The sequence below is a fragment of the Ambystoma mexicanum genome, chromosome 10 (assembly GCF_040938575.1).
Source record: "Ambystoma mexicanum isolate Mex_15411 chromosome 10, UKY_AmexF1_1, whole genome shotgun sequence".
Lineage (NCBI taxonomy): Eukaryota > Metazoa > Chordata > Amphibia > Caudata > Ambystomatidae > Ambystoma > Ambystoma mexicanum.
The window spans coordinates 1,130,753,755-1,130,897,933 of NC_090932.1; the positions used below are offsets into that span (position 1 = coordinate 1,130,753,755).

General features: G+C 48.5%; 1 protein-coding gene across 6 annotated transcripts; it reads right to left on the reverse strand.

Moving 5' to 3' along the window:
* Positions 1-3,017: 3,017 nt before the first annotated feature.
* PAX8 (paired box 8) lies at positions 3,018-107,592 on the reverse strand. 6 transcript variants are annotated; one of them, XM_069619024.1, is made up of 13 exons: positions 107,480-107,592; positions 106,727-106,908; positions 63,108-63,164; positions 51,906-52,071; positions 50,357-50,557; positions 49,382-49,470; positions 46,716-46,841; positions 42,560-42,735; positions 40,074-40,194; positions 34,156-34,362; positions 30,426-30,527; positions 12,335-12,424; positions 3,018-9,250 (listed from the first exon to the last, which is right to left on the reverse strand). In XM_069619024.1, the coding sequence occupies exons 2-13, from the start codon at positions 106,749-106,751 to the stop codon at positions 9,174-9,176; spliced, it is 1,437 nt and encodes a 478-aa protein (XP_069475125.1). In that variant the 5' UTR covers positions 106,752-106,908; positions 107,480-107,592; the 3' UTR covers positions 3,018-9,173. The 6 variants fall into 6 exon arrangements, with proteins under 6 accessions (XP_069475125.1, XP_069475124.1, XP_069475126.1 ...); XM_069619023.1 differs by having other exon boundaries at positions 50,357-50,554; positions 63,108-63,224; XM_069619025.1 differs by lacking the exon at positions 63,108-63,164.
* Between the last annotated feature and the right edge of the window lie 36,587 nt (positions 107,593-144,179).

Here is a 144,179-nt window from a genome sequence, read left to right on the forward strand (position 1 = left end):
GTTCATTATTGACAGCAATCTCTCGTTCCAGAAACCAATAAACAAAATGGCTCACACCCCTGGTATTAACTAGCTCTCCACTGGAAGATAAAACCCTTGATCCCAACTGAGGATTTAGAACCACAGTCAGGGCCCTGGAAATGTGACACTTCAATGGTGGGAACACCCCCCTCATTGGTGTCCCGGCCATACACCTGATTCCCCTTAGGGCTGTTCAACATGCTGCTGCATGCCTCATAACAGTAACTAGGAAATGTGACCGCAGCTCCCCTTTCCTAACAGAGATACACTAGCTGGCCATCCCAGACTGGAGATTCACCACATATAAGGCAGCTACTGACTGACCACCAGCCCACCTCGCCACAATACTCACATACTCAGGTGTGGCACGCTCCTGTAGGAGACGGACCACTGTGAGGCTTGAGACTAAACTGGCCCTCAAAGAGAAAACCAGAAAACAGGACTTCTCTTGCTGTACCACAGTCTACTGGAATACCAAACGGGGGAGTCATTTAGTACCTGTTACCCCGATATGTATATACTATTCACTTTCGCAGATCTCTGTTGACCCCAAACTACTTGTACAGCGCCCTGTTCCTCACTTGCTGGGCTGTGCTGCGTAAACCCACATGTAAATACAAAAGTGTAAGAACGTGGGCCTTCAGATTGCCATTATAGCTCTAGATTTTGAGGGGGGCCACAGAGGTGCCCCCTGGTAACGGTCTTACACCCTGATCGTGAATAACAAGCAACAAGGCTAGTCGTGCCTTTTTGCTCATCCATTGCTCGCCCTTCTGCTCTTGCGGTGGTAAAGGTAGCTTGTTTGCAGGGGTTGCCATGGTAAATCTGCTCTTCCTCCTTGGCAACCACGGCGGTGCTTTCCTCTCGGCTACCTCGCGTCATTGGTCGCTATTCGCTGTGTGGAACAGTGCACACGGCATTGCAGAATGAAGCGGAAATGATGTGTAAAGTATGGACTGCCTGGCAGAGGCAGAGGCTGCTGTCCCCCGAAGAGTCCTCTGCTGTGCTGTGCTGTGTGGTTTTCAGAAGACATGTAGGTGTGTTACTGTGTTTACTCGTGTTAACTGATAAATCGATTTCAGAAATGCCCTTGCTACTGGGTATCAGGTGCTCATGTTCAAACCTCTCCATATTACCAGATAAAAACCACCGGTTTCCAGTTGAGCCTGTGCTCAGGGAAATGTTCGATTTCAAAGTCAGGCCTCCTGGCCCTATTGCAGGGCATCGCCATTTACTTCAAACAGCTGGCGCACTTGCCAAATGTGACCGAGGAACCCCTTCCTATGTGCCGTGTGCATGTTTGTAATGCCCTTGCAGATTAATGTATGTTTTTGCACTGCGCGTGCGGTGCAATATACAACCAAAAACAGCAACAGAAACTGCCTGTGCCATTCCCTGAGACACCGCGCCATGAAGACTCCTCCCAGAATTGCAGGAGCGGTGCAAATGCAGTGCAGTGCTCCACAGTCCCAAAGTGGGCCCAGCACTACTGGCATGAGGCCTTTTTTTTCTCTCCAGAACTTGTTGACATTGCTCTGTAAAACCTCCCCATAACACTCACCAGCTCCTATAAAGAGTGCTGATGGAAGGGCAGAGAGTGCCCCCCTTAATCGCCACCCGGGCCAGCATCACCATGGTCGATCAGACCTTCTTGAAACCTGATCATCCACTTGTAGCATTTCCTATGAAGAGTCCCTGCTGTTACTCAAGTAGGACTGCAGCGGCCTCGGTCCCTTTGTGCAGAGGTGGCCGTATTCAGCCGTGGAAAGTGGTTGCCCATGACCACCTCTCCATTGGATGACCACTTGACAAGGACTTGATGGACCTTGGCATTCAAGGACTAGTAGTGTGCACTATGACTAGGCCATGAAGTAGCTTACGTGCGCACTCCTGCAGAAGGGAGGCTAGCCCAGGAACCTTGACCAAATGCAGGGGGTGCCTGCAAGTGACCAGTCGCGCCTAGGGTCTTCAGCCAGTCCGGACCCTGCCAATGCCATTCCAGTGCCTCACCTGCGAGACCCAGCGGAACGGCAAGACTTTGAATGCTGGCTTGATCTGGCAGATTTCTGCAGGGCCCAGAGAGAGTGTCCCATTGCCCCCCAGCCTGCCAAGAGTGCCCAGTGAAGGTGTACAGGCAGGCCCTGGTCCACGCTAAAGGGGAAACCACTGGGCGATCCTATGTGCCCTCAGAAAAAGGGTTCCTACAGAGTATCACTGAGCTATTTCCCTCCAGAGGCTAGCGGCACCCATGGACTAGATGGTGATCCTCAGTAATCACACCCCTTCTAGGACACCTCTAGAGAAAAAGGCGTTGGCGCAGCACCCCCCCGACCCCCACTTGTACTGCGCAGGCGTGGGAGTCGATGACCAGCAATACCGATCACCTGTCTGACTCACACGTTGTTTGGAAAATTCAGTGATTAGGAGATCTCAAAAGCACATGCTCTAAGACTTCCGAACCCACCCGCCCCCACCCCCCGGCCCCCGCCTTTAGTGCAACCAAAGGTTCTATCTACATTTAACAACAGTACAGCATTTCAGCCCTTACGCCCTTACGGGATTACATGTTGCAATGTGCTCTCATCGGCCCGTATCCCCCTGGCCCCCTGAGAGCTTTACTACATAATAATAATAAATGAGACAAGGGAAGCTTCCAGAACCGCTGCCCAGACTATTTATGCAGCCTGCTTAGACCACTGCCCTCAAGATCTGAGGATAACTTCCTGCTTGTTTTTTTTGCAGTTAATGTGTGGCATCACCTTTTAGTTTGTGTTATCTGGACTCAGGTGTTCCAGCTGCAAGTCCTGAACCATTGGGCTGACGCCACTGACCAGAAGCGGCACCCGTAGTCGCTACGCATCTTTTCCTACCCCCGTCCTTCGTGGGTGCACCAACCACGCGTCACCGAATGCCCTTGAAATGATCAATGTCATGATTTGGAATCACACATTGTTACGGGGAAAAAAATCAGACACTCATACTCTGGTATTGTTTTTGTATCATGCTTTATTTAATTAAAATATTTATTTTCACAAATAATTTATTTACATTTCTTCATTTCCCATTATTTAAAAAAACAAAAAAAAAACAAATACAAACAAAAAATGAGAGCCCCCTCCCCCTTTTTCTTGAAAATCCTGAAACGGGCAGGAAGTTTGGTGGAAGAGTGTCTGATTTTGGCAAATATTAGAATCTGGATTGGGGTAGGGGGAGAGGAGGCCATGGACAATGGCGTCGGTCCTGCTGAGGAGCTTATCAATAGAGCCCTGCGTACTAAGGGGTGTGATGTAATTCGCTGGCCCATGAGGGAGGGCTGTTGGTCGTTTTTTTAGGAGGGGTGGGCGCAGGTAGCGTGCTCACCTTTCTTTTTGCTACATTAGGGCTTGCTTGAAGGGGATCCAGTGTTGCCCGATTACAGAAACTGTACTGTGTGGCTGGCGCAAATTAACAGTGCTGCGCTAAATTACACATATGCGTTATTTTGATCAAGTGATGCTAAATTGCACAGGGCAGTCTTACAGGTTAGTGGTAAACTGCACCCCTGACCATGATCTACTTGTCATCTGTGTGCTTGTTCTTTGAATGTTTAGTCAATGTTAGAACAGACCATCAACGCATACAAGAAAAGAAAGAACCGGCCCTAACAGACGGAACATATCACGCAATGCAACTTTGCGCATGCCCAATAGGCCCTGTACAACTCAGCTCCAAGGGAGCAAAATAACACAGAAATGCAATTTAGCGCAGAAATGTTAATTTGACCCACGCAGCGTGTGTAATCTACCCCTGGGGGTTTAGGAGATGGTCGAAATGGCTCTTTTTCCTTCTGAAGATGGTAGGTGCAGGAATATTTCAGAGTTTTCCGTTTAGGGCTTCAAGCAACAACTTTAGTTATATTGAGACTAGGGGAAAATGGGATGTGCAGTAGAATACATGTATTCCCTCTATGGCCCCACTGGATTCTGCCATTTATCAGTGCAATGCATCTACTACTTGAGGTGCAGACAGAAGCTGTTGGAATGGAAGCTCTCACAGGGGACTGCCCATTGTAGCCTGAGAGAGTCAGAGGTGCAGACAGAAGCTGTAGGAATGGAAGCTGTCACAGGGACTGCCGATTTTAGCTTGAGAGAGTCTGAGGTGCAGACAGAAGCTGTAGGAATGGAAGCTGTCACAGGGACTGCCGATTTTAGCTTGAGAGAGTCTGAGGTGCAGACAGAAGCTGTAGGAATGGAAGCTGTCACAGGGACTGCCGATTTTAGCTTGAGAGAGTCTGAGGTGCAGACAGAAGCTGTAGGAATGGAAGCTGTCACAGGGACTGCCGATTTTAGCTTGAGAGAGTCTGAGGTGCAGACAGAAGCTGTAGGAATGGAAGCTGTTACAGGGACTGCCGATTTTAGCTTGAGAGAGTCTGAGGTACAGACAGAAACTGTAACATTGGAAGCTCTCGCAGGGGGCTGCCACATTTTTTGCTTGAGAGAGTCTGGGGTGCGGACAGAAGCTGTAGGAATGGAAGCTCTCACAGAGACTGCCGATTTTAGCTTGAGAGAGTCTGAGAGTCTAAGGTGCGGACAGAAGCTGTAGGAATGGAAGCTCTCACAGGGCACCGCCAATTTTACAGAAAGAAGCTGTAGGAATGGAAGCTCTCACGGGGCACTGCCAATTTTGCAGACAGAAGCTGCAGGAATGGACGCTCTCACAGGGGACTGTCAATTTTAGCTTGAGAGAGTCTGAGGTACAGACAGAAGCTGTAACATTGGAAGCTCTCGCAGGGGGCTGCCAAATTATTTGCCGGAGAGAGTCTGGGGTGCGGAGAGAAGCTGCAGGAATGGATGTTCTCATAGAGGACTGCCACGTGTAGCTTGAGAGAGTCTGAGGTGAAGACAGAAGCTGAAGGAATGGAAGGTTTCACAGGAGACTGCCCATGTTTAGCTTGAGAGTCCTAGGTACAGACAGAAGCAGCAGGAATGGAAGATCTCACAGGGGCTGGCGATTTTAGCCTGAGAGAGTCTGTGGTACAGACAGAAGCTGTAACATTGGAAGCTCTTGCAGGAGGCTGCCACATTTTTTGCTTGAGTGAGTCTGGGGTGCAGACAGAAGCTGTAGGAATGGAAGCTCTCACAGAGACTGCCGATTTTAGCTTGAGAGAGTCTGAGAGTCTGAGGTGCAGACAGAAGCTGTAGGAATGGAAGCTCTCACAGGGGACTGCCCATTTTAGCTTCAGAGAGTCTGAGGTGCAGACAGAAGCTGTAGGAATGGAAGCTCTCACAGGGGCTGGCGATTTTAGCCTGAGAGAGTCTGAGGTGCAGACAGAAGCTGTAGGGATGGAAACTCTCACAGGGCACCACCAATTTTACAGACAGAAGCTGTAGGAATGGAAGCTCTCACAGGGGACTGCCAAGTGTAGCTTGAGAGAGTTTGAGGTGCAGACAGAAGCTGTAGGAATGGAAGATTTCACAGGAGACTGCCCATGTGTAGCTTGAGAGTCTGAGGTGCGGACAGAAGCTGTAGGAATGGAAGATCTCACAGGGCACCACCAATTTTACAGACAGAAGCTCTAGGAATGGAAGCTCTCACAGGAGACTGCCCATGTTTAGCTTGAAAGTGTGAGGTGCAGTGTTTAGCTTGAAAGTGTGAGGCGCAGACCGACGCTTTAGGGATGGAGGCTCTTTCCAGGGACTACCCATTTTTTTTTTAGAGTCCAAGCAATGAACTAAAGTCCTGCTCTGAGTCTGCCGTCAGTGTTTCTCGCCATAGAAAAAAAAACATCTCTAAAGGTCGTGGAGCTATCACAGCAACATTTTGCATTGCCTGAGACTGGTCAGTGCAGTTTGCATTCCTTTAAATAAAATACAGGTCAGCCCCTCGTGCTGGCATTTCAGGGGGTTTCCTTGCATCTGGCTGTTTGTGATGCCGCTTGGTAGGGATGCCACATAGTAGTCCCTTGGAAACGATTGTACAATGGGGAATTCCAATGACTAGGTCTGGCTAGTGTTTCTGTTGTCATGCTGTAGCTAACCTGTGGGTCTCTGCTGCTTGGTCATTATGAAGTGAATGGGCTGGGGGAGACCACCACTACTTGTTACCTATTCCAGATCTTCCCCAAGGAATCCCCAATCCCATTTACTTGCCCTTTTTTCTTTGCATCTGTGACACTTCTGGTGGCCGCAGGGCGCACTTTAAAGTGACCACACTGTCAAACCTGACACTTTCTAAAAGTGCCTCCTAGAAAGAGGAAGCGAAGAACACCTACCCATAGGGGCCAGTTGACAAAAAGCTGCTACCAGGATACAGAGACGAAAGGGTTAATTGTATTCTGCATTGCAGGAGGAGGGGCGGCTCTGAAGGCAAGGGGCTCGTGGCCAGCCCCGTTTGTTCACAAAGCCAACTTCTAAACTATATGCACTGACCCCAAGTATCTGTGTGGGTGGTGGGCTGGGGACCGGCACTCCCGCCATGCTAGCGCAGCATTGCCGGTGACTGCTCCAGAAGACCAATCCCTGGCAATGCACTTTTTACATTTCCACCCTTATTTTAGAGGAGAAAATGTAATTAAAAAAACAATAGAAACGATTGACCTTTTGCATGCACATTTCTATTTTGGGCAGTGAAATGCAGGTGCAGGGCTCTGGGGAGACCACTTTCTGATTGTTACTTCCTCTTGCTCCGATGGCCAGCGATAGAGCAGGCCAAGGGCATGGGAGAGCGCCATGGGGAGAGTGCATGGTGGAGTGCATCTGCAAGAATGGGGGATCCCCCCCAGATTGAGACTTCTACTCACCGGCACTCCACATCACCCACATTTTGCATTGCAGTGGTCTGTTCAGATCTGTGCAGGATGTCACACTTTTATGTACTTGCCTACATGCACAATGCATGCTTACTTCCCACTTATGTCTAAACATGGTAGAATTAAGTGGGGAAGGTTTTTCTGTGAATGTGGGGCATAACGTTGTAGGATGAGAAGGGGGGTGTGGATAAGAACCCATTGCTTTATTGCTGTGTGCTTCAATTGGTGGGGGTGGTGTGTGCGAGGTGCTGTCAGCAGTGACATTTGTATCATGTGTACCATAGCCAGCAGTGATGGGTCAAGTGGGAGGGAGGCACAGGAACAACGCCCTCAGTACAAAACAGGAGGAACTGGGCCCAGAGTGAGTCAGGTGGTGTGCGGAGGGGCGAACATCCTGAGCGGTCATCGCCTTTCCAGATCCTTCAAGATGCATTGGTAACTTGCACACAGCTTAGACACCAGCACCCCTCATGACTGGAAACCCCCATCCATCTCAAGTCAACTTGATCTGAAGACCTAGGGTGTGCCTAAGAATTCATGGAAATGTTCAGGCATAAGGAGGTGTATAGAGCACCCTTCAGCAAGGTGGAGGGCCCCCAGAGACAATGAACCCAAATGATGTTGGTGCTGTGTTGGGGTGGGAACCCTAGCATGCCCTATCTGTGGAATGCGTATCGCAATGGTCAACACAATCTATGTGAGAAGTGAAGAACATTGAAGGGTTGGGAGACTGTGTTTTATTGTCAGTTGGTTACTTCAACCGAACATTGTCAAGACCATACAGTACAATTTGCAAACACCCCAACAAGCCGTTGTTCAGCCTCCACTGTCCATTTTCCAGCTCCTCCCCCTAAACAATAATTGGCAAGGGCTTCACATCCACCACTGTCAGTGGAACTGCATTGGCATTAGTCAAGACTCTTTGTCAACCACTGTGAAGGCGCCTGTACTGATCATTGCCAAGGCCCTCCATTTCCCATTGCCAAGACCATTCTCCATTCAATACTGTCAAGAAACCCATTGATCAATGTTCAACGCCCCCATTGACAGTTTTGAAGACACCAACTGGACACTGACAATGCCCCTACTGGCCATTATGGAGAGCCCCCTTGTTCATTGTTAAATCCTGCCTTTTCGTTGACCATTGCTAAGATCAGTGCATTGACCTCTGTCCAGGCCCAATTATCAGTTCATTCTCAATCCCCTGACATTGTTTTTTGTTGTGGAGCATGTTGCTCATTGCTGAGTAAGCCTGACTGGTGACTTTCTATTAGCCATAGTCAAAGCAATCCATTAGCCATTCTTAAGGATTTCTATTTTGGCACTGACAAGACCCTCTCACTGACCATTGCCGAATTTTCCCCAAGGTGTATTGTCAAGAGCCTCCCTTTGACCACTGAAAGGCCCTCTCACTAACCAGTGTCAATGCTATAAGCGAACACTGGCATGGCCTGAACGGATCATTGTCAAATCCCACCATTGCGCAGACCCCTCCACTGACCATTGGTGAGGCCCTGCCATTTACCCTGTCGTGGCATCCTACACACTTTTGTGGAGTCACTGCAGAGGGCCCCCTTTCACAATTGTTGAGGCACCCCAAGTTGACCAAATCAAGGCCTCTCAATGACCATTGCCAAGACCCCACCATTTAACAATGCCACATAAAGATAAACATGGTGAAGGCCCCTCAATGGCCACTGCCTAAGCCCTCCTGAACATAGTTATCGAGGCACCACCATGGACCATGACGAGGTCTCTCGTTGACAACTGTCGAGTCTGCCCCATTGACCACTGTCAAGGCACACTCAATGGTCATTGGCAATGCCCCGCATTGTCCGTTGTTCAGTCCCTGGACTCCTCTTATTGACAGTCTCTTATTTCCTCGATTAGTTGACGTGTGCAGATCCTTTGCCCCAACTGAACCTTGCAGCGGAACCATGGAAAATTCTCATATGAAGTATGTCTAAAAAAATGTGCTAAGCCCACGTGTTTATAAACATTCGGATGAGAATGGTGGGGTCGCTTGCCAATATGGCAGGGGACCCTCTTCTGCACGGAGGGGGAAGCCCCAGCATTTCGACCCAGAGGAAAACATTTGGACATCTTCAAAGTCATTGTCTTAGGGACATCCTTGGCTCCCGCCACCACCGCTGGAGGTTGCTGCGTCTTTCACGCGCCATTAGATTTGGTAGCATGGCGCAAGTTTTGTTTTGAAATTCTGCAGTTTTGTTGGGTGGGAGAATGTTTCCTGTTATTTTCCACATCGGCGGTTCATCGTCGTCGACTAAAGGCGCTGCGTCTTCGATTCCGGGCCTGTCTCGTCTTGACTCCTGGATGCCATGCTCCGGTGGACCGATGTGGAAAGCTACAGGTGGTCGTAGGCCCCCGTAGAGGTGGGGCCAGCCCCTGCCCTTGCGGTGGAGCTGTAGTAGTAGGGGGACGCTGGAGATGGGGAAGAGAGGAACACAGTGTTGTTAGGGGAAACGGTTCTTGTTTCTTGCTGGGTCTCATCTCAAGTTAATAAGTTTCACATTGTTTGGGCGCAGCCATCAACCATTAACCTGGCTATAAACCTGTGCGAAAGGAGCCTCTTCCTCCTTCCCATTAACCCAGCCTGGCCCTGACCTCACGCTTCACTGGGATATCTTGCTTGGGGCTTTGGGGGCCAGCATGCAGGCTTGAGGTCGTGTATTAATGGCGTTGAGGTCCAACCACCACTCATCTCACGGCCTCAAGGGCTTTGGTGGAGTGCAAGTGACTTGTGGAGGCATCCGGGGATTATATTGGCCATAAAAGAATGTGTCTAGATCGATTTTTTTCCTTCCACTATCTAGCACTTTCCGCATATGTTCTAGGACTGGATTTTGTGTTTAAAAATATACAGGCTCTAGAATATGTTGGGATGGTTGATTAGTGGGGCACAATGGGAAACGCCATTCACGCATTTGTGCTCTGCCAGTGTTTCAGGAATCCGGTCTGAGGCCTTTTGATGAGACTTGAACTCCAAAAAGTAATTGTGCCAGAAGCGTTCTGTACTTGGGGAATAATGGAGGTGCCCCAACAAGCTTCTCCCACTCAAAGACAGTGGGATCCAGTCAGAGTCACTCAAGTGTTGGGCCAGTGAAAGAACGCTAGGACTGCGGAGTAATCAGTCTCATGCCAGGTTGCCCCGGAAGACCAGTTGCACTAGGCAAGAGTTCTTGACTCTTCCTAAGTTCTAGCTATCGTTTGGAGGAACTGACCTGCTAGAAAACCTCATTATTTTCTTGCAGAGCAGTTCACATCTCTGGACCTCGACTGCAAAACCACACTTGGATTGTAGTAACTAATCCTGTCCTTGACGGTAAAGCAAGTCCTGAACATCCCTCTGTCAAAGAGTGTGGAGTCCAGGGATGGCTCGTCCATAATGAGCAAAGCGACAGAGTCGCTCCAGCTCAGTGTGAACAGTGAGCGCACCGTGGCTACTTTCTGAGCTTGCTTAACCCGTATGCATGTATGAGTGTCTGAATGAGTGCGTGCCTGATGTATGGGTGCGTGAGTGAATGAGCTTGGGAATGTTGTTTTGTTTGTGCGCTTGCGTTTGTGCTGTGCTGCAGGGTTTTGGCAGGTGCTCGGACGGGGGGCTTTGGCATTGGTATTTTTAAGGGTATCCACTCAATATATCTAAAACATTTCAGAGTGGACCGTAATACCGAAAACTACGGCAATCATTAAATAAATAAATAAAGGGTAAAGGAGTAAAGGTGTTAAAATGGGTCAGGATGGGGTTAGGGTGGCTTTATGAGGGTAAATAAACATGAGGTATGGAGGGAGACCCCCGAAATAAAAAATACCATCTGTATGCGATGAAATTTACCACTCTGTAATTGTGGTCAGTAAAATCACATATAACCTTTTTAATGGCCATCTATAAATAAGCAAGCATGATAAATGTTATTACTGGCTAGACTGACATTTTGGGGCATCCAGTGGAGCTATTTCTTTGGCATGACATTTTTTACTGGGTATTTATGATAAAGAAAGCATGGTAAGTGTTATTGCATCTGGCTAGAATAGCATTTTGGTGCAGCCAGTCTACCTATTTCTTACTTTGGCATGGCATTTTCTTTACAAATCATATGATAAAACAAGCATGATATGTCTTATTAAATAGCTAGACTGGTATTTTGGTGTACCTAATCTACCTATTTCTTTGGCATTGCCTTTTTTACTGCGGGTGATAAAGCAATCATGATATGCGTTATTACGTGGCTATACTGGCACTTTGGTCCAGCCAGGCTAGCTATTTCTTTGACAAGGCATTCTTTACTCGTCATCTATGAGAGAGTAATGATGATAAGTGTTATTACATCAGGCTAGACTGGCAATTTTGTGCAGCCAGTCTAGCTATTCCTTACTTTAGCAGTGTTGCAGTCATTTTGGACATGTTTTTGTATTGTGGCATGGCATTTTTAATGGCAAAACCAAGAGTAGTATGTTCCTACCTCGGGATGCTGCTATAAATTGGTAGAACCAGCGTGGACACGTTTTCTTATAGTATCATTAAAGGCATTGTGCGCAAAACAAACATTAGTATGTCCTTATTTGGGAATGCTGGCCTATATTAGCGCAGCCAGCAAGGAAATATATGGGCAGACATATTCAGGGTGAACATGTTTTTTATACTGGCATATATTGTGGGCAAAGGTATCATGAACGTGTGTTGGGAATCGCTCCTGTGCACTGTTGGTGCCTTGCATCTATTGAATTTTTTAATGAGTTACCCTAAAAGACCAACTGAAAACTGTTTGGCTTTTCAACCAATTTAAACCGTTACTCACAAAATGTTCATGGGGGAGAAGAACCGCCCTGAACCTCCCTTGTTTGGTTTGGGCTACCTTTCTGCACTCATGGGAAATGGGAACACCCCTCCAATTAAAAAGTTCACCAGCTGCCACTAGTGGGTGCCTGGGTTGGTGGGGCGGAAAAGTGCCCTCCCACCAACCAACATGGATTCCTCTGTGACAGGGGCATGTTTAGACCTTTAAATAAAGTGGAATGCTGGTTAGAACCTCTGCTTTCAACATAGCTGCCAAGTGTCCCCATGCCACCTGGCGCTTCTTCAGCTAGCCTTGGCTTTCAACATCACTTTGCATTCTGGGATAGTAAGGGGTGAGAAAGAGGACAAGCCCTGGGGAGCATGGACTGCAGAGGATGCAGAAAGGGAAAAGGCAAGACAGAGCAGAAACTGTTGAATGGGGAGAGGGCTAACTTTCAACCCCCTGTGAGTACCCACCATGTACAGCGCCCCATTGATTCTCAGCCTGGTTCACGCTTTATAAATCCCAGACATACATCCATGCAAGGGTGGGCAGGACCTGCTGATAAGAGTAAGGCAAAGACAGCAACAGCAGCGACTGCCGGTAACAGAGGGGGCAACAAGAGTGAGAGCAAGAATTGCTGAGAAGAGAGAGGAGGGGAAACATCACGAGTAGGGGGTCCTCAAGTGGGGATTCACATTTTGTAGAATTTCTTAGACTCACTTACTCAGCAATGAGGAACCAGGGAACCTCCAGGCCTCGCCGTATGCAGAGTAGGGCCCATGACTGTAGGCGTTTCCGGAGTAATCACTTCCTGCTAACAAAAAGCAAAATGTGCCGTGAGTAATAACTTGCAATCAATACAGGAGACCAAAAACAAAGAGAAATGGTGAGCCTCAACTACCTGGAAGACCAAAAAGCAAGAGGTTTATTGACACCCACCCTCCAAAGACACGGAAACCCCTCAGTAGTTGACTTAACTAAGCCGGTTCCTTGCAACTTATTAGGGAACAAGGGTGCTGATCCCTGCCATAGTACCCTTAACCTCCTAACAGTATGGTGAGGCCCATCCTGGTACTCTTAACCTTCTAGAGGTATTGTGTGCCCAGCCACAATGTCCTTAGCCTGCTACAGGTACTGTGAGCCTTGCTATGATGCCCTTAACCTCTTAGAAGTATAGTGAGCTCCACACTGTGTCCTCTTAACCTTATAGAGGTATGGTGAGCTCTGCTATAATGCCCTTACCCTGCTAGAGGTATGTTGAGCCTTATAATGTCCTCTTTGACTTTGGAGGTATGGTGAGCCCTACCTTGGTACACTTAACCTCCTAAAGGTATGCGGAGTCCCGCCATAATGCCCTTTGCCTGCTAGAAATACGGTGAGCATTGCTATGATGGCCTTAACATCCTAGAGGTATGGTCAACTCTTCCTTGGTACTCTTAAACTCCTAGAGGTATGGTGCACCCATACCCTCGTACTCTTAACCTCCTAGAGGTACAGTGAGCCATGCCATGATGCCTTTAACATCCTAGAGGTATGGTGAGTTCTGCCCTGGTACCCTTAACCTCTTAGAGGTACAGTGAGCCCCTCCATGCTGGAGGTACAGTGAGCCATGCCATGATGCCCTTAACATCCTAGAGGTATGCTGAGTTCTGCCCTGGTACCCTTAACCTCTTAGAGATATAGTGAGCCCTACTCTATTACCCTGCCATGATGCCCTTAACCACTTGGACGTCTAGTGAGCCCTGAAATTAAACCTTTGCCCTCCTGGGGATATGGTGAGTACTGCTCTGGTTCCATTTGCCTTTGAGAGGTATGTAAATCCCCACCATGCGACATGCGTCCCTTAACCTCCTAGAGCTATGATGAGTGCTGCCCTGATACCCTTGACCTCCTACGATATGATAAGCTCCGCCCTTAAGCTCTTAGAGCAATGGAGTGGGGGGGGGCGCATGACGCCCCTAACTCCTAGAGGTACTGTGAGCATTGTTCTGGTACCCTTAATTTCCTAAAGCAGGAGTCTGAAGCATGTGGCTTTCCAGATATTTTGGAATACGATTCGCATGAACCCTCTCCATTGACTTGGTTCGCTAGGGCTGATGGGATTCGTAGTCCAATGTATCTGGAGAGCCAAATGTAGCAGACCCGTGCCCTAGGCTGTTCATAAAAGAGAAGGCTTAGTGAGCTCTGCCCTGGAGATCTATAAACTGCCATAGCACTTAACTGATAGGTATTTTGCCTATTTTTGACTACAATTTATGAAGGCCAATGGAGAAAAAACCAACGCGTTGGAAAAGGTTCACATTTCGTCGTCATTAGAGAGTATGGAGATGTTACTTGGCGAAGAAAGACAAAGCAAATGTATCAGACATTCCCATTGTATGCTGAGTGCAGTTAAAGGAAATGCGCTCTAATTATTCTCCAAGTACAATCATGAAACTCGGAATAAAGCGCGCCATGTCTTTTTCTTGGAGGCCGGAAAGCCTTTATTCTCAAAACTCCCTCTACCTACTATAGAGCCTCAGGCCCTGAACAAAGGGCAACTCTGACCTTCTCATGGATGCTGAGTGCCACCATCAACTACAAGGTAAATGATCCCCGGCCCACAATGGGAGCAGTCTCGCTGCGACCCCCTTTGCATCACTACCTTAGCAGACACTCATGCGATAAGCCACGGTGGGTCCCTGCAGTATTTGGAGAAAATAACCTGCTTTTCACGTATTTTCTTTCAAATGTATTTCTGTTTGTGCCTGGCGGCCTCTGGGAATTTGGGTGGATTTTCTGATTAACTTGGCTCTACGGAGCGGAGTTTATTAGGAGGGGGCAACCCATGGAAACGTTGTCTCTAAAAATGTTAATGCCAGCGCTTTCAAGGAAATGGCCTTGATTAAAAAAGACAGGGTTCACTTAACAGTTGCCTGCCCCAGAGAGGTTTTTCAGAAGCTGAATGAACTAAGTGTTCATTTTCACCTGGGAGTGAAAGGAGAAGAGGCGGGGTTGAGTGGGGGACGGGGGACGGGGGGGGCAGACATGTAGGGCATTCTATAATGAGAAACTACTTCGCATAAGTGTTGTAGAAATACTTTGGTACTAAGATAACTTTTGAAACAGAAACTCAACTATGGTCATGCTGCTGGAAGCCCTGTGCATGTGGTTGCTGTGCAGCCAGAGAATCGCAGACTGTAATCCGCTACATGTTTTCATTTTTAGTTTTAACTATTAGGTGGTGCTAAAGCGCCCCCTTATAAGCCGAAACTATTACATTAGAGTACAGTAGGGATAAATGGCATATGAGGGCGGACACCAAGCTTGTAGGTGTTGTTTGGTTATTTACCCACCCGTTGACTGCCAATGGCCATGGTAATCCCTGTGGCCATTCCCACCCACTTCCTACCCCTCCCCACCCAAAACACACCTTGCATCCTACTTGACATCCCTTTGAGCAACTTTATCAAGCCTTACCATCATATGTGCCTGCAAGTGTTTTTTCAAAGTAGTTTTTTGAGAGTGAATGACTTAATTGGAGCTGTAAACCCCTATTGGTGTAATAAAAATGTTTTAGCCAGGTATGCCACTCATTTTTTAAGCACTCTGTGTGTCCTTCACTGAAGTCCTGTTAAAAAAAAGTGTTGGCAAAGTCAAGAGTTTTGGCTTGTGTATTAGCAGTAGGCCTTTGCCAGGCACTGCTACCATATGCCCAGCTACTGGCAACATTTTACAACTGCTACCATTGACGGCCAGTTAATACCACTACTGCAGTGCCTGGTAAATGCGTTTCCCATGCCTACACTAAAGCCAGACTGGCAACTGTTGGCATTGCCGATGCGTGTTTCCTGTGGTTTTGAGGAGATGCTGGCACTGGCATACTGTGCCTACAGCTGGTTTTGAGAGCATGTGCCCTTTTGATGCTACCATTCCAAGAAGCCGCTAAACGTCCATCGTGCAAAACTGCTGGGTGGGCTCGGGGTGACGATCATAAAATCAAAAAACATGTTTTTTTTTTAATTTGCTCATTTTCAGGAGAGGGTTTGGCGACAGTGACCAAACGTTGAAAAAGCCTAAATGCAAGACTCGTTTGAGTTCGCTTCAGGCTCGGACTGGCCCATAGGGCAAAGAGGGCAATGCCCGAACCAAACACGCAAAATGCTAGCGTGGGACAGTTTTTTGGGTCAAAGTGGGCCACTTTTCTGGCCCATGTGGGCCAGTTTGGTAAGTTACTTCACTACGCGACTAGTAGTTTTGATCAGTGTTACTGAATGAATATTCTTTACAATCTACAATTTGCATCACATTTTATCAAAAACCTACCCCTTGGGTACTACTCAAATAGTCTGCCACAAAAGGAATGAATTGCAATGTGCAACTGTGGGTCACTTTTTCATTTGTGCCCGAAACAATTCTATGCCCCAGTCCGACCCGGCTTGCTTTTTCCTTGGAAAGGAGTGGGACAGCACACCTTAAGAATGCAGTGAGAATGGGAAGGGCCTGCCCTCAGGTAAGGGCATTCCTGCAGATGCCAAGCGGCAGAGGTTCACGCAGATGGACTTCTCACCAGGCGGCAACATCTGGACTCCCTGGAAGACTCCTTTGGTTCTCAGATCTGATGCACACAAAGGCTGCCTGACACTTGCTTTAGAAGTGTTTGTGTTGGGATCCCTCGCAGCTGGGAGGATTCCCCACCCCTCTCCCCCCAGTAGAGATGCCAGTGAGGAGGTCCTCCCTTTAGGAAATGCAATGCATGGTAGAGAGGAGGGTCACTGGTTGACACTCTATGAGCTGATTGGATGCCTGCCCTCCGGATGCAAATCACGGCCACTGAAAATGGCGCTGCTCATTGAATGGAAATGTCACGCGCGCTAGAGTGGCTTTGGGCAGCGCATGGCGGTTTCGCTACCCGTGGGAATGTGTTGATTTGCTAGCACCCTGATGCCAGAGATGGGGGAAAGCCCTCCACCAGGGGTCATCTATCCATGGGGAGGCGCCACTGCCTGGCCCATGGACATAGCGCAGAAACCCTATTGTTGGATATTGTCATGTCCAGTCTATGGAAAGTCCTCCTGCTCCTGAGATTTTTGCGAATCTGCCCGGGAAAGACAACGATTGCAGCACTCTCCTTGCAGTCATGCCTTGCCGGAGACCATCCATAGCACTGGCTATGGATACCTTAAGGGCGGCAGTGCAGGACCCAACCTCTGTGGGTGCAATCCTTGCCAAGAAACTCCCTATTCCCTGTATTCTCCCCAAAAGCGGAATGTTGGGCCTATCTAGAGCCTGTTTCCTCCCAAAGTGCCAAGAGGTCCTGCTGATGCATCACAGCCAGCCCCCCCAGGCCCCATACCTGAGGTGCATTGACAGACCCCATTCTATTTGAAGTAGTGTTTTCCTGGTATTGCCCTCAGCCCCCCCTTTGCCGCATGCTCTGTTTGCACCAGCAACGTTGCTGACCTGCATCCTGCCAGCAATCCCTCTCCCTAGTGTGGTGTGCCCTATCACCCTTTAACCTTCCCTTTGCTCGATGCACAATGCAGGCAAAATCCCCCTAACACCTCATCTCCTCTCCTCCCACCATCACCCAGCTCACCCTGGAGTGTGGGGAGGCCATCAGTTATTTTTATTTTAAAATTTGTTTATTGGCATTTTCCAACAACATCGATTACACAACTTCAAATGTGCCTTACGTGGATGCAATTTCAATGCATTTCAACTTAACATTAACATTTAACAAACAACAATAACTGTCTCCTTGACTTGTTCGTATGTCGCGGTATCTCTTGTCCGGGGGGGTGGGGGGGCAGGGGGGAATGTTCAGATCGTACTAGGGGGGCATGCTGGAGTGTGGGGAGGCCATCATGGCCAGCCAAGCCACCTCCTCTCCCTCCCTTATGACACCCCCCACCTCTGACCTGCCTCATGTGCCCTTTGCCCGCAGCCTCGCCCACAGACTGCACCGCCACATCACACAGAGTATGCAGGGATGCTGCAGACGTGCCATCTGGGGAGTGCGGTATTCGGCAGTTAGCCGTCGGTGAAGTTGGGCTACACAGAGCTAGTAGATCCCACAGCTTTGAGGTAGTTTTTTGCAGCCTGTGTTTCGGAGTGACTGTTTAAGGGGTTGTGGTATCACCTGAAAGTCCTGCAAAGGCCCTGGGTCTGGGCAAATGGACCCCAGGCTGCACCCTTGGCTTTCTCGCTGTGTAGACCCTCAGCCTCTGGACTGGAAGATCACACCGCCTTCTCATGCACCAAACCGACTCGCTGTGCAGTTTAGCTGCAGACCAGTCAGAGACCCCCCAATGCCTAGAGTGTTTAGGGGGGAGCATTCTGAACTGCACGATTCAGTGAAATGATCCATATTTCATATTCGAAGCCTATCATTCCGATTGCTTTAAGAACATTTATAAGGTTGCTCTTCTATCTTTTATGAGACACAGTTGTGATCAAATATGTGCATTCTTTTTTTGTAAATAAAATATTCTCTTTTTTGTTAAACCTACTAAGAGTCATTGACTTTTGTTCGTTGGTGGCGTACGGCTTTTATGCATGTTTGTTACGGCACGCCCCATTTTCATTTATTTGTACAGAGGAGAGGAAGGGCGAAACACAACTTGCATTTCCACCACCTTCCTTCCCCTTCACCATACAAATGCCCGAGCATTTGCGCCGGCATGCATTTTCATGCCGGGGCAAATGCTAAGTATCCTTAAAAAGTCTGCTGGCTTTTTTGAACCAGCATAAGCAGGCGGACTCCACAGGGGTCCCTTGTAAACACTGCCTGCCATGCTTGTATGGAAGGCAGCGTGTGCAATTAAACGCTGCCTGCCATGCTTTTACAATTACAATTAAATGCCGCCTAACATTCCTTAATGGCAGGCAGCATTTAATTGTCATTCTAAATGCTGCCTGGCATGCAGCGTTTGGTACAATGGCCAAAATTTGGCAGTGGGGAGTCGCCTGCATGTATGTCTACATGTAATGGCTCCCCAACGCCAAATAACACAGCGGAGCAAAATTAGCTCCATTGCATTTATTGAGGTTGCGTGTATCTGGAATGCATAAACCTGATCACACCCAGCTTCCATTCAGCCTGAGCATTCGGCCTCACTACCAACTGGTGAAGCAATTGTTCTTGGAAATGCCTTGGCTGTCTTTATTTCATTGGTTGCCTACACTCAGGGTTCCATAGTTCATAAGGAGGACCGCAGGGTCGGACTGGAGCATCAAATTGACTTGGGCGCCAATGTAAAAGTGTCCCACAGTCAGAAATGGCAATTTGTTGCTTTTGTGACAAGACTTTTTAAATAGTACGCAAGTTGGAATTGTTCTGTTGAATGCACTACGAATTGTGCATTTTAAAGAATATCTGTTCATTAAGTGCCAAGGGCGAGTATGCTCGTCCTTTCTGCATAGACTTGCATAATAGCCTGGCACTTAACGGGTTAAGGCTGATCAAACCTACTAGCTAACTCATCAAAGTGTCCTGCCTTTCCCAAAAAACTGGCCCACTGTGACCAAAAAGCTGGCCCACACTAGCATGTTGGGCCCACATTCCTGGCAGTCCCAGCCTGCATATGCTAGTGCCACAATCATGCACGCTGGCATTGCACTGGGGCCTTATCATGTGCACTTACCCCGCGGTCAGTGTCTAACTTGCCCACCAGGCATTGGAGTTCTGATTGTCTCGGGCTCAGCCTTGTGCTGCGCACGGGCTTATTCGGAAAGGAAGCGTAGCAACATACCGCCACAAGCACCCTCATCCAGTCCTGGGAGTGCAGCTAATTTCACTTTGCATTCTGGGACCTGTAGCTGTGGGTTTTCCATAATAACTATGCCAAAAGGATGGGCATCCCCTTCATCGCGGACATAGGGGAAGCTACTGAAACAAAGTACAAAGGGATTATGTCACGCGGAACTCTGTAAATAGTTTTATTTCATAATGTATAGTAGGCTTCTAATGTTTGGTTGAGAGATTGTCATGGTCAAAGCAACATGGGGACAAACATATGTTTAATTTTTGATTTTTATTCACATGTTAAGCATAGAAAAATATATCAATCTAGATGCTCTGACTATAATTTATATAAAACATCAGATATTAGTTAAAAAGCAGAAGACATCATGGAAACCAATTCCTGAAATCTAACAGTACAACCCTATTGTGTGATCTATGCCGATGTTAGGCAACCAAGGGACAGAACTCCCCGCACGTGATCCAAGGTTCACGAGGAATGAGGCTGTAGCTCTCTAAAGCATGTAATAACATATCCCACACATTTAAAGAAAATCAAACAGATCTAAAAAAAACATTGAAGTGCATTGAGTATAAAGTGCATTGAAATGAATCAATAAAAGTGCATTGGGTCTAAGGTGCATGTCGTGCAAAGCAAAGAGTGGATCTAGGTGCGCCTTACGACATGTGATGTGCTAACTTGGCAACTCTGCTAGATGTCGTAAAAGAATGGAACGAGTCTGTACATTACCTGGGTTTTCACAAACTAAGTGGACCTGAATCTTGTGCTTATTACCAACTGGAGAAGGGAGTGTGACCATTTCAACCGTGGGGGGGAGGCAATGACCATATCAGTTTTTTTAAATCATTGTTTAAAATGTACAGCCACCGCTGATTGCAGAATGTCAGATGCATAAATGCCAAGTGCCAATGTGCCAGTGGCTACACTTTTAGACAATTGTTGGGTTTCAGCCAACACCACTTTGCATTGTGGGACATGCAGTTGCGTGTTCCTTATCATAGCTATGAATGCAGGGCCGGATGAGGATGTGTCAGGGCTCATGGAAGCCCATTTCAACATGATGTTGGGGGTGCTTCAATTACAATGGAGATAGAGGAAAGCAGCGAGGGGTTAATAGATGCTGATTATCACCGGGACAGGCAGCTGGCGAGGAGATGAAACTCTAAATGTCCACCAAAAAGCTATTTAGCACCTGGCTGATAAAGAGCGTTTATGCAGCCGAAAACAAGGTTAGATGCAAAGAGGTGATAATAACGTTGCTGGGTACTGTAAGAGGCCGAGGTGACAGCCTGGGTACAGCAGCAAAGACAACCTGCAGTGTGCGTGCCGTAAAGCACACATTTAATGTCCTGTTTTAAAGAAGATGTTGCTGTATCACAAGACTTCCAACACGGGGGCAGCTCCTGGGGCTATGCTGAGGCTTGGGCCCAATACAACCAAGAAGTATGAAAGGCCCTGGTGCCGGCCCTGTATGACTGTACAAGTGGCATAATGTAACACGCTTTTATCTAAAAAGTCAGGACTGTTTGAAGGTCTCACACTCAACTTTGTGGCTGCGGAGAAGGATGTCAGATATTCTGCAACTCGTGTATTTTAATTTCTGATTCCTTTTTATTTTTGTATGAATATTATTATTTGTTCTATTATAAATGCCATCTTGCCAATACTGGAGGGCAAAGAGACGGGACATAAACACTAGACTGATTGAAAAGCACACACATGACAAGGTGAGATCTCGGAAAACAGAGCAGGGAAACTCAAAGCTCAGGGGCAACGTGCTCACCTTGGAAGCAAGACGACATGGAGCAACTTAGGTTTGATCCCCGGGTCCGTGCTTAGAAATCTCTGGGTATTATATGTCCTATCATAAAGTTATCTCCCCCCCCCCGACACACACATCCTGAAACAAAGCCAACTGTCCTCATTGGCTGGTCTTTAAAAGACACATACCGGCAAACAACACAACGCTGCTGCGAAAGTATTGGCCGTGAGCCAGAACTATGTAGCTTCACTAGTTGAAAGAAGCCACCTTCCAGAATTGAAAGTTAAAACCTGGACTGGACTAGCATGCCCTGATTAGAGTGGAATATTGACTTATTTGGTAGTTGGTGGTAGAGTGCTGCCTATGAGCCAGAGCTCTGCATTTTAAGAGAGTTTTTCTTTATCCAGAATGCATCCCTCACACTGCACACGCCATACACCTATATTTTTCCTTCACTAGATGACGCAAAACTAAAAATGAAACGTATGCTTTATTATGAAATGCAACATCTAAAGAACTTAAAAAGTAGCAACCAACGTGCCATCGTGTGAATGACATTCATACAGAATGTATTTGACCACTTCCTTGTACCGCGGTGCTGTGCTTCGGGCGCATACTTGCCACCATGACCCGTTCCAATCTGTAGGTGCTTATACAGTCCTGTTTTTTTCTTTGCATTCTGGGACTTGTAGTCCGAATTTTATGACGTGTAAAGTGGAACTACAAGTCCCAGAATACAAAGAAATAACCAGGGCTGGTTAAGCACCTACAAATATAGGTGTAGGTAATGGTAATGTTGGCAATTATGCTTCAGCAGGCCAATGAAGGACGCATGCGGGGCACTGTTCCATCTATGAGTAGACTTGTGTGGTCTTCTAGCCCTCCAATTATTGACCTACAGAGGGAGAACGACACATGCCCCCCTGCTGGCCTTCTGGGCACACCACAGGCTGCCCACACTTCCTGTGCAATGCAAACCTGCTTAAAAGCATTATTAGCTTGCCTGAAGAACGTTGTGGGTATGCAATACACTTTAAGCGCTTCTACTACTTAAACAGTGGGCTTTGTAGACACCATCTTTGCAAACCGACCATCTATTTTTATTAAAAAGTCTTGATTCCACCACCACAGGGGCGGCACAGGTGCGACCTAGCCACAACATGATTTTTCAGCCACAAGGAATTGTGTGTATATATTTACCGTCCTCGGTGCTTTACCCTCACCCAGTCTTGCACACAATATGAGTGCGGGCTCATCCCGTCAAACAGGAGACACGTGACCCGAAGACTATCGCATTAGTAAATCTGAGCCCTACCAGTAGGAAAGGGGACTGGAGCTGCGCCCAGAGTGTATCGCTTGATGAGCTCATCACGTTCTGCTGCAGCCGGGCGGCCTACCTCCGCCCCTCCCGGAGAAGCCCACGGGCGCTGCGATCACGTATTTCGGCAGCGGATTCCTCGCAGAAGCCAGGTCGCTCTGATCGCAGGGGCTGCGCCTCTGTTTAGTCATACCATGGTTCCTGGGGGAATCCTGTTCTCTGATGGTGTACAGCATATTGGAGGAAACTCGGGGTGCGTTATATACCGTATCACACGAATTGTCCAATCAATAAATAACTAGTCTGCTGAGCTGGTTGGGCTTGAGAGTGTCAGTTCTCAGTGTGACTTCTCCCAGTAGTCTGTTTTCCATTGCTATAGGTTGGAGCACAGACAGCAGCAGGTTGCTGATTCATTACGAGTTATTCATTTGAACACCTGCTGGTGAAACCTCTGGCCCGATGACATGGGCTGCCCTCTCTATGGCGACCTCTAGCACTGCAGCACTTGAGCCTATTCGAGTGGTGATGCTATTTTCTAAAAGGGGTGCTCACATTGTTACCCGATTTCACAGAAGCATTTTATAATGGCAAAACCCCATTGGAAAACCTTCTGTGAATTAGGCCCTGTGGTGTTTAATGTACCCGACCAGGGCACTAGACGAGGGAACACGCAGGCAGACGGCATCCACCCACATTTTTCAGAGGGTGGCATCCCACCCCCGCCCCTCTGTGTTTTCCCCAAAAAATAATACTGTGAGGTCAACACCTAGCCACAAGACCACACACATCTCTCACCAGGAGGCTGTAAACTATCAGATATTGATATTCTGCTATACAGGACATATTTTGTTATAGATTCTTAAGTATAAAAAGTGCACACCTTTATACTTAGCCAGCAATGTTATAGGAACATCTGTTCTCTCGGCTTTTTAAAGGCAAATGCCCTGTGCACTTTCATCAAATGGGAAAAACAATGTGGATGTAATTTGCATAATTCACTTTAAGATACTTTAGGATATATTAAATATCTCACGAATGAAGCCAGCCTTCGCAAAGGCACTCCACAACAAACTTTCTCCTTCAAAGTTGTCCTCCTTCTCCCCCTATCGTCCTCCTCATCCCCCACGGCCCTCCCCCCTCCAGGACTCGTCCTTGCTGCTCAGACTTTCGCGCCAGAGAGACCACGAATAATGAGACTAAACCGTCCACATTGGACAAAGAAAAAGAACGCTGCAGCCGAACTACATTAAAGCATCCGGTACGTATACCTTACAGCATGTCTGTGACTGCAGGCACGGCCATCCATCCATGCAGCTATGCCATTCCGGTCTAGCAGCGCACATAGCTGTCCACCCTGAAACCCCTGACATGCCACAACACTTCTGCCACTAGCATACAGCGGCTACCAACGAAAATAAAATTCAGTATAGCTGGGCACACACCGAATCTTTCAGCAATAGCATTCTATCCTAAACCACCAAGAGCGCCCACCCACGTGCCTGACCTTTGGGCTGCTTACTGGAGCCTAGCCAGCCACCTAAATCCGAAGCCGGCGAAAATGCACACGCATCTCTTAATCTAAACTCTTAACACCTCCATCACATTGACTGCGGTCACTGAGGGCGTTCTAATCACAAAGCGCATTGAGGACATACAAATGAGGAAGAGCGCTATATAAATAACGAATACAATACAATACAATATGCTGACTTCCTGTGACATCACTTCCCATTGCCTATGTTGGTGCCCCACCCACCAGACTTTTATTTAGGATAGGACTTGTCCTGATTGTAGGATCTTGCCAGGATTTGTATTTGAAAAGCATTCCCAGCTGGGTTCGGCGTTCAGACATTCCTCCTCCTACTGTTATCAGTAGGGGGTCCCTGTGCTGTACTGGGGCCACAATGGCAATGTTGATATCAGAGCTCTGCTGCAGGAATCTGATTGGCATATTCCACATTAATGTATTTTTATGTGCAATTTCTCCTGGCATTTCAATACTGATGGCAATTATTTAACCAGCCTGGTACTATATGCGTTATTATGCAGACACGTGAGTGATGGTGAGCAACATTTGTGGTGTGCCATAAATTGCCTGTTGGGTGCGCTTTTTCCTGTGGCACAAAAATATTCTCAATTGCTTCTGGGCAGTGTGTGGCACTCGACCAATGAATAACCAGCATTAAATCCATGTTATCTGCGGAACATAGAATGCGTTTTAAGGATACATACATATTTTCTTCTGCAACAGAGCGGTGCTGCTGAGTGCTCTATCATTGATTCATAACCTCACTTTTAGAACTGTCCCAGTAAAACGCATGTTTTCACCTAAAATATTTGGAAATGGTGCTTTATTTATTTATTTTATTTATTCTTTGCTTGTTAGGCGCTTATACAGTAAGTACGTTCGGTTTCAAAGCGCTCACAGGGCAGTAGGGAGGGGCATGGGAATGAACACATTACAATGTACAAAAATATTATATAGAGTGGGGGGAAAAACAAGGGCAGACCTGCTATGCCTTGTGTGTACATTTTAGCATTTATTTTTACCCCTTGTGTTAAAAAAGTACTGGCTGGGCATCATCCTTCACGCTAACTTTGGATGGGATACATTCCTCCTCTGCACGTTCAAGCTACGGCTTACCACCTTAATCACGGAAATGGCGGAGAGAAAAGTGCATACAAATATGGATATTCTGCATAAAGAAAGAATTAGAATGCACATTGGAGGAGATAATTAAGGTAAGGGGTAAGGAGACCACTTATGGCACCAACTATGACATAAAAGCAAAATGGTTAATGGTTTAATGTAAGTATACATCTGCTATTCTAGGTAATATGACTAGAACTTGAACATACAACAATTCCATGAGTATCTACGTAGAGGGAAGGTTGTCGACATTGTGGTTGGCTTCTAAAGATGGAGGAAAATAGGGTGTGCAGTCATAATGTCGAAAAAATAATGTCGAATTACAAAAATGTGGAAAAAATAATGTCGAAATTTTATTTTTCGAATGCTTTATTTTTTTATTTACATTTTATTTGGGGTTCTGCAAGTAAAACAAAGGTTAAAACAGAAAAAAGGGGGGTTGGGTGGGGAACCCCCCCATTTCGAACAAAAAACAAAGAAAAAAAGACATTCGAATTTTTTTTTTCGACATTATGTTTTCGACATTTTGACTTTCGACATTATGTATTTCGACATTATGATTATAAACCGGAAAATAGCCTTCTTCAGAACCGCCGGAAAAGGAGGCTGGCAGAGGAGGTGTCCTTGTTTCAGGAGACATACAAGGAGGTAGGAGGCAACCCATTCAAGGACTGTGTTCTGCAAGAGACTCACAGGGTGATAAATATGGTCATCTGTGTCCAAGGTAGGAGAGAAGTCCAGGACGCATGAACGCTGGAGGTCTCGAGCAGTAGTGACAGTAGTGAGGACGTCGGAGAAGTGGGTGAGTGCCATTTCCTGGAGCGTCTGCTTTGGAATCCGGATTTGGAGGTTTTCAGATCATCCTCTCCGTTCACCTCCAAGTAAGTGGTGATACGGTTGAAGAACATATGTGTGAGAACATTGGAGTATAGTTGAAGCAAGGAGGTGGGTCGATAGTTTTCAGGGACAGCACAAAGTTTCTTGACGATGGGTGTCGTGGTGGCTATTGTGAATCCGCTGGAAAGATTCCAGAGCTGAGTGATAGGTTGAAGAGTGAGGACAGGTGCAATCTAGAGACGGGTGGCAGTTCCTTAATGGTCTGAGTCAGTAGGAGCATGGGAATGGTCGGCCGGACCGGAGAATAGGTGCGAGTTCAGGACGCGTGGTTTGAGTGAAAGACAATACAAATTAGAGGGTATGGGGCATGGAGGCAGAGGTGGAAGAGAGCGACTGTGGAGACAGGAGGGCATTCAGGGTGCCTCATATTTTAGAAATCTTGGAAGGGAAGCAGGAGGCTTAATCCTCGGCTGAGAGTAAGTAGGAGAAAGAGAAAGCGGTAGTGAAAGGTAGTGAGTAGGCAGTGGAGGGTTCTTGCTGGCTTACTTGAATGAGTTAGAGAAAGTATTCAACGTTGGTTTAGAAGCCCCTGAACTATCCTCTTAGGACGATAGCTCAGGGGCAACACGCTCATCTTGGAAGCAAGACGACCCAGAGCAACATAGGTTCGATCCCCGGGTCCGTGCTTAGACACCTCTGGGTATTAAGCGTGTTATAAATAACCAATTAGAAATTAGAAGAAGGATTTGACAGGCTTCCAAGCAAGAACTGTTTCTTTGTAAGAGGCAAGAAAAGCAGGACAGCGGTATATAAGCCATTGACCTGGATGTGGATGTATGAGACTCCCTGACATAGTCTCGTGATGTTTCTGCAGAGAGCAGAAAGAGGCAGGGGTGAAGGGGCAGGCGCCAGTTTCCCGATCTTGTTTCCACTCCAGATGGAACATTTGAATGGATCACATTAATGGTGGCAACCATGGAAAAACATTACAGGCGTCATAGCAATGGATTCTGAAGGACTCTGCCTGCTCTTTAGCAGGTGCTAAAGCATCTTCTGAAGTCTGTCCAAATCATGCCTCGCTGCAGTGGTCAGAATTCAGATCCCGCAGAGAAGCATGTGGAATGCCTGTGGTGTGGACTTCCCAGTGCGGTTCCCATTGCAGAAAACCCATGGACACAGTTTGGTCCTGTTGATTTCCAGGTGCCCGCTTCAGTCTGAACAGGGCTTTTGGGCGAGGTTGAGATGGGATGAAAGAGTACCCTGTTAGGCCTGCATGATGAAGTCAGTGAGGGGGAGTGAGATCTTTGAGTGGGATCCTAACTTTGCAAAGAGAGGGTGCCAAGGAGTCTGCACTATAGTTTGGAAGTAGCAGAGAATTGGAGAGAGTGGAAAGGGACAGAGACAGTGAAAGTAGATGATCGAGTTGTCCAATTGAGAGGGATTGATGGAGGAGACTGTGCTGATGAGGGAGGAGAAGGGTCATATGACCAGTGAGGGATCATAAAGAGTGGTGTCAAGTTGGTCATACCTGGGAGTATGTGTATGCAAGGGAAGTGGATTCATGCAGTAGGTCCAGGCAGGGTGCAAGCAGCAGGTCAAGACAGAGAAAGATACCTTGAGTGCCAGAGGGAGAGTATAATAGAATGACAATGAGAGAAGGTGCTTCTAGGGTTTGAACAGGGATGTGATCGAAGGATGAGTGGAAAGGCAGAGGGGGAGTGGGGCAGGCGGGCAAGAATAATCATGAGATCAACTCTGCCCCCTCTCACAGAAGGATGGGGGGAGTGAGAGCAGGTACCAGAATATGTGAGCAGGGTCACGAGACTGGTAGTGTCATGCAGACTGATCCATATTCGGTGAGACAGGAGATCTCATTACAGAGAGACTGGGCAATGCCAGAGTACCAGTATGAGATCGGTGGGAATGTATGAGGTTGGGCTGCGTGTGGTGATGGTGACCAGAGTGTCATTTGAGAAGAATAGGGATGCGGTTGGAGGAGGGTGCAGAGAGGAGGGCCAGTGGGGGGTCCCTGCACGGTAGGGTACACAGTCCCAGGCGAAGGACAGGAAACATTAGAAGGATAAAAAGGATATGGGGAACTATTATGTGGGAGGGCATGGTGACCTTGGGCAGCACGCAATGGAGGTGGTGGCCATGGAGTGGAACCAGGCCAGTACTGATGAAGAACTGTGTTCACAAGGCCCACGGCAGCCTAAAGTTTACAGTATTTATTTATTTATTTATTTAACATTTCATCTAAAACCATGCCACATGCCCATAGGCCTCAGGGCGCACACATACGACAGACAGGACAAACACAACTACAAAAGGATTTAAAACCTGCGAACAGGAAAGACCGATACAGATACGCGGGGATCATAGGGCAGGAACTCCTTAATCGGGTAAACAAGTCCTTAATTGGGCGGCAAGTCGAAGAGACAGGTTTTCAGCTTACTCTTCAGCTCAGCCGGAGTCTCGGGTGCTCTAAGGCAGAGAGGCAGCAGATTCCAGGCAGTAGGGCCTTGAACATTGAAACATGCGTCCTACAGCCTTCGCCAGCTTGAAACTGGGTTGAACCAGTTTAATGCAATATTGAGAGCTAAGAGAGTGAACAGGGACGTATGGTTGAAGGCGCGCCACAAGGTACTTAGGGGCCAGGTGAAGAACGCACTTGTGAGTCAACGTAAGAAGGCGAGGAGTGACCAAAATAAACGAGCAAGGTTACTAGTGACCAAAGATAGATTCCCAGGACCAGTACTGACCAACGAATTACAAAACCGGGCTGCTAGGAATCAAATATTGGATCAATATTCCAATAGTCACCAAAATAAATTAGCTGGGCTGGTAGCAACCTGAAAATTACAAAACATGCTCGGGAGCAACTAAACCTTAGACGAACAAGGCCATTATTGATCATGTATAGTGCAAGATGTGTAATGCCAGCCTTCTCGGTAGAGGGCTGAGGAGGGCGAGCAAAGCAGACAGGCACACATGTGAAACCCTTTGCCTAAATGAACCGTGCCTGGCCATCTGACAAGCTGGACGCTGTGATGGATAACATCTGCTGGGGCCATGGCATATCGCCTTAGGTGGCCCAATTGATTCTCCAGCAGGCAGGGTGAGCTAGTCAATTATGTTAAGTGTGGCTACCTGGCTGAATGGAAAGGCTGCCACATTGCTCTCCTCTTAGTCACATTCACCCAGTATAACCCTCAAACATGGATCTGTGGACTCTGCTGGGTTGGGCCATTGGGCTACTTCCTGCAAACTGATTAAAAGCATTCTCGGTCATAGGATGTTATGTTGCTTCACATTTATATAGTCCTCTATATATCATTGGTATGATCTCAACGCGCTGATTATTACAAATGATGCAGCCAACTGCATTATGTATTGGATGTAGACATTGTGGAGCTAATTCATGGCCATTTTAGTGCGTGAAAAGTGACTTTGCACTGGTGAAAATCAAAGTTCGATGAATCGTGCCCTGTGTATTTTCCGTCTTCCATTGCACACCTTTGATACTTGGTTATTTGCCCACCCCTGGCCATGCTAATCCCTGTGGCCATTCCCACCCAGTTCCTGTCTCTCCCCGCCCAAAAGACCTCTTCATAGGAACTCTTTGAGCTCACTTTAACCAAGCCTTATCATCAAACTTTGAACTCAAAGTGTCTGCTAGTGTTTTTCAAAGCAGTATTCTGAGAGTTGACTTAATTGCAGTTGCAAACCAGCTACGTGTGTAAAAAAAGGTCTTAACCAGGTCTGCCTTTAGCCACTCGATTTATAAGCCCTATGCATGTCCTTTACTGAATTACCATTGAAAGCAAGCATTGACAAAGCCAATCATTTTGGCTTGTCTATAAGTATTAGGCATTTGTCAGGCACTGCAATTAGATGCCCAGGTACTCACTTTGTTTGCAGCTGCTAGTATTAGTGGCTAGTTGATACCATGCCTACACAAAGGCTCAAACTGTTAGCTTTGCCAATGCTTTTTGTATATGCACCAGGACTCACTCAGGTAGCAAAGTCTCGCTTATTGTCCTTTACAAAATAATTCGTTTTGGGTAGCAGGTGGAAGTAAAGCAACTTATTTTTGGCTCACAGGCTGTACTTTAGCACCAGCTGGTGAGGTTACATAGTTTTGGCCTATAGGTAGCACATTGCGGGGACACATTACTGCCAGTGTTCGTTTTTTGAAAAAGGGTCCACTGGTAGCTGAGATTAGCTGAGATGACGTGTTCATTGACCATAAATTGACATGACTCGGGTATTAGTCAGGGAAGGCACCAATCGCCCCACCTGAAAGTGTGACGCTGTGCAAAACATGCTAATATATAATGATTCGGAGGGGGTACTGCATGGAAGGCAGATGGGTTGTGACGCAAGTGTGCGTCAAACACACCACACACATGACATCTATGTGACTTTCTAGAACATTAGGTTGTGCCATTCTGTGGCTGCCCCTGACCAGAGAGAAGTCGAGCACTGCCTGGCAGAACTTACCTGCTACCATGCCAGCAATGGCCGAGGAGGTGTAGTTGCCCTGCCCCCCTGTTGGGATGTGAGGAGGGTAGCCAGGAAGCGTAGAGCCAACCATGTCACGCCCTAGAAGAGAAAATACAGGGGAGAGTTAATAGAGAGCCCTGCAATATTCTCTATAAAATACAGTCTGTGCACGCTACTCGTCGTGCCATCGCCAGGGCGCATGGCGAGAGGGCATCACTGTGGGCGGGGTGCCATGCTCTCCCTCCCCGAGACGTGATTACTTAGACAGAACCCCCAGCGCCCATTAGTAGATTACACTGTAAAAGAAGCGCCTTGGTTTACCCTTCCCAGAATGTGTCACTCAGCCGCACTACCACCCTCCGGCAGCAGGTGTCGCTGTAAGAGCAGTGCTTTTTCCTCTCTCTCGCTGTGTTGTTTTCAGTTCAGCAGCTCTGAGTACCAACCTCCCTGTCACCAGAAAAAGAAGCTCCCGGTTCCCTCTGCAGTCTGCACTAGGGGCTGCCATTTAAACAGCAGTTTCAACCCAGGCCAGCAGATATCACTTTCAGCCAAGTATGAGGCTGTCGCTCCCCCAGGTACTGTTTACATACCAACACTGCCACTATTTGGTCAGCAATATTTTTTGAAATAATCTTTGGCTCTAAAATCAAAGGGATGGCGTACTGTGTACTTGGTTCGGCGCAGCCAGTTGGCCGCAGCGGCCAGTTTGGCGTGCCAATTTCGGCGCGGGAGCCTTTCTGGCGCCGCCGATTTGGCGCGAGGGACGTTTGGTCGTGGCTGACATTGCAGCCAGGTCTAAGCTTCCTCACGCCAAATTTAAAAGCATAATTATTTTGAAATGTAGCACGTTGACAGGAACTGTGCCTGACAACGTGTTGCATTTGAAAATAATTTGTGGTCAACTGACTCCTCCTAAGGCTGCCTTCTCAAGCCTGGGACGTGCCTGTTCCTTTTCTTGAATTGCCCACTCATGCTGGTGGCTGGCTCCTGCGTTCTGTTGGAGTGGCAGGTATGCACCCTGCCTTTCACACCACCTGAAGCCATAATTTGGTCCGTCTTTACCCTACATTTTCCAATCAGCAAGCAGCGTAACCAGTGGTCGAAGTGGGCGGGAGCGGTCGGGAGCGGTGCTCCTCTACTTCTTTTAATGACGTTTTACCGTTCCTATAGTTTTATTTTAAAAAGAAACCGTTCTTGAACGAGTCCACGGCACCTGAAACGAAATTTCAAGTGAGTGCTCTCAGCAACATGAGTCACCAAAGTAGATGGCAAAAGATACAGGTGCCTGTGGTAGTCGCTGCCTGAGGCTGTGTAACCAAAGTAGATGGCAAAAGATACAGGTGCCTGTGGTAGTCGCTGCCTGAGCTGTGTAACCTGAGATATATTTTTTTTATAAGCTTAGGATTTGGTACCCTGAGAGATATATCTGCTGTCTGTGGCATGAGGCTATATGATCTGCTCAGTGGCAGCAATATTTCTATTGTCTGAAGCTGAGCCGAGCCTGTTTTTTTAAGGTTACAGCACGTGGGATTTGTGTAACCCGAGAGATAGCTCTGCTTTATTAGAGATAGTTTGTGTAACCCTTGGAACACACATGCTGCCTTAGAGGCCTGTACGGTCTGTGTATTTGGAACGATATCTCTCCCACCTGAAACCTGCCCTATTAATTGACTAACGAATTGCTTGACCCAGAGACCAGTCTCTAAGCACAGGACCGGGATTCGAACCCGTGTTGCTTTGTGTTGGATTGCTTCCAAGACTAACACGCTGCCCCTGAGCTATCTTATGTATCCCGAGCGTTAGCTCTGCTGTCTCAGACCGCTGTGGTCTCTGAGGACTGGGCGAGCTGGTGCCTGCCTCGGAGCCATTAAATGTCAGTCGCAGGACCCCAGGCTGTGCTTAGAAGCGTGAAATTGAAGCATGCAGGAGGAAGAAGGTGACTGGGCGGTGACAGTTTTAAAGCGGTGGTGAAACAATACCCTTAGCCGGTCTAGTGATCTTAGGCTGGCAGAGAGGAGGGGGCAGGGGAGCTCCGCCATGGACTAGCAGCGAGGAGGGGGTGCGGCCCAGGCTGGCTCTAGTCGAAGGGCTATCTGATTAACCAGGTATTTCAAAAGTACAGATTGCCACGAGCACGAGGCAGACCCCTACATTCTTCTATTTCTAGCTATGCACAATCCACCACAGACACAAGTCAAGTGATGTGGCCTCTGCTGACACCAAGCTGAGCCTGCCCCAAGAGGCCTGCACTCAATGACACAACTGAGCTAGCCCTGCAGGTGCTGCAGACTCGTGGGACCCACACACCCACTGACACCAAGCCGAGCCTGCCTCAAGCGGGATACACTCAATGACAAAACCGAGCTAGCCTGCCAGGTGCTGCAGACCCGTGGCACCCACACACCCACTGACACCAAGCTGAGCCCGCCTCAAGAGGCCTGCACTCAAGGACAAACCCGAGCTAGCCCTGCAGGTGCTGCAGACTCGTGGGACCCACACACCCACTGACACCAAGCTGAGCTCTGCCTCAAGAGGCCTACACTCAATAACAAAACTGAGCTAGCCCTCCAGGTGCTGCAGACTCCCGGGACCCACACACCCACTGACACCAAACTGAGCCCGCCTCAAGAGGCCTGCACTCAATGACTCAACTGAGCTAGCCCTGCAGGTGCTGCAGACTCCCGGGAGCCACACACTCACTGACACCAAGCTGAGCTCTGCATCAATAAGCCTACACTCAAGCTAACCCTCCTAGTATTGCAGACTCAGGGGACACACACACACTGGCACTATATTGAGTGTGACTAGTCCTGCAGCCTCAGGAGCCCTACACTCACTGACATAAAACAGAGCTATCCGTGTACTGCAGACTCATGGACCCGACACTCAGTAACCCCAAACTGAGCGCTCCCAGTATTACAGCCTCATGGGCCCTGCACTCACTGACACTGAACTGAGAGTGCCCTGCGCTGCAGCCTCATGAGCCCTGCACTCAGTGACTGCAAACTGAGTGCTCCTAGTACTCCAACCTCAAGAACCCTACACTCATGACACAAAACTGAGAGTGACTATTACCTTGACCGCAAGAACCCTACACTCTCTTAAAAACTGAGCGCCAATTGCACTGCACTCACTGTGTGATGAATCACTGGCATCAAGACGGAATGAGATCTCCGACTAGAACAATCTCCTGGAATCCCCAAACTGATTGACATCAAGCCAAGTTCTCCCCTGCTATGACTTCATGCACCCCATGCTCACCGACAGCGTGCATAACTCTCCCCGTGCTATGGCCTTAAGGTTCCCCACACTCTGACAGGTGTCCCCTGCTCCCCTAGTTCGGCATTATGGGCTTGAGGAGTTGCGGGGGTGTCCCCTGCATACATTAAAGGGTAAGCGGGGGACGAACAACCTAAATACGAAAAGCTCGAGTCACAAAGTGCCGCCAAGCGGGCTTCGCAATTTTGTAACTCAAGCTTTTCGCAGTCGGTATTGTAACGTAGATCCCGCACTGACACCGAGCCAAGCTCACCAGTACTGCAGCCTCCAGAACCTCAAGCTTACTGACCCCGAGATGGCGTCTGCAGCACTAGAGCCTAATGGGCCCCACACTCCAAGACGTACTACTAACCTCTTATGGTCCAAGGACTCGCTGCGCTTCCCTGATCCTGCAGCCTCAATCCCCCCCCCCATGAAGCTCCATTGCATGTCATTCCCGGATCCATACCTGAGATCATTGGCTGACTCGTGAACTGGCCGTACATGGAGGCCCCGTGGGAGAAGGCGCTGAAAGCAGGGGTGGAGCTCGTCCCATGGCCTCCTATGCTGGTTGGCTGCAAGTCCGAGAAGGCAGGGCTACATAAGGAGGGTGGGGTGGAACTAGATGCGCGGCAGTCTGGTGATTCTTGCTTTATGAAGAAGGATGATTGTGGATCTGTTGAAAGGGGGAGGAAGAGGGTTGGGATGGAAAGAGATGGAATGAGAAGGATGGTTTTACACACAATGAACATACACATCAGCAGCCACTTAGGTGGAGGGGCTACGGCTATGTATGGCTGAGGGGCTTCAACCATGTTTAGAGAAGGGGCTAAAACTGGTCATCATGGTGGAGGGGCTGTGGGCTTGTTTGGCCGAGGCTACGTTTGTTGGTAGGCTGTGGCTGTCAATGGAAGAAGGTCTTGCTGATTAGTAGTGGACGATGGTGATCATCATTACAGTGCTTAGGCAGTCAAGAGTGATGGGCTGTGGTGCTCAGCAGTGGCATGCTGTGGTCATCTGTGGTGAAAGCTATGGTTAGTAGTGCAAGTATGTTATGATTACTTGTGTATGGTGTGAATAGGTAATCATGTTTAGGCTGAGCTCATCAGTGGTGAAGGACTATCATGAACCATAGTGGGTGGCTGTGGCTATCCATTGAGATGTGTTGTGGTGATTATAGTGGAGGGCTGTGATGATTAGTGGTTCGGGGTGTTGATCACCACCGCAGGGCTGTCTTTATCAGATTGGCTATTGTGAGTATTAGTAGCCCTTTGCCTCCTGGCCCAACACGCCAGCTCCCCCACTGAATTGAGCACTGGTCAACACAAGATCTATCTTTCACACCGTCTAGACATCCATGACCTCATCGTAGCCAATAATCTGGATATACCTGTCAGCTCTGGCTACACTGTACCGCTGGACCAGCCCTGTCCATTGTTTTACCCCCACAGCTACTTCATCTTCCACAATGGTAGACTGGACTCCAGAGGCGTAGGGGTCACCCTGATAGTCAGAGACACCCTCTCTGTGAGACAAATCAGCTCAACTCAGCCTCAGAATTGTGACCTACTCTCCATTAAACTTCCACTATTTTGCACTGCCACCATTACCCTGCACGTTATCTATCGCCCACCAGGCCCACTTCAATCATTTCAGGAGGACCTCCTCCATTTGCTTAGCACAAGCATCAAACCTACCTCTCAAACTATCCTCCTCAGAGACCTCAACCTAGGCCTTAATGACTTGGCAGATAGCAATGCTAGCTCTGTATTCTTCGCCATAGGATTCAAACAATGTATGTCAGCACCAACTCACTCTAAAGGTCGCACCCTGGATTGGCTAGTTGACCTCAACTGCCAGGTCACCGTCTTCAATAATCTTCCCTGCCCCTGGACTGACCACTGTGTTATCTTGTTTACAATATCTTTCAATAGCCTACCTACTCGCACCACCCTTCCTATGCCACCCACAATTGCTCGTTGCTCACGCAACCTTGGCAAAGGCCGAATCCTGACCTTGCTTGTCACACTACAATAACCGCAATTACTGCACTCACTCTGACCCATATACCCTTGCCAATCTTTACTCCAATACTATTGTGCGTACTGTTGACACCATCACCCCCCTTGCACCCTGCAAAACCAAACCCACCACACACATCAACTCATGGTTTACTTCAGACCTCCTAGCTCATCATGCAAAAAAACATGAGGCTGAGGTCCAACGGAGAAGAACCCCATCAGAAATACACGACATCATCTTTGCTGCCAAAAACGTACAATCTAGCTATCATACAGGCCAAAACTACCACCTACAATACCAGAATTGCCAATGCCAAGTCCAACTCACATGAGATCTTTACAATACTGAGAGAACTTGAAGAGCCCTCACCCCTTTCCCACTATCGACTTTCTGAAAGACGAGACCCGGTGCACTCAGATTCAAATCACCCTCTTTGACAAAATAGCAATGTTCCATGGAAAACTCCAATGCAAACAAGTAACCACTAGTGCAAACGCACAACCCCCTTCGCCCTTACCTCTCTGGCCTCAAAGGCCATGCAAGACCACTGCCCTTTCTCCTTTGATACTGTCTCAGAAGATGATTTCACATCCATTTTGAAGGGCCTGAAACCCTCCAGATGTGGTGGTCAAGGACTGTGCAGAAGCCCTGGTCCTCTTCATCATCATATTTATCAACGCCTCCTTCACCTCATGTAGGGTGCCCACCAGTCTTAAAGAAGCATGAATACTCCCTATACCCTACCATCCCCACAATCTACTGAGCGATCACTACAGTCCCTTTTCTCCTTAAGATTTTGGATAGAGCAGCCTACATTCAAATCCATCATTACCTGGAGACTAGCTACATCCTAGTCATCCGTCAATCTGGGCACAGCATCTGCCTTGCTTGACTTGAAGAATCAGCTTGATGAAACTATGGACGCTGGGAAACTGGCGCTCTTGCTACTCCTTGACCTCTCTTAGAGAGGCACAGCTCCTCCCTACTGATGAGGTCCAACCAGACCGAAACACGTGTCTGGGGATGCTGTTGGTACTCTCCTTCAGAGGAGAATTGCCTAGCATTTCGGTGCTGGACTGCCCCAGGGCAGGACAAAGACTGATACGTTTGGGATATTTCTTCTCTGTGGAAGATAGTGAGCTAAAGACTCTGGGTAAGTCTCTCGTAACCAGGACTAATGTCTGGCAGAGGGACTCCCAGGACCCCTGTTGTTAATTTGCATATTTAAGTAACTTTGGGTCTCACCCTAAGTTACTAGGGGAATCCAGACGTGGACTCCTTGCTCACTATACTTAGAGAGGCACAGCTCCTCCCTACTGATGAGGTCCAACCAGACCGAAACACGTGTCTGGGGATGCTATTGGTACTCTCGTTCAGAGGAGAATTGCCTAGCATTTCGGTGCTGGACTGCCTCAAGGCAGGACAAAGACTGATATGTTTGGGATATTTATTCTCTGTGAAGGATAGTGAGCTAAAGACTCTGGGTAAGTCTCTCGTAACCAGGACTAATGTCTGGCAGAGGGACTCCCAGGACCCCCCTTTTAATTTGCATATTTAAGTAACTTTGGGTCCCACCCTAAATTACTAGGGGAATCCAGACGTGGACACCTTGCTCACTATTCTTAGAGAGGCACAGCTCCTCCCTACTGATGAGGTCCAACAGACCGAAACACGTGTCTGGGGATGCTGTTGGTACTCTCCTTCAGAGGAGAATTGCCTAGCATTTCGGTGCTGGACTGCCCCAGGGCAGGACAAAGACTGATATGTTTGCGATATTTCTTCTCTGTGAAAGATAGTGAGCTAAAGACTCTGGGTAAGTCTCTCGTAACCAGGACTAATGTCTGGCAGAGGGACACCCAGGACCTCCTTTGTTAACTCCTTGACTTCTCGGCAGCTTTTGACTTGGTTGACCACAAGAGACTATGCCAACGACCGCCAATTTCCCGCCAAAAGCAACCTTTTGGATTTCCTCCTTCCTGGAGGACAGAGCAATCAGAGTCTTTGCAGAAAATGCAAGCTCTCCCCCAGCACCCATCTCCTGTGGTGTTCCCCAAGGGTTGTGCATTTCCACAACCCTCTACAACCTCTTTACTAAACCACACTTTGACCTCTTAGACTGAAAGGGACCTCCTGCACTAACTATGCCAATGAGACCCAAATTCTTCCCCCTTTTGACATCTACCAACAAGACTCTGTGAAACTAAACGCGTCTACCAGACCATCCAGGCATGGATGGCCACGCACTTTCTCTGTCTCAATGACAGGAACACTGAAATCCACCTTGTGGGCTCTCCAGCAGTGCTAAAAAAAACGTATCTACCAATACGCTGACTTCACCATTGATGGAATCACGATTCTGGTCTCCCAGACTGTGAAGACACAGGGAGTTTACCTAGATGCCTCCCTCGCTCTCACATGACAAGTCAATGCTCTCTCATCCTCTGCTGTCCATACCACCAAACTTATCAATGCCTGCGGACCCTTCCTGTCTGCCAATAGCTGCCTCACCATTGCCAGAGCCATCATTGGCTCCGGACTTGACTACTGCAACGTTCTATTTGCAGGCACCTTAAAATATAACATCAATAAATTGCAAGTCGTCCAAAATAATGCTCTCCATGCAGCCTTCAACATCCCTATCAATCACCCACAGGTGTCTTTCTAACATTGCCCCCTACCTCTCCCAAAAAATCACCAAAGCCCAGCCAACTAGACCAACCAGAAGTGCTTAAGCCAACCGGCTTATACTGCCAAAGTTTAAACAGGCCAGGGTGGGCGGATTCAGCTTCCCAGTCATTGCAGTGAAACTCTGGAGTGCACTACCACCCACCCTGAGAGTAGAACACTCATACTGGACCTTCCACAAGCTGCTGAAAACCTGGCGTATCACTTAAAGCACATGCAGGGACTATTTCCATATATCTAATGCTGTCATACTACTTTAGTAACCTGCTCTGTAACATCGCCTTGATGCCCTCGGGCTTAGTGCGCTTTATAAATGTACAAATAAATAAATAAGTAGAGGTTTGCACTGGTGAACATTGGCTGGATGTGTTGATTTTCAGTGCAGAGCAGAGGTGGTTGGTAACGGAGGGTTGCAGTGATAAGTTGTGGGTGGGTTGAGGTGGAAGGTGAGTGCTTGAGGTGGGGAGCGAGGGAGTGGTTGGTGACAGTGGGGAACTGAGGAGTGGTGAAATGAGTAGTTGCAATGGATGATGGTAATTTACAAGATGAGTTTGCGGAATAAACATCATCTCTGACAAGGCAGGCAGAAAGCGCACTCTTACCCCATCAGAGAAAGCAAAGGACATAGATTCTATGCATATGGCACCACACTCCCTTCCACCACTAGAGGCAGCAGCGAGTGCGTGAAACCCACCCCTAGAGGATCACACTGCACTTGTATACATCTCGTCGAATAGTTGTTCTTTTGACATGTCTTCTAATGTTTTTAGTAGCACTGCTTCCTTTACTAATGATTACCTGGGGGCGGGGCCTGCTGTCCGCCCTTAGCACTTTTACCCAGACCACCCATTTCCACCGTGTTTTACTTAACCATTCTTTGCTTTTTTCATGTTTTATTTCTACGCATTTTCCCATTTCTATGACCTTAACCTTACTGGTTTTAATTGTTTAAAATGCAGTCCGTTGCGTTAAATTGTCATCACTTCAATGTGAGTGACTGTATTTTCAGTGAAATGACCTTGCACGGAGTTTGCATGTCATTGTCTTGAGGTGTATTCAGATTGAATAAAACCGGTGAGGTGAGTAGGTGCCTAGATAAGCCCACCCCCTTCTTGAAACCCGACAATGTAGGATAGATGGCCCTGGAAGCGAAGGGGTAGTGACAGGATGGCTGATTTCCACGCTGAGCCTGTTCCATGGGCAGTGCCCAAACCTGTAGTTATACGGCCTGTAGCAGTGATCCGTGTGTAACCTCTAGGCCAGGAATTCCAACACAGTCAGAGAGCTCAATGGGTTACAGCACCTGCTGCAGAAATGTGTGTACAAACTACATACTGCAGGTTTCAGATCCAGCAAGACATCTCAGTAGGTTAATGCGCCTGCTAGAGAGAGATCCCTATGCCTTGCAGGTCTGAAGATGAAAGTTTGTAAAATAGCTCAATGAGTGGATGCACTTTCTGCAGAGAAGTGTGTTTAAGTGGGAATGGTGCAGACCTGAGTCGTACCTGGGCCACATCAACGCCTCATCATCAGGAGATGACACAAGGATAACAAATGACGAGTCTACTACTGGCAGCTGCTATGTTAGTGCCTGGGGACAATTCCCTTTGTGGCGTGTACTTAACAGGCAACATTTGACATATTTGCTTTTTTTTTTCTCCAGTGCCCCAATCATCCTACCTGATACAGCTGCGTAGGCCTGATGTGCAGACAGGTTTCGCCCAAGGGGGGTGCTGGAAGGGGTGAGAGTTGATTTCCCATCATCCATTGCACTGTTGATGAGAGGTAGGGGGTAGAGACCCTGGAAGCAAACAAAAGAAATGTAAAATCATAAAACGCTCAGGCGTCCAAGAAGAGCAATCGTGTTGTATCATTTCTGAAGGGTGATGAGTAGAGCTCCTAAGAGGGCCAAGATCTGAGTGGCTGCGATGGGGAGAGGTGGTGATGGTGGGGGGAGGAGAGGGGTGTGCCGGGATAAGTGACCACGAGCAATGGATCAGGTTAGGCATGGTTCGATGGCGCAATGACCTTCCACGGGGGACACTGGGCCACTTCCTGGCAATCCCGTGAATCTGATTTTGCTGAGAAAGAGTCAGTCACTTGCCAAACTTGCCTCTGTCTGGCTGGCAGAGCTGGGAGAGAGCCAGTCAGGTGCCAGGCTAGCAATATACAGTTAAGGAGACAGAAGGGGCGTGGGGGTCTTCCATGGAGCTGGCCCTTTGTCAGACTCTCAACCGTGATGCTCCTGGACTCCACATATTCTGTCGCTGGCGTTGCGGGATATACTCTCTTGATTAAAGGATGTGGACTTTAATAACCCTGGCCCCAAGCGAGACAGAATCAAAGAGTGAGTTTCCGCTTTGCATTGCAGTGAGACATTCCTATGTACTTCCCTCCACGGGCCCTATTTTGAAGCGGGTGGAGGCACCCACTGGCCTGACCAGGAGAGCATCCCTTACCTTGTGTGGTGGTTATCCCTTACCCTTATCCCTTACCCCTGGACTGTGGTTATCCATTTGCTATCACAAAACATTCACTCCCTACCGCCCCTGGCATCCCCCCGCCCTCGTTCCCGCCCATGGTATGGCTACCCCTGGCAGGGGCTCAGTACGCTACTTTAGGCCAGATCTTCTGAAATGACCAGAGTGCTGATATGATGCAGTGCAAAAGCAGATAAACATAACATGGAGATCACCAGAGATTGTGATTTTCCTATCTGATTCTTGATACATGTTGCTATCCAGACTGGCATAACTCGATTTACTGTGATACTAGGGCGGGCGGGCAGCAGCCATTAGGCTTCTCCCTTTTTGAATTAAAGAGGCAACTAGTTAGTACCAAAGCTCTGCCAGGTTAGTAAATCTGTCTCCCCCCTCCTTGATGATGTGCCAACTCACAGGTAGACCCTGAGAACGGTCACGCGTCAGGTGTTCAGTGAATCCGGTGAGTATGCCAATGGCCACTCATTCAGATCCGCTGAGCATGCATTCTGCTCAAGCACATTCCTTATTGTAATCCATAAAAGTTCCCTTAGATCCAGCCTCCACGTTTATCAGCGAATACCATTCTTTAGGAGGTACTTGCTTTATCTTTTCAGAATTTAGTAGAGGAATTCTCCAACAGTCCCTCAGAAACGTGTGCCATTAACATGAGACAAGAGAGAGTATTTTTCTGATGAGCCCTTGCAATGCTAACTGCAGCTCTCTAAAGCGATAATTAAATAAACAATTCTTATAAGAATGATGGCGTACCTACGGGACGTCCTCTGCTTCTTTCCTAAGTCACAACCATTGTCTCCAAAGCTCAAGCTTTCTCTAACTTAAAAATGTTTCTCCTTGGCAGCTCAAGCTTCTCCTTGGATTGCTCAAGCTTTTCCTTTATTAGCACAAGCTTCTCCGTGGATGGCTCAAGCTTTTCCTTGATTGGACCAAGCTTCTCCTTGGATGGCTCAAGCTATTCCCTGATAAGCTCAAGCTTCTCCTTGGATGGCTCAAGCTTTTCCTTGATTAGCTCAAGCTTCTTCTTGGATGGCTCCAGCTTTTCTTCGGATGCAAACAACTTTCTCTTAAGTGACTCATGCTGTCCCAGGACAGGCTTAGGTGAGACCCCAAATGGTTCGCTCCTTCATCTTAGGACAGATTGATTCTGATTGAAATGGCTCAAAGTTCCTCTGGACACTGTTCTTCCATCGGATGGCTTGAGTTTCTGCTTGATTGACAAGACCTTCTATTTAGATTGCCAAAGCTACTAATGGAACTGTTAACATTTCCTTTGGACAGATAAGACTTTCTTTGGATGACTCAAGGTAGATCTGGACTCTCTTCAAGCTTTCCTCTTGGAAAGTTCATATTTACCATGGGATAGCCCAATCTTTAACTCACTATGATAATTATTAGTTATGGATTGGTAAAGCTTCCTTTTGAAAGACACACATCTCCCCTTGAATGGCTCAGACATCTGCTTTGAAAGTTGAGCTTCCTATTGAAAAGCTTGGGCCAAAATATCTGGCAAGCTGCACATTGCTGACCCCGGAACAAGCCCAAGCTTCATGCATATGGCAGCCATGTCTATTGTGAAAGTGCAGAGCCAGCATCATCAGACTGTGCCCAGTGATGAGGGCTAGCCAATTCTAGAGCCCACCACACTGTACTGTGCCCCTGACTTACTTGCTCTCCTTTTCCGTGGCTGGGAGAAACATAGGATTCGGGATAGTGCTGTCTCTCAAAGGGACACTCCATGGCATCCAGATGGTGCTGGTTGAAGGAGTCCGTACGCAGGTGTTTCCGAGGGACACCACTGCTTCCCTGTGAGTCGAGGCTGAGTCGGCAGCTGTCCTGGTCACCTGAAGACAAGATCAAAAGATTCTGTTAAGTTCTTAGAATATGAAGCAAATTAAGGTTCATGTTAAAGGACGATGGATGGGTGGAACTTGTGTCAGAGAACAGGTGGGGGCTGCATTCGGGAACGGAGGTTTTACTTCCCTAAAGTGGGCGGGCCTGGATTCCAGGACAGATGGCATCTCATTCAAAGGAGAGGGCGGTCTTTGCTCCCAGGAAGGATGTGAAAACCTTGAGCAGTGGAGGGCAAGTGGTCTTGATGTCTGCTTACCAGGACAGTGTCTGCTTACCAGGACAGTCAGAACTTGCTTTCCAGACGGGGTGAGGGATCATTTCCAGGCGGGCTTGGGCCTTCTAAAAAGGGATGCTGATATCTACTTACCAAGAAGGATGGGATTTGTTTCCCCAAAGGATTAGGGTTTTTTCCTTGGGATGAACAGAGCATTCTCTACATAAAGAGTGGAGGCTAATTCCCAGGTTAAATATGGCCTGCTTCACATGATGTGTAGGGCACGCTTCCCTAAACTGGTGGGCCCTCCATCCCATAAATGGAGTGGTTTGGCTCCCAGGACAGGCTGGACCCTCATACAAGGAGGGGAGATCCAAACTTCCCTGGTGGGTAATACTTGCTTCTGAAGGGGATCAGGGACCTCTTCCCAGGAGGACAGAGGCCTCTCCACAGAAGGAACTTTCCCAGTATGGTAGACACATGTTCCCAGGAAAGACAGGACCTTTTTTCCTGGACATGCAGACTTGCTGCCCAAGTGGGTGGTGTCTGTCTCCCAGAAGATGTGGTCAGCTTTTCCAGGCATTCGGTCTTCCAGCTTGCCCCTAGCACAAAGTTCTCTCTGTCCTATACTTGCATGCCCAATGCTGGCCCCCTTCCTGATATTGAACCAATCTCATATCTATTGTGATGTTGTGCAGCGGCCCTCTCCCCCCTGTGCCAAAGGAACGTATGTGCCAGTCTACCATCTTCCAGAGTGTATTTCCCTTACGTTATTATTATTATTATTATTTTTATTATTATTAGGGTATTTATTGTGCACTGACCTATCTTCGAGAAGCAACAGAACATTTTACAATCATAGCGGAAGAACACAAAGCAGAGAAAAAAAGGAGCAAGGAGCTAACTGGGGAGGGTGGGCAATTGGCAGCATGGGGGAAAGACAGTGGGGAGCAGCACAATGAGTCTCAGGTAGGGTTTGGATGCAGGATATGTGGATTTAGGCGTTAAGGACGAGACATTCATTGAAGAGCAAAGGTCTTGAGCCCTTTCCTAATCTGTGGAAATGATGGGGCAAGTCTGATGTTGACGGGGAGGCGGTTCCAGAGTCTTGGTGCGTAGACAGAGAACGCCTGACTTCTGGTTCTTTCCTTCCTGCACTGTCGTCATTCAATTCTGCCATTTCCTAACTGGAAACTGGACTGCAGGTCCCTGGAGATGCTGAGTTTCTCAGTGAGGTAGCTTGGGACCTTCATGATGATAGCCTTGTTGATGATGCAACAGGATTTGAAGATGATACAGGCTTGAAGTGGGAGCCAGTGCAGTTCGATGAGGGTCAGGTGATGTGGTCAAATTTGCGGAGTCCATTAATGATTCTTGCTGCAGCATACATGGCACATGTCAGGGGTGCCAGGGTAGTTGGGGGAAGGCCTTCCAAAAGGGCATTGCCACCATCCAGGTGGGAAAGGACCAAGGCTTAGACAGCAGATCTGAAGTTGTTTTCTGGGATGAAGGGCTTTATTTTCCGCAGGAGAGAAAGTTAGAACCAGGCCGTTTGTGTTTTCCTTGCTATGTGCTTTTTGAACATGACGTGTCTGTCTACGTTGAACCCAAGGGACTTGGCACAGGGGGCCCGCTTGGGTGTGAATCCCTTGAGGTTCATAGCGGAGAGCCAGGTCTGGATGTCAGGGTGTTCTGTGTTGTTGGTCCGCAGTAGGAATTCAATCCTGGATGGGTTGAGTTTCTGGTAAGCATTAGATATCCAGGAGTGGATCGATGTGAGGCAGGTCTTGAGACTGTGGATGTCTTCGATGGAGTATATCTTGAGGTAGATCTGTGTGCCATCTGCATATTGGTGGACATGGGACGTTTTGTGGAGGGATAAGGGTTCTGAATGGTTCAATGAAAAGATTGAAGATCACAGGGGACAGGATAGATCCTTGTGGGACTCCACAGGTGATGGGTACAGTTGGTGATTTGGAAGAATCCATTTGTATAAACTGTTGGCGGTTTCCTAAGGTATGATTTGCACCAGCTGAGGATGATCTTGCTGATCCCCATGCAGCAATGTACATTGTCGGTGAGTGTCTGGTGGTCTACTGTTTCAAATGCTGCTGAGAGGTCAAGGAGAACTAGGAGTCAAGGATGGCCATCATCGAGGATTTTTAAGGGCATCGTCAATCACTTTGATGGTAGCCATTTCTGTGCTGCATCTGTGTCTGAAACCAGATTGTGAGGACTGGACGAGGTTATTGGGTTTGATGTGTTGGAGGAGTTGTGTGGCTACTTGTTTCTCAAGGATCTTACCTAGAAAGGGTAGGTGGGTAGGGGGGCAGTAGTTGTTGAGTACGTCAGGGTCCAGTGTTGGTTTCTTAAGAAGCGGGAGGATTTGTCCGGTCTTGAGGGTGGAGGGGAAGGTGCCTTGAGCTAGGGAGCTGTTGATGATTGTCAGGTAAGGGGGAGTGCTTCAGTCTCCTTGTAGATGTTATTTTACCAACCTCACTCCTAGTGTCTCACCCTGGGATACCAATTTGATGTCCTTAGAACATTACCAACATTATTCAAATAGTATGAAGGCTCCGAAGTAGGGCTTGGAGACGTGTTTTTATTTATTTATTTATTTATTTATTTATATTATGCAGTTTTATATAGTGTGAACAAAGCCCCAAAGGGCGTCGGATGACTTTTCAGGTATTAATGATAGATCATGTCTGTAAATATAAGAATCAACAGAACACCTATTTATGTTAGTGTTTTTTTATACTCAGTTCAATTACATAATGAGTTGACAATGTGCTGTGCAGAAAGTAGGGAGAGCAATTAGCTTTGGAGATTACATCACAGAAGTATAACATATAGCAATTTGGGGGTAACTTTGCGTTACTAAGAAACTGTTAGAGTAATAGGAAGCGGGAAGAGGGGAGCTTGGCAGTCGTGGCATCATCTGCATTTTCAAGGGGTGAGGGGAACGCAAAACATGGGATTTGCATGGCTGTGCATGGGGCGAGGAAGAGGCCCTGCAGTGAGTGATACCTAGTCTCAACAAACAGTGGGGGCCGAGGCAGGTGGGAATAACTGGACGTAAAGTGGAGAATGGGGAGAGATTGTGTTCAAGAATTCAGGTCTTCGAGGTTACCATGGCAAGCACGATAGTGCAGGCAGCCATAGAGGTAAGCTCTGATGGGCCACCAGTGGTCTTGTGGGATTGGAGTGGGCTTTTACCTACGAGGCACGATAAGGAATGGGGATTTTAGAAGAAGAGGTAAGTGGTGAGTGGGCAAGGAGCTGCAAAACCTTGGGGCGCCATTTAAGGCACTGAACAATTTGATAGCTACGACGTTGGGCTCCACTTTAAACAGGAACCGGAACTATGAAGGCCGAAGATATGGTGACTGGCTATTTTTCAAGGGTTAAATGGAAGTAGATGAGTGTTTTATTGATGGTGCATTCTCTTGTCCGTTCAGTCCTTGACAGAAATTGGGAGACACTGGGGCAGGTAAGTGCAACCGCAAGGCCTGTAAGCCTGGAGATGGGTCAGTCAGACCTGAAGCTTTACTTAACATTTGACTTCTCCAAAGTTACCCACCTTTTACAGGCAGAATCTCTCTGTGAAATGTTATGTTATGTTATATTGTCCAAAATACTCAAACAAGGCTGTCCACCCCTGAGAATACTAGATACAAAAACACTAAATGAAATATCCCCCACGCCCCACATTCATCCTTCCCTCATGAATTGACCCCAAGCCCCCAGACTCACTGTCGTCCATCTTGCGTTTGCCATCGCCGGATGCTGGGACGATGCCGAGGAGCCCATTGATGGAGTAGGTTGATCCCAAAGAGTCAGACTGTGGGGACTCTGGAGGGGTGACGGCTGAACTGGGGACTTTGGGGAAACAGAAAAAGCTTTAATTAAACCGTGAAGCAAGGTGTTACCCAGTGAAATCTCTGTTTTATACCCTTCTCTGCCCCCACACACCCTCTCCTTCTGGGGTATAAAGGCAGAATTGAGTCGCAATCACGACAGTCACAGATATAAACTCACACTCAGAGATGGGTATTTGAGTAGGTGGGACTGAGGATTGTTCCTTTAGAAGTGTATGCTGTCAAGGAAGACACTGGTGTAATAGTTCCAACCATTGGCCAGTCGCAGTGTGGCACTGTCTGGGGCACTGGAAGCCATGCCTCTTCTAAATACTGTGGCAATATACCCAACCTGACCCTTAGGGTGTAAGTGGGGACCACTCAGGTGGCCGGGCCACATGGTATCGGAACCAGGAGAAATATGGGAAGGATCCTCGGTCCCCCCCACAGCACTGGGAGTTGGGGGTGAGGGGAGGTTGTAGGGTATCATCACATTGAGAGTGCTGTCCTTTTAGGAGTTTGTCATAGAACATGTATCTTTAGCCCTGTCAGCCATTTAAGCATGGTCCAACGGTATTACAACCACGGTTCCAACAATATGAAATTCATCGTTTCAGGGTCACCTAGGAACATGCTTGCGGCATATAGTCTGACAGACAGGACAGATGTGGAAAAGCACGAGATCCTGCTGGCTCTGCTTCCAGGACCCAGCATGTGCTCTTTTCCCCAAATGCTCAAAGTCTCTAAAACAAATATGGCGGTCCATATGGCTTGGCCTGTGGTTCCTGGTAAGTCTTGGAAAATAAGCCCAACGAACCTGGATCCACAATACCCACTTGCCCCAAGCAATCACTGAAGGCAAACAATGAGGAGGCTCTGGTGCAGCGTGTCGGGGAAGACTTGGCCAATGGGGCTGAAACAAGGATGTTTAAAAGAGCGAATAAGCAGAGTAGTAGTAGCGTGGGAGACTGGAGCAGCAGGGAAACAAGGAGCACAGAGGAGGAGCGATGTGAAGAGCAGGAGAAGGGCGTGTTGAAGCAGGAGGAGTTGGAGGTGTTGATGGTGCAGTAGGAGGTGGCGGAGCAGGAGAGGTTGGAGTAGGTGAAGGTGCAAGCTGATGAGAAGGAGCGGCAGGAGGGGTTGGAGCTTCTCAGGCGGTTGTGGTGAAGTGTGAGAAGTCATAAGAGCAAAGGATAGAGGAGAGGTGGGGTGAGCAGGGAAGATGAAAGGTGACGTTTTTGGAGACGTGGGCAAGTGGCCAGCCTAGATCTCTCTTGGAGGCATAGGGACAGTGCCCGAGAGGGCAAGAGGCAAAAGAAGCCTGCCAGTTGTCTGGGAATAGGGGAGGAGGACAGTGTAGCTGGCAGAACACCAAAGAGGATAGTTGTGAAGATAGTATAGGGCCGGCGAGATGCTAGACACAGTGACAGGCCTGAAAGGATTGAGTGAGCATCACACCGGCAGGGAGGAGAGTCCGATTGGGTGGTCCAGCTCTATGTCCAGGTCCCTGAGACAAGGGGGAGAACCACAGACGGGGTAGGCACCTATAGAACCTTCCTGCCCACCTCTCCTCTGGAGGAAGCAACGACTCGCAGTGAGAGTGCTGGAGCTACATCCACCATGCCACCCATAATTGGCTTAACGGAGAGGACAGCCACCAGGCTGTATTGCAGTTGGCATGAAAACCTGTTGCCAAAACCTGAGAGTGACTGCAGGGAGAGACCTGGAAATATTGCTGAACCAAAAGCCAATGTGTGGGGGATTGACAGAGAGCAGTGAACTTGATAAGTTGACTTAATGCAGGCCCTTTGTAAGAAGACGCTGGGTAGAATCTCAGAGAGGGGCACTAACAACCTGACCCTTCGGGTGGATGGACAATCCATCGCTATCACTGGAGACTCTTACCTGGCAGATTGCGCCACACTGGTTGGTGATCACTCACTGGGGTCAGGAAAATAAAAACTTGAAAAAGATTTTTTGATATGGAAAAAACATTCGGATCCGAGACTGACACAAGACTTAAAAATTCATGTCAGAGTTTTATGAGTCATTTAGGGAGACCCACATTGGGGAACGGGGTGGGAGGAACTGCCAGGGAGATGTATCCCTTGTGTGTTTGTGATTCTGCCCTGAACTGAGATGAATTCTCTTTTATTGGTTCTCAATCCTGGATGGTTGTAAAGGCTCGGGTAAAAAGTAGCAAAAACACTTTTCTGGAACTGTACTCACCATCTATGGTGACGTTTCCCAATTACTTTGTGACAATGCATTGCCCACACCTTTTTTTTTAATAAAGGTTCTAAATCTACCTTTGTTTCTTAGACCACCCCTCATATAAATATTGTTTCCTGACATTTTGGTTACACCCATCACAATTACTCATCCCACTAACACAGTGGTATTCAAACTTTTCTATATGCCAAGCCCCCCTTGAGTAAACATATTGTTGCCAGGCACACTTCATCAGAAACACACTGTCACCAATTAAGTGTTCCCCGGCCCTGAAACACAAGTCCTTACAGTGCTTAGACACAAAAGCAACTCAAGAGAAGGGCTACTTACTAAGGTTGTGCCCAGGGCTGAGGCCCTTGGGGCCCACACAGGTATCCATGGGCAGGTTAAAGGGCTGCTGAACCTTGGTGCGAATAATCCTGAGGGTGAAAACAGAGGAGGAAAGAACCTTTCATCATAAAGTATGAAGAACGTTGCTGCATGCTTTCATGGTTGTGTTCTTGGGGGGGGGGGTGTCTCCCTCCTTGCGGGTCTTGTGAGTGGTTGATATGTACTTTCGAATGTGTTGTGGGGAATAGATCTGTGTGTTTGCATGAGGTGAGCGGTTAATTTATCGTTTCGTGCACAGTATGAGGCTGGGGTATGTGCGCATGTGTTGTGAGTAAGTGAGCTGTGTTTTTGCATGAGATGAGGAAGTGAGCTGTGTTTTTGCATGAGATGAGGGGTTAGCTTATCTTTGCATGTGCGCATGTGTTGTGAGTAAGTGAGCTGTGTTTTTGCATGAGCTGAGGAAGTGAGCTGTCTTTTTGCATGAGCTAACAGGCTGATGAGGGTTTGCTTGAACACTCATAAGGAGACCCGCGTTCTTTCATGGGTGACGGGTTGGTCTATGGTTGCGTGTGCTGTGAGGGATTGGTCGTTGGGGTTGACCTGTGTTTGCAGGTACTGCAATTGGTTAGGTTGTTTCTGTACAAGCTGTGAAAGACCGATCCATGTTTTCATGTGCCATGCGAGGTTGTTATGTGTGTGTAGATGAGGCCAGTGGTTGATTTCTATGTTTGTACGTGCCAGGATGTTGTCAACTGGGTTGGAGCATGCGCCAATAGGTTTATTTGGGTTTGAACATGCTGTTAGTGGTTGCTCTGTTTTTTGCACTAGCAGAGCAGATTGTCAAGGTGTTTGCACATGAACTATTAGTTAGATCTCTGCGTGGCCCGTGTTTGCGCATGCTGCAAGGGTTGGGCTCTGTCTTTGGTACCTGGAACTGTATACATTTGCCATGGAAGTTGTACTGCTGCCACTTACCTGTTGATTGAGCTGACACTCGGCACAGTGTCGTTGTCACAGACGCCCTCTGCCAGCAGCCGGTCTCGGATCTCCCAGGCAAACATTGTAGGGTTCTGCCGCTTGTAGTCCCCGATCTTCTCTACAACTTTGGGTGTTGCCACCTTAGGCTTGGAACCACCAATCACGCCTGGCCGGATACTTCCAGTCTCGTAGTACCTACTCCAATAGAGAAAAGAGTATCATACTCAGTACAGGACCCACAATGGGCAAGACAGGGACCAGGGTGTTGGAAACATCTGGCAAAACATCACAGGTGTGCAACCAATACTGCATCTGGTGTCCACGGAGGTAACATGGGCAGTTACCGTGGGCATGTGGTAAGTCCACATGTTCTGGGGCTGTGACAGTGTGTTACCAAACATATGCAGTAAAAACTAATACTTGCTCCACTTGTGTTATGTCCTGATCATGTGCACAGCAGTCATTAGCAATGGTGGACACTTGGACTTATCCAATTTTCTTAGCATTACTTTGCACCGTTTACCATACATATGCAGGTATGCACATACATTTGGTAACTCTACATGCCTCAACAGAAAGGTATATATTAGTGTCTGCCAAATATTCAGTCAGGTAAACACAAATTATTTATTCATGCCTTCTAGTGCTAGAGTACTAAGCTTACAGATCCAAAATGCACCTCTTTCTGCATTGAATCACTTCCTCCCCCAAAGCAATGGTGTTGTGGAATCATTTCTGGGACCAAAACTTACCTTTACCCCCCTAAATATGTTCAATAAAAGGCTATGCTACAGGAGACTTCATATGCGCATTCCTGATTGCACTCTTGTTTTCCACAATTCGGGTTTTGACCCTTCAATTTAGCTGTCTGGCATATATGACAACCCGAGTTATATTCATGCATTACAATTCAGGTCTCTAAGGACTTTTCAACATAAACATCACAAATCCCGCATTGCAAGTTACAAACCCTTTTAATGCAACCGTGTTGCAGTTTCAAGTGCTGGTCAAGTGGCACAGCGAGTAGAGCGCTTGCTTTGACATCTGTGCAGAGCCTGCTAACGCAGGTTCGAATCCCGGCGGGGCCAAACTCAGCCTTTCATCCTTCTGAGGTCGATAAATGATCACCACACACCGTGGGTAATAATAAGCAGCGCTCAGATAACCGAGGGTTTGTAGCGCTATATAAATGTCAAATTATTATTATAACATTGTTGCAGAGCACACATTCCAGGCTTGTGGTTGCCGGGGAGACAGAATTTCCTTAATGTGTCATCTGGAGTCTTCTAGTATTGCCCAACTAGTCTCTCAATGGACCCTTAGCAGTCCTCTAATAGCGTGTGAGTAATCTTACTAAGTCGTATGAGCCATCTACAAGAGCCCTAGAACTCTCTTCACTGATACTATGAAGTCTCCTAGTTGTGCTTTAGTGGTCTCTTAGTAGGTCCTTACAATTTCAGAAGTATTTTATTAGAGGTCTCTTAAAAGTGTTCAGCAGGCTTCTAGTAATTTTAGTACGATTTTGTAGGGTCTTAGTAACTCTTACCTGCCCAGGATTTTGCTGACGCAACCGTGGCTGACCCGCAGCTGACGAGAGATGTCACAGGGCCGTACTCCTTGGTGTGCCAGGTCGACTATGCGTTGCCGTACCACCTCAGGCAGGGGACGGCCGTTGACAAATGCCCCTCCCAGCTGGTTCAGACCCCCGTGGCCTGCAAAAGATGGCATAAAAGAGACATTTTAGCACAGTGGTATGAATACAGAAGATAAATAGTTGACTGTAAAAACAGTGGTGACTGACTGGTTAGACCAGTCCCTTCTAACTAGATGAGAAACCCTAGTGATAGTGAAGATGCTCAGGCTGTGGGAAACACATTAGGTAGCCGGGCAATTGTAACAATAATAGAGACTGCTGGGGAACAAACAAGATATTGCATTGTAGGGCAATGTTGGACATGGTGGACAATTCCAAGCTACAGCAAACACATCAGGGAGATTGCCAATGGTAACAACAGCACATATTGACAGGATACATGCGAGGTACTAAATGGAAGGACGATGCTTTTGACAGCAGACGCTGCCAGGTTATAAAGCAGATTTTGGGTAGAAGGGCAATGCTAGAGATAGTGGGTGAACACTGGACAGCCACACAAAAAACCACATCCGATATACAGGCAGCGAAAAGGGCGGTGGAGACTGCCATGGCAAGGCTAGACAAATTACATGAATGTGTGCTGCCAGAGCTAAAGGGGAACACCTGGATACAGAGGAGACACAGAGTAGATGGATAACCTGGAGCTTATTTTAGACTACTTCTGTACATATTACACATTGGATAAAGCACCACAGCTAGAAATAGCAGGAATTGCCTAGCTGTGGTGAACTCACTGAGTAATATGGCAATGCTAGAGAGAGTCGAGACTGTTTACTGATCAGTGATACAAAAGCTAGAAACAACAGTGATATGAGCAATTCTAGATATACCATAGACGGCCTTCCATAGAGGATACTTTATAGACAGGCAATGCCTGAGGAAGCAGAAACTCCCTATCTATGGGTGATACGCCTGAAATATGAGCAATGCTAGAGACAGCATAGACAGCCTTGCTATGGATGATGCACGGTATAGCTGGGCAATGATAGATAGAACACAGACTGACATTGCAAGATACAGCAGATAGATGGGCAATGTGTGTGCGCAGAGATTGCCTAGAACTGAGTGATGCAGTGGATAGACGTATAGTCTATGTGTGATACAGCAGAGAGAGAGGCAATGCTAGCAAGAGCAGAGACGGTGGCTATAGATGGTGCATCAGGTGGGCAATGGTGGAAATGTAGTTGGAATCCTTCCTGTTGAGTGTGTGCTTCTCGTGTAAAAGTGGCTCTGGTATTTATTTGTAGGCAATGATGGGGTGCCCCCCTCCTCTGCGGCTTTGCCCCTACCTTGTCTCTTTTATTCTACACCCCTCTATCTGGCTGTAGCTAGGCATCTGTACCCCTATTCTATTTCCCACGATTCTGGCCCTGCTCCAAACCCTCAGTTTTTACCCCACCCCTTTTCCTTCTGTTCCACCCCCCCTCTTTTCTGTATACCCCTCTCCTGTCCCTACTATTCTACTCGACCGACCCATGCTCTCTACCCACAACCCTCTCCATTCTACACACCCCTTCCCCAAGACCCTCTATTCTGTACACCTAATTTTACCGCTCCCATCCTATCTCCCCCCTGCTCTGCCTCCTATGCAGCGCCCATTCTGCCGTGCACTTCCTGCCCTATGCGCCCTCTCTTGCACTCCCCCCCCCGTCTTGCACTTTCCCTGCCCGCACCTTAAACCCTCCCCATCCTACGCCCCCTATCCTATCTTGTATGGCTGCCCACCTCCCCTATCCAGTGCCTTTGCCTACCTTGCTACGGTCCCCGTGCACCCCCTCCTCTGTTATGTGCCACCTCACTTGCATTGCCCTGTGCTGAACCCTTCATCCTAGGCCCAGATCCCGCGCCACCTACCTCGACCCTCTCCCGCCCCACTCCCTCCCTTCCCGGTGCTGTTATGGCCCCGCCTTTGGCTCGGCGCGCGCTGCCAGCCCCACTCCCGGGCACATCCAATTCCGCAGTTATTCCTGTAATGGCGGCGAGTCCATTACAGCTAATTTGTTCGTCCCCCTAATCTCCATTTATTTTTCCCTGGTTGGTATTAGAGGCACCCCCGACGGCCCATCCCTCACCCCCACCCCCTTCCTCATTGTATGGTTCTCTTTGAGAAACGGTGCACCCCTTGCAGCAGGCGGCGTCCCCCCGCTGCGTCCCCCCCTTTCACCCCTGGATCCCCAGGGCGCTCATCCCAAACCCGCTGGCTCCTTTCAGGAACACGGCCCAGGCCCCCTCTCCATTCTAAAGTTGTTCAGCCGTGGAGGGAATTAAATTGGAAGGCTGTGGGGGGAGGGGGGGCAGGGGGATGCACAGATGGAGGGTTGACTCTTTTGGGGGAGATGAGTCGGGTGGGGGTGTTCTGGTGCATCTCCCAATTCGACAATGGGCGGCGGAAACGAGTAGCGGTTTAGCAAAGGTGCCCACTGGCCCAGTTCAGCTCCATCCCAGCGCCGCATGTGGGCCGAGGTATGACGGCTTAAGCAGGCAAGCAGGCAAGGCTGGGGCAGAGTTCGTTCCCCGCGTTTCCTTCGAGAAATCATACGACAGCTAGCTGGCTGACTCTACCCCAGCCCCACCGACCCTTCAGAACTGCTGACACTACACCTCTATACCTTTGAAGCCACTCTGTGCAGTCTTTCTTCCGTGCAAGTCTTGCTAGAATAGCACCGAGGCGCTTGTGGCCTCGGGTTCCAGATGCACAGCAGGCCAATGTTGCAAGTGTCTCCTTCTGCCAGTCCTGTTTTTTGTTTTAGCTATATGTTAGGCAAGATTGTATGTAGTAACCCTGTGGGAGACTACACCAGCCTTGTCCTCTTGCTATTAGGTAACCCACCTATTGGTATAGGTCTGTACACACAAGTTGGTAGAGTGACTGAGCAGCCAGACTTCTCTCAAGAGGGGTAAATGTGAGCTGGAGAGGTGCAACATAGAGTTTCACAGTTGCAAGTATCCAAATAGCACTTATACTCAAGGTTTTCTAGTAAAATATTGATTTATTTATTTAACGGTTGGTTTTCAAGTAAGCCTTCTTTAGAAAGGGCAATAGGTAACAATAAAAATACACTTCACAACACTTCCTCAGATTTTAGATAAGCAAGTCGATACCATTTTGGGATGTCACACACACACTTCCTACACCCTGAGGTGACTTCAATTATGAGGACACTGTGGACATTGATATATCACTTTTGATAATTAAATGCAATACTGAGGTTGTGGAAAAGGAAAAAGGTTAGGGGAGGAATAAGGATATCAGGTTCTCAGAATATGTGAATACTTTGCAATCTTTCTGATGAAGTCTAGGTTAAACCTTTCCCAGCAATATAAGTTAAACTTATGTACCACCTAGGAAGGACAGTTAAAACCAAAGTCAGAGGGTAAGACGAGTCTGCAGGGGGCCAGGACAGCCAAAGTCAATTGAACAAAGTCTAAGGAGCCGAGGCACTTCTTCAGATAGCACAAAAATCTTGCACAATGGTACAAAGAGAGTTTGTAGAAAAAGGAATCACTGTTGGGCCACAAGCTGTTAGGCTTGTGAAAGGCAAAGCTGCAAGCAACTTTGCAAAAGGCAGCTACTGCAAGTCTCCAGTGAGAGCAAGCAAGCTACAGACAAAATAGGTAAGTACCCCTTCAGTCAAGACAGTACCTTAAGTTGGAAGAACAGGATTCAGCTGGATTCTGTCCTGCAGTTCCTGGGTTCCTGGGCCTCAGTCGTGGAGACAAGAGGGAGGATGTCTAGAGGACTCCTACACTGCAGTTCAAAGGTCAGCAGCGACAATGGGCTCTTTCCAAATCAGCGGCACTTTGCGGTTCCAGTTACCAGCAAATAGCACCACCGTGGCTCTTGGACACCTTATGGGCTCCCCTTGCTTCTGGGGTCCAGCACTCTGTTGAGGTGGCTCAGGCTTGGGCCATCCTGCTTCAGGAGGGTCCTCAAGATCTTCCTGCAGCTCGGGTCTGCCTTAAAGATGATGCACTTGTTTCTGGTGTTCCTGACCTGCAGCAGCAGCAAGGAAGTACAGCCAGCAGGGAAAGGGGTTCTAGCAAAGTTTGTCTTGGGGTCAGTTGGTCCCACCAACCCAAGGGAAGAAGTCATCCGTTCCGGGCTTCTCTAGGAACTTGGAGCTTCAGTACAGCAGCAGGGCTTCACCGGGCAGTTCAATGGTCCAGGAGGGCACAGCAAGCTTCTCTTCCAAGTTCTTTCATCGGATGTTTCTTCCAGTGGTCAACTCTGCCTTCTCTCCAAGAGACTTCGCCTTTTATGCAGGTTTCTCCCATTCATCCGCAGCCTAGCTGTCACTCACACAGCAGGGTGGTTGTCCTCCAAGGACAGTCAGCCAGCCAATCAGCACTGGGCGGATTCAGGTAACCAAGGAGACTAAGGACAGGGAGTTTCGGGCACTTCCCTCTCTTCCTGCTCTGCCAGACATACTGGAGCCAGAGGCGGGCCTCAGCATTGAAGCACCACCAAAGACAAAATGAACAAACGGGGCAAACCTGGTTTGAGGAGCAGAGTAAAATGCAAGAAAGACCTCACAAGCAAGACATGGTGAAAAAAGAAGACCAGGGCCATTTTTACAAAATGGGCACCCATGGGTGCAATACTGCAGCTGAAGATTCAGCCTGTGGTAAAAATGCACAATGGTAGGAAACTTAAACCACTGCCACCAGCCAGTAAATGTAGTGAGGGCAACAAAACATTTTACACGAGAGAGTAGGAAAAGAGGCTGCAAAGTAACCCCGCAGCAGTCCACATAAGATGGGGTGTGCTGGACCTACATAGGAAAAAGGTAAGTAAAGTCAATTTCACTTTACTACTCTTGGGAACAGTCGTTTACCCACGAGAAGGTATTTAAACCTTATGAGAAATCCAAAGGACTTCTCTGTGACACTGCACTGAAGGTAAGGACAAACTGTCTTTACTCAGTCAGGTCTTGCTGCCATTCTGCCTGTCTCCTGGTTTGAGCAACTGCGGTACTCACGATATAGACACTTCTGCCAGCAGGCCAGGAAAATACTGCAACCGCATTAAAAAAAACGAAAATCACAGATTTTGCCAACAACAAAATGGCAGCACGATCAAGTAATTTCCTGATTGCTCGTAAAACTCAATTACTGACAAGTCAGCTGTAATTGGGCCTCTAAAAGCCCACAGTCTATCCCGGTCATGATTGTCCAAAATAAGAGGCCACTAAGCCTCATTTTTATTATGGGGTACAGGGGACTGTCACAAATATAAGTGTTTCTGTAATAGTGCAAGCCGACAGGCTCATTAATCAGTAAAGAACTGCTCAATTTGTGACTACCTTTGCTCTGAAAAGTTGCTACTGGCACAATAAAATGAAATGAAATGATAATTTATTTATATCGCGCTCATACACAAGTGTTTAAGAGCGCGATCCTCTAACTCTTAGTGACATATACAGGCCATCATTCGCGACCACAGAAGACAATTACTAGTTCAAGGTAATGCCCTTTGGATTAAATTATGCTATTGGTAATTGAATTCCTACAGGGTGTGACCAAATTTTGTGTTGTCTAAGACACGGCTGTTTCCTGTACCGATTTGGATGGCCACATGTGTCAACTTCAAATGATGCTGCAGGACCTCAGGCAGACTAAGCTCAAACTTTAATCATATTACCTCCTGACTGCATTGAGTTCAAGAAAGTAGCCAATGATTCTCATTTGCAATGGCAGCTTTCAAGAAGTTTCTAAAAACCTGAAAATATGAGCACCTTTAGGCAGCCATTGTAAGGGCAGTAGACATTGGGCAGGAACTAATTGTCCATGCTGGGGGCACAGGAGCAGTCCAGGCCCATTTAAATGAAATGCTAAAAAGCATCCTGTGACCTTCATTAGTAGGCATCTCATTCCAAAACTGGCATCAATTGTGAAATAATGTTTTGCCATTATCTAGAAGCCCAAGAAGCTTATATCCTAGTGAACCCGGGTAAGACGAGGTAACAGTATCTGAGATGGATGGGGAGGCAGATCTTACTCATACATCAATAATCAGACCGATTCAGGAAGTTTGGCAAAAGTCAGAGCTGTTTTTAAAACAGGGAGTACAACGGACATCAACGGTGCCGCACACACTTATCTCACAATATTTCATGAAAAACCGTTCCTTTATTCTAAATATTTGTCATGCGTGGTGTCACACTACATGGCAAATAAGAAAACCTACGGGAAATTGTGGTTAGTCAAAGGGGAACATCTACATATACTTTCTATGGGATACAGGCACATGATTGTGTCTCTAAGATCAGGTGGACGATTAAGCCCATCCCAAGTGCAAGTCATCTTCTGTGTCAGTCTAATACACTACATATGATTGGCTTCTCAAACTATAGGGCTCCTTAATACGTGGCCCTCTATAATTGGTTGGCACTTCTGGAATATTCCACTTGCTAGCAGCACGCAAGCTGCTACCCCACGTGCCAGGGGTTTGGCCTGATCATGCCTCCCCACCCAATAAGCCCAAAATCCATCATCACTCCTGCGGTCTGCCATTCAATTATCTCCTTTGAACTTGGCCTTGCAGAGGCTCACTATGCCTGAGAATAAAAGGGATTGTGGCATGGCCTTATCTTCTGGTCTCAGTGTAGCTCCCCCAAGGTCTATTTTCATCTGATCATGTGACTGGAGACCACGGTTTTGAGCTTTTTGTTGTATTTAATTCTATTAAATAATACTTGTTAAATGAAGAAATCTTGGCACCCTTAGTGACTTTCGTTCCACCGCAACCAGGAACTCAGCTTGTTTCTCACGTTATTGTATCTTCTTGAGTACATGGCAACGCTCTCTGCTGCGCCACACTTCCATTCACAGGGTCCAAGTTTGCTAAAGTGCATTGTGGAACATCCAGATTCTATACATTCATATATATATATATATATATATATATATATGTATATATATATATATATATATATATATATATATATATATTGGCGCATCACTGCTATCTATTCACTACGTAGCCTGCCTTATGATTACTTTGTCTACTTGCATTACTGTGTCTGTACAATTGTAAAATGGTTTTGCATTTTCTTCAGTGCTTCTCCACACGTGTAATCTTCATTTCGCTCCAGAAATGTTGCTTACTTCACTACTCTGTCGTCAGCTTCTATACGATCTATATTCTTCATTTATTTGCAACTCTTCTAGGTCCGTCACCTCTACTTCACGTGACGTCACCAGTCTTCTCTTTCATTCGTTTTCACACATCTTCCGGAATTTCGTTCAGAAGATTGTCATTTCTTCGCGGATACATATAGGGTTTTCTCAATGGATACCTTGTTTCAAGGACTTTTTGCGATATAGGCACCATTATTGGCTTTGTGCATGACGCAATTTCCGGTTGCCAAAATATAGGCAGAATAGGGGTGGAACTTCCAAGTAGAGGTACTTTGCTCCTCCTCTACACTACCTTTTTTATATCTTTTGAATGGTTGGTTCATGGCTGTAAGAGAGGAGAGGCCAGTTCTCTTCCATTGGGGCTATTTATCTCCAGGGTCTGAACTTTACAGTCCAGCATTGACCATGTTGACTCGTGGGTGGCAGAGATGTGATGCACTAACATATAAGCATGCCATACTGCCCTCAACATAGATGAGTCTGATGGCTCTGCGTCGCTACCAAAAGAAGAAGCAGCTGTCCCTGGAATCCCCTTGGTTAATGGACACCAGTTAGGTTACAGCTAGTGTCAGGACCTTTTAGGGAAAGTCTGCAAGGGCTTAGGCCAGTTCCTTGGTATCCATAATACATAATCTCCCTAACCATCATGTCTGCCATAAGGGCATACCTTTGCTACAAGCTTAACAGCCAGACACTGGTCCCGCAGGTTACTCAGGAGGACAGACTTAGGTCGCTCCTGTCCTGTACCCGCTGGCACCCTTTGCAACTGCACAAGCACACCTTAGATGCAGCAACAAGAGCGAGCACCAGCGAAGGATGATCACACCTCTGGCCTTCAAGCGCAAAACCGAATATGCCTGACACAGGACACACTCCAACACACACTTTTCATCGACACATCCAGCCTCTGCCGTGCAATGCTCCCTGAAAAGCAGAGAACAGAACATTACAAGGCCACACAAGTGGCTCCACTATACAAGTGCTCCTTAGCACATGGCAGCAGAGTGGAGACAGCGTTATGTTATCACGGAGCACAATGTTTCCCTAGTAACGTCGCAGAGAACGTGTCATAAAAGAAAGCGCTGTCTCACCTCTAAATACATCACAGATCGGACAGTCGCCTTAGGAACGGTATCCCATAATGCACTAGCTCGCTGCTAGTGACGCCAAGCGCAATACGTCACTGGTAGAGAGCTCTGTCTCGCTGACACATTCTGACGCAAATACGCGGTTAATGATGACATCACCGTGCTGCATTTTTTGCATTCATAGTTCTGTAATACAAATACCTTTGAAAGGGACAGAGTGTATTCAGCTCAAAGGGGTCTTTGCAGACAGCGGTTGAGCCAGGGTGTCCAGTACCCCTCTTCTATTCACTGTCACACGCAATGACATGTTGGCGAAGAAACCCCCTGACCTGTGAGTGTTGATTTTCTCATTCAGTGAACTCTTGGTGGGGTGGAGGTGGTGGGGGCGGGGGAGTGGTAGATCATCGTGTAATATGTGAGAGTTGCGTGAAGCAGGATAGGGGATTCTGTTTCGTTATTATTTCTGTACACGCCCTATTGTTGACAAGTTAGCAGGCTACGGACTGTTCAGATGTAAACAATTATCACCACGAATAAAGACAGAAACATACAAGAGAATGCCTGCAAGTACACAAGTAAAGTACAGTAAGCACACACGAAATTGAAGCAGCTCCAATGGCCAGCAGGCGACTGAGACTGAGACATTGCTCTTACTGGAAGTCAACTGACCATTACGCAAAATGTGGCTTGTGGAGTCAGCATGCATAACAAGCAATACGCATATGGAGCCAGGTGGCCAATGAATAACAGGAATTATCATACATAATTACTGGCGATTGGTCGGCTTCACAGCAGCAGTCTGAAATGGGAGTCCTCTGAGAGAGTGTGGAGAGCATCTTCAGGCTCTGCGCTCTGAATGATACTCTGTTTGTCAAGTCTCACACAAGCATTGTGGTACCACCTGGCACGCTCCAGCGCTACCGTGCCACTCTACGACACAGGGAGCCTGTGAAGATTCAGCTCATCACCACATGCCTCCCTTTCTTGATGGAATACTCAATGTTCTTTATCAAACAGTTTATATCATAGCCCCAAAGCCTGCTGGACAACTTCTTCTCAGGCACACGTTGCGACAATCTTGTTTCGATGTTGTTGATTCCAGAATCGGGCCTCTTTCAGGCTGAACGTAATGTAGGATGCCTCATACTCTTGCGCCAGGACAGAGGTGGACTCACCTGAAATGGTTTCCTCTTCCAGGGCGTCTTCTTGCAGAGTTCCTTGCTGAGATGCCATCTCACTCTTGTCTTGGTGGTGCTGAGTGTTCAAGATTCTTCTGTTGACTACAGAGCTTTCCTGGGTTCAGGTGTTCAGGTTCTCTGTGATTTTTCTGGTAACGTACAACCCTCCTCAGTACTTTACTCTCTTCTGTGAGTACATAATGGTTTCCTCTTTTGAGTACTCCTTTGGGATAGCTATTCTTAGACGTGTTGGAGTTATCTTTGTGTGTGCGTATGCTTTTTCGCCCAATTGCCTTCACTTACTTTGGAAGCTTGTACTGCCTTTTATCTGTCATAGAGTGCCCTTTGACTTGTTTACACTTGATCCCGCACGGGATACTAATAATGGCCACTGATGTGCCCATTCTGATGTCTGGTTAATACACGCAGTTAGTGATTTGGGTTCCTTGTGCAGTTGTATCTAATGATATGCATCTCTCATATCTAGATTCAACAAGATATTTGCATCTAATAGCAGCAGCAGTAGCTTTGGTAGGCTGGATATGGGATATCTATCAGTCATTATTTTGTAGTTCAGTCTCCTTTAGTCAACACAAAAGCGAAGTCTGATTGAAGAGGGCTTTTTGATGAGTACAACAGAGCTCAACCACTGAGATGCCTCCACTGGTTCAATGGTCTTCTTATTTTGTAGTTTTTATCTTAAGTGTTTCAGGGCCCAATGTGCCATGGCCAGGACAGGGGGAACATTTTGTTTCAGCAGGACTGCACTGGGACATGAGTATATATAGCGGCAGTAGTTCTTTATCCATCCTAATGTCCTTTGGAATGGGTTTCGAGTGACCACACACACACCACACGAATTCTCCGCAAGCAAGCACAGACACGCTCGCCAAACATGTTACTCAGACACAATATATCCACCCACATGTGCACAAATTACATACACATGCAATGCATGCACACAAAAGCCACACAATCCTGATAGTTGAGCCACGTGCATATTTCATAGGCATACTGCCAAATGGACTACAAATGAACTACAGCCCATGTGCATCTGCTTGTGTCGGTGTCCATGCTTGAGTTTTGTGTGCTCCCATTCTGACTTCATGCATGCTTGGGGGGAGAAGCTACCTACTATAGTAATGGAGAATAGTGCCAAGCCAGGTTTTCTGTATACACAATGAACATTCCAATAACCTGCATTCAGAGCCACTGTATGCAAATGTATCTCATGAATATTCATAGTGGTAACCTGGAAGACCTGAGTGGATTAGGATCTTGAAGACCTCAGTAGGTACTCATGTCTCAGCTAGTGCAGAACGAGGTCCTTGGACTGCTCACCATTACCCAGAGGCAAAGTGGTCTATTGGGAAATTGATCCATTCTCCGGCCAGCCCGATCCCCTGTTCGGCCGGGCGTTCATGCATCCGGTCACTCATATGCCATGCTTTCCCAGAAATGTGGTGGATTCCACTTGAGCACTACCGCCTGTGCTGCTTTGGCATTCTCTCCAATCCTGAATCCATAGGCTAGGCCTCTGCAGCGAGGAAGAAGGCGCCGAAGCATGGCCCGTCTTCTTCCCGGGGAGACGGAGTGCTTCAGCTTTGGGGGGGAAAATGGGGAAAATACAGGCATGGTTACGTGAAACAGTTGTGCAGGCAGGAAGAGGTAAGAAAGCAAGCTCTGACCTATGTGGAAGGAGTTGTTGGTGCCGATCCAGGGCCTGTCGCTGCCCCCGCTGTGCTCTGTGGATAAAGGGAGGATTTCATTTTCAGGTGCGCTCAAGCGGGTACATTTCATAAGCACTAAAATCAGAGAGGGGAAGAAGAGGAGAGAGAAAGGGAGGAGAGAAAAGGAGATATTCAGGGTGGAGGCATGGGGCAGCCGTCTGGGAGGGGTAAGTGAGGTCAAGGGGGTACAATGGACAAAGGGCAGAGCGAGAGAAAGTGAACAAAGACACAGGGGAGGGCGAAAATAGAGACAGGGAAAGAATGGAAAGAGAGAGTGAGAGAGAGGGGAGGAGAAATAGAGAGCAATAGTGAGAAATAGAGAAAGAGAAATAGAGAAAGAGGACACGACACAGAGGAAATCAACGAAGAGAGAGGGGCATGAAAAAGGGCTATGCCGATTGGAAATGGGTAGAAATGCAAAAAGAGGTTGATGGAGAAAATGAAGAGTGAAGAAAAGGGAGCCAAGATGAGCGTTGTAAACCCATGGACGAAAGAGAGAGATACGGGGAGGACAAGAGAATGGGAGAGACTAGAAGAGAGGGAGTGTTTCCTGTGTAGCTCCCACTGTGTCTGGAAACGCCACTAGCCTCTTTGGGGTGTTTGGGGAATGCATGGGGTGCACGTGCAAGGTGCAGGGCAGTGACATTTTGCTCTCTGCCAACCAGTGCTTGAAAGGCTGCCCTGGTGAGGCAGAGAGGCGACGCTATGCTCATTCAATCCTTGGCTTCTCTGTTGAGACAGGCACGGTATATGCGTGTCACTCTGGTGGGGGCTTGCCAGTGGAATGGGGGCTAGGAAAGGCGGTTCAGGGGGTATAAGGGAAGCGTCAGAACTAGGAGAAGTGCGTTGTGAGAAGGGGAAACTACAGGGTGATATAAGGATAGCGCCATTTTAGGGGTATCAGTTTGGGGACATGGACATCCCTAGCTTAGCATTTGGACTCTCTGGGACGAAATATACATAATCAGCACCACGTGGACACACCATGAAAAAGACTTGAAATATTAGGATGTATTTGGAGCCCAGGGATCGAGGCAGAATTTAGGGGGCACACAGGGAGGAGGTGGGGGAGCGAGGTGCAACCAAGTGGGGCTGCAACCCTAGAAAGGAAGGAAGGAGGAAGAGAAGAGGAAAGAGAAGGAATGGAAAGGGAAAACGGGAAGGAGGAAAACAGAAGGTGAACACTGAATACAATAAGCAAGGTTTGGTGAGGCCACTAACAGAAAGACGATGTTCCCTCACTGACCCTCACAATGCACCTCACTGACCCTCACAATGCCCCTCACTGACCCTCACAATGCCCCTCACTGACTCACAATGCACCTCACTGACCCTCACAATGCCCCTCACTGACCCTCACAATGCCCCTCACTGACCCTCACAATGCCCCTCACTGACCCTCACAGGATCTGCTCACCCTTAAATGGCTTTCCCCACCTCTCAATGCCCCTTATCGCCCCTCGTCTGCTTGTGCTAGACCTCACCGCCTCCCACTTGCCCTCCCTGGCCCTCACTACCCTTGTTGCTTTTCATTGTCTCCCACAGCCCCTCATTGCTCTTACCTAACCTAAGTGCACCTCACTGGACCTTACTGTCCTTAATAAACCCTCATAGCCCTGTGGCTTCTCACTAGACTGCGCCCCCCTCACTGACCTTCATTGCCCTGGTTAAGCTGGTTCACGGGCGAGCAGGTAATCAAACAGGCATTGGCAACAGTTTTGACATGTGTGCAGACATGGAATAGGCATTTACCATGCAATGCCATGAGGGCACTACTGGCCATAAAATGGCAACAGCTTGGAAATGGTATGATTACCTGGTATATGATAGCAGTGAATGGCAAACGCCCATCTAATAACTATGAACAAGCCAAACCATTCGCCTTTTAAATGCTTATTTTCAACAGGACTTCAGTGCAAGGAAGAGATGTAAGCCGCTCTTGTTTAAGACATTTTTTACACCAGTAACCTATTTAAAACTCCAATTCAGCCATTAGCTGTCAGCAGACTGCTTAGAAATAACACAGGCAAGCCAAAGTTTGATGTTACTGCTTATTAGAGCTACCTAAAAGTAGATTGCGTAATTTAAAGCATGTCACACACAGGACAGCGCCACCCAGAAGCCCTCACTGGAAGCTCAACTGCAGTTTAGAGCCAGAGGGGCAATGCATTGTGGGTATGCACATGTGCTCAAATGTAGAGCTAGCCTAACGAGATCCCTGGGGGAAAATGTTTTGTGCAGGGAGGGGCAGGTAGTGCGTGGGAATGACCATAGGGCTTACCATGGCCATAGCAGTCGATGGGTGGGTGGGTAAATAAAAAAACAACAACCACAGGCTGTGTGTCCCTCCTCGAATGTCCTCTCCCTCCTCGCTGTACGCCAATGCAATAGTTTTGGTTTACAGGTGGCGTTTTAGCACCACCTAACAACCAAAACTGAAAAAGATGCAGGTAAGGAAACGGGGGTGGGGGGACAGGAAGGAAAGATAAAAAGTGGAAGTTGTGAAAAAGAAATAAAGATTTGCAGTGGAAAAATTGTAGGAACAACAGGGGCAACATTGGAAAACAGACTGTAAAGATTGGATGACGGGAGGAGGGAGTGGGGAGGGGGAATTCAGACATAAGTGGAGCATGTCTGATACCAAGGGAAAGATGTTAAGTGATGAACGTGGCTTAAATAAAGCAGGCTTTTATCAAATTTACCAGGGCACATTCTATGAAGCACATCTCATTCCTGCTCCTTACTCCGCCTCAATCGATTCGAAATGCTGCCCATGAAGGTGATGTGATGGAGAGCAAGCATGTCCCCCGCTGTGCGAAGAACTACGCCACAGTGGCAGCAAGGGGGACCCTCTTATAATGAAGCGGAGCATTAAAGGATTACGGGAAAGCAGTTCATTCATTCATTTTACAGGTCCCCTGACACGCAGGATGACAGCAAAGCTGGGACGCCATCTTGGCTTTGCTCGCGACCTCCGTCTCATGAGATTTTCATGCAGGAGTAAAACCAATGCATTCTAATGGGAGCGCCTCTCACTAGGGATCTATATGATTATTTCGACAAGATAACTTCGAATCCCAAAATACCGACTTTTTTACCCCTTTTTACCACATAAATATTTGCAGGGGGAGACCCCCGCACCCCTGTCGATACCTCTCCACCTTTTTCTATTAACTTAATCCCGCCAACACATATATATAGGATGAAAATGTGGCTTTCGAAATTCTATATTAAAATCTTTTGATCCTTTATTGTGGTATGATGCCCTCCTTAGCCGCTGCTAACGAGCAGGCGGATTCTATGGGAAGCCAGAGTAAAATACAGTCTGCAAAGCGTATTTGCAGGCAGTGTTTTATTTCTCCCAAAGCAGAAAGAAAAAGTAGAGTGAACGCCTTCACTGAAGGAAACTCAGCTTTGAGAGGGTTTCAAACCTGCATGCAGGGGGCCCGCGACATGCATGAGGAAGTGGGCCCGCGACATGCATGTGGAAACGTCGGTGCTTCCCTGCATGCAATTACTCTTCTCTTCAAAACGCCACCTGCAGATGCAGGGTTGAGGAGGAGTTTCCCCAAAGTCTTCACAATTCATTAATTCATTTGGGACTACCACCATAGTAGTCTCAAAGCACATAAAACGTATCCATAATTGCTGACATATTCCAACGAAATGTTTCCTGGCATGATATGGTGGAAAATATTTGCTGGTATATTAGCGTAAAATATTTACTGATTTCATCTTATATTCGCAACTTTCAGAATGTGATTAACCAGCTTGGTCCTAGTGTGTGTTGGGCTGGGAAGGTTGAGGTGGGGGTGAGGAAATGGGTGGGTTTGGGGGGTCAAATCCCCGATTAACAGGAAAACCAGCGGGCAAGGGTGGGGGTGGGGACGGCATCGCCTTCCGAGGTAGGTGGATATGTGATATTTTGGCATTTTAAAGACCACACAACAAACGACAGAAAATGTGTCTTTTTTTGTGTCCGGCCTTTAAAATGCGGAAATATCACAGAGAACCATTCTGCATGTGCTTACTTCTAGCTCATGACATTTTGCAAAGTATGTTTAGTGTTATTTTCCTTTTATAAATGTAGGAATACAAGTAGCAGAATGCAAAGCAATGTGAACTTCAGAGACATCTGGAAAGGGATCTCTGTAAATTCTCCTGCTATTGTAAAGATAAACATACACATCCCAAATTATCCTGTTTCTTAACCTGTCCCTTTAGTCATTCCTTGGCACAAGCAGGCAGCTTGATATTCCATCTTCAGTTCCAAAGAACAACTGTTTTTACAAGCCACAGGGGCCGGAATATTGAAAATGGAGAGGACAGCTTTGAGCATGCAACTAATATTATATATTGTTCTTGAAGGCATGTAAATATTGGCCAGCAAATTGTAGGCAGTGTTGGAGTTTGGCTTTGATGCAGATGAGCCGCTAACAAAGGGCGCTCCAATCAGAGGCAGGATGATAAGAAGCCAGGGCAGCCCAGCTTGAGACTAGGGGCCCGATTCTCAACTGGGTGGTAATTGCCGAAATTGTTGTAAACATTTTCGGTAATTACACCCTATTCTGAAGGTGGCGCAATGTTCCGAAATCGCAATCATTGCACCACTTTAGGAATATGGGTGGCGGTTGCTAGGAAGGCCTCCGCTCTGAAGGCCTAGGCAATGTTTTCTCTTGGAATTCTGGGAATTGTAGTTTTTTGTTTCCAATTTTAAATTCAAGAATAAAAGTTCCCGAATTCCAAGAAAAAAACATGAATGAATGACTTTCTCACGCATAGCTTGAGGTGACGTTAGAGCTCTGGTACAATGCCATGTGCCTGAGTTTCTGGCAGTACCCGGGAGATGCAAGCCGAGTTTTGGTGGGCGTCTGTGGCATTGTGGGTATGGCCTCACTTAAGCCGTGAATGGCACCTCTGGAAACCTTTGCATAGGTCTACCACTCCTTTTCCAACTTCACTAGCTGCTCTGTGGTTAAATGCGCCTGTTGAACGCAGGTGCAGAGTGAAACTCCGTCCATAATCAATGGTCGAAGTGAGCGGGAACGGTCGGTAGCGGTGTTCCACTACTTTTATTTTTTACTGTTAACAGCTTCACTACTGCAACCATTTTCACCATTCTGGAAGTGTTCTTTATGAAGTTAAAGCACACATCTCCATTTTACCACTAGACCGTCACAGCTAAACTGAAATCTGTTTCAACTCAATTGGCTGTCAACCAGCATGACTGCAACCTTTGAGAAATGTGTTGCACGTTGCCCCTTCCTTTCTACTCTCTCGCCAGCTCCACTACTTTTTCGGTACACTTCCATCACTGGCCATGATATGGGGCATCGCCCCTTGTTTGCTCTTTACAGAGCACTCTGCAGGGGCAACAATGTTTTAGGTCTTGTAGGTTGGAAAAAAGAAAAACGGAAAAAAAGAAAAAGGTGTACCCCCAGTCCTAACGAGAATGTGTGTGAGCCAGGTCTGTCAGTGTGATTGTGTGGAGAGAAGGGGTGAAAGACCGAGGTGAGAAGGAAGAAATTGTGGAACAGTTTGACTTTGCACCCTAAGATAACCCTCCCCACACCCTGAGAAATGCAGATGGGGAGGTGGCAAAATATATGGGGAATGGCACCACTCAGGTGTAGTAAAACATTTAGGCTTCGAAGGGGGGGAGGGGTAAAGTGCGATTCAGTAAAACAAACACTACATAGCCAATACATCAGGTAAGGCTCAGCCAGATTTTATTGAGAGGTGGATTCCATTATTTGTAAGAAAAATCTGCGTCTGTTGCCTTGGAATCACCAGATCCCCTTTCAGATTTCATCTGCAGGGAATTCAGTAAGATGATCTGGTTTAGTATCCTCCACAACCCACAGGAACTCTTGAGCACATCTCAAGGCCATCACTCACCCCAAGGCCATCACACAATCACAACATGTTTTAAACTAGTACCGTTAATATATTACAGTGTCCCCTCCTTCCATACTTGTCCCCCCCCCCTTCCAGCACTATCTGAAATGTTGTCAGGCTGAGTAAGATAGTCCCTTGTTTTGTTCCTCTCCCTCCTTCTCATCCCCTCTCGCTCACCTCTTGTAAATTCCGGCTCTACCAGAAATGTCGTCAGGCCTAGTATGGTAGTCGCCTCTCTGTTTCCCTTTCCTTCCTATCATGAACTATCTCAAATGTCGCCAGGCTGAGTACGATAGCTATTTTCACATTCTTGTTGTTCATGGCCTGTAAAAATGTCATTGTATTTTTCTTTGTTCACTCCCTTGACTTGAAGCACTTTGAACCACATTGTGTATAGGCGCTATATAAATAAACTACCATATCATATCATAGGAGTACCTTCTTGCAACAAAAGCTTACTTGCTAAAAGTGGGCAGCCTTCTTTACCATCCAGAAAAAAATCGGTTTAATTAAATATATATACAGTGAACAAGCCAGCCACGCGATAGTGGTGAAACGCGTCAGACTGCTTGCATTCTGCTGGCACGAACGTTGTTGGGAGGATGAATGATTTTATGAAATCCACTGATTTTTTCAAATAAGCCTTAAAGTATTTTATTAAACTTTCAAACTTTTTGGCCCTTTTATTCTTGAGGATCTTTGATGGGAGTGCTGCGCAATACAACAGTGCTTTCTCACCGCCAATTTTTTGGATATATATATATATATATATATATATCCCAGCCATTATTATACAAACCCTGTATTGTATAAAACTGAATACTTGAATGTTCGTGTGTCTATTTAGTCTCTTACTTTCACCCTTTACCCTTCCCTCCTCCTATTCCCTGTCCCCCCACACCCCCACAGACCATTGTCCGGTTGTTAATGTGGGTGTGGGTCACAGTTTACCTATAGTCGGACAAGACTCCGTGAAAAAGAGTGCTTTAAAACCAATACAGTGGGGAGGTGCACGGTATAAACGACTAATAACATAACATAACATAAAAAAGCTATGAGGTGAAGACAGGCTTGAAATAGTTCCAAACTGTTCTGCTGAGATTCGACTTCCATCCGAACTGGAACCCCAAAAGGGCATTCGCATCCAACCCCTCACAGGAAACAGAGGGCTCCTCTGCACCCTGGGCAGGGGCATTGGCCAATCAGGGTGCTCTGAATGCAGGCTGTGTTCACTGATATAATCCAGCGTTCTGAGCATCTGGACAGGTGTGTCCATACCTGTCCGTAGCCTCTGAGGTTAAGATTGAAAATGGTTTCTTAGTGCCTGAAAATCTACAATTAATTCTCAGGCCCAACATGATAGCCCCTCTAGGAGTCTAAAGCTTCCAATTCCTCACCATCCATGTTTTAAGCGAGCGAGACCGACTGGAGATCTATTTTGGTCAAACCACTGCAGCCATCTGGCAGCTCCAGGCACAAGGGCCGGCAGGCGGCAGGCTTGTGGTGTTGCATGCTCTCAGCAGCCTCCTCTGGGGGTTCTTAGTGCACGCACACGCTCAGCATCTCCCTCGGGGCCGAGAGCAGTGGTGCAGGCCATACCCAAGCCCACGGTAACTCCACTTACTCGGCTGATGGCTGTATCAGTTTACATGCCTCGTGTCAAGTCTCAGCTAAGTGTCTTTCTTCAGATCTACTTTATGACATCAATTTTTTTTTCCCCCGAATTACATAACATACATTTTTCCCCTTTTAAACGCATTTCGCTGTAATTTAATGCAGGTGGGAGCGACCTCCCCCAGCCCCTCGATTTCACCCCCACGCCCCCAATTGTTATTAATACCCTTACAACCCCATCTACATTTTGGTGAAATGCGTTAAAAAACCTCGTAATGGCATTCGAAATTACTGGCTGCGATGTTTAGGTATGATACAGTCCCAGGGTGATGCATAAAGCATGAGAAGAGCTTCCCGATTGGTCTACTCAATGCATTTGGGCCACCAGTATAGCCGGTGGATGCACTGGCAAACTCCAGTCTCCTTCTCTGCTTCATGAATGACGTGGGCTTGTGCGGCGGGCTCAATCCAGAAGCGCTTCTGCTGAAGGCCACACCGCGTCTTGGATCTCTAATTGATTTCTGGGGAGCTCGCTCCAAGACGGTACATTCGTAGGAATGCATGAATTCACTTCCCCAGCCCCACAGGGCACAGACAGATGCATCCTTGCATCTGAATCCGGGGCCTTCACACCAAGTTGAATTATCGGTTTCAAGCAAGGGACCCCCGCCGCCCTGCCTTTGGGCTCCAACTAGATCAGTGCTACACAAATTCAAACAATAAATCATTTCAGCCTCGGTGGTCGTATGACAGGTGGTGGATTGATTCTGGGGCTTTCCGAGAGTGAGCTGTTTGGGCGGAATTGGTGGGCAATTGTTGAAGAGCCGGGTGCTGGCTGACTGGATGTCCAGAGGTTTGGTGTGTGGCGGATGTAGACTGGTGCTTCATGCTGTGGGCTTGTAGCTGCCTCTGGCCTTTCAACTTGTGCATTCCTGAATTCAGGGGGCTGGGGTCACACACTAAATTCTAATATTGTAAGTTCATAGGCTGGCTTTACTACTCACACTAATAAACACACACCTCCAATGTAGGAAAGTAGGAACATGATCCTAATAGTCACTTAATATAATTTTATTAATTTAGGGGGAGTTCCTTGGTAATTCCCGGAGCCTCAATGGAGATGGTTTAGCTGCTGCTAAATCATACCTGTTTATTTGGGCCTGCCCCAACCAAAGTTACCTGACTACAGGTTTAGAGAGCCATAGCTCAACAGAGAAAAACGCTACGACTCTAAGGGCCTGATTCACAGAACGTTTTCCTATGGGATTGCACCATTCTAAAACACTTCCATGAATCAGCCCAATATCTTGACCTTGCAGAATTTTGAGGTAAACTTGGAGGCTCTGATATATTTGCATTCTCTGGAGAAAAATAAAATCGACTTTGTCTCCACTGTTGCTTCTGGGAAATTCCAGGTAAAGCACATTTGAAAAAGAAAGTTCCTGGGAAGCAGGTGGGAACCCCAGAGCTTGTAAAATGTAGGACTTTCTTGCTAGCACAATCAGCCAATGATACCTATCCTCGGGCCCGTCCAATCCGATGGGTAACCGATAATCGCATATCTTAATTCACCAAGCCCAGCCAGTTCTTTAACCATAGCATCAATTTAGTGCGATGTCGCAATTAACATCTTAAATGTTAAGCTTCACACTGTGGGGTGAAATATAGGCCCTGAACGCCAGAAATAAAGAGGCCAAAGTGATTTGGGAAGTCCCATTGAAGTATAAGGCCAGTACAGAAATGGTGATGTCAGACATGAGGCCAGTTGAACCAAAGACAGGCCTAAATCTCAAAGGAAAGAAAGTGGGCTTAAACTTAAAAGTGCAAACATATGCACACTGCATTTCAGAAAGAAAAAGAAAGACATGTGGCTGACTATGCTATTTTACTTACTCCATGGAGAGCTGCACTTTTACTTAAAGAGTCAGATAACAGTGTGTACATTATACCAATGTAATACCAGATTGTGCTCCCGTCATCTCAAGTGAAACCAAGCTCATTGCAATTATAAGTGATAAAAGAACTTCCTTTTCCTCATCCAAATGACAATATGCTAAGAGAAGTGCTCACTAGACTTTCAGAGTTTGAACATGGTTTTCTCATATACCTGCCCTATACATATGGACATTCCAGAAGTGATATTCATGTATTTTGCAACTGTGAGATTAAAGAAGTACATTACACAAGGATATAAGGCCCAGGTGCCTTATAAAATGTCATGTAAAAGGTACTGTGTGTGCATTTTACATGCAGCCGTCATTTCGCCTAAAGATGAAACTTAACCTCCAACACCTTTCCTCTGCTGACCTGGAGACGGAGGGCCTGGTTGTCAACCATCAATCAGGGCCATTGCTTAAAAATATAGGAATAAATACACTGCCTAGATTCAAACCAAAGTGGAAACAGATAAGGCCATGCCTGCTCTTTCAGCAGAGGTGACCTTGAGGTCACAATTCCCATAAAATGTCCATTAGAGTTGCAGCTAGGCCCATTACAGGCCATGAAGGGAGAGGCGAAGATAAACATGAGCCATCCTCTGGCTGATCAAATGTTCAAGGGAAAATGAAACTCAAAGCAAATTCTTTTTTAACAAGTTTAGTTAATAGAAAAATACTAAAATATAGCCTAAAAGGGGCAGCGTATATGCCACAACAGTCATACCAGACTGTAAAGGTGACAGTAACCCCCTTTGAACCATGCTAAAACGATTTTTGTGTGATAAACTAACTAAAGTTGTTATTGACATTTGATTTGGGCCTTCCGTTGATTCCGAGAGATTTGAAAGTTGGTGTCAGGGCGAAAGACAAAATTAACATTGGAACTATAAAGTGGCATATATTTCACTGATACGGCTGCTGAGTAAATAAAGAAAAAATGTATATCTGCATAGGAAGGGTGTGCCGACTTCATATTAGCATCATCTGATTTGCCTTAAAATGTAGTTCTTAAAAATATACTCATGCATGTAAAGATCTGAAAAATTTGGTTACTTGCCATGTTGGTAGATTTTCAGAGTCTAAATAGGCCGAGCCCACGTGTCAGTTTGGGATGACAAAGCTTTCTCCTCCCACAGCTTTCGAACCCCTCATCTTCTTGTCATATTAGCACACAGGGGGGAGGAGGGTAGAGAAAACCAACCAATCCTTTTTGCAGGAATCATGACAAGTTTGTGATGTCATTTGCTCTATAAGTAGACCAGTTTGCATTAAAAATGGGCTTTTTCCACTTAGTCCGGGAGGTAACCTGCTGCTGAACTCTTGTGAGAAACATCCAAGCATAGAGGCCCCAAATCTTGCATTGGAGACAGGCACTAGGAGACATAGAAGCTGACTGGCACCTCTTGGAGGAGCCAGAGGGGACTTTCCTGGACTGACACCCTTTGTGTCCCAGGGGTGCCCTGCAGTTCCCTAATACTCATTACAAGGCCTCTCCTGTAAGTAAAACTATCCCCAAAGCCATACATTGTGTAGGCCCTGCATTTTCAAGCAATGTTTCCCTATAGCAAAATATCCTGTTTGTCCATGTAGATCCTTAGCATATATAATTAAAGTAAATCAATTAATTCCCCATCGAAATCATGGAATGTGTTTTGTTGGCATTCGAAACTAACAAGGTCTTCCCACTGTGTTTTGAGCCGGTATAGACATAAAGGTTTGCCAAAAGAATTAATTCCAAAATCCTGTTTCCATGTGAGTGTGCAAGGCGCAAAACAATATTGCCCCTTTGTTACCATTGTGCGGTGACCCAAACCACAAAGCCCTGCCTGTTCTTTTTAAGTGTGGCAAAACTAATTTTCCCATTGCTGTCCTTTCCCTCATATTAGATCTGTGGTAATAAACAAAAAAACGGTTTTGCCCCTTGAATCCCTTTTTCCAAAGAGTGCATTTTCTCAGAATCCCAAAAAGATTTTCCCATTGTGTTCCCACTCACTGCCAATGGCCTTCAATTCAGAGGGGTCAAGTCTAATTGATGTTTGGAGGGTCGGGGTTGCTACGAGAAAAGTATTATAACCAAATCAGCAATTACTGTATGTTTTCAATTGAAAGGAAAGCTGCCGGAAATTGTGACTGCATATGTCAGTATTATCTCTGTGTTGGTGCCATTACGGAAGTCATTTTTGTTCTGGTGTTGCCACAGCATTGGTGGCTGCTTTTAGTCTATTTGTCAAATTTGATTTAAATAAATTAATAAATCTATATTTTTACTACACACCGGCCTGGTTCTTAGTCCATTGTGGCATCAGGTATTTGTTCGGGTTGTGTGTGAAACGGGTTGGAGGCCTTACCAAAGTGAACCTTAAAAAACTAATAGTGCTTTGTTGTGCGCCTCATTCTTTGGGGGGAAAGGAACTCCCTGAGTTGAGAGTGACCGCGTAATAAACCGTGACAACCTAATAATAAACTTAAAATAGATGGCGTTGTTTCTGTTGAAAGCTGTTTTCACACCAAATATATGAATTTATTTTAGATATTGTGGGATCTACTGAACTATACTGTATTTTATGCCACGCTTGGATGATGAGTGCCTACAAAACCTCAACCCAACAGAGACATAATTCATTACTGGGGTGCCACCAAACATGGAACATGACCTCTGCTTTAAGAAACACTGTGCAAAGGAGATGCAACCAGCTTGGAAGTAGTTCTCGCTCTTGCGCAGAATCAAACCCTTCATCCCAACCTCAAAATCCGTGGCCTGGACGAGCGCAACACAACCTCTTTGGGTTTAGCAGCCACCATGCTAATTCCACTGAAGCCTGCACCATTGCAGCACTGAATACATTCAACCTCACCCTTGCACACTGAAGGAAATTTTCTGGCCATCTCTCCATGCTCGCAACACCCTCCAGTGAGGTTTGCAAATTGACCTGCAAAGGTCCCCTTTAAAAGTCCTGCTGCCTAAGACCCCATTATACCTAGCTGATAAACTCACCATATCAGGTGGACAGCGCAACAACAGGAGCCAAGATGTCTCAAGACTAGAATCAAGAGGGCAACCATTCACCGGCTATGCTCCTACACTCTGGAACAGGCTACTCCAGGAATTCGGGTTACCAGGCTCCCTCCAGCAGGAACTGAACACCCTGTCCTTTGAGGAACACTACAATAGCCAGTGATTGCAGGATACCGCCCATAATCAATTCCTCTTCCCACACCCTCTTCGCCATGCACCTTTTACTCATACACCTCTCTGCTGCTTTCCAGCTAAGTATGAGCCACACACATCTCCAACATACATCAGATGTATGGAAATATACTGAAATGCACTGAGCTATCATCATATACTTAGTGATTTACCAACTTTTACAAAATACCCCCAAATTCTGAGAGATGCAGGGATATGCAGAAACCTGCTCCAATGCCATTATACCATGTGATGCATAGGGATGTGTCAACATATATTGATGTGATATAGTACCCAGAGATTTACTGACATACATTGAAATGCAAAAATATCCTAAAAGACAGATATATACTAAAATACCTTTTGATATACAGAAGACCAAGAAAATCTTAAAATACTTATAAGAGACCCTTATATATATACTGAAATACTAACTACCGTAGGATACTCAGGGATATAATAGTGAAATACCAAATGAATTCAAAACACACAGAAATAAGCCAAAATATCAAAATACCATCAGATGGGAAGAGATGTACATGAACTTAAATATATATGCAAAAGCTCTCGACCAACTGTGCTCATAACTCAAGAATGGTTATAGGGAGAGACTTCTGGTTTCCTTTTGTGTGCCTTATTTGTTCTTTATATTACTTTTGCCATACCCATATGAGCTTCCTTCCTTTTACTTTTGGGTACAAGAGCTCCTTGGGTGAGCAATCCTAAAATGAGCCCCAATGAATTGGGAGGAAATGGCTACTAATATTACACCAAGAAAAAATATAATGTGTGTTTTGCGCAGCATCAATATCAGAAAGGTGAATGGCTGAGCCCCCTGCCCTCATCTGAATCAGTAGATGCCCACAGTGGGCACTTAACTCATTGCACTTTCTTACTGCGCTATTAAGGCCTCACGCTCCTCTTGGTGATCCTCCTTCATCGCAAATCTCTCCTGCGGTCTCGAACGTCATTCCTATTCTTATTTCCGTTTTTAAATGTTGAAGATATCACCATTGCACAAAAATACCTTAATTAGCCCCAAAAATGGCCTGGAGCCCATTTTCCATCTAATGTTTAAAACTCCCTGCATTGCTTTCAATATATAAAGAACAAAGAGATTTTCTGATGCCAGGTGGAGATTTCATTCTGTCATTTTTAAGTTATTGCCCCCAAATCACATGCAGAGCATATCAGCCTTTAAATCCCACACTCAAAATTAATTAGCTGCAGAAAATTGAACCTGTGTTCTATTTTCAAATGCCAGGAAAACAGCCCTGGATCCATTTATAATATTGGACAATGTCCCCTGCATCCCTGTGCAGCCGGCCAAGAAGGTGACCTGCTGCAAATATGTGTCCTTCTTACTGTGGCAGGTGGTCGGGCCCTCAAGCTCCTGGACCTATGTACGAGTATGTACATTTCCAGGTGTGGGGGGTGCTTCCCCTCCCCTCCTCTGATGTTGCAAGCTTATGGTGCCCTGAACCCTCTTCTTTCATCTAGCTGCTTGCTGAGTGTAGACGGGTCTGCCGTCATGGTCCTCAGGGAGAGATAGAGCGGGATTATCGAGCCGGGATGAACCTTCCCAAGACTTCCGCCTCTTCTCCTCTCTGAGCTGACTCTAACCTCACCGTCCCTGCATAGTTCCTCCGCCCACTGTATGGTCCGGTTTAGGACTAAACCAGCCGACTGGAAGCATCCTTTTCATGATGTGTCTACCAAGGTATTCCTTATTCTCTCCTTCACTTCTTGATCTTTCTGGTTTCCCTACTTCCACCACCGCCTCATCCTTCTCGCCTGCGGTGACTAGTTCAGTGTGGACCCCAGGGCCTGATATCCACAACTCCTCCTGGCCCCTGGGTTCCACTCCGTCCTCCTTGCCTATGTCTTCCAACACTTCTTTCTGTCCACTGTCCGCTTCAGACATTGCCACCTCCTCCTTCTGTCCTGTCCCCACTCCAGATATCATTAATTCCTCCTTGGCTTCTACTACCAGTGCCTCCTACTTCCTAATCTACAGCTGTAACATTACCACTTCCTCCTTCTGCTCCCTCCTCATGTTTGATGTTACCACCTCCTCCTGGGTCCCTTTTGATACCACCACTTCCTTCTGCTCAGCACCCACAATGCTACCATCTCCTTCTGGGTCCCTCCTACTGCCTCCACTTCCTTCTGATCACTCTCTCTTTTGATGTTACCACCTCATCCGGCTGTCCACTGCCAGCACCACTCCAGACGTATCCATCGCTCCAGCCTCTGTTGCTGCACCCAGTTTTCATGCTCCAGCTGCATCCAACGCTGAGCCTCCTGCTCTTTTAATCAACTTGTATTTATAGTTCTCTCCCACCTCCCCCTTGGCGGGTCTTTCCATGAGGATCAGTACCTTAGTATTTATTTACATTATTTTAATAAGCAATACACATAAAGGGTAAGATGCTATACGTATAGTAATTTTAGTAATATAAAAATGGAAGCATGACTTGCAATTTATATAATCGAAACTATTTTTATTGCAAATGAAAAGATCAAAAGACATATTTCCTCTTTTTATGCACAGACACCGCATGATCTGCATGCAGTTTTTGATTAGGTTTAACGATGCTGGTGTGTGCATTTTGTCTCAACGTAGATTGATTGCATTGTCTTCCTGTTATTTTTGCGTTTCCCGCGCTTTTTCATGTTCATGCTATTGAGTTGTATGCCAGGCCCGGCGGCCATTTGCATGGCCTCGTGAAGCGCTTCCAGGTCAGGGCACTTGCGTTGAGCATATTTTGAGAGCGCGTGCAGAGGACTTATTTTTGTTTCCGCCAACCTGTCCACTCACTGGTGGCGGAAATGTGGGAGGCGGCCATTCATTTTCAGTGCAGAGAACATTGGAAATATGACAAAAGCCCAATGGATATATTTACAACGCGGGTTTTTGAAAGGTGCTCCTGGGGTGAAGTGTTCGCTCGGTTGCTTTTTATAGCGTCAATGAAATCCTGAGCAGTGACAGGACTTTATTGCACTAATAATGTAAAGGGTCTTAGAAAGAACTCTTATGCTACTTGTGTTAAGCAAACTATTGCTTTCGCTTTGCAAGTTATAGAAAGATGATACAATACCCCAAATTCAATCCCTTAATAATGTGTTCAATTCCATCCACCGATTCCATGCAAAGTGAAGGAAATTCACAAAAGCTGGTTACACTAACGTCACAGGTTCAATTCAGAATGTAAACAAACTATGTGACAGCCCTTAATTTCCCAATGCATTGGTCATGACATCACGTAGGACATCATAATTCTAATTTTTTTACATTTTTTAAATGTAATTGCATTTTTTAAGCGCTCACACAGCCCGGGCGCATCGAGGCGCTGTTACGGGAATATGTCTCTTAGTTGCTATTTATAATGCGCTTAATACCCGGAGGTTTCTAAGCGCAAATCCGGGGATCGAATCTGTGTTGCTTTGTGCGGTATTGTTTCGAAGGTGAGCACGTTGCCGCTGAGCTATCCTCCCGGGAAGGGAGGAGGGGAGTATCTGCACAATTCTGTGGAGAACAAGCTGCACATTCATTCCTCATGAGTGGTGAAAGTATTCCTACATTTCCAAGAGGTTACAGCGAGGGAATATGATCTCTCTCCCTAATTTCTCTTCCAACCTCAACTTTTCCTCTTCCCCTCCTCATCTCTCCTATTTCTGCTCTTCTTACTCCCCACTTTTCCTTTATTCTCTGCCCCTCTAGAACTTTAAAGTGCCCTTAATGTGACGTCAACTGCTTAACAGGAAACATACATACATATAGGCAGTGGGGGCTGGTGAATTTTTAGAGGGGATGGGTGCAAATATTTTACCCAAAGTGGCCCCAGAAATACATTCTGTACCATCTCGAGGGAACTCGAGAAAAAAACGGTAACATATTCAGTTGAAAGTGCATCTTGTAAAGCAGACATTTAAGAATAATGTGGTTAAAAAACCATATCATTTACAGTGGGTTTAATAGGAGAACACATGCAATACTCCAATAATTGCAAGGTTGCCAACACTTGTCAACACATTCTCATGCTTGCTGTTCCCAAAGAAAAATCATAAGGCCTGTCAATACAATCCATGCCATCACCATCCCATTTATTTTTTCGCTGGTTGTGCCCAAATCAGATCATATGAGCTATCAGTAGTGATGCCAGCACTGTCACTGTATGTTCCTGGTGCTCAGGCCCAAAGCAGATCACAGCGCCTGTCAAGACAAGACGCCAGCAATGCCCTCTTTTCACGTTAGTTGTTACCAAAGCAGATCATGAGACTGTCAACAAGGTGTGACAATGCTGCCCCCCTTTAATGCGGTTTCTGCCCAATGACAGTCACAAGTATCATTTCAAACGTCAACAAAATGTACCAACTCCACCACACTTTCATGCAGGTTGTAGCCAAAGAACGTCATGTAGCTTGTGCTAACCATATATTCCAGCATTACCACTGTAAAACATATGCTCATGCTGCTTATACCCAAAGCAGAACTTAAGGCTATTTGAGAATACACGCCAATATCAACCCAATTTCAAGATGGATAACACAGTACATTGCATTACACGTCCATGCATTTAAATATACATAGGACAGGCACATTGTTAAATGAATATATGCATTAGAAAAAATAGATAAAGAAATGCAACCCAAAACTACACAAGCTCCCATGTATGACACTAGGAGACAGTGAAAATGTCCTGGAATGAGTGATACCGGAAGTGATTCAAAATAACAACAAGGAAGAAAATAATGAAATTGTACTAAATAGAAAAGAAAACATGTGGGAATGAAAAACTCACATGGCAGGTCTAAGTGAAATAGGTGAATGGCCAGTGTTGCTAAAATAAGTGTAGTACCCGTTTGGGAATGTTTAAGGGATCTCTATGGGTTCCTGAAGTTGTGTTGCAGTTTACCCAGGGTTTGCCTGGGCCCAGTAGTTGGGCACCGTTGTTTCAGTTGCCCCCAGAAGGAAGATATATAGAGATTAAAAAAAAAAAAAAGTCTGTAACCAATCTTTACTATGGGATGAAACTGATTTAACCGTGACCTCGTTTACTCTCTTTTTATACGTAAGAAAATGGAATGGAAGGGATGAATCACATATAGAATGCACATACATGCCCTTCTTCTGCACCACTCGGATACAATCTAATATGGGATTTTACATCCTATCTGACCATTGCAACATAAAGATACAGAATGCAATCCATGGCTTTGTGCACGCGACCAGACATTCCTACAATGAACACACATGGGTGAAGGCATCTAATCCAGAGAATTTAGTTGAATGTTGGACAGATGCATGTGAAGCCTCCTTTTAAATTAGGATTGGTTGAATTAGCCATTTCTGCTCCTAAAATGGCATAGCCCAGCTACCTCTAAGTCACACCCCATAGAGAGCGTTGCTTCTTGTCATGATAATTCGGCCAGTCCCCCTTTTCAAAATGGTGGGCGATGTCGGGTGACGCTACTAATACTGCCTGTATTAAGAGCAAGAGGCCCCTATGCCTTCTAAAATGACACCTACCAGTAATGCCTCAGTGTATGGTGTAGCCTAGTGCATGACATTAGGAGAAAGTGGATCTTTGTCCTCCAGTGGTGGGGCATACTAGTAATGCCACAGTGTATGGTCTAGCCGAGAGCATGACATTAGGAGCAAGTTGCCCTTTTGCCCTCCTATGATGGGGCCTACCAGTAATGCCACGGTGTATGGTCTAGCCTAGTGCATGGCATTAGGAGCAAGTGGCCCTTTGTCCTCCTACAATGGGGCCTACCAGTAATGCCTCAGTATATGGTGTGGCCTAGTGCATGACATTAGGAGAAAGTGGATCTTTGTCCTCCAGTGGTGGGGCATACTAGTAATGCCACAGTGTATGGTCTAGCCGAGAGCATGACATTAGGAGCAAGTTGCCCTTTTGCCCTCCTATGATGGGGCCTACCAGTAATGCCACGGTGTATGGTCTAGCCTAGTGCATGGCATTAGGAGCAAGTGGCCCTTTGTCCTCCTGTGATGGGGCCTACCAGTAATGCCTCAGTGTATGGTCTAGCCTAGTGCATGACATTAGGAGCAAGTGGCCCTTTGTACTCCTGTGATGGGGCCTACCAGTAATGCCATGGTGTATGGTGTAGCCTAGCGCATGGCATTAGGAGCAAGTGGCCCCTTGTCCTCCTGTGATGGGGCCTACCAGTAATGCCTCAGTGTATGATCTACCCAGCACATGACATTAGGAGCAAGTGGCCCTTTGTCCTCCTATGATGGGGCCTACCAGTAATGCCTCAGTGTATGGTCTAGCTTGGTGCATGACATTAGTAGCAAGTGGCCCTTTGTCCTCCTGTGATGGGGCCTACCAGTAATGCCTCAGTGTATGGTCTAGCTTGGTGCATGACATTAGTAGCAAGTGGCCCTTTGTCCTCCTGTGATGGGGCCTACCAGTAATGCCTCAGTGTATGGTCTAGCCTAGTGCATGACATTAGGAGCAAGTGGCCCTTTGTACTCCTGTGATGGGGCCTACCAGTAATGCCTCAGTGTATGGTCTAGCTTGGTGCATGACATTAGTAGCAAGTGGCCCTTTGTCCTCCTGTGATGGGGCCTACCAGTAATGCCCCAGTGTATGGTCTAGCCGAGTGCATGACATTAGGAGCAAGTGGCCCTTTGTCCTCCTATGATGGGGCCTACCAGTAATGCCACAGTGTATGGTCTAGCTTGGTGCATGACATTAGTGGCCCTTTGTCCTCCTGTGGTGGGGCCTACCAGTAATGCCTCAGTGTATGGTCTACCCAGCACATGGCATTAGGAGCAAGTGGCCCTGTGTCCTCTTATGATGGGGCCTACCAGTAATGCCTCAGTGTATGGTCTACCCAGCACATGACATTAGGAGCAAGTGGCCCTTTGTCCTCCTATGATGGGGCCTACCAGTAATGCCTCAGTGTATGGTCTAGCTTGGTGCATGACATTAGTAGCAAGTGGCACTTTGTCCTCCTGTGATGGGGCCTACCAGTAATGCCTCAGTGTATGGTCTAGCCTAGTGCATGACATTAGGAGCAAGTGGCCCTTTGTACTCCTGTGATGGGGCCTACCAGTAATGCCACGGTGTATGGTGTGGCCTAGTGCATGGCATTAGGAGCAAGTGGCCCCTTGTCCTCCTGTGATGGGGCCTACCAGTAATGCCACAGTGTATGGTCTAATGCACGATATTAGGCGCAAGTGGCCCTGTGTCCTCTTATGATGGGGCCTACCAGTAATGCCACAGTGTATGGTCTAGCTTGGTGCATGACATTAGGAGCAAGTGGCCCTTTGTCCTCCTGTGATGGGGCCTACCAGTAATGCCTCAGTGTATGGTCTACCCAGCACATGACATTAGGAGCAAGTGGCCCTTTGTCCTCCTATGATGGGGCCTACCAGTAATGCCTCAGTGTATGGTCTAGCTTGGTGCATGACATTAGTAGCAAGTGGCCCTTTGTCCTCCTGTGATGGGGCCTACCAGTAATGCCTCAGTGTATGGTCTAGCTTGGTGCATGACATTAGGAGCAAGTGGCCCTTTGTCCTCCTGTGATGGGGCCTACCAGTAATGCCTCAGTGTATGGTCTAGTTTGGTGCATGACATTAGGAGCAAGTGGCCCTTTGTCCTCCTGTGATGGGGCCTACCCCTGTAATGCCTCAGTGTATGGTCTAGCTTGGTGCATGACATTAGTAGCAAGTGGCCCTTTGTCCTCCTGTGATGGGGCCTACCCCTGTAATGCCTCAGTGTATGGTCTATCTTGGTGCATGACATTAGTAGCAAGTGGCCCTTTGTCCTCCTGTGATGGGGCCTACCAGTAATGCCACAGTGTATGGTCTAATGCACGATATTAGGAGCAAGTGGCCCTTTGCCCTTCTATGATGGGGCCTACGAGTAATGCCACAGTGTATGGTCTAGCTTGGTGCATGACATAAGGAGCAAGTGGCCCTTTGTCCTCCTGTGGTGGGGCCTACCAGTAATGCCACAGTGTATGGTCTACCCAGCACATGACATTAGGAGCAAGTGGCCCTGTGTCCTCTTATGATGGGGCCTACCAGTAATGCCTCAGTGTATGGTCTAGCTTGATGCATGACATTAGGAGAAAGTGGCCCTTTGCCCTCCTGTGGTGGGGCCTACCAGTAATGCCTCAGTGTATGGTCTAGCTTGGTGCATGACATTAGGAGCAAGTGGCCCTTTGTCCTCCTGTGATGGGGCCTACCAGTAATGCCTCAGTGTATGGTCTACCCAGCACATGACATTAGCAGCAAGTGGCCCTTTGTCCTCCTATGATGGGGCCTATCAGTAATGCCTCAGTGTATGGTCTAGCCGAGTGCATGGCATTAGGAGCAAGTGGCCCTTTGTCCTCCTGTGATGGGGCCTACCAGTAATGCCTCAGTGTATGGTCTACCCAGCACATGACATTAGGAGCAAGTGGCCCCTTGTCCTCCTGTGATGGGGCCTACCAGTAATGCCTCAGTGTATGGTCTAGCTTGGTGCATGACATTAGGAGCAAGTGGCCCTTTGTCCTCCTGTGATGGGGCCTACCAGTAATGCCACGGTGTATGGTGTGGCCTAGTGCATGGCATTAGGAGCAAGTGGCCCCTTGTCCTCCTGTGATGGGGCCTACCAGTAATGCCACAGTGTATGGTCTAATGCACGATATTAGGCGCAAGTGGCCCTGTGTCCTCTTATGATGGGGCCTACCAGTAATGCCACAGTGTATGGTCTAGCTTGGTGCATGACATTAGGAGCGAGTGGCCCTTTGTCCTCCTGTGATGGGGCCTACCAGTAATGCCTCAGTGTATGGTCTAGCCTAGTGCATGACATTAGGAGCAAGTGGCCCTTTATACTCCTGTGATGGGGCCTACCAGTAATGCCACGGTGTATGGTGTAGCCTAGTGCATGACATTAGGAGCAAGTGGCCCTTTATACTCCTGTGATGGGGCCTACCAGTAATGTCACGGTGTATGGTCTAGCCTAGTGCATGACATTAGGAGCAAGTGGCCCTTTATACTCCTGTGATGGGGCCTACCAGTAATGCCACAGTGTATGGTCTAATGCACGATATTAGGAGCAAGTGGCCCTGTGTCCTCTTATGATGGAGCCTACCAGTAATGCCTCAGTGTATGGTCTAGCTTGGTGCATGACATTAGGAGCAAGTGGCCCTTTGTCCTCCTGTGATGGGGCCTACCAGTAATGCCTCAGTGTATGGTCTACCCAGCACATGACATTAGCAGCAAGTGGCCCTTTGTCCTCCTATGATGGGGCCTACCAGTAATGCCTCAGTGTATGGTCCACCCAGCACATGACATTAGGAGCAAGTGGCCCCTTGTCCTCCTGTGATGGGGCCTACCAGTAATGCCTCAGTGTATGGTCTAGCTTGGTGCATGACATTAGGAGCAAGTGGCCCTTTGTCCTCCTGTGATGGGGCCTACCGGTAATGCCTCAGTGTATGGTCTACCCAGCACATGACATTAGCAGCAAATGGCCCTTTGTCCTCCTATGATGGGGCCTACCAGTAATGCCTCAGTGTATGGTCTAGCTTGGTGCATGACATTAGGAGCAAGTGGCCTTTTGTCCTCCTGTGATGGGGGCTACCAGTAATGCCTCAGTGTATGGTCTAGCCGAGTGCATGGCATTAGGAGCAAGTGGCCCTTTGTCCTCCTGTGATGGGGCCTACCAGTAATGCCTCAGTGTATGGTCTACCCAGCACATGACATTAGGAGCAAGTGGCCCTTTGTCCTCCTATGATGGGGCCTACCAGTAATGCCTCAGTGTATGGTCTAGCTTGGTGCATGACATTAGGAGCAAGTGGCCCTTTGTCCTCCTGTGATGGGGCCTACCCCAGTAATGCCTCAGTGTATGGTCTAGCCTAGTGCATGACATTAGGAGCAAGTGGCCCTTTGTACTCCTGTGATGGGGCCTACCAGTAATGCCACGGTGTATGGTGTAGCCTAGTGCATGGCATTAGGAGCAAGTGGCCCCTTGTCCTCCTGAGATGGGGCCTACCAGTAATGCCACAGTGTATTGTCTAATGCACGATATTAGGAGCAAGTGGCCCTTTGCCCTTCTATGATGGGGCCTACGAGTAATGCCTCAGTGTATGGTCTAGCTTGGTGCATGACATAAGGAGCCTTTGTCCTCCTGTGGTGGGGCCTACCAGTAATGCCACAGTGTATGGTCTAGCCGAGTGCATGGCATTAGGAGCAAGTGGCCCCTTGTCCGCCTGTGATGGGGCCTACCAGTAATGCCACAGTGTATGGTCTAATGCACGATATTAGGAGCAAGTGGCCCTTTGCCCTTCTATGATGGGGCCTATCAGTAATGCCACAGTGTATGGTCTAGCTTGGTGCATGACATTAGTGGCCCTTTGTCCTCCTGTGGTGGGGCCTATCAGTAATGCCTCAGTATATGGTCTACCCAGCACATGACATTAGGAGCAAGTGGCCCCTTGTCCTCCTGTGATGGGGCCTACCAGTAATGCCTCAGTGTATGGTCTAGCTTGGTGCATGACATTAGGAGCAAGTGGCCCTTTGTCCTCCTGTGATGGGGCCTACCAGTAATGCCTCAGTGTATGGTCTACCCAGCACATGACATTAGCAGCAAGTGGCCCTTTGTCCTCCTATGATGGGGCCTACCAGTAATGCCTCAGTGTATGGTCTACCCAGCACATGACATTAGGAGCAAGTGGCCCCTTGTCCTCCTGTGATGGGGCCTACCAGTAATGCCTCAGTGTATGGTCTAGCTTGGTGCATGACATTAGGAGCAAGTGGCCCTTTGTCCTCCTGTGATGGGGCCTACCAGTAATGCCTCAGTGTATGGTCTACCCAGCACATGACATTAGCAGCAAATGGCCCTTTGTCCTCCTATGATGGGGCCTACCAGTAATGCCTCAGTGTATGGTCTAGCTTGGTGCATGACATTAGGAGCAAGTGGCCTTTTGTCCTCCTGTGATGGGGGCTACCAGTAATGCCTCAGTGTATGGTCTAGCCGAGTGCATGGCATTAGGAGCAAGTGGCCCTTTGTCCTCCTGTGATGGGGCCTACCAGTAATGCCTCAGTGTATGGTCTAGCTTGGTGCATGACATTAGGAGCAAGTGGCCCTTTGTCCTCCTGTGATGGGGCCTACCAGTAATGCCACGGTGTATGGTGTGGCCTAGTGCATGGCATTAGGAGCAAGTGGCCCCTTGTCCTCCTGTGATGGGGCCTACCAGTAATGCCACGGTGTATGGTGTAGCCTAGTGCATGGCATTAGGAGCAAGTGGCCCCTTGTCCTCCTGAGATGGGGCCTACCAGTAATGCCACAGTGTATTGTCTAATGCACGATATTAGGAGCAAGTGGCCCTTTGCCCTTCTATGATGGGGCCTACGAGTAATGCCTCAGTGTATGGTCTAGCTTGGTGCATGACATAAGGAGCAAGTGGCCCCTTGTCCTCCTGTGATGGGGCCTACCAGTAATGCCACAGTGTATGGTCTAATGCACGATATTAGGAGCAAGTGGCCCTTTGCCCTTCTATGATGGGGCCTATCAGTAATGCCACAGTGTATGGTCTAGCTTGGTGCATGACATTAGTGGCCCTTTGTCCTCCTGTGGTGGGGCCTACCAGTAATGCCACAGTGTATGGTCTAGCCGAGTGCATGACATTAGGAGCAAGTGGCCCTTTGTCCTCCTGTGGTGGGGCCTACCAGTAATGCCACAGTGTATGGTCTACCCAGCACATGACATTTGGAGCAAGTGGCCTTTGCCCTCCCATGATGGGGCCTACCAGTAATGCCATTGGTTACGCTCTAGTGTATGAATTCCTTGGTGCGTATAAACTCGATGGTAATGACATGGCGACACACGTGAGGATGTCGGCCCCTGTGAACAACACGATTGTGATTTTGCAGCTGCAACCATGCTTGTTCATTTACCCCCTTAAACACAGATTCATCTCTATTGTATTCTCTGCCTGTGGTACATTCCCCAAAAAATGGGCCCAGCATCAAATGAGCAACTATCAAAACAAAATACACCACTTCAATGAAATATACTCTTGTAACATTGAAGATGCTACATATCTTGCACCTGAACATTATCTCCTCCCGCCTGCAGAGAAGGGGAGTCCCAAAAAACGGTTCTCTTTTATGTGTGACTTAGAAATGACATGGGAACTCTCAACACCTATGTATTGTATATAATCTGCAGGTTCGACCCCCCTGGCCGCCCCCAGGAGGACCTCCACCATTCAAGTACTGCCCTCTCTCTTACTATTATGGAAATCCAGCCCTCTTCCAACTAAGAGTATTTGCGCTCTTTAATGACACAGGCACCATTTGGTTGTCATAGCAGTGAAATGTATGTTCTTGTGACGTGTGGCCTCGTGTCGCATGCCTTTAAACGAACGACTGTCTTTGTACCACACGTGCATCTAATGAGACAAAGAGTTGTATCTCACTGTGTAAATTATTTCAGTTGTTTGGAAACGTGCGTTTAGCATTGTAGATCCCCTGGGGACACTATAAATCATGTCAGTAAGTACTTGGTAAATACATCCTTGAGGATGTCCTTTTAAACGTATTTCCCCTGAAGAACACTATGCCATACCACCAGACGTGCAGTTGTTATTGAATCATGTCCGTTATATGAAAACAGTTGTGCTGTTCTGTAAATTATTGAAAAGCCAAGCATTCAAAGAATGAACTCCCAATTCCATCCATTCATTTATCACGGTGGGTCCAGGGGCCTTTAATACTATGAATACCATTTCTTTCAATGCAATTATGCGTGTGATGGGATTGGCTTTAATGTTGTGTGCTTTGCCTTCGTCACCCAATAATATGCTTTTGGGATGGAAACATGCTTTATTTATTAACAGATCATCTCAATAATAGACTTCCCTCGGGAAGAGAATTATTACTACTTTAAGAAAATCACTAAAGCGGTGCATGTGAATCTAAAGCATTTTATTTAGAGGAAGAAACCTTTATTGTGAAAATGGAAAATCTTCCTTGCCAGTTGCAATACAAACGGCCTTCCAAACACTGCGTATAAGGTCATATTTAAAACGAGTGAGCTCACTGCACAACCAGAGTCTATCAAGGACCAAAAGAAGACAGAACATGAAGTGTTTGTTTGTGCTGTATTCCTCCAATAGGTGTTTACCCAATGCAATGGCACGCAATGTACCGACCCCATCAGCATGATGGGCTGAGTGGGCCCAACGAGCACTCGAACCTATTTTGAACAGAGATGTTAGCAGCACAAGCACTCAACTCGCTAAACTATCTTGCTGGCACAATGAAGGTGTCTTTGACAAAATAACATTGCTTTCCCTAAGCAGAACGAAGGGGTGCAGAAAGAATGTCTGCAATACTTTCAGTGGGAGTGCACCAGCACTTCTCAGAAGTGATACTGAGTCCAGCACTTCTCAGAAGTGAGACTGAGACCAGCACTTCTCAGAAGTGATACTGAGACCAGCACTTCTCAGAAGTGATACTGAGTACCAGCACTTCTCAGAAGGGATACTGAGTGCCAGCACTTCTCAGAAGTGATACTGTGACCAGCACTTCTCAGAAGTGATACTGAGTACCAGCACTTCTCAGAAGGGATACTGAGTGCCAGCACTTCTCAGAAGGGATACTGAGTGCCAGCACTTCTCAGAAGTGATACTGAGTACCAGCACTTCTCAGAAGGGATACTGAGTGCCAGCACTTCTCAGAAGTGACACTGAGACCAGCACTTCTCAGAAGTGATACTGAGTACCAGCACTTCTCAGAAGGGATACTGCGTGCCAGCACTTCTGAGAAGTGACACTGAGGACCAGCACTTCTTTCACTGATCGTCACTTCAGAAAGCCCACCACTTCGGATCACTGCAGATCCATAGGTTCTCTGCAGGATCTATGCGGTCCAATCCCCACTTGCAAACACAACAGATGCAACTTCCCTGACGTTCTCTAATACCAGACGGGGAGCACGTGGGGTGCCTTTTATGGAGCACGGCTATGCAGATAGGGCAAGAAGAAGTGCTTCCAACTGGACACAGAACAAACAGAGATTCAGGGAGTTATTTCTCACTGACCACAGAGCCTCATGCACGGAACAAGAGAAGCCTCTCGCTGTCCATAGAAACATAGAGTGAGAGAGAGGCCTCGAGCTGCCAGAGAAACACACAGAGCGAGAGCCAGACTCCTCACTGACCACAGAAACATACACAGAGTGAGAGAAAGGCCCCTTGCAGACCATAGAAACATACAGTGTGAGAGTGAGACCCTCACTGACCATAGAAACATACACAGAGCGAGAGCCAGACTCCTCACTGCACACAGAAACATACACATAGAGTGAGAGAAAGGCCCCTTGCAGACCATAGAAACATACAGTGTGAGAGTGAGACCCTCACTGACCATAGAAACATACACAGAGCGAGAGCCAGACTCCTCACTGCACACAGAAACATACACATAGAGTGAGAGAAAGGCCCCTTGCAGACCATAGAAACATACAGTGTGAGAGTGAGACCCTCACTGACCATAGAAACATACACAGAGCGAGAGCCAGACCCCTCACTGCACACAGAAACATACACATAGAGTGAGAGAAAGGCCCCTTGCAGACCATAGAAACATACAGTGTGAGAGTGAGACCCTCACTGACCATAGAAACATAAACAGAGCGAGAGCCAGACTCCTCACTGCACACAGAAACATACACATAGAGTGAGAGAAAGGCCCCTTGCAGACCATAGAAACATACAGTGTGAGAGTGAGACCCTCACTGACCATAGAAACATGAACAGAGCGAGAGCCAGACTCCTCACTGCACACAGAAACATACACATAGAGTGAGACATTCTAAGTGATCGGACCGCAGCTGATTTTGCCGCAGCCGGAATGTTCTCAAAGGTACCAAAGTTTGCACCTTTCTCATGCGAGCACACTTACATACTACGGGGCTGCACAGGTTTCTCCCGCAACCCCCGCTCACTATACTATACTGTAAAGTATAGTGAGCGTAGTGAGCGGGGTGTTGCGGGCCCCCGTATTTTTTTTTTTGCGGGTGTGGTGCGGTGGTGTCCCCCGCAACAGCCCGCTCACTATGCCACAAAGTATAGTGAACGGGGTGTTGCGGGGGACACCCGCGCAGCTATGAAGCAAGGGGGTTTCCCCTGACCAAAGAAACCTGTGCATGGAGCAAGGGGGCTCACATTGATCAAAGAAACATGTACATGAAGCGAGGGGGCTCACACTGACCAAATAAACATGTACATGAAGCAAGGGGGCTCACACTGACCACAGACACTGTACATGAAGCGATGAGGTAGTGACTCACACTGACCAAAGAAACCTGTACAGAAAGCAAGAAGGCAGTGACTCACACTGACAGGAGAAACCTCTACATTAAGCAATGTGACTCACACTGACCCTAGAAACATGTACATGAAGCAAGGGGGCTCACACTGACCACAAACACTGTACATGAAGCAATGAGGCAGTGACTCACACTGACCAGAGAAGCCTCTACATGAAGCAAGGCGGCAGGGACTCACACGGACCATAGAAACCTGTACATGAAGCAAGGTGACTCACACTGATACTGAACATTTCCTGCTTTCTGTCAGCTATGTCAATGGGACCAGGCCCTGGCCCAGCTGCAGGTGGCCTTTTGACTGGTAGTAACACCAATCACTATGGGTATTAGCCATGCAGGCCCATCCCTGGCCTATGCAGGGCATAATCACCACACCCCTTTGCCAACAGAGGGCTGGATCTGATCTGTGCTTCCCCAGAGAGCGGGTGGGGGCTTTGCATGGAGTCGAGTAGCATCCCAACAGTGTCTCTGATGATCGAAACTCACTTTTGAAAATGTATTTGGAGAGGTCCCAATGCGGTCTGTTATTGCACATTACTGCCCCCATATGATGTAATGGTCGTGCAGGTAGGTGTTTACTACTAAAGGCAGAATAAACCGTGCAAGGCAGCCCTATTGGCTGCAGGCGGCTGCTACACTGTGGTCACAAGAAATTAAAACACAACTTAAATGACGTGTCATATAAAAACACAATATTAATATATACAGGACATGAATGGTCCGTTATGAAATTGTGCCTCTGTGTGCAAGGTGCAAACACCAAAACATGTGACTGTCTGCGGCATCTAACCCAACAACCACTACAATGTAGATTTTACAATAAGACCAGGCAACTTTACACGGCACTTGGACAATATGGGTTGCTGCTTGTGTGGTTGATAAGCGTCATTTTGAATGCTCCCCAATTCCCATGGCAGCATGTTTTATAGTGTGGCCAGATCGCGCCTTGTCACTGGAACACCACTTCTCCTATCCTAGCTTTCATTTAACGCCGTTGGCATTCTGGGAGTGGTAGTCCCCCTTAACGTCAATTCAAAACATACAGTGCAAACAGAAAGCCCAGGTGATGCAAAGGGGGTATTTGAGCGGCATGGAGTCAAACGGTCACTTATTATTTAGGACTTGTAAGAATACCAAATAGTATGTGAAGTCTACGCAGTGGAAGATCGGTATTATTGCAACGAATGCCCCATCGCTGATCAGCACAGTCCCGAATGCCCCATCGAATGCCCCATGGCTGATCAACACAGTCCCGAATGCCCCATCGCTGATCAGCACAGTCCCGAATGCCCCATCGCTGATCAGCACAGTCCCGAATGCCCCATCGCTGATCAGCACAGTCCCGAATGCCCCATCGAATGCCCCATGGCTGATCAACACAGTCCCGAATGCCCCATCGCTGATCAGCACAGTCCCGAATGCCCCATCGCTGATCAGCACAGTCCCGAATGCCCCATCGCTGATCAGCACAGTCCCGAATGTCCCAACGAATGCCCCATCGCTGATCAGCACAGTCCCGAATGCCCCATCGAATGCCCCATGGCTGATCAACACAGTCCCGAATGCCCCATCGCTGATCAGCACAGTCCCGAATGCCCCATCGCTGATCAGCACAGTCCCGAATGCCCCATCGCTGATCAGCACAGTCCCGAATGTCCCATCGCTGATCAGCACAGTCCCGAATGCCCCATCGCTGATCAGCACAGTCCCGAATGCCCCATCGCTGATCAGCACAGTCCCGAATGCCCCATCGCTGATCAGCACAGTCCCGAATGCCCCATCGCTGATCAGCACAGTCCCGAATGTCCCATCGCTGATCAGCACAGTCCCGAATGCCCCATCGCTGATCAGCACAGTCCCGAATGCCCCATCGCTGATCAGCACAGTCCCGAATGTCCCAACGAATGCCCCATCGCTGATCAGCACAGTCCCGAATGCCCCATCGCTGATCAGCACAGTGCCGAATGCCCCATCGAATGCCCCATGGCTGATCAGCACAGTCCTGAATGCCCCATCGAATGCCCCGTGGCTTATCAGCACAGGGCCCATCGCTGATCAGCACAGTTCAACAAGCTATGCAGTGCACTCTGATAATGGCAGCAGGCTTGCCTCTCGCATACATTCGGTAAACGAGGGCAGAACAGAGCAAGTTACCAGCAAGCAACAGCTTGTGAATTGCTCATTTCGGAACTATAAACGACGTTCTTAAACCCCCTATGAGACTTTGACAAATGACATCTTTAACTGCTTAGTTTCTCGGAGGATTTTTGTTTCGCTCACTGGCAAAACATTTGCACTACCCCCAAATCGTTTGAGGGTTCTGTCCCATCACAACGAGTTTTGTGATGTCACAAGAGGAACACGTGACCTTGGAATAGAAGCTGCAAATATCGGGGTAAAACCAAGTGACATCACAACAGGCATCCCTTGACCTGATGCGTGGTTCCTCAACATGAAAGGGGGAGCCCATGGCATCACACCTGATTCTGTAACATAAGACTGGGGACTCTTTACATCACACAGGGGTTCCCTGGCATTACAATAGAAACACTCTGCAGTGACATAGGGTTCTATAACATAACAAGAGAAACTTCTAGCATCACACAGGGTCCAGGAATCCTTAACATCACACGGGGTCCCACAACACAACAATATGAACCCAGGAGTCCGTAATATAGCAACAGAAACCCCCTGCCGAGACATAGGGTTCCATAACATAACAACAGGAACCCTTTACGTCACACAGGATTTGGTAACATAACAACAGGAACATGTCACATCGGACACGGGTACTGTGGCATGCCAATAGGGACTCATGACAACACACAAAGGTTACAAAACAGAACAATATGAACCCCTATTTCACACACGGTTCCATAGCATAACAACAAGAACCACTGACATCACCCAGGGTTCCCTTTCATTACAACAGAGACCCCAGCCGTGACATAGGGTTCCATAACTTAACAATAGGAACCATGTAGATGACATATGGTCCTGTAACATAACATTAGACACCCTCCAGGCCTGACATAAGTTTCAATAATATAACAGTAGGAACCTCTGCCGTAACACAGGGTTCCATAGCATAACCACATCACACAGTGTTCCGAAACATAACAATAGGAACCCATGACAGGACACAAGGCTTCCATAGTATGGCAATAGACACCTTGTGCCGTGACATATGCTCCCATAACTTTACAATAGGACCCTGAGCATCACGCAGGTTTCCATAACATAACGGTAGGACCCATGACAGGACACAAGGCTTCCGTAATATGGCAATAGACACCCTGTACCATGACATAAGGTTCAATAACATAACAATGGGAACCGTCCATATCACACAGGGGTCCATAACATAATAATAGTGACCCATCACACCGTACAAGGGTTCTGTAACATGATAAGGACACAAGGGGAGGAAGGATAGCTCAGGGGCAAAGGGGTGTATTGGAAGCAAGACAACTCAGCGCAACACAGGTTTGAATCCCGCTACAGCGCGTAGAAACCACTCCTGGTATTAAGCGCGTTATAAATGAACAGTTATAACATTATAAATAATAGGAACTCATGATAAGACACAGGGGTTCCATAACAAAACAATAGGAACCGGTGCCAAAATACAAGAGTTAATATTACAGTAGAAACGCTCTGCCACGACATATGGCTCCGTAACATAACAATAAGAGCCCTCAGCATCACAAATGTCCCGTAACATCACATTAGAAACCCCCTAGTGTGGCATGAGGTGATTTAACAATAGGACTCCTTAACATGTCAAAGGATTCTGTAACATAACAATATGAACCCAATGACAACACACACAGGTTCAATAACATAACAATCGAAGCTCATAACACACAGATTTTCCGTAACATAACAATCGGAACCCGTAGCATCAGATGGGGCTCTATAGGCTGGCACAGGTGACCTTTGGAATTAGACTGTCTGGACTGATACAGTAGGAATCCCCATCTGTATACAGGATTCCCTTGCATAATGCTAGAATCCCCCTGACACAACCAGAGTTGTTGCTGAGGGGTGGAGGGCCTGGACCTACTATAGCCCTGGGTCTTTTGGTTGTAGCTGTGACGCTTCAACTTCCGGGGCACAAGTGGTCAAGGGATGAATATTGGTTTCTAAACCATCAATCAGCCCCACACCTCTTGTACACCAGAAGGGATCCCAACAGATTGGAAACACAACCAAATTATAAACCTCCTTGTCCAATTTTGGTAATGTGGACAGAATGGCAGGCTTATCTCTGCAAGGTCGTGGATCGTTGGTTAGTTGCAACACAGGGAAACTACAATTATTACCCAATGAGAAAAGGGACTGTCCAGTCAAGGTTGTATTAAAATATCTACTTTATTATCATTCAACTGACAGTTGTAGCACACTACAAAATACAACCCATCCTGTGAGGGAATGTAGAGGACAGACAGAAAAGGGATGCACTCTGGATACTGACAGGAGGGTAGTTGGTAAAGTACTCAATCACAATATTTCAAGGATACTTGGTTTCTGCACAAAGGGAGCAATGGGTCATAAAATGTCACTAGGGGCCTTCGGAGATCTACCAGGGGGACAGAACCACAATCTATCTTGTGATTGTATAAGTTCTTTGTGCTCACAGGATCGAGTCGGTTTCAGGGCGCTTTGTACCTCCTGCGGCAGAGTTCAAGATGGGAGACAGCTGTGGGTTTCAGGATGGCTGCAGGCTGGCCCACACAGCAGCTCGGGGTCAGGAATCATTGTCTCAGTGCTGGTTGGTGGGTCTGAAGCACTGGTCGAGGTGTCTCAGATGACCTGAGTGACTGCGGCATGACAACAATCAGCAGTGCAGTCGGTTGCAGCTTGAGGTGCTGAACTAGCTTGAAAATGTCCTTTAAAGTGGATGCTGGATGATGCTTGTTGATGCATTCCTCCTAGCTTCTTCGCTGGGCGTGTGTCGTCCTTAAAGGTGGACTGCCCAAAGCTGAGGAGAGTGTTGCCGGCATCTGCCTTGTCCTTGGTTTGGTTCAGAGACTCTCTGGCATTTCCCACCTAGGAAGCTTGCTGCAGAGCATAGCAGGGCATGCTGCGTGCTGGCTGGGAACCAGGTCTGGAGCTGCTGGAGGGTCCTCTGGATTCAGTATCTCCCTCTGTTCTCTGGGAAATGTTAAGGGGAGGGATCTTGCTTCCCTCTTTGGAAATTCTGGCCTTCCTTCACTGGCGGAAGCTGTAAGGCAGATTGTACCTTCAGTGAAGGTCCAAATGAGTTCTTCTTGATACTCCTTGCAAAGTCTTCAGATGATCTGCCCAAATGAGGGGCTCAGCCTTCTTTTAAAGCCAAATGGGCCACAGTGATTGTTGTTCGCTAAGCCTACTTTAATGAACCAATCCTGGGGCCCCACCAACAATCTCCTGTATGCCTGAGGTCATAACCAGAGTGCTTTGAAACAGAAAAGGTAAAGGGGTGAAAACATATAACACTAAGTCCCCCCCATCTTTCTGTCTACTGTCGATCAATGGGTCCCTCTGGCTGATTGACCTCTATGTGGTTCTTGATTAGAGCGGCAGGTCTCTCTTGAAGCTGCAGCAAAAACATACATTCTGTCTCCATCAAACCACATACTCGTACCTTCTGAAAGGGGTCCACCTGCAGGGGTTGCCTACTGTAAACACATAGTCCCAGAAATGACAGGCCACTGACCTTGATACTGAGAACCAGGAGCTGGCTTCAGGTTGACACAGTGCATGTCAACAGTTGTTGGGATTTTCCTGTTTTTGTTAGTCATGCGACCAGGCCTCCCGTGGGCCTCTTTGAATGCACTCTGATTAGTTTGGAAAGCTACCACCAACAGCTAACAAAGGGCAGGGCAGATCCATGGAGCCTTGGTTGGTTAATTAGGCTGTTCATGGCAGGAGGAAGGTTTGCCCTCCCCCTTCTGAGATGTCTTGATGTACTGTTGGCTGTCATATTGCAACTAAATATGACAGGCATGTAGTCTGTGTACACAGGTCTATGTGTATGTTGTGCAGTGAGCAAAGGAAAATGTGCGCGGATTAGCCCCACACATTTTCCAGAGGTTGATCTATCATCATTCAGTTTCATTTAAAATTTCAAAAAAGCCCAGGTGAGCACACACCCACCGTGCGGGTAGTCAAATTCCTCACAGTAGCCCTGCATAGAAGCTGAGAGGCTACAACCAAAAGGCTAGCCAGCCCTGAGTCCTGACAATCCCGACATTAAAGTAGCCCTGGATCTTTCCAGACCTAGCAGCACCGCTGGGCACATCGCAGGGCTCCAATAACCACAGGAGCCCATTACAACACACAAGGGCTGCATAACATATCAATAGGGAACCGTGACATTGCACAAGGAGTCCTTCACATCACAAGGTCCACTGATATATATTTTCTCTAACTGCAAGGAGTGTCTTAAACTGGGACCCTTCTCTTTTCACATTTTCCAGGTCACGCATGCAGCTCCACGAGAGTCGCCATTCTAACCTGTTCTCTCATAACTGACCTTTTCCCACATTGAAAGATCCCTGGCGTCCACTGATCCCCTTAGGACGACCTTTCGCTTCCCCTGTGCACATCACCAACTAATCTGACCCTATATCACAGTATTGACGACCACGAACTTCCTCATGCCCCATCCAACTACAAAGCAATGCCAGCTAATTGTACCCCCTCGACCCACTGACTATCCTAGTGCCAGATAGCTCAGAGGGTTCAGCGCCAGCCTCTGACGTCTGTGTGCAGCTTTCAGTCACAATAAGGGCTATCCTCTGGCATGTGTGTGCAAAGTGCAATCACAGGTGCAAATTCAGGCAGGGTTGGTTCCACACTTTCCAAACTCGATAAACTGAACTCCATTAAAAGAGGAGGCACTGAGATGGATGGATAAGTGGACATGTCCAGGGAACCCAACCCTGAATGAGTGGGCAGCGAGTGTATCTGCCCCCTCTGCCAGCTTTATGTATCTGGTTGAGATGTGGTGATCCTATAAGGGTTGCGGGCGCCAACACTCACTTATGTGCCGTCTCCTGAAAGTTACCTGCAATGAGCTATTTCAAAAGTGGGCTTGTGAGAAGTTGAGGATTGGCAGCTGCAGAGTTGCCAACATATTGCATTGCAATCTGCAGATGCTTACTCAGTCCAGGGTTTTTCTTTGCATTCTGGGACTTGCAGTTCTTCTTTTCCCATTATAAAACTCAGACTACAAGTCTCAGAATTCAAAGAAAAAACCCGGACTGGATAAGCACCTACAGATTGGAATGGATCATGTTGGCAACTATACAGCTGTAACATTTTTGGGGTACTTCACTGCTCTAATATGAGCTGTGTCCGTTGTTTTGAGACCTGTTTAATAAAGTTGTAATGCAAAAAAACAGGTCACTAAGGACATCTATGAACTCTTGCTTATGTAAGCAGGGGGGTCTGGCATGAAGAAGTGTGAATCAATGTACAGCTGTGGGCTCACTCTTGCCTTGGCTGTGATGCCCACACCCAGATTAGAGGTATAATACCATAGGTTATTTATAACGCGCTTAATACCCAGAGGTTTCTAAGCACGGACCCGGAGATTGAACCTGTGTTGCTCTATGTCGTCTTGCTTCCAAGGCGAGCACGTTGCCCCTGAGCTATCGTCCCGCGACCGGTGATCAATGGTCAGTGATGCCGGCTTGCTCCATGTCGCCACATTCCTCGCCAACCACGCTCTCATTTCCTCCATCTGCCTCGGACATCGGTCTGGAAACCCGGTTGTGAGGCACAGTACAAGTAGCATTTTCTCGCACTTCCTCGGTGCCGGGTGACCGTTGCCTCGATGACGGGTCGAGTAGAAACACTTCTTACATTGCACAGTACCTGGGTCTACATAACAGCAACGCTTCTTTTTCGGGCTTGTGCAAAAGGCTGCAGCTAGGCTCGGAAAGAACCCTGCGGTTACTTGACTCCTGTACGGCCAAACCCCCTTCAAATCCCTCTACCTCAGCCAAAAAAAAGCATCTTTGGAAAAGCCCCCCAAAACCACCTCAATAAAACAAAGCTCTAAGGCCTCCTCTGCTATGCTCACCCTTGCCTACTCCATGGCTCCAGAACACCTTAGACAACACCGTCTAGTTCCGGGTCCCGCTTCCGGCCTTGATCCGCCCGGGAAAATCACGAGACGAAACAGTGCTGCGATTCCAACCCTTGGGCCCCACTTGCTTATGGGGGCAGCTGCGTTCCTTGCAGCAGAAAACGCCTCACCCACCCTTCACCAAGCCACTCACTCAATAAGGAACCACACACATCAGGGGCGTGGGGGGAGTCATTGTGAACCAGTTACATCAAATGAGACGCCTATGACGTCACGCAAGAGTGTTCTACAGCGGCCTGCCGTCACCATAGAACCACAAGACACCACACTCGGATTTACGAACAATACAGAAATAACCTGACACCTCGCACAAGGTTCTGTGACGTCATATTAGAAAACCACGACCTCCTTGTCGAAACGAGTGACGCCTCAGAAAGGTTATGTGAGGTGAAAAGGGGAATGCATTGCTATACACAGGGTGTCCTGACATCACAAGGGGGGCGCGTTACATCACCCTGGGGTGCAGGAACATCACAAGAGACACTGGCATCAAAACAAGGCCAACCAGACACCATTCTGAAGCCCCCCGTTTTATTATCGTGCTACCTTGTACTAACCCCCCAGTCCCACGATTCGTCCTTCTTCTGCCCTGCCTCCCCCAGACACAGTCCCGTGTCCATCCCCTCCTGCCCCTCCTTTCCTGGAAACCCGCCACACATTTCAAGCCTACAGCTGTTTATCCCGAGTCACCTGAGCGCCCACGTGCCCCTGGGCCGTGTCACATCCCCGGATGTCCTCTTCCGCCGTGCAACAGGTTACCTGACGCAGAGGCAGTGCGGTGGGGGCGCGCGGGGGTATGAATGCCTTCAAAAGAATTCCCGGAAGTGAGACAGTACCCTGGAGCGGCACCTGGGGGGAGGGGGCAGCACCACCCACCACTGAGCATCGGAAAACATACCTATGTCTTACTCGCACACGGACGTACATAGAAACGTTCTTATATGCATCCCATGATTATTCCTGTATAATATCGGGGTTTCCTGTCGGTTTCTGACCGCCTCTAGGCGCTAGAAGGTATAATTATAATTAAATGTAATGATACTATGGGCCTGACTCGTGGAATATTTTGCACGGTGCAAAGTACTTTTCACTTATGCAAAGTGACTTGCCACTGCCAACACACACCCTGATCATGGAGCAGTGCAAAGTGTATTTTTGCAGTGCAAAGTGCAAAAATACACTGCAAAAATACACTTTGCACTGCTCCACCCTGATTCATGGAACAGTGCAAAGTGTATTTTTGCAGTGCAAAGTGCAAAAATACATTTTGCACTGCTCCACCCTGATCCATGGAACAGTGCAAATTGTATTTTTGCCGTGCAAAGTGACTTTGCACGCCAAAAAGACACTTTGCACTGTTCCATGAATCAGTGTGTTTCTTGGCAGTGCAAAGTACTTTGCACCGTGCAAAATATTCCACGAATCAGGCCCTGTATGCCTCCAGCTCTTTCGGAAGGCCTACTGGCCGAATACTTAACCCGTGAGCTATCCATACGCACGCAAGCCCTCACTGCCTAGCTCGTCATACATAGAAGCGAACAATCGAGCAACCAATGTTTCGGAATTTCACTTCACCAGGCCTAAGAAACGTGCGTCCATTCAAGCACTATGCTACCTTGTTGTCGTTAAAAAGTGAATAGAACACATTTCTTACATGAAAGTCTCAGTGAAGGCGCTAGAAGACAACACAGCACATTGTGTAACACAACGCAGTCCAGCTCTGTTGGCGGGACTTGCGTACGCACGAGTGTTATGAAAGTTTGCAGACCCAGGAGTGCAGCGCACTAAATAGTTGACATGCGAGTCCCAGCCCCTTTGTTCCTCTTGCGCCACCACTGTGGTCGCCCGGCCCCAACCTCATACGACCCCCCACACCCCTCAAATCAACGGCCTCTCCCAAAATGCCTTTAATTAAGTCCCAACTCTTATCGCATCGCGATCTGCGATCAAGGGCACGTCATTAACAAACAAATGTTGTCGCTGACATCTGACAATTAATTACCCCCATTCCCCCGCCCCCCAACCTCCCGATTTATGATCAGATAAAACAAATCTGTTTCAAGTGAAGGGAAGGAAATAAATTCTTCGCAAGTGGCTCCACAGAGCTGTCAGTCAGAGGGGAGGGCGCCCATCCGTCAGCGCCACCATTAAAGTGCCAGCGCCCGCAGAAGATGGCGCTTATCGCCTGCTAATTCCCGGGCGCGCTAAATTATCTTCTAATTAACTTCCATGCAAAAGGGGGCCGTGGAAAGCGAAGGGGCAACCCCGCCGACAAAAGAACGGAAGTCCACCGACAACACAGGTCACACGACCCTTCCCTTTTTCGGAGAACGCAGCGTTTTCAGGTTGCGGGGCACGGAAGTCCGAAGATATGTCCCCCCCCCACCCCAAAAAAAGACATTTCACACCTGAGAGAAAGAGCAAGGTCTGATTTAGAGCCCCCTAAATTGTTTCTCGGGACAGTAACAGCAAAACAACTGCCTTCATTAATACCCGCAGAGGGGCACCCTGATTGCCACAAAACAGGTTTCAGGCATAGCTCCCAACCTTTTTTGTCACCTAGGCGGGTGAAAACACCCGATTTTATTTTTGGCGGGTGAGAGGCCCATTGAAGTGAATGGGCGTATGAGGGACTTGGCGGGTGATTCGTCTGCTTTGAAGGCGGGTGACACCCGCCAAAAGCGGGTGAGTTGAGAGCTATGTTCAGGTGTTTCTTTGCCCCCTTCGTGATTAGCAAGATGTATATTGCAGGGGAGACACCCCGCAAATATACGAATATTCGGCGATTATTCGAGCTAGACCTCAAGCGGCATAAAATGAACTGGCGCGTGCAGCTCGCGGCCCCTTCCTTCTGCCGACGAAACAAGAGGCCAGGTTTAAAAAATGAAAGCGCCTGGACGCGGGAATAGGTCACTCGCCACAGGTGGAGCCAGGTTGCCCGTCTATAGGCCGGTTATCTGAGGGAGAGGGGGGGGGGGGGTCACGCACGCCCGGTCGCCCGGGGATATTCCATGTGTGCTTCTTCGAGGCGTTGCTTCCTTTCTGCGGCCCCTGGCACCCGCCTTCCACGGGCAGCTCCAGGTGAAACGTTACAAGAAATGAGTACTGCGTGTGAACCCGTGCCCTCACACCTGCTGGCGACGGACTTGCTGCATTCCAAGCCCCCCCCCCCTCCCCCCCTGTGCATTTGTATCGGTCTATTTTTTTTTGTTATAGTTGGAAGTCCATTAAGTGACACATTGTTTTTTTAGTTTTTTTTAAAACACCTTTTAACTGGATGTGAGTTATTGAGGACTGCGGCAACCAGCGTGGCACAGTTTGGTGAATTTTGAATGTCATTTCAGCCATATCTTTTTTTTCTCTCTCCAATTTCCCTTTTCTGTTCTGTTATTGGCCTTTTAAGCTCATACCCTCGATATATGCGTGGCCTCGGGGCGCTATATTTAATTCTTGTGATGCTCCCCTGTGAGGAGGGAACGGCAACAGGCTATTTCCGGGTTCTGAGCGCTGCCAGGAGCCTCTTATTTAAGACCCCGCACCCCACCCCTCTTAATGACAAAAAACACAGAAACTTGTGCACACCTGCGTACTTTCTCCGTGATGGCGTCTGGTGTTTATTTAAAGTTCGTCGCATATAGATCCGTGCTTTCAGTGAGACCTTGCCCCCCGCGTCTGGTTTCTTTTGGCCGTATTTCGGGGTACGTCTCGGCCGCTCGTGACATGACTGCATACGGACTTAGAGCAAGTTCACACGCACGCACGCCCACACCCGAGCTGACACACGAAGTGACACGCACGACACGGGCGCTTCCTGGATCGCCCCTCAGCATTAGTGGTGTGTCCATTGAAAGGGACCCCACTGGTGGCTGTGTGCTGAGGTAGACCCTACTTCCGGTAGCCACTTTTGGGGTCCATTGCTCGGACAGGCACGCAGTAGTCCGACCCGATGAACTGACGTGCTCAGAACTAGCAGGGTCGGACTGGGGCATAAAATGGTCTCGGCACCAATGAAATAGTGGCCCACCGTTGCAATTGACAATTCATTCCTTTTGTGACAGACTGATTGAATAGTACCCAAGGGTGTTTTGTTGTTGATAAAATGTGATGCAAAATGTACAATTATATTTATTCACCAACACTGGTCAAAACTACCAGACGCAGAGTGAAGTGACTCTTGAAACTGGCCCACCTTGACCGAAAAGGTTTCGCACTTTGAGTGAATAAACTGGCCCACGCGAGCATCTGGCGTACTGCGCTTAACAAAACCTCGGCGCGCCTCCCCTGGGGTACCCTACCCCTATGTACTCCTGAAACGTAGCTTTGAATGCAGGCACTCCCCATTTATTTCTTTAGGCGGCCTGGCGGGGACGCGGGGGGGGGCGGGGGGGAGGGCGAAGCGCCAACAAGTTCCAACAAACTCTAAATAACCCATGACACCGATTGGCTGCAAGGACATTTCTGCGTGTGATATCTGGGCGGCGGGTACTTAAATACACATTGTTTGCATACGTATATATGCTTGCAAGTGCGCCTTTAATAGCAATGTTTACACATGCACGAATATGCATTACACATATATAATATAAATACACATTTAAACATATAGAGGTAAATAGTTGTACGCATAAATAAACATATGCATAAGTATTTAATCATGAGATAGCTATTATTGTATCTGCAGTATATATATATATATATATATATATATATATATATATATATATATATATATATATATATATATATATATATATATGTCTATCAACACCAAGCCAAGAACGTTATGGTGGTTTTGAAAAGGGTTGGAAAAAAAAACTTTCAGCATAAATGTGAAAGTGGAGTAGCGCATTTGAGGCAAGTCACACATGCCACAATCTGATATCATTTCCACAGTCTGGGTGTTTGTGTGTGAGTACAAGTTGAACACGTGGGCGGGTGTACATTCATGTCCCTGCACAAGATAAAACTGCACGACGGATGGGACGTACTCATATCCCGTCCCCAAACAATCAGTTAGGAGCGCGCGCCCCGTAATTGGTCACGATATAAGGCCTGTCAGGCGCGGACGCGCGCGCGCGTGCTCCTCCCGCGTGATGTCCGCGGGCCCCGGTCGCGGGATGGAGATGGATGGCTCCATCGTGCCGGCCGCGGCCTTGATCCCGCTGATGAGGACTAATGCTCGCCTTACACAAGTGGAACTCCACATTTGCCCGCGATCCATTTGAAGTATTGATTTAGGGTGGCGCGGGTCGATGGGGGCGCGCGCGTGCATTTGTCTCTCTATAAATCCCCACCTGAGTCCCCAGGGTCTGCGCTAATCCCGCACTAATGACCCCAGACAGGCAGAGACGTCTTGTTGGGCAAATAACTCCCCCCCCCTCCTCCGAAAAAAAGACAACAAGGCTATAGGAACACGTGAGACCGCTCACATCAAGGTGCCCAGCTCACCCGACGCCCAGCAGGCAGCCGTGCCAAACGGGCTGCCCGCATCCCCGGCCCAGCCCCACTCCTGGCGCGGGTTAGAGGCCCTGCAGGGGCCGCCGTGGCTGATCGTAGCCTGCGGGAGGCCTCTGGTCTCGATGCATGTGTCCGGGGAGATTTGAACTGCGAGCTGGCATTCGATGCAAGCAGCTGTGTGTGGGGGGCGTGTGCTGACCCCTATATTACACGCGCAGGCTTCGATCTTTGGACATCCATGTGTAGGCCATGTCCGTGCATGTCACCCCCACCTGCCCGAGTCGATGACTGGCCGATCAGGCCCAAGCAGAGACACAAACAGCTCGCATTTTCTAGGGGTTCAGAGCGGACATTGTCATGCCGGGACATCCCACCCTGGGGATCCCCCACCCACGCCCTAGCACTGCCGCTATGGGGCAGCTCGACCTCTGTCTGGCGCTACGAGGCTTCGGCTTCTTTGAGCAGTGAGTTACATCTCGCTCTCTCTTGAGCGGTGGGCCGCCCTCGTAGGCAGGCAACTGCAGCCCTGTCTCTCTCTGCTATGCGGTTGTGACCTCTTTGCGCAGAGGCCGTCATCCCCCCCACCCCCCCCCCACCCCTCGCCCACTGCTATAAGCATGTCACCTCGCGAGGAGCGTGGGCTACACCTACAGTCCCAGACCTCTCTCGGCTGTCACTCCCTTAGGCAGGGAGTTGGGGTCCCTCTCATTGCTCCACCTGTCCCTTTGGCCGGGCCGGATATCCGCTCACCCCCCCCACCCCCTCCTCGAATGCAGGGCGCTCGTTCTCGAGCCCACGGTCCGCTGCCCCCTGTGAGCTGGTGTCAGAGCTGCTGGGGGCTAACAGATGAGTGTGTGCCCTTCTCTGCTCTGCGCCGTCACCCCCACCCCAGCCGCACCATCTATCCACACGAAGAATTCAATTATTGTCGCCGCCGGCCACACCAGGGGCCCTGCACGGACCCCGCGCTGCCCTGCGGGCGGGCCTCTTATTTTCATAATATTAAGCAAGCTATTAATGGCAATAATGGCCCTTTCTACGCGGCATTTCCACCAAACTGGGCATTTCTTTATAAAAAACAAAAGTACTGACCGTTTTTTTTAACAGTAGGTTTTTTCCAGCACACAGCCTGCAATCAGACTTGAACCTATTCTCAAATAAATATAATGGCATCCTCTTGGCCTAATAAAAGACCCAGAGATTGCGGGGATGGGGGAGAGGGGCCTACCCATCATTAAACCAACGTGTGAAAACACGACTACATCACCGTGACTCCCTTTCCCACCATTGTTTCACTTGACTCGGCTTCTTGTTTAAAATGTACATTTGGCACTTGCCAACACTGGCTGTGAGTACCCCGATCCAACACCCCCACCCCCCAATGAAGATTGAGTTATTGAATAGAAATGTGCCTGGGTGAGGGGTTCACCAGAGGGAAATGATAAACAATCGACAACTTGTCACCCCCTCAACCCGAAAAAGCACCAAATAAAGCAGCTCTCCAGTGTATCGCGCCGCTCCCGGGCAGCCGGGCAAGCGCTTGCAGGCCTCTTTAAATTATTTCCAATAACATGGACTGTATACCGAGTTCAGCACCCCCCCCAACCCATCACCCCCACTGGCAAGAACCGTCCCAACATTCCTGGGAGAATCACGACGCTGCGTTTCGTGTCCAGCCACACGCGTGGTCCTCCCATGATCGCATGACGCTTCTGCATGTTAAGATCTCAGCCACACATTGAAAAGTGAGAGTTTTTCTAACTAAACTAACCCATTTCTCTGCAGTTCCTGTCATTTGTACTTTAACGCTATTCCCACCGCCACAGTCCCCACACACTAGGACAGCCCACGGCTTCTCTGCCAGGGGCAGGGGCCATGGGCCGCATCCGGCCCCTCGGTCCTGCCCCCCTTCCCTGTGGCCCGTGTCTTTCCCAGGGCCCATGCCCCGAGCCCCCCGCCCCCCCCCCCCTGTGGCCGATGCCCCCTTACCTGATCGGACGATGTTGTGTGGCATGGCCTCCCTGCTCCTTGGAGGGAATAAGGCGAACACGTGGGCCCCCGCCTCCTCCAGCGCAGGTCTCCTCGGGGCTCGGGGGCAGAGGTGCGCGGGTTCTTCAGGGCGAATGTCCCGGGTCAGTGAGAGGGTTCAGTCCAGAGTCAGCAGCAGGAGACTTGGGGAGAGTAAGGGAGACGGCAGTGAGTGCGAGATGCGGGCCTACACCACAGGGGGTGACTCCAGGGCAGATGTAGCCCCCCCTGCCTGCAATTGGGTTTAAATACCAGGCCAGCCCCAGGGACCCTCCTTCATCTCGGGTTCAGTAGGGCTCGTCCCTGCAACTGTATCTCAACACCCCCCACACAGACACCCATCAATCACTATTTCCAGCCTCTTACATTCAACCATGCACACCGCTGCCTCACCACTCACATCACAATATGGATTATTACCCAGCAACAACAAAGCACTCAACACACTGTGCACATAGAGACCCGTACCCCCCCGCCCTCCACCCCAGACATTTCGTCCCACCTACATAACACAAGCAACACAGACACGGTTCTTTCTCTGGCGCACAGCACACCTGCTCGTCTTCTAGGCACGAACCGTCAGCAAAAAGCAAAGGCCATATTCACGCGCGCCTTTTATCCCTTTCTGGCTGACGCAAAGCGCGGGGCAATCACACACACACATGTTCACGCACACAAGCGGCAGCCACATACATGTTCACGCAGCACACCTACCTGCCTGAGCCGAGGGCTGCTGTCTGTAAGCGCCACGAGCCAGGGACCGAAGCAGACTGCAGTGCTCTCCCCCCTCCTGACTTTTGATAGTTTGGGAAGTTTTTTTAATGCCCCCTCCCTCCCCAATCAGATGCGTTTGAAGCTGGTTTGATCCCAGTGAAGACCTTTCGGAGCAGGCTGGCAGGCCCAGCAGGCAGCTGATTGGCTGCCAGGCTTTGGGGGCCTGGTGAAACCGGGCTGAAAAGGAGCCTGGGACATGGATGGGTGATTCCATGGGCTGACGCTCAGAGAGCAGACACATGGCAGGCCGGGGAAGAGTGAGAGGCGTGCAGAGCCGCCACATGCTAGGCCTGGGCAAGGGGCGACGGCGGGAGGAGCCGCAGGGAGCCAGAGGCAACACGCAGGCACCGGAAGCAGAGCCCGGAGACACGGGGATAGACCCCCAAAGGCCTGAGGGCAAGGGCCTGGGGCCGGCCGACCACCAGACGGAAGGAAGACACGGGACAGGGAGGACGACGAGCACCCAGGCAAAGAACGGCCACAGCCAGGCCGCCACTTCAGAGGCCAGAGTAAAGGCGCAACGACAGAGAGAGGGTCAGGCTCGCGGGGGAGAGCAGTGAGACACACACACAGAGGAGGCACCAGGTCAGACCAGAGAAGACAGGCAAGGCACAGCGTGAGAACTCCCACAGTGTGCAGGGGATAACACCGACCATGGAAATATCAACACACGCACACACAGAAGCCCCACACAAATATACACGCACAGACATGCATACACACGAACTCACAAACACACACCAGGAAGCTGCAGCAATAGAAGTCAGAGTGCTGTGTGTGCAACGCGTGTGCTGTGTGTGCAGTGTGTGCTTGTATTCCTCAATTTGACGGGAATACATTTACATCGATACATTATGTTGCGCCAAACCGCTAGAATAACTCTGAACACTATTTATCCTGCAGATTTTAGAGCAATCCATCAGAAACGACGCATTCACCATTCACGATGATATGCACGTCATGGGCGGGCCGAAATCCCAGTAACAGCCCGACACAGCAGTAGAGATCACGTGACACTTTACATGGGACAATGAATGAACACTGTCCCGAGTAACCTGTGACTCAGTCCGTGGAATTTACCAAGTGTGTCCAGCCATACCGTACTCACACTAGGGTGCGCGTGCTGGACTTGGACAAGTTCACACGCGTGTTTACAGTTTAAAATCAGTGTCAACACACCCACGTTTCAGTTTTGGTAGAATGGGTTTTCAGTAGACCCCAAAACCAAATCACTCTATGGGGACGAATGCCTTAAGATCACCCACTTCGAGTTTTGAGATGTTTGCACCGCACTTGGACCTCCTGCGGAACTGCCCAATGAAACAAAAGCATTCCAAATCAGATTAGGACATGTTTAGTGATTTTTATGGCTGTTTGTATTCTTGATTTTGACTATAAGGTCTTCTTTTTTATAAAGACTATATCAATGCTTAATAACATTTTTTTAGTTATTCATTTTTTCAAATGTATCAATATATTAAGGGCGTGCCCTGTGAATCTGGAAACAAAAAAGTATGGAACACGCATGCGCAGCAAACAACAAAAAGAAAGAGGCACATGCGAAATACAAAGGAAATGAAGAGGAAACATACACACACACTTACAAGACACACCAGCTACACGCATCACAGGGGTATCTGCACAACACACGCAAACCTCACCAAACCAGAAAGCAGAAACCAGTCAGCCCAGCCATTACAGACACGCCACACATTGGGCATGTGTACAACATTCGGTAACACACAACCACATGGACGAAAAGAGAACCCACATGTTTAGCCGCAGCCACCAACCAGCGTTGGCACACAAGACTCCCATTTCAGGCATGCACACAACACGTGGAAAAAACACAAACACGCGCATGTGAATGTAAACACACATGCACTGATGGACATACAGACCTATCCTGGAAAAATAATGGCCACAGGCATACATGCAGAAATGCGGAAAGGACCACAAACATCACGTACCTACAAAAAAAGAAGCAGCTAGTTGGAAAAAAACACTTTTGTAACAATAAGTTAAGGTTACTACTAATAAAAAATAAAGTCTACAAATGTGGTGAAATGCCAATGTTAATGAAGCATTAGTGCGCTGCTGGGTAGACACTGGTGACTCGGAGGATAGCACAGGGGCAACCCGATGGGTAAAGTCAGACTGAGAGTACCTAATGACTAACATTGCCCACCTCTGAGCGTGCCAAGCAAAGGCGTAGCCAGCATTGTGATGTATCTGAGTCAGGAAAGACATGGAGCAGGAACCAGGCTGACTCAGGTAAGTGTAAAAGGAAACAGGCTTTATTCTTCTTGGTTACATAGCATAGTCAATGAAAGGTAGGCGAGTAAGTAATAAGCCTCTGCCCTGGTCCCCAGTCTATCTCCAAGTCCCCACGGACACTCTCTGGAACCCCCAAGCCTCCAACACGTTCAGCTCCACTTTAACATTCTATGAGGCCCTTTCATACACAAGCACTCGCTACAATCATACCAGGATACCACACATCCCCCTCCTTACAAACAAACAACAAGAAACAGAATACCCTCACCATCATGTCAGGATCACAGTCAAAACAAACAAAAACACCTTCTACCCCGGCCTGCCACACCGAGGTCTCCCAGTCTATCTCCAAGTCCCCACGGACACTCTCTGGAACCCCCAAGCCTCCAACACGTTCAGCTCCACTTTAACATTCTATGAGGCCCTTTCATACACAAGCACTCGCTACAATCATACCAGGATACCACACATCCCCCTCCTTACAAACAAACAACAAGAAACAGAATACCCTCACCATCATGTCAGGATCACAGTCAAAACAAACAAAAACACCTTCTACCCCAGCCTGCCACACCCAGGTCTCCCAGTCTATCTCCAAGTCCCCACGGACACTCTCTGGAACCCCCAAGCCTCCAACACGTTCAGCTCCACTTTAACATTCTATGAGGCCCTTTCATACACAAGCACTCGCTACAATCATACCAGGATACCACACATTGTCCAACAAGTGGGGCCTGAAGCTAATGTAGTTGGCCCCACTGCAGTGACATTAACATCTGTAAATGCTCACACAGCGCTGTTGATTGGGCATTTCCAGATTTTGGGTGGGCCTTGCCCACGCAGGCCCTACCTTGTCTATGCCTCTGGTCCCACGGTGTATATGAGCCGCTGGGGGCACAGGTGAGAGAGAGAGGGACTCGGTCCATATCAACTATTTCCTTTACGCAATCAAAGTCCATCCCACTACCAACACAAGCTTAATTCAGACTTCACCACTACCTCACAATGTTTACGTCAATATTTGCAGTGAGCTTTGTACAGTAGTGATGCAGTGCAAGTTAAGGTTTGTAGTGGGATCGGTTTTGTTTTTAATAAACAAAATAGTTGCTTTGGAGTGATTGTTTATACCCTAAAATTAGAATTTCCACTATTTGTAGACTTTACTTTTATAACTAGTAACTTTAACACAGAATAAACTATTTTTCCCCCCAACTAATATACCCTTTTAATTGTATCCCAACCCTAAACAAGACATGCATTTGGGGGCATTTGTTTACACATGTTAACTTTTGTGATATCTTTTCCAAGCTTTACATCCAGAAAAGAAGTACTCCCGAACTAGTCTTCGCTTCCACAGATGTTATATGTACCCACACACTGCAAACAATTATTGGCCCACCTGCTGATCATGCTTAGTCTTTTTCCATTTCTGATTTCCTTAGACACTCTTTCAAATCTACCACTGTATATCATCTTCACAATCTTCGACCAATATATCCAGTGATTCTTGCTGGCTCTAGTGCTGCCAATCTTTCCACTTTGAAGACTCTGGACCTGATCCACAGAAGCGTTTTGTAATCGTGAAATCTCATTAGAAAACGCTCTGTGAATCAGGCCCTCTGTCTGTGATCTGGTTGCTGAATCACTTAACTCTACTATTCAAGCTCTACTAGACAAATTCTGCCCACTTATGGCTTTCACCCCTAAATACTCTTCACCCCGCCAATGGTTCTTCTAGCTCTTGGAAACATCTACAACTACGTCTCCATCAAGCAGAGCATAAGTACATTCTAAACTACTGGAAAATGGTCACTCTTTTCCTTACTGCAAGCTTCTTATTCCACTGCTGTCATTACAGCGACATCTCAATATTATCTCTTATGTCCTGCTATGCCTCCCCATCTCGTCAACTTAGTCTCTCCACCGACAGACCCGTTTCTGTCGTCCTGCGCGCTCTTTGCTAGTGATGTGTCATCGTGTTTTGTGGATGCAATTATACATATTTACTCCTCCTCTAGTCCTCCAATCACTCGAGCTCCTAATACATTTCCAGAATCTTGAGAACCTTATTTTTCTGATTTCTTACTTGCTTTGGAAATTGATATTGTACAGTTCTAGCCCGGGATAATCCTACCTCATCACTCTCAGATCCTCTTCCAGCTCCATTGGTCAAACCTACTTTTTTCTTTAATGCTAACTTACTTGGCCACCTTATTCAATGTTTAATTCCAATCGGGTACATTTCCGTCATGATTTAAATATGCTACTGTCCTACCTCTACTAGTAAAATCAAATTTAGTCACAGCTAATCCCCCTAACTATCTCCCAACATTGTGCTTTCAAAATTATTAGATACCATTTTCCATTCCCAATTGAGTTCATATCTTAATCTACATCATCCTCTCTCTCCTTTTGAATCAGTCTTTCGCCTCCGGTCATTCTACAAAAACTGCTCTGCAGAATTTAATTCCATTCTTCATGCATGTGATTTCCCAAAATCTTCTATTCTTGCACTACTTGACCTCTCTGCCACATTCACTCCTGTGGATCATCCCACACTTATCTGCTTATCTTATTTGCTCCTTTTCTGCATCTCCAGTGCGGTTCTATCATGGTGTAAATCTTAGCTTTAAATCAGTCTTTTTCAGTATGTTGGCAGGGCTCTATGACACAAGCGTATTCTGTCCCATTTGGCGTTCCCTGGGCCTCTGTATTGGGTCCTAGTCTAGTCTCACTTTCCACTACCACTCTCGCTTCTTTAATATCTTCCTGTGGTTTTCAAGCTAATTTTTATGTAGATTACGCTCCACTTTTTCTATCGTTTTCTGATTTCTCAGAACCTCATATCAACAACTTCCAAAATGGCCGATTCATGGAATTATGTGCGCCTTAAAAGGGGAACTTGCACGCGAAAATGCGCGCAAGCGCCCGTTTGTTGATTTAAGGAACACAATGTGCGTGGTTTACCAGAGACCTGCGATGAATCTGCGCAGGCCCAACACGTTACTGCAACATTACGAACGCCTTGCGCGAGACTCCCAGCGAAGGGGTGTACCGTCCTGTGCAGTCACCCAAAAAGGGGGCGGAAATCGTGGAATGGGGAACAACCAGTGCAAATGTGGGCGTGATGTGGGAAGTACAACAGCAAAATACTCGCAACACCCACAAGCGTGCCTACAACACGTATTCATGTAATCAAACAGGGCTCACCAGCGCACGGGAAAGACACGCAAACTCGGAAACACGTCCGCCAAGCGAAAGCTGGCGTAAGCGTCACAGCGCGCAAATACAATGCATAAATAGACACGCAAAATACAAACGAGCGTATACAGCTAAAATGAACATACCATTTCTCGCAGCAGTGATCGTGGGACACTGCAGGAGTAGGAGGATAGCCAGGGCCTGCATTTTATTACCCAGGAGTAGCCTTTTTGGGATGCCTGATGACCAGGTCTATGGCAGGTCTAGGTTCCCACCTCATATCATCCTAGACCTGGTCAGGAAGTGGGAAGATGACCTCACATCACGTACCGTGTGCTCCCAAGCACTGAGCCCCTCAGAAAAGGTGCTCAATGTACTGCATTCTTTGGCCACTGGGTAATTTCAGCAGACCACTGCCATTGTTAGGGGCATCTCACAGGCCACACAGTCATGCTGCCTACAGCAGTTGTGGCAGTCATGACTGCACACCCCTCAGTCCGCAGGCACTTATGCATGCCCAGAACACCTGCAGCAAAAAGGCAGTCCGTGGTCCAGGACTTCTATGGGGTCGCACACTTCCCTAAAGTGCTTGTTGCCATAGATTGCACACATGTTGCCCTACGCCCACCTAGGGCCACTGAGCACATCTATCGGAATCGCAAGCACTGGCATTCCATCAATGTGCAATTTGTATGTGATGCCAAGGAATCATTACCTCTGTATATGCCAACTATTCAGGGCCCATCCATGATAGTTTCATATACAGAATGTCACCCCTACACCGGGCCCTGGAAGCTGGGAGGAATGGCAACAAATGGCTCATTGGTGAGCACAACTGGCCCTGCAAATGTATGCATGTCTCACACAGACTAAACCACACCACTGACAAGCCATCTCACCTCCACAGGGGACAGTGCTACCCACTGAGCACCGCAATTGCAGAAAGGAGTAGGAAAACTCTATACTCTGGACCAGAGTATTACCATAATTTACAAATCTGAAGAAATTCTCCAGAGAGCGGATTATATTTATCACAAAAGTGTATCAAAATTTTTATTCAACATGATACAAAATATTTCAAAAAGAGTCAGTTAATGACATATTAATTTAACCTACATTTGTGCTTCCCGCGTCGGACGACTGTGAAATTGGATCCGCCGCACTGAGTAAAAATGCATGACGTCAATATGGAACCCCACCATACCACCCCAGGTAAGATACTATGCAGCCCATATTGCAACTAAGGCCATAGTGGAGCGCACATTCAGAGTGCTCAAATCACACTTCTGCTCCCTTGACCACTCTGGTGGAGAGCTACTATATGCACCACCAGTAGTGTGCAGGATCATTGTGGCAGCATGTGTCCTGCACAATGTTGCAACATGGCGGGGCGTACCGGTGGACATGGTGGTGCCCCCACATCCCAAACAACATGCATGCCCATTGCACATGGGTGGGTAAAGAGCATCTGGCGAGGCTGCCCGGACCCACCTTATGGCACAATCTTTCACCTAAAATCCAACTCCTGCGGAGTGCCCACAGCCCTGGCACATTCCAGGTGACAATTGATAATGACAAAGGGACAATCATCTGTCACAACCTTACCACCCTGAGAATCTGTCCCTGGAAGTGCTGCATTGTGTGCATCCCTTACAACTAAAACAAAACCAATCTTTTGTGCACAAAAGGCACACATGGAAGATGCAGTATGCCACCAACCCCATGCAGTAATACACATCCAAATGACGGTATATCACCAAAAGTGTCCCAACCTTTACGCCATCTGGTTGGCATGCCATGCCATGGCAAGCAACGTCAACAGTGACATATAAATGCCCAACACATAACAGTACTGTCACAAAGCGCTCAACAACAAACCGTCCCACCACTGAAAGAACCGACTCCCACACATCAAAACAATAATGTACACAGAAACATCAATTGGCCAGTATGACATACCCGAAACACAGGACACAACAGTGAATATGTCTGACAGTCACCAATCAGAATACCACAAGTTCTTCAATGTGCCCTAACTACCACATAGCACCCTTCCATTAGTAGTGTCATCCTGTCAACTAAAGGTGGCATGGAAGCACATACCGCAGGAAGGCCAACAACAATGTAGCTAGGCAAGCAAATACATGAAGATGGAACATGAACAAAGGCCGTATCTCAACGTCAAAACAAAAAGGGATACAAACCATTCACTGGACAAACAATCATGAATCTCACTAGGGGTGTATGCACAGGTTGGATCTGAGACTGCCCCCAGATGAAACAGAACCTCAATGCCACGGTGTAAGTGCCTTTCACACGCTGCACTACTTGCAATCCCGTGGAAAGCGGAAGCAGGAGTCACATATGTGTCTGGACCCTAAGGCACAAACAAGGAGGGTACCAACATGAGACAAGCCTGTATGGGCCCAGCTGGAACCTACAGTGGATGCCCTCGGATGCCACACAAAGCATAACAAAGTCACATAAATGCACAATATACAAAAAACATGTAAAAAAAATCAAAAATGCCAATGGTGGAACGGGGTAAGGGGGGGACCACTTAGGAGGGTGGAGGGGCACGGTGCACCTCAACACCCACATGTGTTGATGTTGAAGATAAAATAAATCCCCTCCATGGGTTTCATGGTCCACACGGCCATCATGTATTGGAAGAGCTGACCCTCTGGTGTAGCAATAGAAGGTGTCAGTGGTAAGGGAGTATCACCACATATAGCCCTGGCCTGGTCCTCCATAGCAGCGGCCATGCAGGACTGAGATGTGCGCATCAGCAACATGATGGCATGGATGTCTGCATGCAACACCTCACGGGATGCACAAAGTTCTGTTTGCAGCACCTCACGGGTTGCTTGCAGTTCCTCAGATATGGTGTGCGTCAAATTTTGCATGATCACTTCTGACCGTCTACTGCATGCTGACTCGAGTGCAGTCAGTGTAACTCGCAGTGGCCTAGCCTCTTCCCTCAGGGCAGCCCTGTGGGCCCAATCCTCTGCACCCATGGCTGCGCGCAGGGACAGTGAGCTGCTAGAGGAATGAGCCAAATGGTCGAATACCTCTGAGGAGGGACAGCTGGCAGGGTGGCCCTTGATGTACTTGCACTGTCTGTGGCTGCAAGACTGCATCCCTCCCTTGAACAGCTGTTCCAGGAACAGGAGCCAATACTGTGGAGCGTGGCCTTGCACCGGTAACCACCACAGACCGATGTCCCAACACTGACTGGCCTTGTGAGGTTCTGCCCCCACTACAGATGCTTAGGAAAAGCCAGCACCCACAGTTGAATCACTCACTTGCAACAGTTCCAAGGAGTCCATGTCCAACTCACCACCAGAGCCATAGGCTTCCTCAGAGGAAGAATCAGAGTGAGCAAGGGCCAGGATGGACTGTAGCACCAGTGGATCTTCATGGGCCACCACACCACATCCTCCACTGGTGCTTGGTTATGGTACACTCTCCTGCACCGCCTCCACCTCCTCCTCTGCATCTATTGGCTCATCACTTGCAGAAGGACAGCACAATACATTAAGCCACATTTAAAAAGCCTAGCCCACACACATAGGCATCATAATGTAGTCATGCAACACATCATCATGCCATGTCAGTGAGTACACAAACGCTGCCATGTACGCAGTGTCATCGTAAGGCAAGGGTATCATGAAAGCAGACATGGATGCGTGTTAAAGGCCACAACACCACATATGGTGCAAGGCACCTGCTTCACACACGAGCACCAGACTGGCATAGTTGAGTCAACAGCATCACTGATACACACACACAGATGCCACTAGCATGGCCATGCCTGAACCGTCAAACAGCATGACATGTAAGGTGATGTCCACTGCCCCTGATCCATGTACAATGCATGTGACATGACACTATATGGAAATACCAATTTTCAAAAACACAAGTGTCACACAGTGCTACGATGCTAGGATGGTGGAACAGAGTGAAGGCAGGCACGCAGATTCCATGGGTCCAGGTTACATTGACAGAATTCAAGTGAATAGCCATGTAGAAGGTGAGACCAGGGTATGGAACTGTGAGGGGCCATTGCAGTACATGGGAACGTGCTCACCGTACAATTAAACGTCATTGCCTGCAAAGGAAAAGTTGCGGGCTGATGGCAGTGTAAGGGAAAGTGCATGAATCAGGTGTCAAGTGCTGTCAGTGGGTTGCAGGTATCTAGCAAATACCCTCAAATGCGGGTGGTGGCTGGGAGCCAGTGCCATCATCACAGTCCTAGTGTGATACCTGGCCCCAAAACAAAAGGACCATACACACAGCCCAGTCCTGGGTGAGTTGCAGAGGGAAGAGAGCAGAGGCACATGAATATCTGTATAGTCTGTCGCAGTAGACCAGCATATGTTTCACCAGCCCCCTGGAGACAGTGAGCTGCTGGTAAAATGAGCCACATGGTGAAATACCTCTGGGGATGGACTGCTGGCAGGGTGACCTTTTACAGACCTCAAGAGATGTGACGAGAGAATGCCAGTGTGCATAGGATGATCATCACAGGCAATACGCCATAACAGGTTGCAGCAGGAAGAGGGCCAAGAGAGGCTGGAGAGAGAGTGACATGGAACAAGTGAGCAGGAGTGGGGATGAGGATTGACCCGGTGCACAGCACATTGTCTGCATGCAGTCTGTATGGCAAAGCACATACCAGTCCACCATGACATGGTCAACTCATGTCAGTCATGAAAATGTGGAAATAACTGCTAAACAATCCTTACACTTCATCCAAGCAACATACATATGTCCCAGACACACATGCATCACCACTCACCAGACAAATCCTCATAAATTGTCAGGTCTCCCATGCCTTGGATCTGCTCCACATCAATGAAATCACTGACAATCTCCTCATGTATGTGGAGTGAGTTCCTCTTCCTCTGGCTGTGTCCCACCGCCAGTCACCAGAGTAGAAGCGTAGACGGCATCCAGCTTATCCATGGCTTTGCGTCAGAGGTCATTCCAATGCTTGACCACCTCCCGAGGTGTGTGCCTCTCATGGCCCATGGCGTTTATACGATCCGTGACGGTCTGCCAGTGGGCCATACGCTGAGCAGGCGTATGGGCGCTCCCTGCCCGCACAAGCATGTCACGTTTGTGCTCCAACACGTAGTCCACGAGGATGTCCAGTTCCTCATTACAGAAGCTCCTCTTCCTCGACGTGTGGGGCTCCTGTGCCATGCCTTGGGTTGGAGCATGTCCCGCTACTGTACGCTTTTGCTTCTTGCAAGGTCATGCAGACCCGCAGCGGCTTGTGCTACTTTGGTCAGTAGGGGCTGGAGTACTGGTGGACTGGGACATGTCATCAGCCACTGATGGGACGACAGTAGGCTGGCTTGCGGGTATCCGTACCAGGGTGCTGGTGCCAGTAACTTGCACCACACGTCCCTTGCCCTTACGGACAAGGACATCTGCCCCTGAGTCACTGTGGGCATGGGCCAGGACCACTACAGTCCGGGCTGGCTGACCCTGAGCCTGGGTGGTGGTAGACACAGCTGCCTCTGCAGCTTACACACCCTGGCTGCTGTGGACAGCAGATGACACTGCTGGTCCAGGACCCCAGGTGCTGGGGACGTCAGCATCAGCCGCATCCCCCTGACCCTGTTGGGTGGGGGGAATTGCTCTCCCTGCATGGGCCTGGACACTTCGGACAACTGTGATGCGTCGCCCACCTGGGCCACCGCGGCCAGCTGGCCTACCTCCACCTCCTCGGCTTGGTCAGTCACCTCCGCCACCTCGGCCAGCTCGGCCACCTTTGCCTCTCTTCCCACTTGTTGCCCTCGCAGACATGGCACTGATGTATTAGCGCAATGAGAGGTGCAGCTATCAATTGTTCTGGGCAATTGGAGTGAGGGGGCAGGGTACGTGATGGAAAATGTACCACTGTACTCCAGCTAGTCTCATTTTAATAGTGAGAAAAAAATAACGTGTTGCATAATGCACAGGCACCCCAAAAAGCAACATTAATGTGTACTCAACCCCTCGGTAGCCCATGTGTGAAGTAAAAATGTTGCACAGTACACAGTGGCAGCCAGCAACACAAAAAATGCATAAGTGAGGCACACGTAGGGTCTTATGACCTCGAAAATGGGGTACGCCACACGCTGGGGCAACCACAGTATGGAAAATAGCGTACGCGACTCACCGTCTGCCTCTCGGAACCAGAAAATTACATCCGCGTGTGCTTAGAGGCAAATCCCCCTTCAAAATAAGAAGTATGCACTGTCGTAGTAGTGAACAATTTGCGTGTGGCCCCGAAACAGTACGAAGTCCACACGTCTGTCTGCCACGAAATGCACACACATTGCAATGTTGTCCGACGCACACCATTAACCTGATACTGAATGGAAACCACCAATGTACAGCGCGTGTCACGTAACTTATGCGCTTAGGGCCTTTCCTCTGATTCCATGCTAACGTGCTGTTTCCGCACGTGCAGAGTCACTCTGTTTCCGTCTGGCCACGAGAGTAACACAGAAGACCCACACTCCTGCCTACCAGCCAATTTACCTGCCTCTGAGTGCCCCGAACTGCCTCCTATGAACCATCTGCTGCTGCCAGCCCACTCTGTGTGCCTGCTGCCCACGTGCCCTACATTTTGGTGCCTGCTCTAAAGCCATTGCCAGTTCTCCTGTTGGGATCACCTCTGCTGATCCAGAAGACTCCTGACTGCCATACCATCGCTCCACAGCCCAGCCCCAGGACCACCTTCCCACCCACACCTGCCTCGGTGGTTGCCATGTCTGACCCATCTCCATCTGAGGCAAGTGGCAACCCCCGGCAGCGAGGCAGAGGGCTGCCAGCTTCTCAGCCAGATAAGTTGGCATCCTGGTGGAGCAAGTCCTGGGGGATCATGATGCCCTCTTCCATGGACCATCGCAAGTCGGCAATGAAGGACGGAGGAAGATTTGGGCGGACATCGTTGGTGCCATCAACACGAAGGGGGTGAAACCCCGCGACTACCAAGATGTCCACCAGCACTGGTAAGACTTCAAGTCCAGGACCCTCAACAAGCCCGGGCGCCTCCTCAAGGCTGGTGATGACGAGTGGGGCACCAGGGCCGGTTGACCAATGACAAGATGCGGGTCCAGCGCTGTACGCCCAGGTCTTGGAGTTGGTGCTCCGTCTGGAGTCGACTGGTAAATGTCCATGTGTTCTTGTCCACCATAGAGCATGTGCATGTTGACGTGTGGCTGGAGTGTGCACCTTGGCCTGATGTCTGGCATGCCTCCAGTACAGATGTCTGGGTGCATTTCCCTGACACTGCTGCATGTGAGTCGATCCAGGCATGTCCCACATCAATGGTGTCTGTGTTGCAATGCATGATGCGCACCAGCATGTAACGACGTGCACATTTTTGCATACCTGTGTCTGGACTGGGGCATGCGAGAGGTGTGAGACATGGGTGCTTATGCCAACATCATGGATGTTCATGGTGTACATGTGCATGTGTCTGCGTAGTGAGTGTGTGACAGGGCAACACTCCGTGATGTATGTTACTAGAATATTTGATTGTGTGATTGCCTCACGCTGCCAATTTGACCTCGAGTGTACTCTGACGTGATAGCTTCATGGCCTGCTTCATGACTGTCAGGTGATGTGTGTGAATGTGATGTGTAAGACCCATGATGCGTGTGGGCTGGAAGCACAATTTTGAGGTGCTGCCAGTGCCTTGTCGAAGGATGTGAATGTCTGCTGCGAATGACAGACATGATCGTGCATGTGTGTGAATAGCACTTCCCTGTGTGTAGTGGACGGTGATGATGGCTGTGACCACGGACAGTGCCACTGATGTACATTAGCATTGTGAGAAATACACATGTGTTCGGTACCCTGATTTTTGTGTTCTAGTGACGATGGAAGAAGAGGACAGTGAAGGCACTGTGGAACACGGCAGCAGGTATGTTTCCACCAGGCGTAAAGGCAAGGTCTGGTCATCTCCCAGGTACTGCCATCTTCCGGGAACAAGGAGACTGGTGCCACGTCAGAGTCAACGGCCGCAGCTGCTGAGGGTAGGTCCAAGAGGGCGAAGGCGGTTGAGGACTCCTCAGCAGTGGGAGGGACAGATGAGCCCACACAGGGGCAAGACACTGCGGAAGACAGTGGGGAGGCATCCAGGTTGGCGGAGGAGGCCACATCAGTCCAGCCCATGGGGCCCAGCAGGGGTGATGACGTAGGTCCGACTGGTGCAGACCAGACTCAGGGGCCAGAGGAAGCGCAGGTTGGCGTGGAGGTGCCTGTGGTGATTCCTGCCCCTGGGACTGTGGCTACATCAGTATGCACCTGCGGGCATGCCTCAGGCCGGACCTATCCGCACGTGGCGGATGTTTCCATGCAAACGGCAACACCAATACCTGCGGATGTCACCATTCGGGACAGGGTGAAACCTATGCCAGCCGCTATCAACAGGCAACATCCGTGATGAGGTGCAGGCTTCCAATCGGGGGCTTGCACATCATCACGATGATGTCTGGCGTCTGTTGAACTGGCTAGCACATTTCCTAGTCTCGCAATGGGTCTGTGGGCTGGCCACTTATGTGACCCCCTCCTCGTCTGCCTCCTCTATGCGCCAGTCATCTTCCCTGCCGGTTTCCAGCCCAGATACAACCAGAGGCCGATGTGTATCCGGCCCATTCCCGGCGGCCAGTCTGGTGGAGCCCACATCCCTGCCAGAGTCGGGAGTCGAGGTGGAGTCACAGATGTGGTCACCCCAGCAACAGGAGCTATGGCAATGGAGGGAGGGCAGGCACCAAGCAGCAGGGCACGTGCATGGCGGCCCCTGGTGGTGTCATCATCCTGGAGGCTGTCCTTGTGGCGCAGGCACCAGGCATTTTTGCAGCAGCAGGCTCAGGGTAGGAGGCGACAGGACTAAGGGCTTTCAACTTCACAGGGGCATGTATCCACCTTCGGGCAGGATGGAAACGTGGACCTTACAACAAGGATGTCTTCCGTGTTGGGGTGTTTGGGCTAGCAGATCGGGGCAGAACCGCAGCAGGCACAGGACATGCGACTCACCATGGCCAGGGCACAGAGAATTCAGTGCAGCGGGCAGAGAGGCGGATGGAGGTCCTCGAGGAGACTTGCAGGGAGTTTGAGAGTAGGATGAAGAAGTCCCTGCAAGACCCCGAGGGGGTGGCGCAGGCCGGCCTAGTGGAGGTGGACGCAGTGTTCGATGATGCTCTGGTGCAGATTATGAGAGAGCATGGTGAGGAGATGGACTAGCCCACTGCCTTTGTATATAGTTCTTTAAGAGTAAGTTTCATTTGTTTTTTCCCTTTTTTTGGAGTTCCTGGACTTTGCTCCACATCTTGTATATAGTTCTTTTTTGATGGTTTTGTTTGGAAATTCAGACATGTTTTGGGACCATGGACCCTGGATGTTTGTATATAGTTGACTTTTTCTTGGAAAAATGTATTTTGCACCCTGGCGGAATGGTTTTGTTCTGATTTGCGTTTTCTTTGGACATGGACATGGACCACATTTTTGGGATTTTCATTTTTTCATCCGTTTATTTCCGTTTTCACTTTCTTTTGTTTTTTGATTTGATTCATGCAGGTTTTATTGCTTTTTGTATGAGTTTTAATATATTTCTATCCGTTGAAATCAAAGTGTTGTCTGGTCTCAATGGTATAGTGCATATTTCACTCTTCCTTGACTCTGTTGCCTGTCCCTGCTGTTGACCAATGTTGTTCATGTGTGTGCACACATGCATGCATGTGTGATTTTAGGATTCCCATGCCATGGGGCATGTACTGGGGAGCATGACCAATGGATGGGTGTTGAGGTGCAGCGCGGGTGTGCAGCATACCCCTGAAGAATTTCCAAGTAAAAAAAAGTGACATCAGAAGGAAAGAAACATGTTGGATGTGTTATGAGTGTAGTATGATTGATGGAATGAGTGAAGAAAATATGGACAGCTAAAAAGTGGTACGGACTGGGGTGTGCCCCCTCAATTGGAGAGGGTACTCTACAACAGATCCCTATTGAAAATTCATTTGAGTGAAATGTAAAATAAGTTGTTGAATCTAGATACCAAATGATATTGTTGATGTGCAGTAGGATTGATTTGAAGTTATAGTGTGTTTTTTAAGAATCTGTATACACAATCAATATAAGAAGACAAGTGTATGCTTTAAAAATAATAAAGAGATGTTTTTGGATACATATTTTGACTGGTATGTGATGATTTAATAATTAGTGATACACACAACTGGGCATACCCGAGTGGCCTTGGGGAAGCAAGTGACCCTGTGAATAAATTATATTGTACCAAATTGTAGAGGGATGTTCACAAGTGGTCTAGAGAAATATTGCCTCTAGTCTCTCTAGTGTTTGCGAAGTGCAGCGTATGGTGGCATTTTGGTTGACATGTGCTGCATGATTGAATGTTGGTCCAATGTGTTTTGGGGTGGGAGGGTGTCCCATGAGTCGGGGCCTGCCTGCAGGTTACTGTCACTGGTGGTGGTGGGGGGACATGAGTCAGGGCCTGCCTGCAGGTTGCCGTCACTGGTGGTGGTGGGGGACATGAGGCAGGGCCTGCCTGCAGGTTGCTGTCAATGGTGGGGTGGATGGACATGAGTCGGGGCCTGCCTGCAGGTTGCCGCCACTGGTGGTGGTGGAGGGACATGAGTCGGCCCTGCCTGCAGTTTGCCGTCACTTGTGGGGTTGGGGGACATGAGGCAGGGGCCTGCCTAAAGGTTGCCGTCAGTGGTGGGGTGAGGGGACATGAGTTGGGGCCTGCCTGCAGGTTGCCGTCACTGGTGGTGGTGGGGGGACATGAGTCTGGGCCTGCCTGCAGGTTGCCGTCACTGGTGGTGGTGGGGGGACATAAGGTGGGGCCTGCCTGCAGGTTGCCGTCACTAGTGGTGGTGGGGAGACATGAGGTGGGGCCTGCCTGCAGGTTACCGTCACTGGTGGGGTGGGTGGACATAAGTCAGGGCCTGCCTGCTGGGTATGGCCACGGGTGATGGGGGATCCCATGTGGTGTGGTCTGCCTGCGGGGTATGGTCACGGGTGATGGGGGGTCCCATGTAGTGTGGGCTGCCTGCGGGGTATTGTCATGGGTGTTGGGGGCTGCCTGTGGGGTATGGTCATGGGTGATGAGGGGGTCCCATGTGGTGTGGGCTGCCTGCAGGGTATGCTCACAGGTGTTGGTGGGGCCCATGTGGTGTGGGCTGCCTGCGTGGTATGGTCACGGGTGATGGGGGGTCCCATGTGGTGTGGTCTGCCTGCGGGGTATGGTCACGGGTGATGGGGGGTCCCATGTAGTGTGGGCTGCCTGCGGGGTATTGTCATGGGTGTTGGGGGACCCATGTGGTGTGGGCTGCCTGTGGGGTATGGTCATGGGTGATGAGGGGGTCCCATGTGGTGTGGGCTGCCTGCAGGGTATGCTTACAGGTGTTGGTGGGGCCCATGTGGTGTGGGCTGTCTGAGGGGTATTGTCACGGGTGTTGGGGGGACCCATGTGGTGTGGGCTGCCTGCGGGGTATGGTCACGGATGATGGGGGGTCCCATGTGGTGGGGCTGCCTGTGGGGTATGGTCACAGGGGTTGGAGGGGCCCATGTGGTGTGGGCTGCCTGTGGGGTATGGTCATGGGTGATGGGGGGCCATGTGGTGTGGGATGCCTGCATGGTGTGTTTACAGCTGATGGCTGCACGCGTGGGCCTTTCCATGCGATTTGGCTGGTGCAAGCGGGGTACACAATTACGCTGGCGTACGGAGGGGTATGCGCGGGCCTTTCCACGTGATTTGGCTGGTGCGAGCGGAGCACACATTTACACTGGGGTGCAGATGGGCTACATGCTAGCCTTTCCATGCAATTTGGCTGGTGCAAGCGGGATATGTGTTTACGCTGGGGTGCGGAGGGGTACGTGCTGGCCTTTCCATGCGATTTGGCTGGTGCGAGCAGGGTATGCGATTATGCTGGGGTGTGGAAGGGGTACGCGTGGGCCTTTCCACACAATTTGGCTGGTGCAAGCGGGATACGTGTGTACACTGGGGTGTGGTTGGGGTACGCGCTGGCCTTTCCACACGATTTGGCTTGTGCGACCGGGGTATGAATTTATGCTGGGGTGCGGATGGGGTATGAGCGGGCCTTTACACATGATTTGGCTGGTGAGAGTGGGGTACACACATGTTTTTCACACAATTACGATGGGGGTGCTGTGTGCTGGCCCACGGATGGCGCGTGGCCTTGAGTCGTCTTAGGCAGTTCACTGGCTTTTTACTGTGCACAGGGGTGTGTTGGGGCGTTACTGGTGCTGCTTGGTGTTCACTGCGCCATCGCTACTGATGCCTAGGGAAATCCATTAAAACGTGCTGCGCAATTGCTTGCTCCTTCTCGGCGCTTGCGCTTGCGCTTCTTCTGCGCCCGATTCTATGATTCGGGCGCAGTAATTCTATGAATCGGGCCTAAAATGTGTAAAAGCCATCAAATCACGGCATCTTACTACGTACAATTAAATTCCAAGAAAACGTAGATCCTGTTTTTTCCAACATCATCCTTGATAACTGTCACCATTCTATCCAATTCCCACTTCTTCATCTAGTTCCCATACCCTGCTAGATATCTAGGCTTTATATTTGACTCTACACTTTCTTTTCAGGAACAAATCATATCAGTCATTCGTATTTTCTGATTCCAACTTTTCATTATCTGTAAGATCGATATTTACTGACAAGTTATTACTTCAAACCTTGTTATTTTCCCAACTAAATTATTGCTGTTCTGTTTATGTGGGACTTCCTAAGTAATCTATTCTTCCCGTGCAATCAATTCTGCACGCCACATTTGGATCCTCTTTAAATGAATATACCCTGGCCATTTCACCCCTTATACCACCGGCAGCAGTGGCTGCCTATTTTAAGATTCCAATTTCATTATCAATGCAGAATTTTCAAATGTGCGCATGGTCCTCATACCTATCGGATTTGGTTAAGTTATCCCAACCACCAAGACAACTAAGCTCCTCTACCCAATTTCTGTTAACTACACATCGCCGTCCTTGTGCTCCATCATGGTTTTGTTCTTTTCAATTATTGACCCTAAAAATGTGGAATAATCTACCCTTAAACATAAGTTCTTGTGCCACCTTAAATTTGTTTAAGAGATGCTTAAATCAATGCCTTTGGATTGATTGTTTGTTATTAATAAATGTACATTTTTGTTTATTTGCTTCATGAATTGTAACATATTGTTTGTGAATCCTCTTATGATACTGGGTTGTGGTGGTAGTAATCTTCTGTGTTTCCTGAGCAGGTGTCATGATATTATTCATGGTCCTATCAAACTGAATCTGATAATTGACTTGGTTTAGGTTTCTCTGGGCGGGAATGTATTGTTTCCCTGGATAACCTGTCTTGCTGCTTTTTATTTTGGTATGTTTCTTTTTTGTATTCTGTTTTTGTTTGTATAAAAGCTAAATATATTTTACCAACCGTTTTGTATTTTTCTCCTTGTTGTTTATCTCGTCTCCTAAAAGCAATCAGGAGGTCAGTAGACCTCCCAACTTGGGAAACAATTGAAGACCCATCTTTTCCTGCGATCAGAGCTTGTTGCCTTATTCCCACCCGCAGTGTTTCTTTATCCTCAAGAGGCCAATCCAGCAGCGAATGATCGTGCTGTAGAGGAGATACAAACATAATATAATGTCATGCGCAATACAAAACATATTATACACACTAAAACAAAATGACTGTAAATTCAGATGATGCTGAAAATGTAGAACTGCTGATATGTTATGGCATTTATAACGTGCCTCTACACAAGTGTTTCAAGGCGCGATGAGGCATGGGAGGGGGAACAGAGAGAGGACATAGACAGATGATTTTACTAGGCCAAGTGACAGTGAGATCGCGCAAGTGCAGGGTAGAGGAGAGGGGCAACGTGCCGGAGGAAGGGCAAGTGCCGTACACGGGTTCAACAAGTTAGGGAGGCGTCTAACAGCAGAGCCTCCCTAACTTGTGAATGTGTGGAGACTGCGCAAATGATAGTTGGTTGGCAAGAACTTGATTCTGATCCAACACCACTAAAGCACACGAACAACAGATGCTACAGGATGTAGTGAATAGAGGTGGCATGCACAGAAAGTAAAGTGGGTGCATTTCTGACAAACAGCAGTACCTAGGGCCATCCCCACATAGACACCCCGGTTACTTGTGGGGAGTTGGGGCAGGATACTTTGAAAGTAATGGCACAAACATGCAGACCTAGTGGTCTCTAGGATAAAGCACAAAGAGCTAGATTAAAAATGGCTATTTTTGTTATTATTATGTATTATTACCTGGGGCGGAACAGCCAACCAATCAGGTTGCTCGTACCACGTGCTGAATCCCACAATCCAAGCCTGCATTCCGAACAAACTGAAGGCTGCTCTCATCCGCCCGCCCCCCATTATTTCCCTATGCCTCCTTCCCTCTGGTCAATGCTCCCTTCCCTTCCCGCCCTACTTACCTTCTTCGTTGAGCGGTGGCGCCACCGCCGCTGCCACTCTGCGTCCCATTCTGCTATGGAAATAGAAAAGGGGGTCTGCATGGAGCCTTGCCTCCATTTCCATGGCGGGCATCTCACCTGTTAATTCAATCAGAAGCATTGCTCTCAGCCCCCTGGATTAAAAAAAATAGCAGTAAAATGTGTTCCGGAGGGCCAGTCCACGTGGTAATGGCGCCGGGCCCCATCGTTAAGGCCCTTGCTCCAGATCAGTTTTATTTTCTATATTGAGGAAATCTGTCAGACTAAATAGAATTTTTTCCAGAGATTCACATTTTTAGAAATATGCCTGAAATCACATTGGGCCTCATTATAAGGATGGTGGCCACGGTATGAACGGTGCCGCTAAGGCACCGGCACCGTTCATACCGTGCCACTGCGATACGAGTTCTGCTTGCGGGTTCCTGACAGCTCACCAGGTCTTACCTGGCGGGCTGTGCGGCACCCACGAGCAGAACTCGTAATTGCACCGGCACCGCTATCAATGGTGCCGGCGCATCCATGCTCCCCACCCGCTTTCTGCCCTACGGTGCAGAAAGGGGATCGGGAGCCCGGCAAAACCGCCACACGTGAATGGGCAATTACCGGCCCAATCATCTCGTAATGGGCCGGTTATTGCCCAATCGCGGCAGGCGGTGCCGGTAGCGAGCATGGTGGTAGCCATGCATGCCATACAGGCACGGCTACCGCCATGCTCGTAATGAGGCACATTGAGTATTTTAAAATAAATGAAAGCACAAAACCATGCCCAGACATACTTACTATTAGAATTGAGGCGAAACAAAGGTGTCCTAAGGTACATAGGCCCTCATTACGACCCTGGCGGAAAGTGACTGACCGGACCGCCACAGCGTAAATAGCGTTTCCGCCATTGCACGATGGAGCAAAGTGCGGCTCATTCCGACCCATCGGGCACGAGCACCACGCCATGGCGGAAGTGCAAAGTCCGCGATGGCGGAAATGACCCCAAAACGGCCCACACCGCCGCCGTACGGCGCCCTAGGTGCAATACCGCCACCCATCTTAGCGGACACCGCAGTGAGCGCCAACTGGAAAGTACGGTGACCGTAAATATACGGAAACGGAAGTAAAAGCATGGTCCCGGAACGGGAAACATCACGCCGTACACCTATAAAACCACAAAATCTACACAACCATTAAAAATACTACCCTGAGACACATCCCAACCCGTCATCCACCCTAGTGAAACCAAGAAAAATGGGAAAAGTAGCGAAGAAAGCGTGCGACCGCAAGCGGCAGGTCCACTTCTCCCGTGAGGAACTCACCGTGCTCACAGAGACCCTCCAGGAGAATGCAGCCGCCGTCTTCTCCACGCAAATGACCAGGACGGCACTTGCGAACAAGAAGGCCATATGGGCCCTGGTGGCACAGCGGGTAAGTGCGGTGGGGACCGCACCCCGCAACCCACAGCAATGCAGAAAGCGATGGGACGACCTGCGGATACGCGTCCGTAGCATACTTTCTGCCAACCGCAACATTGCCATAGCCACCGGGGGAGGATCGGAATCACCCATCAAGTTGACCCCCTGGGAAGAAATCTGTGCCTCCACCATAGGAATGGAGAGCATAGAGGGAGTCGGAGGGATGGAGAAAGGAGTGCAGACATCCGAAGAATCAGGTAGGTGGCCCAAATAAAACAATGCCAAAACCACAATGTCCAATCATGTGAAGTACCACATGCCCACATAGTGCAACAGTAACACATGTCCAGGAGAACGTCCACATACATAGGCCTGATAGCACACTTCAAAACTCACATCAAATACATAAATAATTAAAAATCCTAAAAACACCCTCTACACGTGCAGCAGGCACACCCTAACTGCAGGCTGCCAAACAACTGCACCCTCACTCCACACACAAATGAAACCACCGCCAAGGCCCCGACCCAAATCACCCTCAGGTACCACCCCAATGCATGTGATACATTGCCATTCCAATTCCCACAGACCCATTAATAACGCACGCCCTCCTTTACTCCACCACAGGGTCCGATCCAAACGACGTGCTCCAGGACACCCCTACCAGCACACCTGCAAAGAGGCCCAAGACCAACGGCCAAAGACCCTCCACCTCAGCTGCACGCATCAAGACACGGCAGCAGCACAAATCAAGTGGCAGCACAGAGGAGGGAACTCCAACAGGCACCCCAGCAGCCAGCATGCCCACACCACCACCACCACAGGTCCCCCCAATGGATGCCACAGTAGGCACTGCTTCTGGTGGCAGCAGCACCATAGGTGACACTGCATTAATGGCAGCATGCTCCGACACAGAAAACGGGGATGTCGAAGTCAGATCCATCCATGACCTGTCCCAATCCCCCAGTCTGTTCCATCCCGTACACCATGAGGATACCACGCAGGGGCACCCACAAGACGACGACTGGCCATCCCCCACAAGCCCTGTGGCACTGTGGCAGGGCAACATGAGGCGAACAGCCACTCTGTGACACCACCGCAAATGGCCATGGCCCAGCAGAGGCAACAGTCCCTCAACCAGTTAATCGTGCAACAGCAGCAACTGGCCACGCTCCTCAAGGACCATGCCGATGAATGTGGGGGCACTAAGGCAGACATAGAAACATCAACTGAGACACTTAGGGCAGAAATGGAGAGAAGTACAGAGACACTAAGGGCACAAATGGAGAGTAGCACCGAGTGCCTGAGAGTCCAAATGGAGAGTAGCACCGAGAGCCTGAGAGTACAAATGGAGAGAAGCACCGAGAGCCTGAGGGGGGAACTGCATGCGACGTCCAAAGACGTATGTGCCGAACTTGCCGCAGTGCGCCGTGTGCTCACTGAGCTCTCACAAACCCTTAGGGACATGCATGGACGTGAGCAGGCAGAGACATCATCCGTTGCAAGTTCCGTCCAGGGCAGCCCCCAACGTAGATCTGGGAGGAACCTGCGCTCCACAGGCAGGGGTGCCCCTGATACCCGCAGAGGGGGCTTGCAATAGCGACTGCCCACTGACAATGAGCATCTTTGGACACTGGTGTTCGGGGGGGAGGTAGGAGGGTGGAGGGGGGGTGTTGGGCTCACTTGGGTGGCGGGTCGATAGGGTGTTTAACATGATATCACATATGCCATAAACAATGCACGATCAACCAATGAGATGTGTGGACATTGATCTTTGTGTACAAGGCCATTATAGGCGTACAGTCCATATTGTGCATGTACCAGACACACACAGTGCCACGAGTCCCGTGTCCATGTATCAGCCACCAGGCGTGAGTGCTAGAAGCATGCATCTATGAGATGCTGACGAATGTCACGGCCCTCCTGTGCCTCGCAGACTCCTTGAGGTGCTGCCACATCCCCACCCTCATCATGACCATCTTCAGGTGCTTGCAGTTCTGCGTCAGGGGGCATGGGAACATTTCTACGTACGCACATGTTGTGTAGCATGACACATGCCATCACCATCTTTGCAACCTTCACATGGCGGTACAGGAGTGCCCCGCCAGACCTGCTGAGGCACCGGAAACGAGTCTTCAGTAGGCCGAATGCCTGTTCTATGACTACACGGGTACGTGAGTGGGCATGGTTGTAGTCCTCCTCATGCTGGTCCCGTGGGTTCCGGACTGGTGTGAGGAGCCATCTCTTCAGTGGATATCCGGCATCACCTGTATGTGGACGATAAACGAATTATGTGGAATGCCATTGCTACGTACGCACCCCCCCCTTCCTGCCAGGTCATTGCCGCATCACATACCCCACATCATCATGCATGAAATGAGACTCACCGAGTAGCCAGGATCTGTTCCCTGCGTGTCGCTCCATGTAGCGTGGTATTGTAGAGTTCCTCAAGACCATAGAATCATGGGTTGATCCAGGGAATCGGGCACAACAATGTGTAATGATCCTGTTGGAGTCACACACCATTTGTACATTCAGAGAATGAAATTGTTTCCGGTTGCGGTACTGGGCCTCCATGGCATGTGGGACGACCAATTCCACATGGGTGCAGTCGATGGCACCAATGCAACCCGGTATGCCGGCAAGTGCATGGAATCCCACTTTTGTGTTGGTAATTTCCTGCTCCGAGCGTGGTAGAGAGATGTAGTCGTCTGCGTGCTGCAGGAGGGCATCGAGCACTTGCAATAGTGTCCGTGAGAACAGTGGCTGTGAAATGCCATGCAACTGTCCGACTGTGTGCTGGTAGGTGCCTGTGGCCAGGAAGTGGAGTACAGACACCACCTTCAGTAGGGGTGGGATGGCGGTTGGGCTATCTATCATGCTGACAAGGTCAGCCTGTGTCATGTCCACAATGGCGGTTATGGTGTCTCGGTCCAAACGGTAGAGGGTGTGGATCTGCTCATCAGTGAGGTTGAATGGATGTGCTCGGAGGCGTGGGATTGCGGGCTGCCTGCGTGGTGGTAGTGGCTGTGCTGGCGGCCCTTGCTGGCCCTGCCTTGCCCTCCTCCTCCTCCTGCGTCTCCTCCGTGCGGCCGGTTGTAGTTGGTGTTCGTCTTCTTCTTGAAGTTGGAGTACTTGCAGTGCTATCAGGTCCCCCAGGGCCAACATAACTAGTCCTGCCGGTAGCATTTCGGAGTGGGTGTGGTTGTGGGAGGAGACTGGGTGTGCAATTTATGTGTTTTCAGGCTGTATGGCCTCCACCTGTGGTGATTCATTCCACCTGTGCAAGCTGCTCTCCCCTTTGGGCGAGCACGTCCCGCACACAACGCTGCAATTCGACGAATGGCATCTTGCTATTACAATCATGTATTTGTACCCGATGGCAGTGTAACATTGGTTGATATGTTCATTCGGCTATGGTCCCATTGTTTCACATACTATCTTTGCAGTCGCGAACAGACTTGTGAAGGGTCAGTGGAACGTAGTACTCGAGTAACGGTGGACCCTCATGCATCACTGTACCGAGGTTCAACGACGGGCGGGGCGTCCCATTTGTGAGTGAAGGCAGTTGCCATTTTCACACACAGCCGCACTAGATGGATTAATTTGTGATTTCAAGCGGCCACAGATGCCTTTTCGACGTGATGTTGCAAATGAGGAATTCGAAGGGCGGCGCTTTCGGTTTTCAGCTAGCGGCGAGGAGATGCCCACAGGTCTGACTGCAAATAAACGTTCTATTGTTCAATGTCCTTGGGACAGGGGCCATGGCGAGGATGCAATGATTGATATGAATAGTTTGGGATGCGCAATGTCGAAGTGGACGATGAGGCCGGACGTTCCCAAATACATGTTACTTCACAACACTGGAATTACGGGCTGGGGCACAGTGGATTTTGCAGGCTGCATAACGCACAGACTCAATGGAAATTTCACATGTTATGTGAGTATGGAAACAGGCGTTTTCATTACGGGATGAGGGAATGATGAATGGATGCATGGACAGATGATTTGATACAGAGTTTGCCATGTACAGGGCTTCTTGGAATCTGTCCGCCTCCCCTGCGCTATGTGATGCAGGGCTGCCATAGTGGGACCATCGTCTATCTGGCCTTGTTGTGCCCTCTCTGTCTCGACGCGCCTTCAGACACTTGTGTCTATGCACGTTACCAATCCCATCTGATGGATTCTGTTTTAACAGACGCATGCACAGGTACACTCGTTTGTGATGGTGTTTTCACCTCGATATAGATAGTTATGATTCGCAAGTGGTTTTTGGGTGGTGATGATCCTTTGGAGTGGGCTAGCATGCATATGGCTGTGGATTTGGTGTGATCATTGAAGTGAGTAATTCAAATGTAGTTCTGATGGCCATACTATTCTTTTTCATTTCATTTGGTTGACAGGTATCTCCTCCCCTTTTGCCACTGCCATCTGTATGCCACTCCCGCAGATGGATTTTACTCCCGACACCTGCTGCTTCGTGTTAATCAGTGGAGCAGCATTACGATCTTATGGGACGATCGCCAATGGGCCACATGCCCTTACGCAGTACTAGTGGCTAGGAGCAACATTTCGGCCTTTCAGCTGGACTAGTGCCTCCCTATTGGGACGGCCCTGCGGTTCTAGGCGCTTCCATGTTGCCTTTTCGTACGAGAATGTAGCCCCTGTGTACCATGAAGGAACAGGGCGTCACACAAGAAGTAGCTGGTCATTTATTGCGGATGCAGCCCACAATGGTGAAATGTGTTTTGGAGTTCATGGCCTAATGGCTGTATGGGCTTGGTGAATTTGTTGTGCATTAAATTTCTATTCTGATATGGACCGTGTAGCGTTCTTCTTTGCAAGTGATGTGGCATATTCCTATTTGGGGAGCGATGTATTGTGAGGAGATCTGCATTGGGTTCCAGCTTCGGAGTATAGTTGCGTGGTACTGTGCTGGGCGCGTTTGCCTACGAAGCCCAGTGAGGTCAGGGATAAGGGCTGCCAATATGACTGTTTTAATGATGTCATGCTCAGGGGCGGGGGATTAGCTTTTGTGTAACAGATGCCGGTCAGCCAGGTGGATTGGTGGAATGATGTGATTTTCGGAATATTGCTGGTCACAGGTGCCTGTGTTTGCGTGCGTTTCTTGGTGGGAGACTGAGGTCATGTCCATTGGAATAGCTTCTGTATTCGTGCCATCTGTGCCCTGCAGCTCCCATTGGCCCCTCTTGAGATTCATTTGTTCGTTGGCAGGCATGCATGACTAGTACATTTCACTGGTTGCATTGTGTGACTTCATTGCACCTACGGGGAGTTGTACAATGTGGCCAGGGAGCGGTGTACAGGCACTCAGTGGGGCCGTTTACGGTTGGTTCGCGATGCCGTACTTCTCACCATGGCGGAATGGTACTTTCCGCCGTGCTTGATGGCGTTAGGTGCATGTCCGCTAGGGTCAGAATTCGCGTACCGTTGCGCCATGGTGGTAATTACGGTTTGGCATGGCGCGCGCACGCGTACTTGGTGCAGTTAGCGTTGGCGTTCACTACGGTGTCGCTAATGGCATCGTACTTTGCGGTGACGGGTCATAATCGCACCGAGCGCTATTCGATGGCGGTATTGCATTTCCGCCATCGTTTTTCGATTTCCGCCAGGGTCGTAATGAGGCCCATAGTGTTCTCTGTTTAAACCAACACGTGTCGTACACACTACATTTAAGTAGTGGTAACAAAGTTAATGTTACAAAAATAAGATAGAGTAAAATATGCTGTGAAATATTGATGGTAAGGTGCCAACGTAACCGGTAATACCACAAACAAAACAAACTTTTGCAAAGTGTCACACTTTGTGAACCATGGACATTAAGGTGCCAGTGAAGCAGACTTTAAGCTAAACCAATGCCTAATAATATTAATAAACTTTCATAGTTGTGCACCATGTGACAAAACTGTGAAACTAAGGGCCTCATTCGACTTGCAGTAGAAACGTGGTGGTAACAGGATTACAGCCACCATTTTTTTTTTAATAATCACATTTTATTGTTTTATAAACACAACATAATAGCATACAAAATTCACCCTTCCCTCCCGTCCCATCCCCCCTACACTCTCTTTTCCGGTTCATTGGGGCACCAGTTATGCCGCTTCATGCTTGTTTCACAGTTATGTGGTCCACCATTCTACTATGTGGTCCACCATTCTACTGTGAAGTATTTAGCACTTTTTCTGCTACATCGTATTGGATCTCAGTCCACACTCTCTTCCCATTTCCCCCAAATCTTATTAGCTTTGGCTGGGCACCCCCGTGCCTTGTATATTCTTTGTTCTTTAATTGCACAGATATCCATTTCGGCGGACCATTGTTCCAGGGTCGACCATTCTGGGGCTCCCCACTTCTGTGCGATGTCCCTTTTTATCAGCCCCATTGTGGTCGATAAGAGGATAGTCTCCCATTTGTTTGTGTCGTGTTCATCTGGGACCCCTAGTAGCCATTTCGCGGGATCCAGTGCCACCGTCCGACCCAGGACACGCAACAGTTTTTGGCAGCATTGCGTCCAAAAGGTTTGTATCTGGGGGCATTTCCATAGTAGGTGGTAAAAAGTGCCCTCCTCTCCCCGGCATCTCAAGCAGTTGGGATCCGGGGCCTGTTCCCAGCCGAATAGGGCTGTTCGTGGGTAGTAGACCCTATGTAGTATCTTGAGCTGGACCAGCCAGATCTTAGAGTCTATGGCAATCTCTTGCGGGTGCATGAGTACTTGAACCCAGTCCTCCGGCTCTATGACACCCACGTCTCTTTCCCATTTGGTTTTGAGGCTGGCCAGTTCCGGGGTTGCAAACGCACTTATGGCTTTATATAGAGTGGATGTAACTTTGGTGGGAATATGTTGTGGGAAGAGGTTGCGTTCCAGGGGGGTACACTCCGGTGCGTCCATGAGCGCCTGTCTATGGCCCCGGAGGGCATGCAACAGCTGCACATAGTGGTAGCGCTCGTTCTCGGGGAGTCCCAATTTTTGTTGCAGCACTTCAAATTGGGAGATGGCACCCTCTGTTATTACATCATCGACTGTGTTTATACCTGCCTCCACCCACCTGGGCCACCTTGCAAGTTTTCACACCTCGGTAAGCATATAATTATGCCACAGTGATTGTACCAAAGTTATATATTGTTCCCCCAGCCAATGTGTGTATGTGCCTGCCTCCATACCATTGCGATATGTGAGGAAAGTGTCAGTGGGGGGGATTCAGTGAGGCTCTGGTAAAGCATGGCGGCCGGTGGGTTATCTTGTGTGATGGCTGTATCCACGCATATGTGTGGGAGTTCATGATCCCCGTGTAATAGGTCGTTGACCACTGTTAATTGTGCAGCCCAATAGTAGGACTGGAGATGTGGGACTCTGATTCCCCCCTCCTATATGGATCTTTGTAGCGTTGTCAATGCAATTCGGGGTTGCCCACCCTTCCATATCAGTTTTCTAAGGAGGCGTTCCACTCGGACGAATTCTGGGACTGGAATTATGTGTGGGGCGTTCTGCAGCACATACAAAAATCGTGGAAGTGCCAGCATCTTGAAAAGGGATGCTCTACCCATTATCGTGAGGGGGAGAAGCATCCAGTGTTTCACGTCTTCCGAAAAACGTTCAGTTAGTGGATGCAGGTTGTCAGGGACGTAAGTCGAGAGATCTCCAGAGATCCATACTCCCAGGTAGCGGAAGCCCTCCCTCACCACCCGACAATGCGTTCCCCGGGGGGCTGCCAGGTCGCCTCCTTTGATTGAAAAAAGGACTGTTTTGTCCCAGTTCACTTTTAAACCGCTGAAATCCCTGAATGCTTCCAGTATCTCGGCTACTATCAGATAGTCCTGGCTCGGGTTACTTAGGTAGAGTAGGAGATCGTCGGCATAGAGGGAGACTTTATCCTCTCGTCCCTCTGGCTATCGGAACCCACACCATGTAGTGGCCTGTCGGAGCCATTGAGCCAGGGGTTCGATTGCTAATGTGAAAAGGAGGGGGGACAGCGGGCAGCCCTGTCGTGTGCCACTGTCTATTGGAAAGGTTCTGGAGGTCCAACCATTCACCCTAATCTCCACCTGCCGTGCCTCATAAAGGAGCTGCACCCAACCAATAAAGGTCTCTCCAATTCCATTGCGTCTCATCGTCACCCACAGGCTTTCCCATACCACTGAGTCAAAAGCTTTTTCAAAATCAATTGCCAGAAGGGCGAGTGGTACGTCAAGGATTGGGGCCCGCTCCAGTAACAGATGGAGTCTGCGTATGTTCATTCTCGTCGACCTATTTGGCATGAAGCCACACTGATCGGGGTGGACTAAGGAGGATATGACTGCTTGTAGCCTATTTGCTAGCGCTTTGGCAAGAACTTTGGCTTTGCCGTTGATAAGTGATATTGGTCTATATGATGTGCATAATTCAGGGGGTTTACCTTGCTTCGGAATTGCCACAATGCTGGCCTTTCTAAGGTCCGGAGGGAGAGTGCCTCGCTCCCTTGCTGCAAGGAATAGCTTGTGGAGAGGCGTGGCTATTTTGTCGCTGCCCAGACGCTTCCATGTCTCGACTGGGAATCCGTTGGGTCCCGGCGTTTTCCTGGACTGCAACTGGCCGATGGCCGTTGCTATTTTGGTTTCCTCTAGGGCTCTGTCAAGGTGTGATCTTTGCTGCTCCGATTGTTGTGGGAGTGTGAGTACGTCCAGAAAGGATGGATCTGTTAGGGTTAGTGGAGCTTTGTCCAAGCTGGCATAGAATTCGGCGAATGCCTCCGATATGTCCGAGTCATTTTGGGCCGGGCTATTCGCGTTGTTGACAACTTGTCGGACATGTCTACGCCCCAGGCTAGTAGCTTGCCTGCACTGTCGTCACATTCATAGAGCCTGACCCTGGATTCTCTGTGCGCCTGTTTTGCATTATCTAATGCTGCGTTGTGAAGGGCTTCCCTGGCTTTTTGGAGAGCGCGGTGTGTCTCCGGGGTGGCATCTAGTATGTATCTGGATTCTCACCTCTCCACCTCCCCTTCGGCCTCCACCACCCTCCTATGTTGATCCTTCTTTCTATTGGTTACCCAGGTGATCATTTCCCCTCTGAGCACAGATTTATGCGCTTCCCACATTGTGACTGGGTCATCATCTGTGCCTGTGTTAATTTCAAAGTATTCGTCGGATTTTCCTGTAATGGCTTCTACAAATTCGGGGATGCCCAGATAATAATTGTTTAGTCTCCACGTCTTGGGTGGCAAGGGTCTGTTTGTGCTGAGTATCAACTCCAGAGGAGGGAGGGTGATCTGAAATGCCGCGGGTGAGCAGCTCTGCGGAAATCACTCTATGCATTTCAGGTGTTGGGAGAAAGAAATAGTCTATTCTGGACAAGGACGCATGGGCGCCTCAGTGGAAGGAGAAGCCCTGTTCTTCAGGGTGGAGCTCCCTCCAGACATCACACAAGCCTAGCGCAGACAAGAAAGATGCCAGCCTAGTGGGTATGTTGGGGTTAGGATGCCGGATATGGGTTTGGTTAAGGGTGTTACTTAACACATCATTAAAATCTCCACCTATGATCCATACGTCCGGCTGGTGTTGTGCTAGCAGGGCGGTCACTTCTCTCAGAAGTCCCTCCGCCAGCCCAGGTGGGGAGTATATTGCTAATATGGCCAGCGTTTCGCCCCGTAGTGTGCCTCGCACCAACACAAACCGGCCGCTGGGGTCCTGTTCTACTGCCGTTAGCTCAAATGGGAGTCGTTTATGCAGAATGATGAGGGTTCCACGTGACCCCATAGTGTACCATGCGTGGAACGAGAGGCGATAATTTGTCCTGCAGAAAAACTGGCAGGTCGAGTCCGCCAGGGGGGTTTCGGTAAGTAAGGCCACATCAGGGGATCGTCTGTTAAGAAACTGGACTATAAGGCGTTGTTTAATGCTTGATCCCATGCCGTTTACATTCCATTTAAGGAATTTCAAGGTCTTTGGGCCTCATTACAACCCTGGCGTTAAAGGGTTAACGGCGCCGTAAAAGGCTGCGGCGCCGTTAAACCCTTAACTGCAGATTCACACTTTAACGCCTGCTTTTTGCAGGCGTTAAAGTCCAACCCGCTAAGGGACCTGGTGCTAATTACGGCACCGTAATTTACGGTGCCGTAATTAGCGCCTTCCCCATTCCCATTGAGCCCTATGGGCCAAAAATGGGAATGGGGAAGGGGCCATGGTGAATGGGGATTTACCGCCCCGCCAACCTTGGAATGGGGCGGTAAATCCGCCATCCACCATGGCGGAATCCGGCATGGACCATGGTGCTAATAGCACCATGGTCCAACGCCAGGGTTGTAATGAGGCCCTTAGTGTGTTCTGCGTTAGTTGATGGAATTCGTGCATCCATGGTGTGCTCAGGCATGGTCCCTGGTAGAAGTTAGTATATGCAGGATGAGATGGTGTATGCAGCAGGTGTTGGATTCATGGGTTGTGTCAGGCTTAGTAGTAGTCTGGGACATTGATGTATATTTCCGAACTACAGTGAATGGCGGTGTCATGGGTGGTGGTGGGGTGACATAACTACCTTGTGTACCAACAGCACATCCCTTCCCTCCCTCCCCCCTCCCCATACTCCTCCCCAACATGAAGTATCTGTCGCCCAAATTCATCTGGTGACCGAGAATTAGATCACCAGATCAAATGAAGGGAAATCAACTGTTCTAAATACTTCGAGACTTACTGCACTCAACGTGTAGCGGGTGTCTCGGGTCTGGGGTCCTGGCCTCCGCCAATAGTCTGACATGCTGGTTAGGAAAACTGCTGATTGTTGTACTTCTCGCTTCCGGGCCGGATACGATGTCCCCTGATCCGGGTTTCTAAGCATTCCCTACGCAGTGGATGACAGGTGCGGCATCTGATTTCACCAGCGCCAGGGGTTCACCACAGTTCTTGTCTTTGTTAATCGTTCCCTTGGGCTTGCTCGGGGTCAGCATCTCCTCCCGGCTCCTCCTGAGTCTCTGGTGCCGGCTGGTGGGCGGGTCTGTCCCGTCGCTGGCGGGGTCCCGATCTTCTCCGGCGTGACCGGTCAGTCCCGGCCCAGTCCCCAGTAATGTGGGTCTCCGCCCAAGTCCATGCTTCCTGTGGGTCCGTGAAGTGGACCGTTTTACCTTCGTGTTGAATTCTCAACTGTGCCGGGAAGAGGAGTCCGTACTTGATGTTCATGGAGTGGAGCTTTTTTTTCAAGGGTTCGAAGGTTTGTCTGGCCCTCTGGACCTCGCGGGTATAGTCCGGGAAGAAGGTGATTCTAGCTCTGTTATGCGTGATGGTTCCTTTCATTCGGGCTATCTGCAGGATGGTGTCCCTATCCCGGTAGTTGAGGAGTCTGGCGATGAGTGTTCTTGGGGGAGCGCCTGGAGTCGGGTGCCCTGCTGGTACTCGATGGGCACGTTCCACGGAGAAGAAATTTGACAGGGATTTGGGTGCAAAAAGGTCCGCCAGCCATTGTTTCAGGAAAAGCTCGGTGCATGGTCCCTCCGACTTCTCCGGCAGGCCGAGGATGCAAATGTTATTGTGGCGGGACCTGCCCTCACCCTCATCTACTCGTGCCTCCAGGGTTTTAAGTCTAGACAGTGCCAGCGATAGTTGCCGGTTCACTCCACCCAAATCGTCCTCCACTCCAGACACCTGTTGCTCCACTTCTCCTGTCCTGGTCGAGAGTTTTTGGAGGTCATGTCGAAGGAATGACACCTCCTCAGAGAGGCCATCCATTTTCCTCTCCATCGAGGGGCAGGAGTTGGCTATCACCACCATCACGTCCTTCAACGTTAAGGAGTCTTCGTTGGGGGCAGGATTCACCTCCGGATCTGCACCGACCAGTACCGTGGGGGCACTGATGGCGTATTGGTCCATTGTGCTCTGTGTGGTTCTTTTCTTGCCCTTGTCCTTGCCCATGGTGTCTTTCACGTCGGTCCATGTGTTATATACTTTACAGGGGTCTCTGAACACCAGGCATTCGCTGCACTATCTACTCAGGGCCCTCCAGCATCGTTTGGCTGATTCCCACTGTTGCTCTAGCTCCCGCTCAACCAGCCGCCCTCCGGGGGCTTACTGTGTAGGATTGGGTTCAGGAGAGTGAAGAGGGGTCCAGCCGTGGATGTGAGAACTGCTTGCTTGGGTCTTCCTTTCAGCTATCTCTCGCTGGGGCTGCTGCGGTGTGAGCAGGAGCGGGCCAGATTGGGTGTCCCCACAGGGTCCACGTGTGTGCCACCCGATGGGAAGATGCCGGAGTGAGAGTGCCCCCCTATCCACCTGGGTGGGTCACCGCTGTGTTTTACTTTACTGGTACTGCAGTGCTTGTTTGGTAGTGTTCTTGCTGATATATTGTATGGAGTCGGTGGGTCAACGGTTCGGGGGAGGGTGAAGGGCTCCCCAGGGGGGGCCTACTGCTCCCCGCAGTCACCAGATGCCAGAGTTCGCTTTGCCCTTGGGTGCGGCTGGAGTCGCAGCATTATGGCCCGTGGAGAAAGGTGCGCACGGGGCTGCAGAGTCACTGTACCTTGCTGGGTGATGGCCTCTTCGTTCCTCTCCGCTGCTACGGCGGATTCAGTCAGGCGGTCCTACACCTCCCTCCTCTGTCGGCGTCTGAGGGCTCCAGGCGGCTGCCGTGTCCCCCTCGCAGAGGTGCCTTCCTACGTTGCTTTCAGCTGCACCCGGAATCCCTCAAGTCCTACCGCTGCCCCGTCAGAGGTATGCCGGGTCCCCAGCACGTGGTCCGGTTTTCTAACGGCTCTCACTCCGGGTGCCGCTCGGAGAGACGGGTCGCTTTTCCGCTCGTCTCCACACTGCTGTCCTTGATGGAGGTCGGGGTCGGCGCGTCTCTCTGGGTTCAGCCCCGTTAGGTTTCAGGTGGCGCCAATACTCCTTCCTCATCACTGAGTCGGTGGCGTTCAGGGATTGCCTTTCCTTGTCGGGCACGGGTGGCGCACGGTGGCCATTTTCTCAGGTTCCTCCCACCATGATCCCGACAGTTCTCTGTTTCGCTGGCGCCTTCAAGGGTGAATCTGTGCTTCACAAATCTCAGGATCTGTTCCTTGAGTGTTCATCTTCTCCTACAGTTAAAACAAACGATTTTACATCGTTGCCAATGCTGGATATTGCAGGATTATTACGGCGTGCAGCGGAGCTGCGAGAGATCACGTCCGCATCGCTCGGCTGTTGGCCACACCCCCGATTACAGCCACTTTTGCAGCACTGCCAAATTTAGAGTTTTAAAGTTGAAACTCAGTAAAAACTGCCTAGTTTTGTGTGGATGAAATCGCCACGGCAACATTTCCATTACTGCAGGTGATATTACCACATGCAGTAATCCCCAGTGGGGAACTGTGGGACTCCAAAATGGGGAATAACTGAAGGGACCGCATGATACCGAATCATGGATGGAGAATCCCCTTAGCCTGGTCCTTCTCCAAGGAAGCATTCTGCCCCTACTAGCAGGGCTGAAGTCGAGGGTACACGTGGGTGGACACAGTCCACCCACTTTTTTTCAGAGGGTGGACTCAGCCCCCCCAAGCAAAAATGAGAAGCATTGAATGTCGTCTTTGAATTTGTGAATTAAAACCGACCTCTCGAACCGCAGTCGTCAAGTTTGCAGGCCCGACACTTCACCACTGCACTATACAACATGATTAAAAATAATAAACAACTAAAGGTGAAATGTCCCATTTCAGTACTGCATGTTCCAGGGAAAACATTTGTATTGGTTCTTGGAGTTTCAAACATACACACCTTTTAATGTTTTCAAAAACACTATTGGAAGAAAATATCCTCTCTTGGTTTTGTGTGTCTGTTGATTTTATGAAAGTTAATGTTAATGTCAAAGGATATTTGTACCGCACACTATCACCACCGGAGTGGTCCCCTGGTGCTCTGGTGGATCTGAAACAAAGGAGGGTGGGTTAGGTGTGTTAGTAGGACAAAGTTTGGAGAAGAGCAAGGGAGCTGTGAAGTACTGCTGGCAGCTTCAGTTTGGTTAACACTGTTCACCAAGCATATTGTTGTGTTATTTGGTTCGGACTCCATCGTGTGCTGTTGTGTGGGGGGTTGTGTGGTGTGTTGTTGCAGTTTGGTGAAGTGCGTGCGAGTTGCTGTGGTTTTAAGAGATGTGGTTGTGTTTGGTTAGAGTGGGAGAGGTGTGTGAGGAGTGGTGAGGTTTTCTGTAGTTTTCTGGGTGGGGTTGGTGTTTAGGAGAAAGGCATATTCCTATTGCATCTCCTTCATGATTAGCAGAGGTTCTTTCCTTTCGGTGATTAAGTTTCAGCGTGATAAGGCTATTTTACCTCTGTCATTATGCTAAGTTAGCTACATTTGTGCTCCCATCTTTGTATTCGGCCAGCCTTTTTATCCCAATGTGTCTTTGCTGTAACCTATTCTTTTGGGTTGATTTACTTGCGAGCCAAACCGTATCCTACGTCCTGTCATGCGCCGCCACCTTCCGTGGACCCTGTGGTCCAGATTGCAGCTTGCAGGCCGTAATTGAATTGACCGTCACGTTTCTCCGACGTTGACGGCAGCGGTCTAGCGTTGCGGCAACAGCGGACTGGGAGGCTTATTAGCCACGCCCTCCCTGTTCACTGTGCGTTGCAACCCGCTTCGGTCAGCCTCCCTGCGGCTGCTCTCTCTCGGTTGCTACAACGCTAGTTTATCTCTTTTACTGTGCTTTCTCTCTGGGTACTGCCTCCTCACGGCACCGCTACGAAATACTTTCCCTCTCTCTGGGGTCTCTACCCCGCCTCTTTCCCTCGCTCTGTTCCCGTACTTCCGCACTTGGTTTCCATACCTCTTCCCCCGTTTGCTCTCCGGAGCTTTTGGTTGGTTCCCTTACCTGGTGTCAACACTCCGCTGGCTCCTGGCCCTGTCCACGGCATCCTTGGAGTCCGCATTCCGCTCTACATCCTCCAGAACGGACATCAGCTACTGCTTACCTACAGTTGGGGTTTTTTGTGCCCTGCGGGCTTTTTCCCCTTCTCGTCCCTTTCGGGAGAGGGGCCACAGGCGGTGCTAGTTAACAGCATAGCACTGTGGCTTCCTTCCGGGAGAGAGACTCTTACTCAAAAAAAAAAGAGAAGAAGAAGAAGCAGGATTATCGAGCCCGCCGACCGCAAATTTCTTCAGTTCTGGACTATTTGTCAGGTGAGGAGGAGGAGGAAGAGGGAAAGTCGGAGTTGTGGGAGGTTCACTGACAGTTTGCAACGCCAAAATCCCATGATGGCTACCACTGAACAATTGCAAGAGGTGGTGACAGCGGTACAAAGCCTCTCAGCA

Bases quoted from the DNA above. Each gene is read 5' to 3' on its own strand.
- PAX8 (XM_069619023.1), bottom strand. From the start codon at position 106,751: ATGCCACACAACATCGTCCGATCAG. The intron at 34,363-40,073 runs GTAGGATGATTG...CCCTTTCAACAG, and splicing joins GGCCTACGCAGCTGTATCAG to ATCCACAATCATCCTTCTTC. The intron at 12,425-30,425 runs GTAAGTTCTGCC...GCTTTTTGTTAG, and splicing joins CATTGCTGGCATGGTAGCAG to CAGGAAGTGATTACTCCGGA.